Source organism: Strix aluco, chromosome 20, assembly GCF_031877795.1.
Source record: "Strix aluco isolate bStrAlu1 chromosome 20, bStrAlu1.hap1, whole genome shotgun sequence".
NCBI lineage: Eukaryota > Metazoa > Chordata > Aves > Strigiformes > Strigidae > Strix > Strix aluco.
In genome coordinates this window covers 12,175,272-12,317,004 of record NC_133950.1, presented here as the reverse complement: position 1 = coordinate 12,317,004, position 141,733 = coordinate 12,175,272, and the positions used below count along the sequence as shown (strand labels likewise).

The following is a 141,733-nucleotide window of genomic DNA, read 5'->3' as shown; positions in this document are numbered from 1 at the left end:
AACGGAAAGCGCTGGAACACAACCGCAACGCTAGACACAATAACAGACACGGCACAAGAAGGATATGACACAGGGAGACAAACAGGAGCAAAATTTATGTCACTGGAGATTACAAGGGCATCATATATCAGTGATGGAGACGGGCTCTGAACACCAGCGCGAGGGCTGGCCTAACCTTTCAGCGAAAAATCTCAGAGCAACAATAACGGCCAAGAAAAAAAAAAAAAACCAGAGCTGTGTCCCTCTGGCAGCTGCTTGTGCTTGGGGAGAGCCGGGGAGTTTGGTAGCAAAAAGAGGGAGATGCCAAAAATGATGCGGTGGCCACGTGCCTGGTGCCTCCTGCAATAACAAAAGGCGTTGCTGGCTGGCTGTTAATGATATAAGGGTAGAAAATATTTACGTGAAGAGGTAGCAGACACCTGTGCTGTGACATGAAGGCTGTTGGGCTTTGCACCTCCTGGCCTAAACGGCATTGCTTCGGGCATCAATGGCTAATCGTGCCATTGGAGCTGATCGAGCTGGTCTTTGCCCTTCTTCAGTCCCTGCCCACCACACGTTGCCACCCCACCGCCCCCCAAAGCAACTCTTACAGTCCAAGGCTCCGGCTGAAGGTTTTGGGAAGGGGAAACCAAAGGCCAAGCCCAGCCCCGAAACCAAACTGCCCGGGCGTGGAGGGGAATCCTGTCCTACCTGATGTGAAAGATCACGAGCGACCGAGAACGGGTCCATCATGTGGAAGCCACGTTGTGAATGGCTTTAACAACATCATGTGCCCCAGCTGAACTAGTCTGCAGAGGAAGGTTTTACCGACAGCTTATGGGATTTGGCCGTTTCTATATCAACTTTCTCATGTTTATCCAAAAACCTGTAAATAGTCATGAAAACTCAGGAACAGTAGAAGGGTGTTGCCCTTCTGTTGGATTTTGTGTAATGTGAGTACTTTGGACTTTGTTTAACACTAAGATGAATTATGGGCTCCTTGTCTTCCAGCACAGAACCTTGTTTTCTTGTTTTAAATGACTATTTGCAAACATGCAATATCTTCCCACTCAGCACCTTGCAACTGCTCTTGCAAGAATCGAAAATCATTAAAGGAGGCTGGATAAGGCTGTTGCCATTTCTGGCAAAGGCAGAAATCATAAGCAATTTTTGCCCATGGTCACAGAATAAACCTATGGTCATGCTGGGACCTGAATTCGGGGATATCTATCTAGTTTCCAAACAGTTCTGGTGTCGGAAGCGCCGCTGCCAGCCTGCACCAGGTGAAGCAGAGATGAAGCGCTGCCTCTTGCCACGCTGTGCCTGTCAGGCAGGATGAGTCCTAGCACCAGACCTAGATGGAAAAGGATTTAAGCATCAACCTAAAGAAGGGTGGCTGCTACAGAAACAGAGGGGTCCTGCAGGACTTGGCGGCTCAGCTGTAAGTCACTTGCAACTCCCAGCTCTCATTATTTCACTCCAAGTCAGTACACCAGCAGTCATACTTCAGAGTAAAAACTGTCCTACTTTCAAATAACTAAAAGCAATACGTGCTTTAGATTCCTATTGTCATGTACACATGTCTCCAGTCGAATGGGCCTCCCTGGTTTGGATGGTTCCCCTCCATTCTTGGGTTACATGTGCCGAAATCGGTGTTGATCTGTCTAACCCCAGAGCAGCAGATTGCCCTGCTGCCTCAGCTGGCAGTAACGCAGGGGCAAGATTACTTCATTGCTGGATGAACTCATCACAGGAGCATTTCAGCCGTTTGTTAAGCGCTCCCCTTCATGGAGTGTATCTGTCACAGGCTCCGCGGGGATCGGACACCCTCAACCTCCGCATCACAAATAAAAAATGCCTTTTCTTCTCCAGCCACACAAAGCGGCGGCACTGCCTTCTAGCCCAGAGGCTGGCGGCAGCGGCAAAACCCCCTTCCCTTCCTTCCCCCTCGTACGCAGAGATATTGCATTCATTCATCTCGGGGGCCGCAGTGTGCTTGCAGGCTGACAATACATTATGGTGATGTAGGTCTTCATTTCGTGCTGTCAGGGACTATAACAACTGTATCTATTACCCAGGAGGCCAAACGGGGCAGCTTTCCCCCGGTTCGCCTACCTGCAACCAGGCCAACCCGACCGGGGGGGTCCCCTGTCCCATCTCCTGCCCCTGCCCGCAGGGTGCTGAGAGGAGAGGGCAGAGGCCGGTGCTCAGGGTGCTGGGACGGAGGGACAGGGGAGCCAGGAGATCGATGGCCCCAAGCGCTGCAAACACAATGAGGTAATTCCACCCAGCAGAGGCTCATCAATCCCCCGGCTCCAGCGCGGCGTCCCCACGGCTCGGCCACGGCTACAGTTTGCCTGGGCGATAGCCCAGGTGTGTGGCTGTCACGGAGATAAAAGAGGCTTAATTAAGACCCAATAAGCTACGTGATTTGTTATCTTGGTGCAATATATTACTCCAGCCTATCGATCCCCGAAATGCACGTGTGTCCGAGGGCCACCAACAAGGCTCGATCCCTCCCTGGCGAATATCCGCTGCTGCATTCCCCCCGGCATGCCAGCCCCAAGTGCCTGCTGCTGGGTGTAGGCTGGGGACAGGGACCAGCCCCTCATATTTCCCCACTGCTGGGTATATGCACAAAAATATCGGGATTTTCTTCTCCCAAGGGAAGAACTCACTGGAATCTGGTGATGCTCAGCTCTGTGCAAAGCCCGGAGCCAGCCCGTCCTGGTCTGTGGTGGTGGGCTGGGACACCCTTGGCAGTGCATGGTGGCCTCGCTACAGCCAGGGCTGCCCGGACCCATCCCATGGCCATGCAGGGCTGCAGGCTCTTCCAGAGCACGCCGGGCTACCAATTGCAGGAGCATGGCATCTGCAAGCTGCAGTTCCAAAATGGGACCGTCCCCCTGTTCAGTGTTACACCGGCTCAGGAAGGTCCCCAACTGGGACAGGTAGGACAGAGGCTGGTGCAGGAGCAGGTCTGGAAGGTGACAGCAAGGGAAAAGCCAGTTTTCATAAACCAGCACGAGGTCAGCTGGCAAACGAGAGGCCCCAAGGCTGTGGCATGTCTCTGTCCCGAGCAGGGCTGATGTCCACCGAGCAGGCGGCCGGATCCTGCACACCCGAGCACACACGTGCCCATGACCTTCATGCTCCCAACAGGCCAGCACCACGCTTCCCCAGAGGTGCCAAAACACTCCCTTCTGAGCTAAAATCAAACCTTTTATTTTACAAAACTTGAAGGCAGGGGTGAAAGGGAGAGGGAGGGGAACCCGATTCATTTAACATTCGAAATGTTAAACCGCTCAAGAAGTTCTTTGATCTTTTGAGGTTTTGCTGCAAAGGGAACACCCTTTCCCCATTGGTTTACTGAGTCACGCTTATTACTTCAATGCAGAAATATCCTTTATGTCAAGTGTATAAATATCCAGCTCTAAGCTTCAGAAGCCTTTTCCTTTTTTCTTTTTTTTCTGCCTGTCTTTTTTTTTTTTCTTTTTTTTTGGAGGAGTGCTTTTCACACTCCCGGAGCTGCCTGCACTCTCCCTCACAGTGGCACTGGTTTCCCAGCAGGAAAACTGGGTGCTGTGCATGGGTGCCTCCAGAGGAGTTGCACTCCAGGGAGCACCCTGCCCAGGGCCATCCCCCTCTGCATCCTCCCCAAATTTCTTGCAGTCAGTCAGCCTGGGAAACCAGACATAAAGCAGGAGGGAGGAAGACGGTAGAAGAGCTGGTCTGGCATGTGCTTCAGTTGGAGCACCCCACGACTCCCCTATCGCAAGGATGTGCATCTCTGCTGGGATGTGCAACCTGCCCCAACAGCAAGGACTGAGTGGTGGTCGTATAAACAGGCGTATGCCTGCTAAGCCCCAGCGCTCCCATATTTTCTGCCCGCACCGCTGGCATCTTTTGGCCGTGGCTTGGGTTCAAAGTGGCCACAGGTGCGGAGGAAAGCCCTGGGGCAGAGCCACGGCTGGCACGCGATGCCGTTGGCACCCACGCGCCCGCCGCCCAGACCTCCCGCAGAAGGGTCTGGAGCCAGGCTGCGGCTGCTCCTTCCCGGCTGCCCCACAACTTGGCCTAGAGCTACGTCTGCAAATGTGCTTGTTTAAACAGTATTGATGGCAGGCAAGTCGGAGCTTGAGGAGTGGCGCTGGGGCTGCAAGGCAGCAGCCTGCACCCCAGGAGCCCGGGCGCTTGTTTTCATGGGGAAAGAGTCGGCGTTCCCCGTACACCCTGGCTCAGCCATGGGGAGTGGGGTCCAGAACACACCTGCCTTGTTTCAGCTTCCAAGCAAGATGTCAGACCCCAATGGGGAGTGGGTCAGGCTATACCAGTGCCATGGGTTGTGCCAGCTAATGCAAAGCATGTTTAAAACCGTGTCACAGCTTAACAGCCCTGACTTCCCTTCATCTTCAAGGAAAGTCCCCAATATTCAACAAACCATGAACCTCGCTCAGACCTGAACACCTTTAGCCAGGTGAAGTAGAGGCACTCCCGACAACCTCCCCGAAACAGGACAGCTTTCCCTCTCTGGGCAGCCTTGGCTGAGAAGGGCCAAAGTTTTGAGGACACCTGTCCCCCTCCCAACCCTTGCTGTGAGCCGAGGCTGGACACTCCCTCTCATCAGCCCAGGAGCTTGGAGCTACCTCAGCCATCACCTCTGAGGACCACCAAGCAGACCCCTGAGCAGCTCTCGGTCCTGCCTCCCCAAATCAGAAATTACATCAGGAATAACGACCTGGTGAGCCGGAGCAACAAGAGACCTCATCTGGCAGAGGGATAAGGGCTTGTGCTGTGTCACAGCTTGCTCAGGGACAAGCGTCCACCCTGTGTCCCCCCTTTCCTCTGCAGCACGTGCCAGCACAGCAGGCATGTCCTAGCATCCGTCCCTCCTGCTACTTGGGATCTCGGCTGCTTCTGCTGGCAGTGGCATTTCCAGTGACCCTGCTCCGGTACCCACTGCTCTGGGTGGACCCTACCCCATCCTTGGGCACGCTGCGAGCCCCCAACCCTCCCCAAAGGGCTGAGTGGGGAGAGCTCAGCACCCAGCCAGTGCTGCCAGAGCTGCTGGGGCTCCTAGCTAACACCTATCCCTGTGTTCCCGCTTACTTGCATCCCGGTGTGGAAGCAGGCAGGAGCTTTCCTTTTTCTTCCCTTTTTACCCCCTTGAAGGAGGTCACACCCTCCGATTACATAACCAGCAGCCAGCTCTCGGCAAAGCAAACAAACTTGACATTCACATAACCTGCCGTGCTCTCTCCGGCAGGGATTATTAAGTCATTAGAGTCTGTTAGCAAATTTTCCCAAATACCTTTTGCTTCTTCCCAGGGGCACCTTGATGTTTAATGATCCCAAACTACCGGCTGGGCTTAAATTCACCCACTCCAGTCCAGCAACCCGCTCCAGTGATCCTCAGGGTGTGAGAGAGCTGCAGAGTGGGCGGTCAGGGGTAACCCCTAAGAAAATCCCCCCATAAGGATGCTCCTCTCGAATGGCAGAGATTCACCAGCGCGAGGAGGGGAGGGTCAGCAGATGCAGCCCAGGGAGGGGAAGGGGAGAGGTGCCCAACCCAGGGAAGGAGGTGATGCCCCATCCTCCCTCGGTAACACACACCCGTTTTTCTCCTTCGCTGAGCTGGCAGCCCAGGGCGATATTTCTAACAGGCAAGTGTATTGCCTAACTGGAGACAGAATAAAAAATAATCATAAAAAAACCAGTCAGGCAGGCCAGTTAAGTAGAGAGGAGATAGGTTTCACCCACCTGCAGCTGACTTGCCCTCTCGTTCTCAGGCTGAACAGCATGTACATCAACAGCCTGATGATCTGCGGGTTGGTAACAGAGGACAGCAGGCTGGCCGTGCCCTTCCCTGGCCCCAGAGCCCCTGCGCATGAGCAGCATCTACTCAACATCCACCAGAGGCTTTTTATCGGGGTCCCCCTCACAGGTTTACTTGTAGAAGCAAGGTCTGAAGGAAGGGCTACACCTACAACCCGAGGCACAGGCAATGGGGAAACCCCACACAGACTTCTTATATTCTAGCCCCGTGACTTTTAAAAATAATCTTGTACGTTTGAAAGGATTTGGGGTCCATTCGGTAATTAGAAAACCTTCATTATTTTTATGAATATTAGTAAAACCAGCAATAATAATAATAATAAACTGATGGCTACCAAAGAGTACCTCCAGGTAGCTCTGAACATTTTCCATTCAGATGAGCAGCACAACGCTTTGGTCCCCATGTCCCCACAGCCTCAAAAGCCTTTTAATAGACATGGGGAGGCTGTGACTTCTACCCCAAACCATCTTTCTTTTTGCTGCCCCAGAGAACCACATGGAAAGGGTATTATTTGGGAGGAAGTCGCCTAGTATGTCCGACACGAGGTACAGACTGTACAGTAATTAAATCTGCACATTCCTGGAGCCACAGATGAAATCCCCAGGCTGGCTTCTCACCCCACTGCTGGCCGGGCAGGGGCTAGACCACTGGGCAGGAGCTCACCATGTGCTGCCGGACAAGCCCCATCTGCCACTGCAGAGTCTGGGGCACCACACACACCTCTGGTCCTCCACTGCTGGCTGTGTTTTTAGAACAATCTTTGTCATAACCCCAAAGTTACATTACATGCAAGAGAGATGCTTGTAGTCATTGTCAGCATTAAGGCAGGAGGATGAGGACAAGGGGCAGCGTTGGGATGGGGCTGTAGAAAGGCAGCAGCAGCCCTAATCTTAGCCGTGGAAAACTCCCTGATTTCCCAGGCAAGTGAAAGCACCTCGATGATGTCGGCAGCTGCTGGACCTGCCTTTCCTTAAACACATCTCCCTTGATGTGATGCCCTGCAGGTCTGGAGCCCAGGTGGGGGCCTGTGGCCGCAGGGGTGGACGGGAACGCCTTCGCTCTGGGAGCCGCACTGGCTCCCCCAGGATGGGCTGCAAGATAGGGAAAGTGAGCCTGATACAGGCTCTGATTTTCCCACCCCAGCCTGCAGCTACTCAGATCCATGGCTGGGGTGTCATGGCAGGGAGCTGGGTTTGCAGGTGGGACCCAAACCTGTCTGGGCTGGGTCTATCCCACAGGTCCCAAGACACGCGATGGAGCCCCTGGCAGGGACCAGCGGTCCCCCGGGGTGACCGTCCCCTCTGCCTGCCTGTGGCGGCTGGGCAGACATGGAGGAACCAGTGAGTCACAAATGCCGTGCACCTCCTCGCCAAAGTTGCTCGTGGAAGGAGATCTGTCACATGAGCCTGTTTACTTCCGAAATAAATCTCCCTTTAAGGCAGGTAAATCTCAGACAGAATCTGTAAGATACCCTAATGTGGCATTAAGCTGAAGTTAAGGTTATATTCCTCCAGGGATGCCAGATGGGATTTGCTTTCCTTGAAGACAGGACACGTATTTCAACTTTAATGGGTTGATGGAGCCCCTTTTATCTTGTAAATATGAATGAGGAAGGGGGAGCTGTTAAATAAATGGAGGGGTTTTACCTGAACCTTTTTCCCTGTCATTGGCTTGGACTGTGTTAAAGACCTTTGTTTTCTCAGAGGAAAACTCACTCAATCATTCAGAAAGGGAACTAAATGCCTTTTGAGAACATAACCTTTATTTTCCAGATAAATGGTTCACTCAGAGCAATTTGCATGTGGGAAGCTAGTATATAGCACAGTAAAAAAAAATATATTTAAAGCCCAATAGCAATGTAGGTCATGATACAAACATCTACTGCTGAGATGACTTCTCTGGGGTTGGAAAGTTAGGGAGCTCAAGGCAATTTAAAAGGATGGGGAGGTTTTGTGCAGCAGCTCTGTGTAGGGCTGAGTGGGTAGATGGATGAGCGAACTAATCCATACCGGCCCAGATAAAAGGGGTTGGGTGCTGTGAAGATACATTCAACCAGATGATAAACTCTACAGATGGTTCCCACCATCCAGAGCCCGCTCTGCAGCCTTCCTCCCAAAGGCTGGACTTGCAAACCCATCCCAGCCCCTTTCTCTTTCTCTCCCAATCTCTCTCCAGGTTTGATACCACCAGAAGTGTCCCGGTCACTGGCAGCCATCCTGCAGACCTCAGTGGCACTCGGCCACCTCTGCCCGAGGAAGGGACCCTGCACAAGTGCAATTCCAGCAGCAAAACAACCAAGAGATCTGCTGCAGGCACTCAAACCATGGAGTCCCAATGACTCATTTTCCTCCAGCAGCGGGTTTCCCTAAACCTCTTCAAATCGGTGCACCCCAAAACTTCTCAGAGCGGCTCCTCATCCCCATGTATAAGCGTTTGCCTGCTGAGAACAGACCCACTCATCCAAGTCACCTCATACAGATCAGAAATAGCCCCCAGACTTCCAGGGGTGTGCAAACCATGGGTTGAAAACCACAACCATCCCCCTTGAAGTGAGAAAGGACCCTCCAAGGCATCAACCCCCTCCACTCCAGCTTCTCCCCCCGCTATTGCATGGAGGAGGCAGAGCCGCAGCCCTGGGAAAGGCGCTGGAAGCCGCCAGGAGCAGCTGCAGCAGAAACTGGTGCCAACTCCAGCTGCTTGTTAATTACGGTAACATGTTGCCTCATGTACGCACCTCCGCGAAGACGCTGTATTAGCTTGATAAGTATTTAACACTTGGCACAAGGGGGAAATTTTCACTTAGCATCCAGCAGTGCTGAGCAGCAGGGGGGAAAGGTGGCACAGGCAGGGCATTCAGAGAGGGCACAGGCAGGGCAGGAGGTGGCACAGTCCCAGGGACGGCTGGGGGTTGAGCCGTGAACGGCCTCGGTTAGCGCTGCTGGGAACAGCATCGTGCAGGAGCGGAGGATTTCGTAGCCTCTGCCATCACACTGGGAGCTTACAGCCCAGGGCTGCCCCCGGTACAAAGCCCAGGCACTGCTCTGGGTTTAATCTACCTCGCTAACAGGGATTGTAGTCACTTGTGCCTTTCTTCAGCTGGCTTTTCTTGCTTGCTCTGCGTGACCGGCCCGCTGTGCAGCACCTATTGTGCTGGAGCGGAGGAGCCATGCAAACACGCTTTCAGGTCCAATGTGCTGCTCACGAGACATCTTCATCTCCAGAGCTGCCTTCCTGCATGGGAACCATGGCAGAAGGGGCCAGACACGACCCCAAGGACAGTGGGGTGTCTCCAGAGCTGAGGGAAACAGAAAGAGCTGGGACCCAACTAGTCTGGGCAGCTCTGCAGAAAAATGGCTATTGTTGCAAAAGTCACGTTTTGCAAGCAAATTTCCCTCCAGTATAGCCAGTTCTGTGCTGGAATGATGGTGACCAGACCCTCCCTGGCCTCGGGGGCTCATCCCAGTCGCACAGACAACATGCAGATTGGGATGAGGAAGCTGATTCCAGTCCATCATACCCTCCCCAGGCCTTACACAGGGCTGTGGGCAACTTAGCAGCACTGCCTCCTCTTTTCAATACCAGGTTATATTAACGTTTTCTGTTTGAATGCAGATAAATCTTTTGTCTGAATCAAAATCAGTAATTATGAGTCAGTGTTAGCACAGAGTGGGTGAGTCAGGCGCAAAAGCATTTTTGCCTCGTACCCTCAAGGTTTAAGATACATCGTTCACCTGAGCCTCCTGTGTGTGGTCTTAGTTCAGGGTTTTCACAAACATCATTAGCAATCCACCAGCGAGTTCGGCAGCAACCCACAGCCAAAGCTGCCACCTCCTCTCCAGCTCCCCAGGGTGGGAAAGCACCCTCCCTGCCTGAGAAACGCATAGGTGGCCTCTGCTCACTGCGTGCTGGGGCTGCAGCGGTTGGGGATGTTCAGGAGGGGGTTCTTCCTCACCCACAGCACTGGGATCATTCTCAGCAGGTTGGCTGAGCACAAAGCTGTCCCCTCGGATGGCTGAGTAGCAGCTCTGTGTCAAGTCCATCACCTTCCCGGAGGCTTACTGAGAAGCCGAGGTTGCTGCAGCAGGAGTGGCTGCTCTGCAGGGCCAAGGGCTGGGCATCTTCTCTCTTCAGCTGGACCTGGAAGCCCTCAGCACAAGGACCTGGCTTCAGGCCCCGCTGCTGGCATCTCCCTAGGCAGGGCTGGAGCTGGCCGGGCTCCCCTCACCACCACGAGCCCCGGTGCCTCAGAGCTCTGGGAGGGCTCTGCGTGGTCTGAGGCTGCTGAGCAGAGTCCAGATTGCCCAGGGGCTGGCCAGGCATCACAGACCAGCAGCTCAGGCCCCCCCAAATCTCTGGGCAGCCAGACCTTCTCTTCAGGCTGTCCGCCCCAGAGCTTCCCCACAGAGGAGCCCTGGGCTTGTATTCACTTGCCTTTCAGCTCTGGTGGGATGCAGGTTATTAGAGGGGATGTTTTATTGACGGGTGGGGCTGGTTTTAGTTGCAGGTTTGTCTACCCACTCCCTTTGATCCCCCGACTTGTCTCCTTACCCCATCTCCTCTCCTTACACCCCTGTGGAATTTGACTCCATCCTTCCCTCCAACATGGCATTTCATCCTCCTGTACACGGGGCTTATGCTAGGGAAAATGTTTAAAAGCTTAGAGGTGATGTGGGCTGTAGGTTAATTTATCTACCCAGCTGCAAGGAAGGAGCTACAACCCAGCAGCAACCCTGATGAGCCAATCCCAATATGGACCCCACTGCTGAGTCAAGTTTTAAAGATATATGGGCAGACCAGTACATGGGCAGCAGAGGCACGAGGGCTCCTTGTGCATCTCCTGCATCTCTGCAAGGGCCACACTGCCACCATCACCCCAGCAAGACACTCACCACAGCTCTTCTGCTCCTGGCTGCCTACGGCCATGGAAAAGGTCAGAGTATAACTTCTTTATTCTAATGAGGCTGGAACCGGCCCGTGGCTCTGAAAGTTATTAGCAGGGAGAACACGGTCTTAGACATCCACACACTCAGCATGATCATCTCAACTTCATTTAATTTGGAGGTGCCACAAAAGAGTAATGACACCCTGACAAGTGCCACTAGCCAGGACTGCACGTGCACGGGAGAACTTCTCCACGCTCATTGTTTGAGCCATATCAGAGGTAAATATCCCATTGGCATGACCTAGGAAGGAGCTGTCAGCCTCCAGCTCCACACTGAGAAGATTAGCCCAGTGAGCGTGTTTGCTTTCTTTGCCTTAAAGCACGCAAAAGCCCAACAAAACAGACTTTGTTTACTGCTCGTCCTGTAAACCGCTTAGGCAGTCAGAGATGAGCTGAAAGCTTAGACAAGCTGCGGAGTTACAGCCAGATGTGGTTTCGAATGGCCGAGTTAGGCACCTCTGAAACCTGAGGTTTATTAATGAAGGTGCCTGCTGAACCATAACAGGCTGTTGTAATTACCTCCACCGCAGCATCCCCTGCTCCTGGCATAGAGCGGCCGGGCGATGCTGCTGCGGTCCTGCTGCAAGCGCCCGGCTGAGTGGACACGACATCGTGTGGAGGTGGGTAAATAGGTTAAGGTCATTCCCTACGATGACAGGTCTACGGCTCCATTGAATGGCTGGGGAGAGATAACAAACCAACAAGGGTCACCACCGATAAGAGATGAAAAGGCTCCAGGGGCAAGGAATAATTACGTGTGAAGGGCGATCTTTTCCTCCCAATGACAAGCTCTTTGTCAGAGCCCTCCAGCACAGAGGATGCTCTGCTGAGGGGACCGGCCGCAGCCAGGTGGCAGTAAGCTGTGTCTCTACAGGGTGATCACTGGGTGGGAAGCTCCTTCCCCACAGCCCAGATCATCCTTTCCCAGTTCAGACCAGTGCGAGGAGCAGAAAGAAGGGGTGCACTCCTCCCAGAGCATTCCCATGGCATTGCCATGGGTTGGTCCCAATGCCCACCCCACCGGTTACCCCCAGACAAGCTCTGGGCCACTTGGGAAGCGATGCTGGGCTGTGCTCGGGTGTGAGCAGCTGAAGCTACACACAACCAAGAGCCCACAGCAAAGACTGTGGAAAAGCCACCATGGCTGAGGACAAGGGAGGAGTCTACACCAGGCCACTGGGCTGATGGTGACAAGGAAGACCAAGGAAGATGAAGCATCCAGGAGTGGGTCACAAAGCAGGGGGACCGCAGTGCTTCTGGTCTGGGTGACCCTCTCCAGCAGGAGCAGGGACAAGCCCTCCTCCCTTCTTCCCTGAAGCACAGCCCTGACAGATGGGAGTCAGCACCTCGCCAAGGAAACACTCAGTGGGAGCTTTTCACACCTGGTTTTGTCTCTTGGAGTTTCACACCAATGAATAACTGTGACCTCAGGAGGGGAGTGTATCAGCTATATTTCCCAAATATCAGCAAATTGTGTGAGGGAAAGAGATATGCTAAGGGGGCAGACTGCTCAAACCATTACCATCCTTCTTAGTACCACTTAGCTGAACTGTTAAAAAGATCCAGGGCTCCCAAAGACAATTAAGCTCAAGGGAAGCCATAAATCTCAATAAACATCAGGCCAAGTTTTCTTCACTGCTTGAAACAACAGATATAATTTCATTGGTTACTGAGCTCATGCTCCCAAAGGGATTTCAGATAAAAAGCCACTTATTCAAAACACCAAACCCAGGCTTCGCCTGTCTCTCAGGCTACCGAGGGGTCAGATTTCCCAGCATGGGAACATGTGCCCCGCGGTCTGCAGAGGCGGAGCTTGACTGGAGAAAACCTTTGCAGATTTATGATGTCTGCGGCACAGCGCTGTGACCTGCCGCTGAGGTCGGGCGGCCGGCACCTGCGTGCGAAGGTGGCCCTTCCCGACGGGAGGCAGGCATTCTACAGGAGGGGACCTGGCTGCTGGAGACAGCCCTCCACCCTCGGCTGCGGTGGTGGGCAAGCGGGGAGGCTCAGGAGGACACGGACCTGGTGAAGGTGAACCTCTGCTCTAGGTCTGTGTACACGTTCCCAGGGGCCAAGGTCCTGCACGGCCAAGGCTGGAGGGAGAACGTCCTGTATCTCAAAGCTGGGTGCCATCCTTGCCTCGTTATCTCCGACGTACTTGAGGAGCCTAAATAGGCAACAGAGAGTACATCAGCTCTCCTTGCTGTCCCAGGAGCAACCTGGCAGCTTGCCCTTGTGCCATTAACCCAGCCCATGACCAACCTACCCTGTCCACATTTTCTTTCTGCTGCAGAGATCAGAGCGCTTCCCAGTGCGGACCCCATGCCAAGGAAGCACACACCAGTCTGAAGTCTGCACGCCAGCCTTGCAGGGCTTTTTTCTGGCAGGTTTTGCATTCGTAGGGCTGGGGCCCCAGTTTTGACAGCTCTCTGCAAGGTCGCTCCATTCGCCAAGTGCTGCTTCCTTGTGCTTTGATTTAAGTTCTTGCATGCTTCTTGTATTGATTTCTCTCAGATGTATTTTATGGGGAATAAGCACTCAAACCAGAAGGCCAAGACTTCCTACCTTGTGCACAGCATAATAATGGATGAGCTCCTTCTCACGCTCACTCCCTCGCTCTCCCTCCCCTTCTCCCCACTTCTCTCACCTTTTATTTAATCCACTTTCAAATGCACTGGGGTGAAGGATGGCAAATGCACAAACACGTGAGGTTTCTCTGCTCTGGATATTTCACTCAGTGAGCCAAGCTGGGGATGGCTTCAGGAGGGCTGCATTTAGATGCAAGTAGAAAGACTTCTCCCAGCTATTGGCAGGAGCTTCAGCTGCAAAAGTATTTCCCAGCTTGCAGAGATAATGGCAAACACCCGCTGGCTCTGGCACCCTGAGCCCCAGGAGCCCTGCTCAGCCCTGGGAGGAAGGCAGCAGCCCGGAGCCGCACATGCCAGGGTCCCCTCCCCGCTCAGCCTCTCCTGTCTCTGAAGCCCTGAGGATTCATCCATCATCCATCTCTGGGGTCTCCTTGACCACTGGGCAGTGCTTTGAGAGCCTCAGAAAGCGTTAAGAAGTGCATTCAGTTTTTTACTCATGATAAACACAGCTTGTCATTATTTAGAGCCTAAAAGCTGAAGATCATAGAACCAACTCAATCCTAAATTTTTCTCCTCAAGCTGTACCCATCTTTGTGATTTAGAAATGCTTCAGTAAGGTGGTAGGGATTTTGTCCTCATGTTTGTTTTGCTGTCTGCGCCGTCTATCTGGGGCCAAACACATCCAAATATCCCAGGGAAGGTTCTTCTGCCAGCTGCAAGTGTGACCTCAGAAGAAATGGAGGCGCGCGGGACCTCAGGGGACTGCCTGATCTGTCGAGGTTTCCAGCCCGACGGTTTATCAGCATCCGAGATGTGTGCTCTGGGCTTGCTGCATCCAGCACAGATAGAGGTGACCTTGGCCCTGCATTGCTGACGTCCTAGCTAAAGCCCAGACTTAGACCTAAGGTAAGTCTCCGTCAGAAACAGGGAACAAAACCTCAACAGACTCAAGGGACATTTTTTCCTATATTAGTAAACAAACTATCTGTGATCCCTATTGCTAGCATCAGGTTTCCCAAAATCCTGAAACCAGACTGCTGAAATACTGACACTGTCATAAAAATGAGGAATCCAAACACCCCATACAATACGTTTTCATCTGATGATGTGAGCCTAGCTAAGGAGTCAGAATTTGGAAGGCAGCCCTCCCTCTGTACACAGGAGGAATAAAAACATTATTATTGTTTTTCTCAGTGAACTGCAAAGCCTGTTTTTAAGTGAAACCTGAGCTTCCCATCTCATCACGTGCTTCCAGGAGCTAGAGCTTTCGGAAGACCAAATACTTTGAAACTCTGGGTAAGACCATTAGAGTTGCTTAATTTCCTTTATGTCCATCTGTTTCAGTTCAGCTCAGTTGCTTCTGTCCCAGACAAGACATTTGGCTCTTCTAAATAAATCTTATAGCCCATTTGGATTAAAGACTTTCTGATGCAGCCTCTGAATATAATCCCTCTGATTTGCATCTCAAAGAAATTGAGTTAAAACCAAGTAAGAACCATACCCAGAGTGCTTGGAATTGCTGGGGTATGTGAACCATTCACGAGGTCCCATATGGATAATGGTGCTTTTGTTTCTAATTTATCATGAACTCCTGCGTTCCTATGGCTGTGGTTGCACCAGGCACACTCCAGAGCTTTCAAAACAGACAGGGTGAAAACATAATTGACTGGTTTTGCTGTTGTCCAAGGCCTGAGCCTTGCACCTGAGAAACTGGGAATGCTGCAGAGGAAGTGTGAGACACGCTTCAAAAGTCTGGGGCAACAGATGCCACCGCGGTGATAGCGGAGGATGAATGACAAATAACATCCGAGCTCAATCAGGTTCAGTGTTATTCTGCTCATTAGCTCTTAATAGGTATTTTTCACATCAAGGGAGATCTGAGAGTCTTTGCTCAGACAACAGTGCAGCGCGCTTGCGAGCGACGACGAGAGCACATTGATCATCCGAAGAAGCAGCGCTTGCAGGGGGCTTCGCGGTGCTTTCCCAAGGCTGCTCAGCGCCTGCCGCTGGAAACGTTATCTCATTTTTTGCAGGAGAGCCTGGGTCATGGGATGCCAGGGTGCTATTCCTGGCAGTGATGCAGCCGCCTTCCTTCCCAGGCAAATGCTTTTACCCTTTCCATGTCCCAGGGTACCTGTCTATGAAATATGCCTTGCGAAATGGTTGAAATGTGCTCTGAGATTCCCCAGATAAGAGGCTCCATTCCAGGGTTACTGCTGTCATAATTTTGGCAGCAGCCCAGGTGCTCCCTAACTGCAATACATGATGCGACTGTCCCACCAATTCTTACAAGCGTTTTTACAAAGGTGGAGGCGCTCGTGCTGGCCAGATGTGGGAACAGCCGCTTCCCATTTTCTCACCTTCTGAGCAGTAAAATCCTGAAAAAAAGAAAACTTAGATAATCATAAAAAAAAAAAAAAAAAAAGAGACAAAAGCCTTGTTCCACCACCGGTACTGCCCATTGCGGAGCTGTGCTCCAGCTGGCATGGGATTCGAGAGGGTGTTTCCAGCAGAACCCATCACAGGCTCCTTTGGTAACAGAATCCCAAGAGGAATGGACACAGACACATTGGCAAACCTCCAAACATCCTCCCAAAGGTCCCAATATTATTACTGCCTCTGCACGAATGGAAACTGAGTCACAGAGCAGGTAGGAGGTTTGGATATCAGCCCTACAGCTTACAGGGTTATATCAGAGAATTAGATCTACAGCACACAGTGGGGTGCAGGCAGGAATCCCGGGTGCTAGGGCAAAGCAGACACCCACACTCCTAACAATGATAATAATTAATTACAGGGGAAGAAGGGACAGAGCAGAACTGCCCCAGCCTGAACCCTTACCCAGAAAAACCTCATTTTCTCCGGGTGAGAAGAACTTCAGTTGTTTACCATTGAAGCACAAGGGCTAGAGACAAGCTAGACCCAGCACAGACCATCACTCCCTTCCCTTCTAACATTGCCTCGGCTCCAGATGAAACAGCCCTAGAGACATTACAGAGCCATTAAAAGCCAAATTCATTTCCACAGCTGAAACCAACTACCCATAATACTGTATCTTTTGCAGCTGTGGTTCAGTGTGGCACCTGAGAGCTGTGAGGTTAATGACACAGGGCTGTCAGCAGCCTTAATTATATTCCCATTTTTCCATCCCCTGATTAGCTTTAAAGCTCATCTGGTGTCAGAAATTTGGTGCCTAAGCTTTGACAAAAGTGTTTCATTATTACTTAATAAATGGGCAAAAAGGGAGGGCACGTCTTAAAGCTCTGGCTTGTAAAAGCTTCCTTTTTTTAAGCTATTTTTTATTTAACCTCGCAAAAGCTCCTCTACCTCAACTACTTCAGGCTGACCCTGTTCCTAGTGCCCAAGCAGGGGCCCCCCATTGCTGGGAGCCCCCATGCAGGGGTGCTGGCCAGGCTCACCCTCCTGGCACCTCCAAACCCGACTCTGAATCCCCCATAAACGTGCTCTGTTCAGCTGGGAGCCTGCTGCTGCCTGTCAGCTGATGGCCAATTAATAAGAATCATTTATTACTGTTATATCACCTCTAAAGTGGTCCAGGTGTTAGCAGGAAAAAAAAAAAAAAAAAGGGGGGGATTTAAAAAAAATAATAATAAAAGCACAAGCTTCGAATCAAAAGCTCCAAATGGCTTAAGATCTAAAGTAGACCTTAGGCTCTTCTTGAGATTCAATTTCCTCCAGCCCTCAGTGAAGTTAATTAGCTGGAATATTAATAAAAATGGTGAGAAGGAGCCTGGTATCTTTTAGTTCCTTCTCTAAAAGCAAGCGAACCTCGCACGCCATCCCAAACCTCGCCATGACCGATGAACCGATGGCAGCTCCCTGTCCTTGCTCAAACCCTCAAAGGCAGGTCGGTACCCAATTCCCAGTGTGTCCCCCCAAAACCTTTGCAGCTCTCAACCTTTGTCTTTTTTCCTTTTGTAGGAAATTCCTGGAGTGAAATTTGGGCAGAAAATCACAAAATATTATACTTGTGCTTGGGTCTTCAATATCTGGCACTGCCTAGATGGCTGGATGAGGATTTTAAAGCCAATGGGTGGCTCTTCAGCATCTTGAGTTGGATGTTCCCTTCCACCTGACCTGACAATCAATCCCCAAAATCCCTCCTGTATTTATGAGCATCACTAGCAACATTTTCCCTGTTTCTGTGAAGTCGGGATGGGGCCTGCCCAGAAGAGCAGTCACGTGTGGTCGGGTTTATGGCGCAGGTTTCTTGCGAGTCGCTCGCTGGGCTCGGGCATTTTCATGGTGGTTGCTTGAGAGGAAGGACACTCTCAATGACTTTATCCTTGACCTGTGATCAGTCGGAAACCACGGAAGTTTCCAACAACTTCATCCACTTAATGTTTAACTTCTGTGGTAGCTTCTGGAGACTGATATGATATAATTTTGGCTTTCAAAGACAACTTGGCTCTAAGGAGCTGACTGCAAATCATTAGCAGGACTGTTCTCACCCTGGTTCTTTGCTTTTTAATTGCCAAGAAGAGCGGCATGAAACATTCATAGCAAAAAGCTGCAACCACATGAAATTTGCCTCATTTGAGGTTTCGTTCCAGCAGAGCAGCGGGTGATGGAAACCAGGTTGATATTAACAGAGCCACTTCCAGTGTCTCCAGTGGTGACAGGGCTGGAGTTTGGCTCAGAAGTCTTCCGGAGTCTGGAGAGGGGCAAGGAACAACAGTCGCTTTTAATGAACAAAAGTTCAGCAGAAAGCATCCGAGCAGGCGGGATGGGATATTTTCGGCACAGTCCCCACTGCCATATCTAGTGTGCTGCCTGCATCTGTCATGTTTGGCCCCTGCCCCATAGGCTGAGTGCACTAAAACAGGCTCCATCAAAAAGGGACCACGGGGAGGGTTGGTGACTTCTGGGTGTCCAGCTTTTCATTATTCCTGTGTCCAAGAATACCTGAAACTGTTGAAAATAATCCATCTCCTTCCCATTCCCTCCCACCTGAAGAAAATATTGTCTGCTTTGGGGGGAAAACCAGCTGGAGCAGAAATGATCTTCCTCAGCCTCACGAGGAAAGCTGACGTGGTGTCTCGTGATGTCCCGCTCCGAGGTGGCCGAACCCACGGTGGGTCCCTCTGAATGGGGAAGGACTTCGGTCCAGCCGCCCCCCACCAAGGCGCCGGTAACGCCGGCCCTGCCGCACCGAAGGCAGCCCGGCCCCATCTCGTTTCCAGGGCCAGGTAGCGAAGGGCAAATACCAAGGTTGGCAGCAGTGCCGCCACGCTGCTCATTGCATCGAACCCACCCAGGCTAATAACAGTATTAATTACAGCACATGGCCCCTTCTTCCCACTGTAAATCTCTATTAGCAATAAACTGGAAGGGCCATAAAAGGGAGTTTACAATGAACCCACAAGGCGATACGTGTCTGAATCCTTGGCTTTGTTGCAGCTGGCAATAAAGCCGTCTTTTATTATAGCATATACCCTGCCCTCGAGATAACGTACAAGGCCCAGGACTCCTCGAAGAAATGATGCAAAGCCATTTGTTGCACTTTGATTTGCTGCAAAGCCATGTGGAGGTGGGAAAGCGGAGGGATCCGGCTAACAGGCTCTAGTTCCCTTGATCCCAGCCTGACACTGAATCACCGTGGTGTGCGGCACTGCGGAGTAATAGCCTCTGTAATTTTACATCGTAAATGTTACTCTGCCCTGCAGGGGGGAAAACTCGAGTAAACATTAAAAAAAAAAAAAAAAAAGTTTGAGGTTGATTAAGAAACACAAGGAAATCTCTCATATGAGAAGGCAGTTCTCGAGTAGCAAAATGTGGTGTTGTGATGGATGGGGGTTAATATTTAAGCTTCTGGTTTTGTTTCTAATAGTCAGGACAAGATAATACTGAATATCCTAGAAATAGGCACAGATCCATCCAGGGGCACGAGGTCCAGGCCTGGAAGAGATTTGTCAGCTTCAAAGTCTCAGGCAGGCTGGTTCAAAAAGAGAAAAAAAGAAGGGAAAAAAAAAAAAAAAAGACAAGCAAGCAAAGATTGATATTTGCAACTTGTGGGACACAAGAGAACCAGCCAGCCCAGCACACTGGTCCCAGTAAAGCTGTCCCACTTTCTGCTTGCCTCCCCAGCACGTAGCAAAGTTTGCTTTGCTGAAGGACAAACAGCACCGCTGTTTAGCATCACTGGACAGCACAATGCTGACCCTCCAGCCCGCTCCCGGCCCAGGATGGGGTGCATTCAAACCCTAAAAAAGCAACCTGAAGCCCTCAGGCTTGCAAGACCCTTTGGGAGGCAACAACACGCTCATTAATTCAAGCTCAGTCGAAGGCTGCTGTAGACACCGGTATGAAATCATCGGTTTTATTTAGTTCAGTGGTTAGGTATCATTGTTTTGAACTGCGATTCAACCCTGTTCTCTTATATATCTCGCAGTGTTAAAAGTAACAAGTCTATCACCTCTGGAGCCATTTCTCTGTCGTTCGTACCCTTGCTGGAGCTGCAGTGTTTAGCTGGAGGGCTTCATCTCTTTTAGACAGCCACCTGTCAATTATCTGTCTACTCCATAAATAAAATAAACGGCGGGTGACTTTTTTTATATCTATAAAAAGTAGCTCTGCCTCTCTGTTTGCAGTAAAGCTGGTGGCACCATGTTAGGAGAAGGCGAAGAGATTTTTCCAGGGAGCTTCGTACCTGGCTCCAACACTGTGGTTTGGACTTTTTTTCAAGCTGAAATTCAACCACGCAGTGTGCCTTCACACTGCTGCCTTTATGCTGGCTGGAGCTGCTGTGAGGCATATTTCCATTCTTGATGTAAATCCTCACAGTTTCGGGGCTGTTGCTGGAGCAGTGTCTGCTCCCCTGTACGATGGTGAAAACCCATCAGGGTTATTAGACGAACGGGACGAGTGGTCCCCTCCGAGTGGCTTGCTGGCCCCAGTGTGGCATTGTTTTAAATGCTGGAGTCAGCACAATCTGGATACCGGTCCTTGTCCTTAATCCCAGCTCAACCCCAAACCTTGGACCCAACACCTCCAAGCTCCCACGAGGAGCTCCAAAACCAGACCCAACCCAGGCTCCTTCCTGGCTGAGACCTGGCTCAGCTGGGCACTCACACCCACGGGCAGCATCACTGTCCCTTCCCAAACACTGCTGGCCACGAGCGCTGTTGGTACAGTGGCCATGGCTGGTGGGAGCAGAGGGATGTCCAGTGCCTCCTGGACTCTGGTAAGTGCCACCTGATTTCCCTGAGTGACATAACTAGATACCTGGAATGTCAGCTGATGGTTAAAAAAGGATGTCATCCACCACCCAGGATGCGGCCAGTGGTTCTCCCTTCGCTGTCTGTGTTTTCTCCACTCAAAAGGATGCATGTTTGCTGTGGAAAATAACCCCTACATCCATTGAGGGGATAAATCACCAGCGCAGGGTAGAGGATAGGGGAGAGGGGAGGGTCAGACACAAGGCAGAAGAGATGCTTAACCTCCCTTTATAAGGAGGCAAAGGAGGTAACTAGAAAACTGCAGTTGCTCATTCAGTATGGAAGGGTCTGTATCCACAGTAAACAGCAGCGCTGCTGCAGCCAGCCCCAGCACCTTCAGGGAACACACTTATCCCAGCCCAGGACACCCTCTCCTGCACTCTTCTCTACCCCAGTTAGAGCTTTTCCCCACTGGTTTTACAGGCCAGCCACACTCTCAAAGTCAAGGGGAGAAAAATAATGTGCTGGATGCGCTGAAGCACTGGGCCTGGCTTTTAAAAGATGAATATTCCGCAGAGAAATTACTCATTGTTTTTTGTGGCTTTTTTACAGAGGCAGAGAAAGAAAAGAAACTGATGTAATAGGAGATATTAGCCAAGCCATCTGACTAATGCACCTCACTCCTGATCGGTGACATCCAGCCTGCTCCCTCCAGTTTCTGCAGCTAGCCCCAGCCTGGGCTCTGCTCTCGCTGCCTGACCCAGGCAGCAAAGGGGTCTGTGAGAATCACACTGAGATCAGCCTCTGCAACCGCCTCTGAACCCACCCCCGCTCCCTCCGAGGGAAAGCAGGGCTCTGAGGAAGACGGGGACCCCCACCAGCCTGCAGACAGGCTTGGAAGGGACCGTGGGTCTCTCCTGGGCCCTTTGCCCACCAGACGGTCCTTCCCACTTTCTCTCTACAGCTTCTGCTACCGAGAGTGCCCGGTAGCCAGCAAGGCCATAACAAACATTACTCATCCACATCCAGCACTTACCAGCTCCAGCTTCTATCAGTCTTGCATGACGCATATGTTTACCACCAGTGGGAGGGGTTTTTTTATATATATGTATTTTTTACTGCAGTGAGTGTCCCTGTGTCTGGGGACAGAGGAATTATTACCCACTGCTTTCATGGTATAATAAAGAGCATGTGTTGTACCCTGCATAAATTTAGCTTCTGATCTGATGAGCAAAGAAATTTTTCCCCTTCTCTGTCCCTAATTGTATAGATGAGTGCTTACATTCATCCATAACGGGAGTGGGAAAGGGACTGCTTGGTGAAAAGTGAGAATAAGGCACACAATGCGCATGCACACGGACACATGCACCCATGCATATTGAGCTAGAAAAACACTGAAGCTTTCTAAATCTACCCAGCAATCCTGCGCTAATCTGCTCAGTCGCAGTCACAAATATAGCTCAGGGACAATAAATAAACTAACAGGAGTTAAATAAGTTCAGCTTCTTAACCTTTGGACAGATCAATCCCCATGTTATCTCATTTCTCCCTTGTCTCTCTCCATCCCCCACATCTTGTTCCCTTCTTCTCCCTCCTGCCGCTGTTTGTTAGCGTTGGGCAGACCAACAGCAGGGCAAACACAGCCATGTGAAGCAGGTAGCTGGAAGCACAGACAGAAGACTCGGATCTGTAAAAAAAAAAAAAAAAAAATCACTAACCACTTCCTTTCTAAAACCTGGGTTTGTGTGTGCATGTGTAGTGACGGGATGGGATTCGTTGCCTGCTGTGCATCCCAGACCTCACAAGGTCCCATCTCTTCAGGAGGACAGACACAGCCCCCAGGGTGCATGTGTTTAAAAGTCCCTGGTTAAAAAGCACTGGCCGTGGCTTCTGCCTGTCTCTGCCTGTATTTCCCACTCTGCCAGTTGGGAGTGAAATAGCCCAGGAGGGGTTGGGAGTTGAAATCTGGTCCTGTGTGTGCTAGGAGTTCATTGTGTCTTCCTGCCCCTCACCGTGACTCATTTGCTGCTATGAGACACACTCATCAGGAAAGTATGATGTGGCCAGGAGCATCTTAGCAAGCTGCTACCCAGCAGATGCTGCGCTGGAAGGGGACGGTCCCACAAATCTGCACTTAGTGCATCCTCCTGGCGTATGCACCTATCCCAAGTGGGAATAAGCCTTCCCTCCCAGCTGGATTCTCAGTTCCCTCAAGAATGTTTCATCTTGCTTTGCTGCATCTTGCCTTGCTGCTGCTGCCATCTCAAGGCGCAGGCCACAGCCTTTTTAGGTCTTTTTCAGGGTGGCCAATATATACAGTCCCCATCTTCCTTTCCTGAAGTCTAGGGAGGGCAGTTTTCTCTGAGCTGGGAAAAAGAAACTGCTTTGCAGACCCCCGCCCTCAGAAGATGAGTTGGAGGAAATTAGCAGTGATGCACAACTGAAAAAATTGAATTGTTCGAGCAAGTTCAAAGCTGAGCCAGTCTGGAGACATCTGCACACCACATGCCAGGCTCAGTGAAACATTAATAAATCTTTCCAGGCTGGCACCGATGTAAGGAAGCTCAAGCACTGCTCAACCCAACTGGGAAAGTTCCCAGTGCTTCTGTTTCTGAGGTGGCTGAAGAGACTTGGTGGAAAGGAGAGAGAATTAAACACAAGTGAGGAAAGAAAAACAACTTCAGAGAAAGTGTTGAGCCATCCAAGTTATCTTCATTTTGGACATGGTTATTCCTCTAGTTACCCGAACGTGGTGTCCATTGAAAAGTGTGTTTTCTGACTGAAACACAGATTTTCAAAACTGTTAGGACAAATATGACGAAAACCTTTATAAAATTGGAAGGCAACTATGAATTAAAATGGCAGAGAAAAATGGAGGCAAGAGTCCAATTTTATTTCCGGAGAAAAGCCATTTTTTCAATAAAAATAAAAAAACCTTCCCAGGTGAAAAATGTCAATCCCTTTTAACAGAGATCAATAATGCGATACAATCCGTCTGCTCGTGCCGGCTGCCGCTGATCTATTGCTGTTTGCAAAAGGCTTTCATTCTGCCTGTCTTTACAATTTAGCTAATAGTAAAAAACTTCATAGTGTTAAAAAGAAAAGTGAGTAAACAACCCAGAATCAACAGTCCAGGAGCTCTGCACCCAAATATCCTCAAGATCCTGCACGCTGGAGGAAGAGATGCCAACCCGAGTGGTAAAATCCCGTCTTACCTGAGCTCAACGGGAGATTTGCCATCAACTCCAAGAGAGGCAGAGTTTTACCCACCGTGTTTTTCTGAATTTCTATGTCATCCTCAACTCCGTCCCGCTAAATTTTGCAGTTGAGAGAATGCCATGCCTGGAGCAAGGTAGTTCTAGGCAACTTTTAAGGCCCACGTTAAATAAGCACAAATATCCCTTGGGGAAAATACAGCCACATGTCGATGAGACAGCTGGAGTTGCCCACCTTCAAGACCTTCTGATGGGTATGGTGTTGATGCTGGGAGATCCCATACAGGCAGGGTGCTGCACTTCATCCCCGGTGCTCAGCCAACCACGCTGAAGCCCCATCTCCCCACCTTGGCTCTGATAGTGCCACGGCCACTGTGCCTCTGCCAGCACACCCTCGCAGCAGACGTTACTCTCTGCTAGGTAAAACTGAGGTCAAGCACAGTCTGAATGCCTCCCAGATGGCTGCTCTGCTGGTCTTCACACACGAAAAGGGCTCCTGGCCTTCAGGTACAGTGGGAAGATGCCAAGAGCCCCCGTATGAGGAACAGTGTGGGACTAAATAGTCACGGCTTCCTCAAAAGTAACAACCCTCTAGGGACAGCAAACAGGCTTTTGGCAGTGGAGCTGCTCACCATAATCCCATTTGTGATCCTTTCCACTCTGCTGGGTGGTTCCTCGTGTCCCATCTCACCAGCCCTGGTCTCTGGCTAGCTCCTGGAGGAGAATCTCCCCAGAAAGCACAAATAATAGCAAAGAAATTAAAATAAATCAGAATCTATTCTCCACATTGGAAGTATCTGCCACTTTCCAGAGATGGGGGAGAGACTCAAGAAGCAGGGTTAGGGCTGGCCCACGAGCAGAGGAGCAGAGACGTGAGAATTGAGCCCCGTGCCTCCAGGTGTGCTGCCTCTCCTCTCAGAGAGGAGTTTCACACAGACCTGAAACCAGATTGTCAGAGCAGGTAGTTTGCAGAAGTGCTTCAGCGCTGGGGGAGTCCCATGGGGATGCTGGAGACCAGACTTTCCTAAAGTGCTCAGCACACATCTAATATGCTCTGCTTTTTGGAAACTCTGACACACAGCGCAGATAGCTCTAGACACTGCTGTCTCATATATGTATGGCTGACTCAGACATATATATATGACTGGCTTAACATACTTCCCTTTCTTCCTTCCCTCCCCCCTCCCTGAGTTTTGCATGTCTGAAGCTGTTTCAGATAAAAGATACCAAAAATGAAAATGCATTTGGGATGTCTGGGAACTAAAAAGTCAGACTGCAAGAAAACCAGACAGGGTTAGAGACCAAAAATCCCTGTCTTCTGCCAGAAACCTAAACCCACCGCTGACTTCAGGTTGTGAGGCTCTATGTGCTCAGCGGCAGCAGCAGCCGTCGCCGGGGCTGTTTCGAAAGTGTATTCCATCAGCGGTAATGGGTCTTTCCTCATAAGCTGTGTTTTCATAGTAAATCTTCAGTCTTACATTGCATTACAGAGTTCAGCTGCTGCTAATCCTTAAAAACAATTCATTTCCAACTGCAAAGTGCAATAAAGAAAGGATAATCACTATTAATATTAGTTATTGTTATTGATTTCAGCTTTAAAGAATTGATTTTCAGTCCTGGCTGCATTTATGAGTCTCTTTGCTGAAGATGCATATACAGGGCCCACCACTATTTTTAGATCTGTGTCCCAGCTCCTGCTGCAGACCCAGGAGGAAGAGGATGGGGGAGGCAGAAGAGGGACCTGGTGGGGAAGATCCTGCTGGATGAGGGAGGGCACGTCCCCATGGCTTCGCCTCTCCCCTCCCCGGGGAAGCAGTGGCCTTAGCTCCAGCCTGCAAACCTGCCCGGCTTGGGTGCCTTCACCCCAGCGCAGCCCTGGGGATTCAGCCTCAAACTGCCCCATCCCTCCACCTCACTGCAACAGCACCCTGAGGCGTCCAGAGCAACGGTTGTTACTGGTGTCTCGATGACCATCACTCGCACCCACACCAGGGCTGTCTGGCATCCAGCGGGGTTGTGTGCCGGTCTGGGGAGCAAAGATGAAGCACCTCACAGGCCCATGCACCTCCATCCTCATCCTCAAACCCCACGGCTCCTTTGCAGGCACTTTGGTTGAGCCCGTCCTAACTCTGCACTGGGCAAAGCAACAGCTAAGCGGGAGTGACCTTCCTGCAAGAGAAGCACAAGTTGTCCTTCTCCCCAAAGCCACCACAGCTTCCCACACATGTGCACATGCACACACAGAGGAAAACGTGCAGATTAAAAGGAAAAGTATTATTGCTTTCTGCCAGTGAGTCCCTGTGATACCAGTGAGTCTTCCCAATCCTTCGTGAGCTATAAATTCAGCTGTAACCTCTGCTAATGAGGTTTGCTTTGCTTGGAGTTTTCCTGCCTGACATCTCCTCCCTACTCCACCCATAGTTTACTTGCTAAATATAACACTAAAATATAAATAAAATGGTCTTAGTGCAGGTGACCCACTCATCTCAGGGAGGTTCATCCCTCTGAGGATGCAGGGCATCCCTCCACCGAGCAAATCTGTGCGAACGCCCCAAAAAAGCCTCCTGGTGTGGGAGGGGATGGGGTACCACCGGGCAGTGTGTCCCCGAGGGCTTTTGGGGAGGGGGGGTTCGGGGAAGGGATGCGCACGGGCAGATGGGAAACATTTTGCCACTTGTGGTCGCAGCAGACACCCGGGGGAGGGATGCTGAGAGGAAAAGAGAGAAAGGTTTCACTTCCCTGTTTTTAAGGCAACAAAAGGGTTGGGTTTTTTGAATCAACGTCTTGCTTCAAAAGTGACTAAAGTTTTGTTTCAAGGGCATAAAAGTTAAGAACCTCAAAAGCAGAAGGAAGGGGTTTGGCTTTTTAAGCCAGCAAAATGTTTCAGTGGGCTTGAAATGAAAAGGTTTTCAACATGTTGCTGGGGAAGAGGTTTTGGAAATTTTTTCAATTCCAGTCAACCTGCAGCAAACACTTCTTCCCAGTTGTTTGGAAATGGCAGCATATTAAAAAAATACCATATATAGCTCTATTTTCTCTGAGCTTTAAAAAGTCTCCCTCTAGATATTTCGAGTATAATCTGGTGAGGATGTGGGAATGAAACTGGGATAAAAAACCTTGGCCAAGACTGCAAAATAATTAAATGAGCGTTTAACCAAGATCATTATTTTTCACAATTTTTATTTATATGCTAGATTGGATACAATGGTCTTGAATATTGTTCCACACTATTACTGTGCTATAAATTATTTGAGCAAAGCACAGCAAGGCATCATAATGTAATATATTTTTATAGTGCCATAAAGTAATTACGCACCAGACAACAAAACCCTACAGAAGTGACATATTTTATGCTTAAATTATAATTACATTAAAAGTGTCTCTTCCATTCGATGTTTATAGAGCGCACACAACTGCTGTCAGTCAGCCTGTGAACAAAGAGGATCTCTCACTGAGAGCAAGGTTGGGTCAGGGACATGCAGCTACAAAATATTCCTTGAGTTTTGGTGTTTCCAGAATGTTCCTGACAATCTTTGCTACCTATCAGTAGCCAAGCTCAGAGTAACGTAACAATTTCTGGGGTTGGTTTCTCCTGCTGTACGGTTGAGCCTGTAGATACAGTCCCACCTAACAAGAGCAATGCAATGTAATGGTGTCCCAAGAGCTGGGGTGGGGTTTTTTTTCCTTTATTTCACCTCTCCTGGACATGAGGAATGGGTGAATTACCCAAATTAACATTTGCAACCCTGTAGCCTCAGCTACAAGGAAATACAACAACCTCCCTCAACAGCTACGTCAAGCCAACTTCTGCCAATACCATTTCTCTACTAATCTATTATTGATCTATTAATGATGTTCTGGGGAATAATTCAGTCCAGAAGAGAGATTAAAGTTCTAAAATTTGCACTTGGAGCTAAGGGTGTCTGTTCTTTGGTGGAAAGAGCCTGAAGCTATGGATTTTTTGCCTCAAAGCTGGAGGGGTTGCAGCTCACAGGAAAGGTCTACACCTCTCTAAATGGGGAGTAGTGATTTTTCTTAGTGGATGGTGTCTGGTTTAGGTCAAAACTGACCAAGAAGCTTATGGCAGCAGTGCAGAGAGGGGTCGTTCATCCAGGGAAGCTGCAGAAGGAGTGAGATGAGCAATGAGGCAGAGATAGTCCCATGGTTGTCCTCATGCCAGGACACGCTTCTGGGAGGAGCCCAGAGGGTGGGCAAGCAGCAGCTCTGCGGTGAGGACATGTGGGAGCAAATCTCAACCTCAGGAGGGCTCAGCATGTGCAAAGCAGTCGTTTCTGGCAGGGGGATAGTGGCTCGAGTCTGCAAGGAAATGGCTTCTGTGGTTTCAGCCCAGCTTTTCCTGGAAAGTGCCCAGCTCCCACCTCGCAACTCTCAGCTCTTCCTGCGTGACTCATGCACACAGACTCCTGAGAGTGGGTGTTCATCATCCTTGAAAGGAGGTGACATCTTCTTAGAGGTGTGACAGGGATCATAACAGGCAACACAGCGAGGGGCAACAGTTAGAAGAGAGGATGGAGGATGCCATGCCTGGTTTTGCTTCCCACATGTCATGGGACCTTTAGAAGTTACTTTGCTGCTACGTGCCTCAGTTTCCCCATCTGGGTGGGAGCTATGCATGAGGGGAAGGAGTACAGGATCAGGCCTGAGACATTAACACTGTGCAAATACTGCCACACTCAGGAACGGTGTGAAGATACATGAAGTCCCCTTCCAAAGGCATCAAAACCTACAAAACCTATGTTATAAATGAGGGCAGTTAAAACAAGGTTTTGTAAAGGCTGCATTTGTCTGCCTCTATTTCTGTCTCTACCCCCCACATTATCTATCTATCTATCTATCTATCTACCCATCTTTGAACCTCCTGCTTGTGAAACGGCTGTACTCTTCCAGAGCTGACAACCCTTTAGAACAAATCCATACTATGATAGTTGGTGTTTTGCTAGAGAAAGGTCACTTAAGCTATTTGTATGACAGAGCCGAAGCCAACTCAATATCCTTCCTGTCCTGACATCCTTTTTTATGCTGAAGCCCTTTCTGGAAGCACACAGAGGAAAAGCGCAGAACAATCACTAGAAATATCTGTCTTTACTTCCCCCTCCTGTGCCATATCCTTCAATGTCCCACTGACCAGGGGTTATACTTGCTGGACTCCATGCTGAAAGAAGAAGAAATGGCTCTTAAATCATGTCTACACACCTCCAGTCTCTAGGTTTTTTCAACAAACAGCAATGTCTCCCAGTGTACAGGCACACTCCTTAAGAAGTCGGCTGACCCAGGTAGCTCAGAGCAGAACAGCAATGGTTTGAAAGTCTTGCCTGGCTGCTGCGGTTTCTATTCTCTTGGGTCTTTGTTGCGACATGCCTGGATGAGGTGACACACACCTCCACAAACTGGGAGTCCCTCTACTCCATCAGCCTCCTTGTGCTTCCTTCAGCATCAGCATCGAGCTCATCTCGGGAACATACGCCAAGAGAAGAGCAGCGATGCTGCCAGCTCTGCTGGAAGAGGTGGGAGGGAGGAGAGGGCAGGGGTTAAATTCAGGCCTTGGAGAGCTGAAATATTCCAAACATAAGGCGGATGTGGCACTTCCCAGACTGCATGCAAATCAGAGACACATGCTCCCTCCGGTATGGCAGCACATGTGCACTGTTTATTTGGAGGACCCACATTGTCTTCTTTTTTCTGCTTCAACCCACCAGGACTGAAAAGAGTTTTCTCCAGCTCTACACTGCATTATAACATGGGGTCTCTCTCCCCCAGTGACTGACAACATGAAAGCTACCTTCAATTTTTTGACCAAAGGGACTCAATGTTGCCCTTTTGAAATGAGCTCCAGATCCTCCACCAGCCCTGGAGCTTTCTCTCCCTCTGAACCCTGCCAGGAGCAACTCAACATCAGGAAGCTATTCGGGGGACTGTTCCACATTAGCCACAATCCAATTATTAGCCGCAGCCTGATGATGTCTTCCCGCGTCTTTTCCTGGGCCGTGACGATGCCGCCTGTGGCACTGGGCAGATTGGAGGGGACCTGCCGTTCCGCTGCCCTGGGGTTAGTGGGCAGCACGCGAAGGGGCACGTGCTGAGGTCCGTGCCTCTGGCTGTTTGCACAAGCCCAAGTTTGCATCGTCTGGCTGGCAGCAGCGTCCTCGGGGTGAAGTCCGGTGCTACGCTGTCAGTGGGCAAAGGGCACGGGCAGTGTGGAGCACTTTAAGCAGCCAGAGGATCAAAGGGGGACAGACATCCAGGGGGGACAGACTTACACAGCCAGGGTGTGGAAGGGCTTTCATACACTGGACATGGGCAGCTCCCTGGAAAACACAGTGCAGGGTTGGGTACAAGGCTGGTCTGACTTCTCCTCTGGGTATTTTGCAAGCAGATATTCTTTGTTGGCTTAAGCCAGCCCTGGCTTCATGCTGGAACCTGTGGCTGTGGTCAGGGCAGTGCTGAGCCACTGCTAACAAACCCAGCCTGCCCAGCATCTGCCCCCGCACAGCCCCCAGCCGCTCAGCGTGACTTGCAAGGCGCCTCACCCACCACACAGCTCTTACTCTCATCCTCCACATCACCCTGGGTCCTTTCCTGCCCGACTGCAATTCAGCTCTTGCTGAAATTTCCCCCCTCTGCTCAGCACCCAGCGACGGGGCAATCTCTCCAGCAGGGACCACGACACAGACAATAGCAATCTCTAAGTGGGATGTGGGGTCCTGGGGAAGGTCCTCCCTGCCGTTCTGCCTTGCATCTTTACTCTGAGTTTTTCTTTGGTAAGGCAGGGAAACAAGACTGCAGGCAGTGCATTTCTGCTGGGTTATTAATCTGCTCAGCTGGTTATAGTCACTTAGCCTCCAAATCTCCAGCATTACAGCAGCACTCGAGGCATGCAATAATCTGTCAGGAGCGCAACATCTGCCATATCACCCTGGAAGCATAGATTTTTGACTAGCATCTACCATACGACCAGAGCAGAGAGTGAGGATTGGGCCAGCTCTGCAATGAAGTGGCCTTGTGTCACCCAGGAGAGGCTGGGCCATGTTGCTGTCCCCACTTGCAGAGCCATCAGCCAGATGTGACTTGCCCAGTGATGCGTAAGTGCTTATCATCAAGCTTTCTTGGTTTTCCTTCCTTCCTGGTGCCCCCAGCCTAGCCGAGCCGATGGTGGGGATGAAGGAGGTTGCAGAGATGCTGGGGATGAAAGCTGCTGTCTCCTGTGTCCCCCGTGACTGGTTCACCCTGACCCACCTCCACCCCAGGGCAGTCCTGTGACACTAGAGGCTGCCGGGTTGCTGGACCGCCTGGCGAGGTTTAGTACTCAGCCACACACCAGCATCCTCCTCTGATGGAAGGAGAAGGACACAAAGATAGAAAATGGACCTGGATCTGGCAGCTGATTCCCACCAGGCCCAGAGGCACAGAGGGACTGGGGTAACTGGCCAACTTAACAGGTGATAGATGCTAGGAGGCTCACACTGGACGAGTACAGGCAGCAAAAGCCACCCTAGAGGGGATGCAAAAAGGTTATTTGCAGCCATACGCCAGCTTGCTTTTCCCTGCTGTATTCAGACTGAGGTTTTGCTCCCTGTTGAACCCAGGATTGGTAGAAAAGGACCCACACAGAGCAACCCCCACTGCATTTTTTGGCTCTGCGATGCCCATGCCCATCCCAGAGCCGAAGCCCACAGACAAACCCAGGGAGTTTGGAGCCGCTGGGGCTTGCCCAGCTGGAGGGGGTGTTTCTGAACCCACTCACAGCATCGTGCTGTGGGAAAAACAGCCGAGGAGGGCCGAGATGCAGAGGGCTGGGGGAGGCAAGAAAACCAAAACAGAAACAGAGCTGGGAGGGAGGGAGGGGGTCCTTGTTTATTCATCCCCAGGTGAGGCAAAGCAGGGAGGAGGAATGCTTTCCTCTCAATCCACCGGGCCTCGAGCCATGAATGCACCCACAGCCTGAGCCCCTGGGGGGGCTGCCTTCGCCCCCAGGAGCACAGACTCATATGGTCCCGGTCCCCACTGCGGCACATCGCATTGATCCCTGCTCGGCAGGCAGCTCGAAATGCAGCAGCTTCGGAGGGAGAGAGCAGGGAGGTGGGGAGGAGGGAGCAGGGGGTCCCCACGCTGCAGCCTCCACCATCCTGGGGAGCTCTGCAAACCTGCCTGCCCAGCCCAGCAACAACAGAGAAAGCAGGCGACCGCGTACCACGAAACCTGGCAGCAGCACACCCCATGCTTTCCTCCCACTCAAGACAAATCAGCCTTTATCTCCCAGCTAAGTGGGCAAGAGGTGCCTCTTCCGACAATGACTGTGCTCACTGCAGAGAGCCGGGAGCGTGAGGCAGGACCTACAATGGCTCTTTGTGATGGGTTTTGAGGAAGCTGCAAGCCCAGGGAAGCAGAACAGGTTTGGCTTACAGGCTGAGCAAAGACCAAAATCCTCCCAGGAGCAATTATCAGGGGATCGGAGTGTAAGAAAATCCCCAGCTCCCTCTGGCCCCCGTAATTTGGATGTGAGGACAGGCTCACCTGTGAGGACACAGGTAAAAGAGCGAGAACCGTCCAGGGAGTGCTCCTGGGGACGCTGCCGGTGGCAGATCTGTTGATCGAAAGTCCTGCCAGCACGGCCATTCAGCTTCCTTCTTCCAACAGAAAAGCGTGTTGTGGGAAGGCCTGACTTCTGCTTAATTTGGAACTTGAAAAGATCACACTCCTTTAGATGGGTTGGAAGCATATTGATTTGACTGTCATGGTCCTAGGCCGTCGTGCTGTGTCAAAGTAAGATGTTTTGATAAGACTGAAGCAAAGGAAATGTTGAATTTTCCCTTCAGGAAAAGAATTCCCAGGACTGTGATTTTCATCCTGGCTTGGGAGTGAAGGAGACTGCCCTGCCTCAGCCTTTCCCATGGGATAGGGATGTTTTCTTCTCTTTTCCAAGCCCTTCCCCTCAAGACCTTACTTCTGAAATTCTGGATTTAGTCTTCCCAGAGGGGTCAGGTTTATTCATAACCAGGGGTGCCAGAAGGCCTTTTTACTAGTATTGTAATTATAATTGAAATGTCCATAGAATCAGGACTTCAGAGAGAGTAGAGACTGAAGATGAGCACCAAATGCCTCAGGACCCTTGAGGAAATGAGGAGATCTGGCACACATATTTGGAGAGCCATGGATAAGCCATGAAAGCCCTTGTTAGAGCTATTCTGCATCACGCTTATGACCGTAACACCAAAGCAGAGCTCCCACAGGCAGGCTGTACAGGAGCGTCAAAACAAATGGTGGTGAACGGAGAAACATCTCCCACCTGCTGCTGGGAAGGATTTTTCTCCTGTAAGTGCAGCAATTGGGACTCAGAGCTGAGTCCAGTCACTGCAGCTCGGCAGCTTTAGCTAACAGACACATCTTGAGGCGCAGGATGGCTTTCTATTTCTATTTTCTCTTTCTTTGTAGGCCAGTTTGTATTGGTACAAGATTTTGTCACGCACATTCTTCAACAGATGTCTGTGTTGAGGCACTTCATGGCCGTGCCGCCTACATCTCCTGCTGTGCAGGAGGTTTCCATGTCCACCTGCGTGCATGAGTGACGAAGCAGGAGGACATGCACAGCCACGTCCAAGACTTGCTTATGTTGGTGCCAGGCTGCAAGAACAGGCTCCAAAGCGTGGCATCTCTTGATGGAAATCCAAAGCAGACTATTTCCAGAACACGCCCGCCTGTTTCAGCATCAATCCCCAAATTTTGATCATTCAACCACCCACATCAATATGTGTGAAACAAGTTCCCTAGTCCCCTTCCCACCTGCCTGTAATGTATCTGGTACCGGGATGACCTCAGGTATAAACCGCTGAGCTGGGGTATCTGTTTGCTGTTCGTAACCCACTCGCAGCCCAGAAATGTGATTGAGCTTTGCTCATGGCATCGGATCCACTACTGGGTCCCAAGAGGTTTTGGGGCCTTTTCAATCCCATGCTCAGACCTACAACCCAATGTGCAATGGTTGACCAAAATGATCATGAAGGGCTTAGAAGTATTTGGACACAAGCAACGCCCCGACAATGCCAAGAACTAGCTTCACTCTGAAATCTGCAAAGCCTACTCCTGCCAAGAGAATAATAATCCCATCTGTAAAGCCAGGGCCAAGCCAGCCCAAGCCAGGGAAGCTATGGCCCTGTTTCATTGCAGAGCAGCAAGATGGTTTTGTATTAAAGAAGCAGATTTTATTTTAAACCTTACCTCCTGGCTCTTCTGCTCCTCATTCAATAGAATCACACTCCTGATTTACATCATTTCAAAGATAACCTTGCTCTTGGAAATGGATCTGGAGAAGCTTTTCCAGATATCCAGGTGGATCGGGTCCTCTGGCAGGGACAAAGCCCTCTCTTTCCAAAGGCAAAGTGCAAACATGGGACTAGGGCTGTGAAGTGGGTCTGGGATTTGGTTGTGAAATATATGCATGACTTGTACATGGGCCTTATTCCCTGCTCCCTGCCTGGCTCCTGCCTGGAAATGAGCTGGATCCGTGCACACAGAAACTGCTCAGTCCTCCTCTGGCAGCTTTCCCAATGCAAAGAAAAGGATAAAAAAGGAGAAAAAATATTATTTTTAAAACAGTCTGAAAGGAAAGAGCTGTGCTGAGATCAGGTTAAATACATATTTCAGTCTCAGTCCTCCTCCCTCCCCCAGAATCAGCAGAAGGGCTCCATTTTGGTACTCAGTACAGAGGGAGAATTACCCTGCTATGCAAACGCATTCATTTCAGAGACCTCCTTTTGCTGGTCCTTCCTTCCACAGCTCCAAGGCTGCCTGCATGGAAACTGCCATTATCCTGGTGTTGCCTGGATCAGTACAAGTCTGCTTCCAGTCCCACCACGTACACCTCAACCCCTCCAGAAGTGAGGTGAAGTGCCCTCAGGAGGCAGAGCCCTGGGCTAGGACATAGGGATGGTTGTTCCCACCACCTTGCTGGATCATTTCAGGTGACCATTTGCAACTCATTTTTCCCACCCGCAAGAAGTCAGCATCGATGCTTAGGGCTTTGCAAAGTGCTTTGAGTTCTAGAAATTCACAAGTGCTGGTGCAAAGGCAGACACTATTGAAAGCAGGGCTACTTTCGGCCCGAGAACTGCAGCTGAATGTTTGGATTTTGATTCAGCCGCTCATGCAACCGTCAGTTAAACTTTAAGCGATATCCAGAGGTCCTGTTGGCTTCCATGAGACCAAAGGACACATCTGAAGTGAAGTGTGGGGTTAAACCAGGCTTTCCAAAAGAGCCTAATTGAGTTAAACATTCAACTCCTGATGAAACAGGATGTGGGCACCTGCCCGAATCCCTAAACCTTTTTCCGAAAACAGGATGTGAAGATAACATTGCTTCACCTGGATAAATGACTTAAAGAGTTTTATGCCCAGTTTGGCTCGGTGTCTTTCCCAAAACGTCATGTTTTCCATTAAAGGGAGCCATTCAGGAAATGAATGACGCTGAGCCTCCACAAATGTTGGAGCCGTGTAAATAAGGACAGGTGCCCGATGGTGCCAGTAGTTTTGAGTTAGTGGCTCATCCCTGACAATGATGGAGTGGCTCCTGATTCCATGGTGACATCAGAAGTGCCTCGTGATTTTGCAGAGCATTTGAGAACTTGAGCTCTATTCTGCTTAAGCAATCCTTGTCTTGAAAATGAGGTTATGGAGAATCCACCGAAAATCCCTTTGCATTTCCTTAGCACTGAGGAAATGAGTGAGATCAACTGCAAACTCTTGCAGCGAGCATGTCCTGCCAGAAATATTTGTGCTTGGACCAGCAAAGCCAACCTTCCCAGGCTGGCTTGGGAGACCAGACACTTTGCTATTTGACTCCAAGGGAAAATGTTGCCAGCTGCCAGCCTTTAAACCAGCAATGGTGCTTCTGAGCACGAAATCAGCCAGGCAAGACATTGTGATGGGGAGACAGAAGGGGAGAAAGAAGGGCATGGACTCAGTACAGAAACCACCACGCTGAGGAACCCAGCTGTGGCACAGAGCTAGAACATGCCCAGGGCTGAAGCCAGATGATATCAAGCAATTGGGACTGTTTGCTTCATATTACTGCCATCCGTCACCCATTACTCGTCCTAGGAAAGGGGGCAGGAGCTTCTGAAAACATACTAATGCTATTGCTTGTGATTGCCTGACCCTGCTCCTCGTCTGACAGCCTGGAGCAGACTGATCCATGGCGTGAGCGCACGCCCCACGCTCCGCTCTGGGTATCTGGATATCGCACCGGGAAGATGACTCAATCTCACCTAGGCACTGAGGATGAACTCAGGTTGAATTACTTTGAAAGATGATTATTTTTTTTCATGGGGTCCATCAGCGTGATTGCTCCCACATGACACGCTCGTCCTCTCTCTGCCTTTTCCCCACTCCCCTCGGCACTTCCAGAAGCAGCAAGATGAAAGCAGATGTTGGCAGCTTGCAAGACTTTTCTTTCTGAGCCAGGCAAAAGTGACTTTGATTTTCCATGCTGTTCTAGCAGACTTTTCTGACTGAGTGCATGAGTGGATATGGCTAATGGTGAATTTACCAAATGAGTTGGGAGCTATAGAGTCTCATATATATATATGAATATCAAATGCCTGATTCAAACGAATATCCCATGACTGTTCTTTATAAAAACTAGAATTTATACATCAAAAAATGTTAACATCAGTACGTTTCCTACAAAGAGAAAGTTTCATAGAGGTTGGGGTTTCGTGGGTGTACATTGCCTACATTTCAAAATCTGCCCACAAATGTTTTCTGTCTTAAACACATCAAAAACTTCCCAGCAAAAAGTGACAGAGCGTATCTCTCTGCAGTCAGAAATGTGATTGCATCATATGTAGACATATCCAGGCTAGCTTTCAGCTAATTAGCTCCAATCCAAATAGCAGCATTGCTTAAACAAAGCTGTAAGAGACCCAGGACATGTATCCTGGTAGCTTCATGATGGGGAGGTCCATGCCACAGAGGCTGGGGTTCCCTGGAAGGCCGTGCTGATGCCACCTTGAACATTTCCACGTACTTCAGGGAAAATTTTTCTAGTTCCCCAAATATTAAAATATCAGTTGGGAAAATATTGCAAATTTCTTTTCAAAAGTGAAAAAAAAAAAAATTAAATGGAATGTCTTCCTAAATAAAAAATAAGAGCTTTAAATTTTCTTTTATTTTAGGACATGTCTCAGTTTAATATTTTTTTACATTACTTGATGACATGAAAGACACTGTAGTGCATAATAGAAGCATGATTGCTAACGAGCATGTCATAACATAATGTGGCATGTCAATCTGTGATAGAATAGGTGGAGGTTTCATGCTCAGGGCACTGCTGCCTGGCGCTGGCTGAAGCCTTCTACCCCAGCTTCCTTGCAAAGTGTAGGTTAATGACAAGGCACGAGCCTGGCACTGCGGCACTGCAAGCTGCAGCTGGAGCCTCGTGGTGCCCATGGCTGCTGAAGATGTTCTGAAGATGCTGTTACATGCAGGGAGCTGTGCTGGACCTGGGTATGAAATCCAGTGCAGCAGCAGCCTCCAAGTGCTTTTGTTACCCAGCTAACATGAATGAAAAACTCACACTGTCTCCAGCCAATTGGAATTAAATTGTAAAAGATTTGCTCCAGGTGGTAATTTGGCATCTGTTTGTATTTCACCCCTACACTGAGGGATTGCAGGCAATGCTAATGAGTGGCTAATTTTGCACACAATGGGCCAGATCCTCAGCTCATACAAACCAGAGGAAGCACCATTAAATGTGAAGCAATTCTGTCAGCTTACAGCAGCCGAGGAACTGAGCCCTGGGTGTTGGTCCTTCCGACCAAGTGCTCTTGGTTGCAACAGCGGCTTAAAGCTGCGAGTTTTGGGCTGCAGCCTGGGACAGGTCTCAGGGTTGCTGTTTGCATCCACAGCCCCTTTAAACGTCCGCTTTTTGTTATCGCTTTGGCATTCCAGAGCGCTGAGCCCTGGCCTCAAGCAGCCGGAGGAATTTGCTCCCTGAGCACTAATTCCTTCTTTTTCCCCAGAAGAAGCCCATGGGATGGGTCCTGTTGTGCAACGAGGATGGGCTGATCTCCTGCCAGTCTCTAGATCGGGGCTCTGGGCTTGGTCCCCCCAGTGCATCCACAGCGTGAGCTGGGTGATGGGACCTTTGTGTCCCAGCTGTGGTGGGACTGGGACAAGCCCAGGGTGAAGAAGGGCTGCAGGACTGGGCGCTGCTGGAGGGCAGCAGCCTCCTCCACCCCTTCCCCCCATGGGTGCCCAGGTTTTCATCAGCTCATCCACAGGCAGATCTGGGACCTGGTCTTGGGGAGATGTGCCACATCTTGGGTTCTCATTCCTATTATTCCCACTGATTTTGAGGGCAAAAGGGAAGGTTTCTCCTCATGGAGGGTAGCTCAGTTGCAGGACTCCTTGCTGCAGGGCAAAGCTGCAGCAGAGTTTCAGCAAGGACTGAATTCACAAGGGATAATAAGAAATTGTACACATACAAGAGCAATAGTTTAAAAAATAAAGATGTGGGGAAGAGATAGAAAAGATTCAGGATGAAAACCAGTCTAATTGCTTGGGTTAGGAGGAGACTCAACCACATCTGCTTACTGCAGGGGTTTTTTGCTGCTTCTTCTGCTGCAGTCACTGTTGGTGGAGAAAGGCTTTGGGACTTGCTGGGCTGTGGGACTGGTGAATCATCCTGGGTGAGCTCCGAAGGAGCCAGCGAGCTTTTCCAGAGTCTTTTTGTTGACAAGAACATTGTGCTGACAAAACAGCCCATTTTCCCCAGTCTAACCTTCTCCTTATCAGCCATTCGTTACCAGAGTGTTGGCTGACATGGGATCGTGGCAGACGCAGATTATTAAGTTGTTGACAGAAAGCTCATCCACTTTGAACAGTTATCATCGCAGGGAGCATCCACCACGCAGGCTGCTCCTGACAGACTCTCTCATCAGCCAGATGCCATGTGTCGGGGAGCCTCCTTGAGACGCACGCCCCCATTTTCCCTCTTAATGTATTTAAATAAGTTTCCCAGCAGTGTCACCATTGCTTAGACCTGCAGGGCAATTTATGAGGGGACACAGTGGCAGCCTTACCTGTCACTCAGATGAGTACATCTCTGCAAAGGATTAGGTATGGAGGTAGGAGGGGGATTAATTTGGGTGAATGCTGTTGTGACTGTTGTCCTAATGAACAGGGAGAGGAAGGAGGAATGCTGGACCATGCCTTCATGGATGGGGAAAACCCACCAGGCCAGACCTACACCTTGCCAAGACCTCCATTGTTTTACTGGTTTTGGTATTAGGCTACTGACGGCATCAAGGGCTGAAAGCCACGCCAAAGGCTGGGATTAGAAAGCCAAAGCACTGTTTGGTGCTTTTTTCCTGAGCTCACTAAATTTGTCCCCTCCTGGAAACAGTGCTCAATGATAACAGGTTTAGTGGATAGGCTTGGTCTTCTGAGCAACCTCTCAGAGCAGGGTAGGAAGGAAGGAGGTAGGAAGGGTAGAAAAGAGCAGGGCAGGAGGAGGAAGACTTTGGTGAAATGTCCTCATTCCGGCTCCTCTACCTGCTGGGGCACAGCGCTCCCTCTCTGCTGCTTTGCTATCCGGACAGCTCATCTGCTAATCACAAGGAAGCAGCAAGAACACCCCAAGCCCATGATGCAGTGCTGGAAAACTCAAGATTTCACTTTGATGTCTGCCTGAAAGATGAAAAGTCTTATCAAAGCCAAGAGCATGTGAAATGGCAGATTCTAAAATAATTGGGCACTCTAGCCTTCTTAGATAAGTGCAAATGGGAGGATTATTGTGGCATGGGTAGTCAAACATGTATAAGCTTTTATCTGACTGGAATAGGACACAGGCAGTGAGAGCACGGCGATGCAGGATTGAGCACACACCATGCCAGACTTGCCAGAAAGTACTACGGTCTCTGTGCCTGCTCTCTGCTCTTCCCCCTGCGCTGGCTGTGTTAAAGCTGCCTGGGGCAGGGCTGCCGGGTTTGGCCGGCACTTTGCTTGTAGGCCCCAGAGTAGCTGGTTTTGCAGAGGGGATTTGTCTACCCAGGGAGTCCAAGTCCTTTGCTCCATTTCCCTATGTAAAAGGGTTTCAAAACACCTCTGCCTGCAAGGCTGAAGGAGACTTTTAAAAGGTTTTAAACTGCCCATTGCTGGTGGAATGGGGACAGGATTTGACAGGTTTCATAAGAGAATCGTCTTCCCAGTGCCCTTAGGACAATGTGCCAGGGAACAAGGGACAACCACGATGTCCAGATGGGCCAGCCCAGTGCAAAAGGCTGCAGAAATCAGGAGGGATGGAGAGGAGAAGGCTTGCTGCAGGCCGAGGTCTCGCTGGGCTCCAGCAACACTCTTGCTCCTTGCACTCAGTGCTTGAAGGTAAAACATCAGAGCTGGCCTGGCAGAGGGTGGCCGGGGCCACCGACTCAGATGTTGATGTGAGGATGCTGGAGCATAACCCAAATGTACCCATTTCTCATTGCAGTGTTTGTGTCACGTTGGCTCCCCACTTCACAACCACACTCCATGGGCACCAACACGCACATGTGAGTGAGCGCTTCTGGCGCGGGGAGGTTTCTGCCATTGAAAAGGTGAGTTTTTCCCTGATTGGAAAAGCTAATGAGTAATTAGAGAGGAAGGAACATCACATCAGGTAGATTTTCAGGTTCTTTTCTAGCCCATCAGGTTTACAGAGAGCAAGGGGCAGTTTCTCCTGCAAGCCAGCGGCGGGGAGCGGGAGGATGGACGAAGGAGAGGATTGTCTTTAAGAATGAAGACGACATGAAACAAAATGTTCTTGCTCAATGTTGTAAACAACCCTAAAGTGTTTTGAGACTCTGTCAATATAAATTACTGACAAACAAGGTACTGGAATTGCAAAAGAGGAACCCAGCTGGAGAAAGGCTGCTCGCAGAGTGCCTCGCCGCCATCCACCTCAGACACTCAACAGCGCTGGCACCGCTCTCCTCTGCCCTCACACATTCTTCTCTATTCTTCCCCATCTCGCATGGAGGAGACGCATCAAGTGCTCTGTGTGAGATGAGTGCATTAAAGCATCCTCCAGTCCCAGCTCCTGCGGCCTCACGAACAGAGGGGATTTACCAGCAGAGCTCTTTGCACAGCATTTTCCTGCTGCAAATGTTTCGGGATAATTCCCTGTGCAAGCTGTCCCCATGGGGTAGGTTTGTAAGGTTTGCTCAGCAGTGTCTGAGTCCTGCTCCCGTCCCGCAGGCAGCTCATCCCCATCCCCACAGGGCAGCAGATCACGGAGCTCTTTTCCTTCACCATGGAGTAAAACATGCACTTAGGCTATGGCCACGGAGCAGCTGCTGTGCTGTAAAATCACGCTCTAGGTTACCTCATGTTAACTTTCTCATGTGGCTGTACCTTCTCCTGGGACGGCAGCCAGAACTCTGACAGAAACAGCCATAGCAGTGCCTGCCTGACTCAGCTCAGGTAGCAGACAGTCCAGGTGGTAATGCTGGCAAAAAAAAAAGCCCAAACTAGAGTAATGCTCTTCTCTTAACCACAGCTGGGAATGATATCATCTTGCAGGAAAGGTGGTGCACACTCCCCGAGCCCATCAGGAATCAGGGATGAAGTGTGCTCACACCCACACAAGTCATGCTTTGGTACAGGTTGGGGCCAATAGTTCCCTTTTTGGGGTGTGTTAACCCTCTCTCAAAGGGATCAACTGAAAAAAACCCTTGCAGGGGCTGTTGGTGTGGTGAGCTCCCAGTGCAGCACCAGCACCAGTCCTCTTCCCATCAGGGCTCTGGTGGTAAATCTCAGGAGGATGTTAATTATACCAGTGGGAGTTATATCTTCAAAACCTCACTGGATCTGAGCTTAAATTACCAAAACAAAGGCTCCAAAGCTCACTGCAACCTCTCAAATTGTCTGTTTGCACCTCTGACATTTTAATCTGGTACCTAGTGCGTAAGACAGATGAAACAGATTGAAAAACAGGAACTTCTGCACCCAAAGACTTTCTACCAATTCCTGATACCACCCCGTGAGCGGCATGAATTAAGGCTCTGCGCTTTTTCTTTGCTGTTTAAAGCACAGCTGTCTATGCAGAGCTCCAGGAAGAGAGCTCTGCCTGGTGCAGGGCCATGGCATGCACATGGTGATGGGTTAAAGCCGTACGGGATTTTCACCGGGCCCTACTGTACTTGGGCCCTGAGTTCAGAGCAAGGGGAGCCCTGCCGCGTCCCTCATCTGGAGGGGCAGCTTTACCAGCTACATAAATAAACTGGAGCAGCTTCATCCACCCCTGAAATACAAACATGGCCGGGATGGCAGTAAGCCAAGCAGAGAGATAATATTTTTCTTAGATATTAGCCTAGTATGAAATCAGAGCAGAAGTATACTCAAAGAAAGTCTTGACAGGGAATAATGAGAGTTTCAGGTGGGCTTTTAAAATTTAACTAGAAAGCCGAGAAAATAATGAATTCTAACAATCCTCCCTATGATTAAAGGGTCTTAGCACTACCCCCTGGAGAGGCACCGGTAGGAAGTGCTTTTCAGAGGGATTTAGTGGTTATCTCTGCTTCTGCTTACATTACAGGAGGCTCCAGGAGAGCCGTCCCGGAGCTCACCCGTCCTTTAGCAGTGGTGAGCCCGGCTCTGCCGATGGCATCGGTGCCCACCGAGCCCTGTCCTGGCACAGAGGTCACCGTGGGGCTGGGGGAGCTGGCAGGGCTGCCCTTGGACCAGGGCTCCTACAGCTTGCCGGAGCCACAGGACTTTGGGGCATAGCCTGAGCATCCACAGGGAGGAGAAATCAAAGCCAGCCCAGGATGCAAGCAAGGACCGGAGAGAAGGTCTTCTCCACGTGCAGATCGCTGTTGCTCAGTCGGCTCTGCCTGCCCTTGGGGCTAAAAGTACCTCATTGAGACACCCACGGGGATCCCAGAGCAGAGCTGGGGTGACAGCCTGACCTGGGGACAGGGTGCTGGGGGAGGCAAAGGGAAAACAGAGAGAAACCACCCATTTTTGCTCACACTGAGACGCCAGCAATGGTCCCGTGCAGGGGCATCACTCCGCAGCCAGCCTGTGAGGAGCATTTTGGCTGCCGTCTCTCCCTGTCAGCCTGCAGAAACATGAGACGATGGACGGTTCGCAGGAGCAGAACTAACAAGCCAACAAATCAGGCCGCTGCCATCTCCTCCGCCCCTCTCTGTCTGGTTCAATAACAGCCGATGGGGGAGGCTCCCAGAACTGCTGAATGGCTCGATAACCAGGAGCCAAAAACATTCAAAAACCACACGTCTAAATTAATTCATCCCAAAGCATCCGCAGACAGCAAAGGGGAGGGGGGTTGGCGAGGGAGGAGGTGGAGGAAAAGAAACAGAAGAAGGAGAAACGACTTGGCCTCTTTTCAAGCCCTTTCTAAAAATGCTGAAAGAGTTTGGCAATACTAATAAAAACCCTGTACAGCAGTTGCCCTAATTTCTCTGAGCAACATCACTGAGAAGCAGGCGACAGGATGGCTGTGGCATGTAAAATAAGGGTTGAAAAGGATGAGGAAAGGGTTTGGAGGTGCTGGATGTCAAAATGATGGTGGCAGGATGGAGAGAGAGACCTGGGGCGTCCAAGCTGCTGGAGCCCCACTCAGATGACTCCTGGCTCCGTTTCTGGTCCTCCACAGCTCACCCCAAACCCCGTCCCAGGTTTTCGAGCCATAAACCCCTCTCCATGCACATGGCTCAGCCCAGCACGCTCAGCTGACCACCTCGAGAATGGCAGAGACAGATTTTAACATCACATAAAGGAAGTGTACGATGTAAGACTGCTGGAATGAAATTCAACAGAGCTTCAATGAGAGGCGAGCGAGCACAAAAGCAAAGCGTTAGAATTCAGAGCGAGGGAGTCCAGCAGCCAGGCAGACTGCTTGCCTGTAATGCAGTGCAGAGAACATTTTTTCTTCAAACAGCATGAAATCCATACAGGAGAAAAGTTTGAGACCACGCCAACTCAGCCTTCGAAGCCCTCCTAGGGAGGCGAGGGCTGAGGAAGCACCGTGAGATTCCTGCAGGCACGGGCAGTGTGGCCAAGGTATTCTGAAGTGCCACCAGAGCTGTATTTTGGGCTTAATTTCTATGAAAAAAATGTTTGTTACTCCATAGCAGCACCAGGGGCATGCCATGGGGTCATACCCAGCTCATGACAGCCAAAGAGGAATGTTTTGGGGTGCCTTTGAAGTTGACTTCATCAATTAAAAGCTCTGAAAACAAGGTCCCTCGGGAATTTCAAGCTCAATACCTTATATTTTAGGTTTCCATCATTAAACATCATGTTAGTAATGGAGTTTATTAGATGACTCCATTCCTGGAGGTGTCATCTCAGACTGCTGGCTGGTTTTCCCAGCTATGGCATTTCTAGGGCAGTGGTAGACCCAAGTACATGTTAGGGGCTGCTGATCTGAAAGGCTAGCACTGATGTTAACAACACAATATTTAAGGTCTGCAGCCCATCAAACCACTAGAACAACCAACGTCAAAAACATTTTTGAGTCATCCCATCGAGTCTTACAGGGATATATATAAATAATTGTACAGGCTAAAGCTAACGACTGAATGCAAATATTCCCACTGCTGCAGAACTTGGTGACATTCAGCCAAAAGGTCAGTTTTTTCATGATGGTATTTGCATTCTCCATCTACATACATTAAAAGGAAAGCAAAGGAACTGAAAGAGGCAGATGGATGGCCTGGAAACACAGACATGTCTCCGGTTTGAATAGGGCCTTACATTTATTTTCATCCCTTTAACTATTAAAGCTGAGCAACAAAGCACCTCCTGGGGTGTTGGGTCTTTTACTCCCTCGGACCGAGAACCCCTCAGGGTGAGGAGAACACACAGCAGAGCAAGCTGGGACACTGAGGCTGCTATATAAGACCATGCCCTGCTCCAGCTGGAGTTTGCTTTCTGGGAAGATGTTGGGGGCTCTTGTAGGGACCAGTAGAGAATGGGACTGCTCTGTCAGGGCTACTTTAACTCGAGAGAGGGGGGTTTGGAAGAAGAAAACTATGAACTCAAGCACTATTAGGGTATTTAGCATTTTTAGGGTGCCCTTCATCTCAGTAATAGTTGAGGGCGATTAAAGATTGTGGGGGGAAGCTCACAGCCTTCAGGCAGGGGACCACTGAATCCCCATCTGACCCCAGGCCAGCCGTCTGCAGTCAAGATGAGCGAGAAAGAGGGCTTTTCTGTCTTTCAGAGCTGATGTTTGTTATCTGGGGAGTGCGGAGAGAGAAGAGGTGTTAGGAAATCTCTCTGACTCAGTCTTAAAACTTGCTCAATCAAAATGTCCACTGCAATGTAGTGTGTTGCATCTGAGGGATTTCTTCCTCTGAGCCCTACCCCAGTTGCAGAAGAAGATATGGCTCCAAAAGTTTAAACTTCCAGCTAATTGTAGATGGACTGTCCTATTAGTCTCCAAGCTTGCATCAGTTAAACTTTGATTCTCTGTGGGGCATAGGGGACATCTGTACCAGTGAAGATAGGCTTAGTCAGAGCATTTCTGAAGCCCGGGGCTTGCTGTACTAAATGGCTGCTCTTAATGCAGTTTCTGCTGATGTCTGAGACATCTCAGACAGCAGAATGCATCTTTTTAATCAAAAAGAAAAAGGCTGCAGTGTACACGAACCTGGTGAACCATGTCCTCAAAGTCTGATGAAGGCTCAAATGAGATAACACTCCTCCTAGCTACCCAGAACAGGCTGGCAAGCTGACTGGTACCAACTGTATACTAATTTGAAGTCCCAGTTAGGATTTTAACCACAGCAGATGGTTAAAAAAGAAAGAAAAGACCCTCCAGAGCAGCCAATCCTGGAACATGGGCTGTGCTCTAACAGAGGAGACTGATGGTTGGGGCTGGCTTGTTGGGATGGGAGGTATGGGTATGGGAGCATCTCCTAATGCATCCTCATGAGAGTGTGTGCACGGGGAAGACCTCCCGCCCTGGCTTTAGGACTTGTCTGCCCTAAGCCCTCTGCTAGGGGAAACCATCAATAAAGACTCAAAATAGGAAATGCCTTCAAAAAAATTTAGGGGGAAAGCTAGTCTTTGCTGATCTTATCAGAGGGGAAGCGGGAATCAGGCTTTTGGGAGGAGACATTTCCCACCCCTGCAGGCTGCCAAGCCACCCTGTGCTGCAGCAGAGCCCTGGCAGGGGCAGTGTGCAGGATGCAGGAGAAGGCCTCTGTGACATTTCTTTCAAAAATAGAGCAGGGGTTACCCTTTCTTTCAAAACTCCTCCCGGGAAGGAGCCGCCCTCTCCCCAGCGCCTCCCCGTCCAGTTGCTCTGTGCGCATTAACCCCAGGCTCAGCCCCACCAGAGGGTCCAGCCTGGCTCTGCCCTGTGCATCGGGGCTGTGTTCACCAGGTGCTCCTGGGGGAGCAGGTCCCACTTCTCCTGCTGGTGACTTCCCACGTGGTCCCCAAAAGTTCAAGGTAATACCAGGGAAAAGCGGGGATGCGACAATCTATCTTAAAAAGGGGGTGCTCCCCTGCAGTCCAGCCCTCAGCAGGGCTCTAAGCTGGCCAAGCAGGAGACTGTCCAGAGCTTATGGTGGAAGAGGAGCTGTAGCAGAAATTTTAGGAGAAATACCAGATCCCTGCAAGTCATCTGTGTGAGACAACCCCATGCTGCTCAGCTGTCTCAAGACAGATGTTTCCAGGTGTGGCCAAGCCCAGACCATCAGGCAGCGGGCTACCTAACAGTCAAAAAACAATGACATGTGCAGAAGTTTGGTGCCCAGAGGGTTACATACCAGTTCAGCAGGGAGATGAAGGGTGGTGGTTTGGCAGATCGCAAGTGACAAAGTCACACGAGTCCCCTTTAACAGGCTGAAGATCGTTTTGTGGATCCAGGCCATCTCTGCTCCTGGGTTTGCGCCTGTATAAAAATCAATAAAATAATACTGGGTTTCTGGAGGGTGTTGTGACACTCTGTGGATGTGGCTGGAGTGTTTTTAAGTTCCTCCTCTGGAAAGAGCTCTGCAACTGCAAATCGAAATTGTTGTTAACCTTTTCCTGGGTTGTGTACAGGCCAGTTTCGCTCTATCATCCAGGGGATTCAAGCCAAGATCAAGGGTCTCTTCTGCAAGGTAATAAAACGTAGTCAAAGGCCATGTTCAGATGGATTTGTCACCCAAATGAAAAGGAAATGGGGAAAGAAGAAATCACAAGCATCCCTACTGGGAAAGGGGAGGCAGGAACCCAAACTGCAGTCAGACAAGGAGCTGAGATTTTACCTCTGCTCTCCTGAGCATCCGTCCTGGTGCTGCTGATGCTCCCTGCGCTGTGGGAGGGATTGCATCTCCTGCAGCTGCATTACCTGCAGGGCACGCGGGCTAATTACCAGCCACACACTCCAGCAAATGGCTCTACCATAGAAAAGTATTATTGACTGAATAAGAGTGGAGGAAAATGGCCCGATCTCTGCTAAGGTAACCTCCTTTTTCTAAATGGTTAATCTCCAACATTAGAGCTAGTGTGTTAAAGGAGGTTTAGGACAATTTAATAGCTCATAAAACTTTATGGTCCCAGTTGAAATTGGAGTGATAACTCTGGAGTGTAAAGCTATACTTTGCTAAATGTCTCCCTTAGATTTTTTATTTTATTTTATTATTGGAAACTTAACATCTGCTACAGCAAAATAAAACGGAACAATTTTCACTGTTGAGAGACGTGAGCATTCTGCTTCTCTTCATTCTGTTTATATGTTTATTGCTTAAAACTTTGGCGTCGATATTATCCTTGATTATTAAGATTTCAATCACTCAAAGGAAGGGAGAGATAAAACAAGCCCAAATGGACTCATGATCAATTTAACCTGTGAGCAGAATAGAAACCGAGAGGATGCTAAACCGTAGACATCAATATTGTCTGGAGTCTTTTTAAATTTCAACTAATTATATGGCTCCTTGGCCAAATTTTGTCTGTAACAGTGCTACATAAAGCAACATGCAAATCATCATAAAAAGAGAAATGGGGAGAATCTGGAAGGTGTTTGACCTCTAACAGTTCCCATTCTTGGTACAAGGCGCAGCAGTGCCTCGGTTTCCCCAGATGTCAAATGCTGGTGAGTCCTCTCCTCCCGCGTAGAGACCTACAGCTGAAAGGCTCATCCCAAAGGTTAAGTGGCAGTAAAGCTGGCCTTGGTAAATGCCTCCATCTCTGGCAGAAGATGTTCTGTGTGAGTCCCAGCGTTGGAGGATTCTCTATAATGCCCAAAGTATTCTTTTTTTTCCTCCAACAAGTACCTATTTGCTACTCTTTCCCAATTCTTTTCAGCATAAATCTCAGTTCACACTTTCAGGCCACATATTTAAGGGGGAACATATGTTCCTAAAAGAGCCGTATGAGAGTTGAGCTGGTAACTTATGAAGTCAGAATGAGCAGTGATTCACAAAGAATATGAAATGAAAATGTTAGTGAACTCCAGCAAAGGGTGCTCCAGCGGGGAGAGGGTCAGCGCAGCCCAGCACCAGCTCCTGCATTGCTGATCTTTGGTCCCTGGGGCACGTTAAGGGAAGTTTGGGGTTTATCCAAAGGTCCTTGCGTAGAAGCCAGCTTAACTCAGTCCAAGTACCAAAGCAGGGTTGCTGAGAGCCCAGTGGTCTGGTTTAATCCTGGCTCTTATTTGGTGTCCCTTCCTCAGCGCATCGCCCAGTGCTTCATTACCTGGCACCACTGGTAATGACTGGGTGCTCCTGGAGCGCAGAGCAGCCAGCTCTCCCCATTGCCAGCGGTCCCCCAAAGAGCCTTCGCTGTAATTTTGTGTATTTAATTGCCAGTTGGAACATAACAAAATCGTTTTGGCACGGACCTGACAAGAGCAGGACATCGTGTACAGGCTTGAAAGGGCTCGTTCCTGACAAGCCCCAGCTCTGGTGTGTCCCTGTCTGGGCTGCGTGGCTGGGCTCAGCGTGGGAGGACACGAGTGGGCAACCCACTTGTCTTGAAGAGTCAGTTCCTTCACTTTCCCCTGACGCGCTTTCCCAGGCAGATGGTGGCATGCACAGATGTCCCCATTCCTTTTAATTCCTCCCCAATTCCTCCTCGCACAGAAGCACGCAGCTTCCCCGCCTGGCAGCCGCTTGTGGTGCGCAGGGCAGCTTTGCAGGGGTGCTTCCCCAGATAGCCCATGATTCAGCAAATACCAGGGCAGCAGCTGAAGAGTTAAAGAGCCTCTTGTTAAGTTGCCCCCAGGGATCCCTTCCCAAGCTTCAGTCTTGGCCTTTGCTGAAAGATTTCCTCCTTCCATGAGATGTCATTTAGGCCATTAGGGGATCTTTTGCAGGGAATAATGCCTATCCCTTACATGTGGTCCCCTTAATTAGTAATTAGGATAATGCAATATTGAAAAAGCAAGGCACAAATTTAATTAGTTGTGTTTTATTAGAGTAACTAAGGAGAAGGCCCCCGGACTCCACTGTAAGAAAGAGATCAATACTGAACATCTATTTTCACTAGAAAACAATTGCAGCTGACGGCTGTCTGCGGGGCCGGCGTGGTGTGATGGAGCGGCTGCCCCCCGCCCGCCAGCCCTGCCCACCGCAGGGGAAGGGGAAGCACAGGGCCTGGTAAATAAATGATCGATATCTCCAGAGAGCATCTGTGTATTCTCAGTTAACGTTACAGAGCAGCTAATAGGAGCTGACACATAGCTATAGGGAGATGGCTTCCATTGCTCAATTAAGTAATTATCTTTTAAGCCGTTCTGACTCAAATGGGAAATAATGGCAGAGGAGCTTGGCTTTTGCATCTATTCTCCTTTTCGGTGAGCTGGTTGGTCTGTTTGGCAAGCAAACCCCTTCCCACTGCTCCTTCCTGTCCCCTGGCTTGCCCGGTGTGCAGGGGGCCCCGCGGCTGCACCACAGCACGGCCACACACACATGGTGTCATGGCCACGCACGCACGGTGTCACGGTGACACATGCACGGTGTCACGGCCACACACGGTGTCAGGGCCATGCACGCACAGTGGCACGGCCACAGACACACACGGTGGCACGGCCACACACACACACGGTGTCACAGCCACGCACACACAGTGTCATGGCCACACACACATGGTGTCACGGCCACAGACACACACGGTGTCACGGCCACACACACACACGGTGTCACAGCCACACACACATAGTGTCACAGCCACACACACACATGGTGTCACGGCCACAGACACACACGGTGTCACGCCCACACATGCACGGTGTCACAGCCACGCACACACAGTGTCATGGCCACACACGCACAGTGTCACGGCCACACATGCACAGTGTCACGGCCACACATGCACGGTGTCACGGCCACACATGCACAGTGTCACAGCCACGCACACACAGTGTCATGGCCACACACACATGGTGTCACGGCCACACACGCACGGTGTCATGGGCACACACGCACAGTGTCACAGCCATGCACACACGGTGTCAGGGCCATGCACGCACAGTGTCATGGCCACACACACACACGGTGTCACAGCCACACACACATGGTGTCACGGCCACACACACACATGGTGTCATGCCCACACATGCACGGTGTCACAGCCATGTGCACACAGTGTCACGGCCACACACGCACGGTGTCACGGCCACACATGCACAGTGTCACAGCCACGCACACACAGTGTCACGGCCACACACGCACGGTGTCACGGCCATGCACACACGGTGTCACAGCCGTACACACGCCGTGTCACGGTGTCACCCCACACCCCCGCTGGGAGCAGCCGCCGTGCCGGTCCTCCCCCCTGCCCCGCAGAGGCTCTTCACACACCTCAGCCAGGGCTGCAGGGGGGCTTGGCGTGCCTCCGTGCTGCGGAGATGAAATAACACGTCTGTTTGCTCTGCAAACCCTTCTCATGGAGATATTGTGCGAGATGTTTCCTCTTTGGCAGGGCTGGTGTGCACACACACTTGCTTTTATTTACATGCTTTCTTCTTAGTACGAAAACCTCCCATCTGGGCACACGTATGCCAAGTTATATCAGTGCCAATGAGTCAATAAGTAAGTGCCATATCTTTGCATGATTTAATAAAGCTGCCAGACAGTTTCCAGTCTACCTTTTCCTACCTCTGCCTCTGTTCCATAATTGTTAGCAACCCTTCCTGCACTTCATCAAGCACCGAGAGCAGGGCCCTGCTGTGCTAGGAACCGTACAAGTACGTGGTAAGATAAAGGGACTGCATGCAGGCACTTGTAGCTCAGGTAGGAAGATAAAGGCTGGAAGAAAAGAATTATTCTTGCCTAGTTTAGTTGAGGGAGAAATAAAAGGGTTGCTGAGTGTTGCAGAGAGCAGTGACGGCCACCACTCCAAGGGACCCAGCCCAGCACAGTGGCCACGAGGGCAGCCGAAAGCTGGCAGCATGATGCCGAGCTGTGCAAAAAATTAGACTCAAAACTATGTGGGCTGGAATGGAGGTCGGGCTTCAAAAAAACCCAAAAAACAATGGCAAAGTTAAAACATGAACTTACACCCATTTCTCAACCTGGATGCTTGAGCCACACCAGCCGATGCCGCCCCGGTCCCTGCCGGAGAGGGGATGCAGTGACACAAAGGGACACAGGCTGTGAACACAACCTCCCCGCGGGCCGGTGGAAGCGGAGCCTTTCACGATATTTAATGCTCTCCGGTGCGATTTCGTATATAGAGATCAGTCAGGCTTTGATAAGATCATAGCAGGAGGACAGGAGGAAATTGCAGTCTTGCCCAATGCTTGATCTTATGCTGCTGAACTTGCTGTATCTGGGACATTATAGTCCAGCCTTAATAGCATCATATTAAGCTGAGACAATGCAGCCCTGTGACCTTGCGATGCTTGATAGCCATATGTGCTATTTTAATGAAAAATTGGGACTTAAGTAAATGGCTGCCCATCGGCAGAGGGCTGTTAACGGGATCTCGCTCCGAGCAAAGCCTGGGCCAGGGGGAGGGCAGGGGAAGGGAATTGGGATGTAATAGCCATAATCATCCCTCAGTGAATGACCTTCCGCCTCCTCTGATCATGGTCCATGATGCTCGTGGAGAGACAACCCCAACAGGACCACCCCACCCCCCAGGGCTGGACCCGGGGCTGCTGGGCTTTGCTGTTGCCTCTGCCTTCAACGTGCACCCAGATTTGGTGATGGGCCTCAGTTTCTCCCCACTGGAGCCAAACAAGCTGCTGCTGCCACATCACTTGGCTGCGTTAAGGACAAAGCACGACTGGATTCCCAGCCATTCCCCCTCGCTCCACTTCAGCCTCCCCCCATGCCAACACCCACTGCCGGCAAGCAGGGACTCGGGGCCGACACCCCTTCCAGGCACACGCACTGGTTTCCTCCCCCAACAAATTGAAGCTGTAAATATTGATAGCCTTCTCTTCCAGGGCTTTTTAATGCCCTCTGATACTTAGAAACTATTAAGCGCACCCATCATTACTAACCTGCGAAGTAAATGCGTCCTAATGGGCAGGGGAGCTACGCTGGCCCCAACAAATCATTTCTAATGAATAGCACCTGGCACATCCATCACCCTTAAATGCCAAAGCAAATCCATCTGCGTTAGCCGCTGAAAAGAGCCAGGCAGATCTCGCCCTCCCTTTCTTCCCAAGGTAGGGGAGGGTTTGGCTTGTAACACGTAAGTGTGACTGTTTCCAATCTTTTCCCATTCCTGCAGTCAGGATCTTCGAGGCGCATTTCTCAATAGCCGGGCTGCTCCCGCACACAATGGCGAGAGGTCTCTGGCAGCGGCATGAAAGGTTTTAAATAGAAACCAGCATTTCTCCCTCGCGCGCACACAATGCTTCCCTGACCCTTTTCCGACCTCACCCTCAAATCTGGGGTTCACAGCCCCAGCCTTGAACCCGGCTCTGTTTTTTCATGTTTGGCCTCTCTATTTCCTGAGGTCAGGCAGCCCACCGCTCCATTAGCATGAAGCAACTCAGGGCTCATTTGCCAAAACTGACATCCTGGGAAAGTCCTGATGAATTTATGAATTAGAGGCTACAGATGCCAGTAAAAGAATTAAGAACTTATTTATTTATATATGTATATATACATATATTTTATTATTTGCAGGAAATCAGCTGGGATGCTGCTGTTTTCTTTTTCTGCAAAGCGCCATCAGCCTTGAACGCTGCAAAGGCTGCGTCAGCAGCAGTTTTCTTTTAAAGAGGAAAAAACACATTTTTAGAGGTCTGTTGTTTTTCTGGTTGGGTTTTTTTGTTGTTGTTTTTTAAAGGAAGGGCCAGAGGAAGAAAGTTTGGCAAGCAGGAGGGTGAGGGAACCAGCACGGCATCCCGGCGGGGTGAGGTGCTCTCACCTTGCAGAACGCAGCGATTGCAACACCGAAGCAAAGAGGTAAAATTTATATCCCATAAATCACATGTCAAGTGCCTGCAAGGAGAGGTCATTAAACAGATGTATGAGGCAAGAGGCAAAGTCCATCCATTTCAGAAGACACTCCCAGTGTCAGCAGCTCTCCAGAAGCCTCGAGAGGCAGGGATCCAACCAGCGCAGCAGAAGCTTTCCTGATAGTTTTACTTATTTCCGCCTCTATTTATTTGATTGCATTTTCTTTATTGGAATAACTTCCTGGGCTTTCCCCTGTCAGAGCTGCCCAATGCGGGGGATGCGAGATGGGAGAGCGGAGGGTAACACATCAAACAGCTCAGGAGGCACGGAGGGATGGAGTGATGGATGGAGGCCGCCCTGTGATTAATAATCAAACCAAGAGCTTTTACTGGGAGTCATGTGGAAAATGTGGCTTTGGAAACATTTGTCTTCATCCCACAAACAACAAGTGGTGTTTCTCTCTCTTTCTTTGTTTCTCACCCCCCTTTCCTCCCTCCCTCTCCTCTTTTGGCTTTTCTTGCCCAGATTCACTGATTAAAATCTTTTCCATCCTTTACCTGCTCCAAGTGGCTCCTGTTCTGGTTTGATTTATGCTTTGCTTATCTCAGGCTTCAGTGGAAAAATAATGACCAGATAATAAAGAGCACTAAGCAGCTTTTCAAACGACGTGGCATCCGCTGCGCAGGACTGGGTTTTGCAGGAGCAGGGAGGGAAATGCTGCGACAGCCTTGGGCCAAAGTGCAGGGAGGATAACGGAGAGAAACTCCTCTCCCATCGTGCCCATGGTCCAGTGGCTCTGGGTGAAAGCCGGGGTCACCTTCCAGCAGGTGCCTCAGCCAGTCCCTCCATCATGTGCTGAGCATCAGGCAGTTTCACTTGGTACATTGATTTTGTGATTTTCCCAGGGCTCTTGGCCAGTATTACAATGGCTGTTGGTCCTCCCAGATTCTCACAGTCCGGGACACGAGTTTCCCTCAGCAGACTCACCAGGATGCTCTTTCCCTCCTCCTTGTTCATCTCCTGGACAAACCCTGCCAGTGAGAGAGGAGACCCCCAGCTCCATCCTTCAGCTGACCCGGCGTGCCCAAACCCTGCTGGTTCCTGCATCCTCTGGGTCTTGCTGCTCCCAAAGGACCTGCAAAGGCTCCAGGGCTTCACCCACAGCGGTAGGGATCAGACTTTACTACAGGGTGGGGACCTATAGGTTTCCCTGCCTTATTCCTTGCTGTCTGCAGGGACACACAGCTCCACTGTTCCAGCTTTCCCCAGCCCCTGCACCAGTGTCATCTGGTTAAAGAATTGTCATTAATTTTAGGGTAGGAAGGACCCATTGTTTACTGTGTGATCAGGGAAAAGGGAATGTTTTTGTTGCCAATAAACTATTTTTAATCATAATGTAGATCCAGTATGGCCAGCAAGGTAGCTGCTGTGTGGGAAGAGCAGAACAAGTTGGATGACAGACTGCAGGGAGAAGCTTTGCAGGGACAAACGCTGTTCGTCGTCCCGCAGCAAAACCTCGAGCCGTCCGCCCTGCGCAAGCGAGCACCCAGTGACAGGCAGCGCCGCTCGCTCAGACCGGGAGGCAGCGGTAGCCAGCCCTGTCCTTTCCAGCACACATTTCCAACAAATCATCCCCCAAAATACACCGCTCGGTTCAGTTTAAAGGGGAGAAGAGACACAAGCCAGCGCAGGACTTGCGGCGTGAAATTATTGTAGAGGAGGGATAGCAGAGGTCCCTTCTGGCTTTAAATAATCCTAAAAAATAGATGTGTCTGGATTGCCTCCTGGCTCTTCCAAGGAGTAAGGGGTGCGTGTGTGAGTTTGTCTGGAAAGGGGAGGGATGCCTGTTTATTTACCCCTCTCCTCTGGCAGGGGGCCAGCAGCTTACACCTATGGCAGCACCGGAGCCCTCTCCGCCGAGCATACACTCCCCGCACTGTGTGCTCTATAAATACGTGTGCATGACAGATTTGGCACCGCGTATTCCTGTAAGTGATGTAATCTTTGGGAAGTTACTTAGCAACCATGGAAAATGTTTTGGAGGCTCTAATTTTTCAGTATGGTAAAATCGTATATTTATGCAGTGCAGCTAATCAGCTTGCTGGCAAGTCAGCGACGATGATCTCATTTTCTTCATCATTATTTTATGTGAATTGGGCTTTTAGCACTAAAGAGACCACAAAGATTTAATTCAAAAATGTGATTGCTTTATGTTTCCAGGGTATCATTAACATGGCATCTACGCAAATAACCATGGTAACAAACTGGTAATTAGTACATATATGGCACTTATTATTAATACAGAAACAGGACAAGTTCCAAATCAGCACAGATTACAGTACATTATTACCATAGTAATTACCTGCAGTAACACACACAAATTGAACTAAATGGCCAATTGAACTAGAGTGAATGGCTTTTTATTCCAGTCCCTAAATAATGTGCATTCTTGGCTGAGTAGTTCAAGGTAAATAAAACTGGTTTAAATTTATTGCCAACTTTTTTTTTCCTTTGGTGGGGAAGGGCTGGGAATGGCAGAAGTCAAGAACTTTTTTTTGCCATGCATACAGTATAATTATTGTACAGACTAAGCTGTTCCTGACTCCCATAGAAAGACAAAGAGGGTAAAAGTTATTAGTTTCTATTTTATTAGCAGGTTTATTCCTGTAATTTCAGCCATGGAGTAATGTTCAATGTAACTAAAAGAGTCAATGCCAAACAACCTAGGGTCCAAATTCAGTCTTTTGGTTTTGGGGAGGGGGGGTTGAGAGAGAGAAAGAATATCTACGTTTGGAGGAGGCTAGAAAACAAAACTTTTTTAAAATTATCACATTTATTAAAATAATGAAAAAACAGGGGTTTGGCCTAACGTTTCTGCAATGATTTGAAACCTCACTATAAAAGTTCTGAGCCCCTGAACCCCGAGTCAAACCCAAGAAGTCAAATGCACTGAGCCGGCGGTGCTGAGAGGAAGCCAATCGTCAAGAAAAGTGAAAAGCTCCAAATTGCTTCTTATTCTCCCCATTTTTCTATGTTATATTGGCACCTTGACACCTATTGCAGCCCAGGGAGAGCCAGAAAGCATCTTCTTCTGGGGTGCTAAAAGATGCTGAAGCCCCAGGGCTCGGAGGAGCGGAGGCAGAACGGGGTGAGCCGGGAGCGCTCCTGCTGGCGGGGTGCTGCTGGGGAGGACCCCTTTAAAGGTAAAAGCCATCTATCCATCCTAATTTTTTTCTTTCTCAATGGAAATAACGTTTAGAGAGAAGCTTTCAAAAGAAATCTCTGCCTGGCCTCTAAGTCTGCCGCAGGAGTGCACACGTGTGTGCAAGGCCTGCTCCGCGCGCTCGCCGGCAGCCAGTCCTGCAGGTGCACGGTTCAAGACCTCTTTTTTTCCTCTTTTTTTCCAGCTTTGCCTCTCGAAACGATTCTCCCGGGTTCTTTGTATGATGATGATATTACCATTCACTTCTTATTTGCAAGGGCTTTCTTCCAGCTGATGTTTTTTTCTGTCCAGAGCCCCACTGAACAAGTTCCCGGAGCGCAAAAGTGGCCCCAGGCCTCCCAGATGAGGTGCCTCCCGTCTCCCCAGCACCGTCAAGCAAGAGCAGAATTAAAATCACAGTTATTCACAGATTTTTCCCCCTCCTTCCTCCTCTTTCCTCTAGACAAACATTAGTATTTCCACTCGCTGACGGTAATTCAAACAATACCATTCCTTGAGCTGACTGTGTTGAGCAGCGCTGGACTGTGCGTTCATGTTTTGTGATGGAGACAGGCAGTACATCAGGGCTTCGGCAGCCAGCACAGCCATGGAGACCATCCCACACACGGACCTGTAGGAGGGAAAAATTGGAGAACCTTCCCCACCAAAAAACCTCTTTTATTGTATTCTTTACCTGTGCACTTCTGCCAGGCACACTGGAGAATCATTGTTCCTTTATCAGGTCCATCTCTCATTGTACTTCACCTTCCTCAATTCATAAGAAAATTATTATTTTAGCAGGCAAGCATTTAATTAAGTTTCACTGTATTTGCTTTGGCTCTCACAGCATGGAAAATCTCCTCCTTTTAACAACGATCCATTGAACATGGGTTCCGATAAAGCCAAGTTGTCTGTAACTCAGCTTTATGCAATCCCCTCTCTACTCTCCGTGCAGCTCCCTTTCTCCTTCCAAACCCCAAGCCCACCTAACGTCGTTGTGGTGCTCTCGGCCTGGCCTGCCGTGCCAGAAGCGTACGAAACCCCTTTCAGCACACAGCAGAAGCAGCAACACTTCTCATCCCTGCATCGTGCCGCCTGCCCACTCCTCCCCCCGCACCCCACCGCCTGACTCACAAACTTGCCACTTCAAATTAACACCCATTAGGGCTTATTTCCATCACGCTCTTCCTACGCACCCACAGCAGAGCATTACCTGGGTTCAAAACAGGGTTTAAGCCTTGTTTTGATGCTGAGTTTATCCCAGTTTTGTTTCTTGGGGGGGGCGGGGGGGTGTGCCCTCCTTGGAGCCGAAAGAACCATTTTGGAGGATGGGAGCATGGCAGGGCTGACTCTGAGGAGCAGCTCAGTTTCTGGGCTCCGTTATTTAATCCAGCAAGTCCATGGCACAACAGTCCTCAGCGGTAAAAAGCTCTTTTTTCCTCTGCGGTGCCAACAGCCATGAGCAGCTCATCTTTGTAAAGTGATTGTGAGCTGCTGTTGAGGACTGTTCCTCCTGTGCTGGCCATTTTTTGCTTTAATTTTCTCAATAGCAATTGTAGGGGGGGGAACCCCACGATGGGCTTGGTATCCTCAGCTCCCAGCCCTACAATCACCAGGAGCTGAGACCTTTCTCAGCCCAAGCACAGGCTCAGGGACCCCCAGAGAACCACAGCAGTCAGACCTGCCCTAAGGACAGCTTGGGAAACGCCATTGCCACCGGCCCTCACCACAGCCACTGCCTTGCCGTAGCCCCTTCCCAGCTGAGAGGGCCAAAGCAGGCACCCCAGGATCCTCCAGGACCCCAGCAGCCGAGCAGAGCTGTGCACAGGTCGATGCAGGACCATGCAGCCAGCCCCTCGCATCAGCACCCAGCCCATGTCCTAACTCCCACCGACCTGGGATGCAACATCCCACTTTACCTTAAAAACCCCTGAAGAACAGAACAGGGCTTTATTTTCTCTCTCTCCTCCTCTCTTCTTGTTACTGTTTTGTTTTGCAGCAGTCGCTGCTGTTGCCATGCTATCTCCTTTTGTTGCTATGGATTAATAGTGTTTTTTACTTATTTTTATGTATGTCCTGGGAACATGATTGCTTAATTTGCCCTGCAGGTTTGTAGGCCTGACAGGCATTTCCACATCGTCCCAGCACTCACCTTATCTTAATCCAGTTCTGGGCTGCTTGCAGGGTAAATACCTGCAGAAATGTTCACTCGGAGGCTCGGGACCGGTATTTGCCCCAGCAAGCGGCCAGGGTGTGAGCGGAGGGGACATACTGTTCCTATAACCTGTGCTGTGCCCTCTCTGATGTCATGGGGCTGTTTTTCATCTAACCCAGAATAACAACTCAGAAGCCACCAGCGTAATGGTCTACCAAGCCTGGGCAGAAGAATGGGCTCCAGCTGTCCTCCACGGACCCCCAGAGCCCGAAGGTGACACATCTGAGGGCTTGCATAAAATATGTTCCTTTATGTTATTATAACAGGCAGCAGGATTTTGCCTGCAGCTTTTTCTGACTCTGGAAAATCCTGGTCACTAGAGAAGAGCCAGGAGTCCCCGGAGAGCATCTGAGCTGTGCCATGGGAGAGCTTTTTGTCTCCAGCATGTAACTTGGTGATGGGAGTGAGAATGTCGGAAAGAGAGTAGGAACAAAATGTTTTCCGGTGATTTTAGGAGGTTGGTTTGTATGCTGTGGGGTCAGAAGACTCAGCATGGGGAAGGCTGAGCTCTTGAGGCCGCTTGCTCAGGCCCCAGCTCGTTCCTGCCCCACAAACCCCATGGGCTGGTCCATCACTGCCAGCTGCGTCAGCGCCCGACGTTGCTGTTCTAAGTACCCTTGGCCACCTCTGAGATGTTACTTGCCACCAGCCGGTCCAAAGGGAGGACTTGCATAAGGAAACCACTGCAAATTTATGGTTTCATCGTGTTATACAAATGTGAAAGCACAGAATGGGGATCAGGAGAGATCTGCTCTGGGTCTGACTCCACTGCACGCCCCTTGTGGGATAGTCGGCTTTATTATGTTAAGGCAAGCCTTTAATTGCTCTGTGTCTCCATCCTCCCCACATGAAATGGGGAAAACAATCCATCCTTTTGTCCCATTATTGAAATCTTCAGGGAAGTGACTTCGTCCTATTATTATTTTTGTATTTGGTTCACCACAGTGGCCACCAAGCCCTAATGCGCTAATGAATATGGATGCAGGGATCGGTCTCTTCCCTCTGCAATTAATCTTGCCTCCATCCTACTGGGTCATCTAATGAGCAATACTCAGACAAATATTCCCCTGGAGTCATGAGTCTTGGCGATTCCTCGGTTGCACACATCAAAGAGGGGCTGGTGACATCATGGAGATCACAGAAAACATCAAGTCTGTCTGTCTGGGGGGGAAAAAATAGCTTCTCGCAGATCCACAGCTGGTGGGGCTTTTAATTACACAAGGGCCGAGGAACATTCCAACCATAACATCCTGTAGCCTCCCTGCCACCAGACAACGCGTCTTTTATTAGTGTAGGAATGTATCTTTAATAAACTGGAGCTTTTTAACTTGTCAGAGGGTGCCGGTGACTGGATCCGCCGTGGTCTTTTTTGGCCTGGCTGTTGCATCAGCAGCAGTACAGGTCGTCCCTGGTCCCCTGCCCGTGACAGCGCGATGCTCGCTGCTCTCCGTGCACCCGCCGGCCCCAGGCACCCCACGCTCCTACAAGGGGGTGACTCCTTCCATGGGCATCTCACAGCATCTTCCTTGAGGTGCCACTGAAATCCATCCACAGCCCTGCGAGGAGAGGGGCTGGCAGCACATAGGAGCTGTAAGAGAGGCTGAAGTCATCATGGCAGGGGAGTGAGTCCATTCTGCAGCCTTAATTATCTCTGCCATCATCAGTGCTGGGCCTGGGGGGGTGTTCCATGTAAATAAATTTGGTTTTCTCCAATTCCAAAACCATTACTGCCATCTTCCTCATCCCTGCGTGTATATAAATGTGTAAATGTATAATCCCATGGAATTCAGCAGAGTTTGGGGCTTTATTTGAGATTTTCCTTCACCCTGCTTAAAGCACCACCAGAGAGAAGGTGACGCTGAACGGTTGCTCCACCAAATAACAAATCTCCCATATGGTTCCCTCTCCTTTATTTATCCTGAGCGGGCAGTAGCAAGGCAGCCTGAAAAAGTGTGCTGTGTTCCGAGGCGTGCAGTCCTGCAAATGGCTGTTTGCTTTAATCAATCCTGGAGGAGCCCGTGGGGGCCGGGAGAGGTGCGACGCCAGAGATTTGTTCTATTGATTAACCCAGCGCAGGGATGGGAGGAATCAAACACTGGGAGTGGATAAAAGCCTGGGAGGTGAATAGGGCTATTGTCAGGTTTGGTTTGCAGGTTATTGGGTTTGGGGGATTTTATTTTTCTTTTCCTACCTGCGGGGCTGAGAGAAAGCAGAATAACTTTTCTAATATTCCTCCCTGCTCCCCTGTTTCAACTTCCCTGGGTAACACCGCACACCAGAGAGACCCCCTCTCCACCTGCCAGCCAAAAGTAAGATTTCACATTATTGCATCTGACAGCTTTTATTCCTCAGGCGCTTTCTTTTTCCTTCCTCAAAGGAGGGAAAAAAATATCAAAGGTTTCCAAACCTGAGCACTTTCTGAGACTGCAAAATGCAGCCCTGTGTCAGGAGGGATGCTGTGAGCAGGCGAGCGGGAGGGAGGGTCGATGTGATCCTACGCAGCTTGGGAAGAGTTACATTTGTTTGACATCGCATTTGCCTTGGGCCCTTGGAAGATGTTTGTAGTCTTCAATTAATCTCATTAGTTTGGAAGTAGACAGAGGGGTGGGAAGGCAGGGAGGAGAGGCGGGAAATAAAAATAATTTCATGGGGAATTCTCTTTAATGACTTTTTAAAAACATGTAATTGAAATCGGTGCTGGTGGAAAATGTTTTCATAGTGCTGAAGTCAGCAGAGGGGAAGCAGCAAGGGATGCTCAGAAAAACCCTGTACAAAGGATCTGCAGGGACAGGGCTGAGCCGGGGGGGCTGGCATGGGATGGCAGCAGGATCAGGACCCACGGCCGGGTCCCCCTGGCCTGGGCTCTGCAGGTGAGCCACCCCGGCTGCTGTGAAGCCCTGGAAGAGCCCTACTTGCTATCATCAAGTGAGCTTTTAATTTCCTTTTGCTGCTCTCCTGAGGTTGAATTTGCAAGGCTGGAAATAGTGATTCCTGCAGCTTGCCTTTGCCTCGCTCGCCAAGGAGGTGCCAGACCCCAGGGGTGCCGGTGGCCTCTATTTACCCGCTGTGGTGACACTGGGATGACTTGGGGGGTGGCTTGGGGTGAGGACAGGGCACGGTCCCTACAGGGTCCAGCCCCTCCATCCCTGGAGGGATGGCCAGAGGAGGGATGGAGCCTGCCCATGCACTCAGGGCACCAAAACCTCTCTGTCTCATGGCAACCACCCCCAGCATCGCACTTGCCCACGGGAGGAGAGCCCAGCAGGCTGCGGGGGACGTGGGACACACCGAGCATCCATCCCACGGTCCAGACTCACTGCATCCCAATTACCCACACATTCACTGGCGAGGGAGAACTGTTCAGTGAAAGAGGCATTGCCTGCTTGGGTTTTGAGGAGGATCCTGTGGCAGAGACCCCCGCCAGCCCCCACCAGCCCCCCACACACCCAGAGCTGCCCCAAGCCCCGCACTGACCCCGCACAACCATCCCTTCCCGGCCGTCTCACCAGCAAAGAGGTGTGCCCTCCTCTCCAGCCTCCAGGCTGAGCACTTAATTGATCGGATTATCCCTTATTTACTAATTAGCAGCCTTGTGCTCAGACGGCAGGAGCGGGGCCCAGCAGCGCTTTCCCTTTATACCGAAGCAGTTGGTGTTTGACGGCGGCAGAGGCTCCGTCAGCAATTTGCTCTGATTCATTTCTGCCGTGTAAAACTGAAACTTGGCACGGTGCTTTCCCAGGAGCAAAGTGACGCCGCCGGGAAGAGGCAATGCCAGACTCTGCCCACCTTTTAACTTTTCTTATTTTTCCTTTTTCCATACCAGGGTTTGGGTTTCTGCGTTTAATGAGCTCTGTAATTACTGTCAGAGGTAAAGTCTGCTGCTTCATGTAGGTAGCACTAATAGAAAAGAGATAACCCAAGGGAACAGACGTGACACCAACACCCAGAAAAACTGGCTTTTGTCCCAGAAGAGTTATCCACTGTGAGGACACATCCTCCTGTCCATCACCCACCTCTCCATCCTCCCCACGCTGCTGCCCATGCCACGGTCTCTCACTCTGGGTGTTCATCCCTCCTTCCCCATATCAACACTCACTGGCTAATGCCACCAGCAGTCAGGTGAGTATTCACATGTGTCCACATGCCTGGGGAGAGGCAGACTATAGGATTAGGCCCACTGTGTCACCAGATGGTATTTTTATTCCCCCTAGCTCTTAATTAGTGAGAACTTGGGTACTTGTTAAAAAAAAAACCACCTGACACCACAGCGTATTCCCTTTCCTCCCCTTGTTGGCTGTTATATTCCTACCACCCTACCAACCACCTCTGCTGAAGGACAGAAAAGAGCAAATTATGACAAAAATATCCATCCATCCTTTGCAGCAGAACCTGTGAGGTCGGCGAGAGTGGCCCAAGGGTGTAAGATGCTAAAACAACAGTCAAAGGAAAAGGCTTAAGGGTGTGTTGCCAGGCTGGATAAACCAGACAACTGAGGAGGAAAGACACTCGAATCCATTATCAGCCTCTGTAAGGGGATGTGAATCTAGCTCCTGAGCCAAAGAGCACACCTTTTGACTTAATAGCAACCAACACCTTGTGTGAGTTACTTAGAGGTGTCCCAGGGGCACACACAAACCAACACCTTTCCCTACCAGAAGCCAGTTACACGGAAGAAAAGTCTGTCATAGAAGAACATCTCAAAAGACACGTCCACGGGTCCAGGTTGCTCTGTGGCGGGGCTGTCAAGCGTGGAGGGTACAGGGCAGGGATGAATGTGGTGCCCAGGATGGAGAACAAGCTGCTGCCGTGTGGCTTCATCCCTGAGACACAGCCACGGTGCCACCAGCTCCCGGCTGAGGGGCAACGCCGGGGGAGTACAGCGGGGCACATCCTTCCCCCACCACTGCGTTTGCTCTCTTGCCAATGGATCAATTGTGTTCAGAGAGCTCTGGGCTGTATGTAGGTCAGGCACATCGCTGGCCCCGGCATGGCCATGAGGTTATTAAAATGAACAAGGATCCCCCCTTCTCCCTCCATTCAACCCCCCCGATGCCCAGCCCTTGGCAGAGGGCAGCCTTGGCTCTAGTCCTAGAGAAGAAGAGCATTTCTTTGAGGCTTTGGGCTCATTTGAGCAAAGCCAGAGTGTGTGCAGCTCCTGGACCAGTACGGACGCTGTGCCCTGTACATCCCCCTGAGCAATGAGCTCCCTGTTTATGCATGAGGAGAGCTCTGTGCTGGGAGGGCAATAGGCAACATGACCCAACTCATGGTTTTCTGTCAATAAGGCTGGCACTGCTCCCTCTCAGCTTTGTGAACTGGATGAGGCTGAAGCAGCTCCCAGAAAAGGGGGATTTCTCTGCCAGGACCCACTGCAGTATCCCCCAGGGCAGGCAGGAGCCCCAGGGAGGAGGGAGCTGGATGTCCCACACGTGATTGTTCCCCTGCTTGTCTCTCCACAGGATGGAAGATGATAAGAGACATCCTAACCTTCAACCTTGGAAGCCTCTGGTTTTGGCCACCCAGCTTTGATTGCCCCTAGAAGCCTTTATCACTCAAGGAGGAAACCCAAATCCTCTGGGAACTTGGGCTCCTCCCCGGCTCACTAGCTGGAGGGAGGGGGAGACATGGTAAGAGCAAGCAGTGAAGAAACTTTCTCAAATGAAAAATATTCAGTAGTTTAGAGCAAACCTTGCACTAGCTGAAGATTTGACCTTGTGTTCTCTCCTAAGAACAAACAAGAGAAGAACGAGGATCATTATTATTTTGCCTGAAATTTGGAGTGGCTCAAACCCCTGCTGTTCTGAGCTCCTGCAATGAATGGCTATAAACAACATGCATTTCCGGAGAATGAATTAAACAGCAAGCCTGAGTACTGACTGTATTTTAAGAGATGTTTATTTGTCCTCATTGCCTCTCCATAAAGGGTTGCACAAGGACTTACTAAATTTTAACCCCGCATTGTTCTTGGGTAAACACTGCCCTTCATCCAACGAGAGGAGTGCTCGCAGCCGAGATAAGCAGACGTTAGCTCCTGCTCCCCTCAGCCACGCTCCCGAGGCAGCCCTGGCCATCAGCGCTGCACGCAGACCCCAGGGCAGCCAGATCGCTCCCGATTGCCTGCAGACCTCTGACAGTTTTCTGCACTTTTCTTCCAAAAGGTTTTTTGCAAGAAGGTGAGGGTCAATCTTGGCCTGCAGAAATGTAGCTGAGCTGGTAACTTACATCTCAGCTCCTCTCTATTTTACATTATGGAAAGGGGAAGGGTGAGAAACCATGAACGCTGGCCAAATCGCTGAGCTCTGTCTCCCCACCAAGTCAAGTCCCAGGGACAGCCTTGTCCCAAGGTTCTCCCACCTTCACCACACGGAGCGAGCGCTGTGGTGGGTGCATGTGCCCCGCTCCATCCCTCGCGCGCCCTTCCTGCAGGCCACGATGGAGAGAGTGAAGCCTTGAGAGCTGCCTTCTCCCAAATTTGCACTCTGTCACACCCAGGATCGCTGGTGAACACACACAAAAAGGCTAAGGGGGATTAATACCACAGCATACTTTGTCTTCTTTGATTTCCAGGGTCTAAACAGCTGCACTTTTGGACCATCTTCTGGCACCCAGTGGGGTGGGGAGGTAGGTCTGCCCAGCCATCAGCACTCAAGCAAGAAGAGCTGCCTGGAGTGCCATATTTCTGGGGAAAAATAATGGTTTTGCTGCTCACGAGGGAAAGGCTGAGTAAAAGCATGAAAAGTAAACCTCAGCGCCTCGGCGTGAAAGCCAGACCAGCTCTCCCTGCCTTACCAGGAGCCCCTGAGAAGTCCCCACTTTCCTGCTTTTGGGGATGTTTTGGGGTGTTTCCCCCACTTTGGGGCGACATAGCCACAGGACATGAGATGCTGAACGTGACTCTCCGAAAAGAAGAAGGATCTGTGCCTTGTAGAAACGTTTCTGAACTCATGTTTGTTCCCTCTCCTGGGTCTGGGCAGAATGTCAAAGCCTGCTCTGAGCTGGAAATATTTTAAGACTAGCACTCACTGGAGACTGAAACAATGGCAATTCTTCAGCTACCGAGGCTTTCATAAAAGGGCTTTTGACATAGAGGCTGCTTAGGGTTGGGGGTTTTTTTGTAGTTGTTTTTTCTCCCAGAAAACACTGTGCTAGTGTCCGTGTGCATGTTTGTGCGCGCATTTTCACGTGTGCAAAATAATCTCTTGGCTTTCAGCTGGGCCGTTCATGTGAATGCCCATGAGGATGCCCACAGCCCTGCTAAAATGCAGCCAGCTCCGGCAAGGAGGGAGGCAGCGCCGCTCACACGGGATGCCATGCAGCGATGCAGGAAGAAGACATTTCAGAGTAAATGTCAGCTTTTGCGTTTCTGGGTTTGGGGCTTTTTTTAAACATGTGGGTGGGACTTTTAATGCCCACATGAAGCTGAGACGGTTTCAGTCTCCAGGGCTTATCCAGAAGATTCACACAAACACTATGGAAAGTGTCTCTTTGCTTAGGAGAACAAAATTTGACACTGCGGAGATTTTAACCCAGTATTCCAGCAAGGAGCCTCAGTGGTTAGTGTGTCATATCTGATAAAGGCTAATCAGCCCTCCTTCAGGCACCATTCAATTCTTATTTTCATCTGCCTCCCGTGCATACTGCGTTATCTATGATACGTACTCACACGCAGGCAAACCAGTGAAAATTCTGCTCAGCTCTGGTCTTCCCTTGACACGAGACCAACAGGCAATGAGAAGTGTGAAGAAGCACACGATGGACCCCATGGCCAGAGCCCTTGCAAACAGCAAACCAGAAGCATCCAGCACCAGTTTGCACTGGTGTGGGGCTGGGATCCCAATGGGGAGCAGGTTTCCTAGGCAGCCCCGCTGTTGGCTGCCTGCCCTGAGCCCGGCATCCCTTGGCCCCAGTGCCTGCCCCGCCTGTGCCGTCCCACAGAGCCTCCTCTCCCTGCTAGGTGTCTGAAGCCTCCTCAACAATTATCCCAGTTGCTGTTTGTTCAGGCGATGTGGATTTAGCTCTCCAGCCTCATGTGTAGTGTGTGTATAGGGAAAGATAGATTGCTGCTACTTTCCAGTATAAATCACATTCCTTACAACACTCCAAAGTAGCATTTTCAACCTCAGGGTGCTAATAGGATCCAGCAGGAGAAAGAAATGTCAGCTAAGTAGCAAGCGCTGTTTGGAGAGTGCAATGGAGCTGATCCACAGCCCCAGGGCAAAAGGAGCAATCCCAGGGCAAAGGTTAAAGAGTTCAGGAGCACTTCAGCCTACTTAATTGCAACAGGCCTCTTACACAGGCAAGATGGATGACTCCAGCCGGGCAAGGGGGGCAGAGCCGGGCCAGCAGCATCACCAGCCGGAGGCGCGCAGGCGGCCAGGGGACCGCAGCGGAGGGGACCGTGATGGAGAGGACCACAGCAGCTCCTCACCCCTCGCTTCTCCCTGGGCTGCTGCTGGATGGCAAGGTGGCCCATGTCACACCAGAACCCCCGGCCACCAGCCCTGTCCCCTTCGCTGGGAGCCCCGTCCCCAGCCTCGGCCGATAAATGGGTATTTATATCGGAGCGGGCTGTTGCTGTGGAGGTTTTGTTGCAAAAGCTCAGCCCAACACTTATCCAGGCAGATAAATAACTGGTAGCAAGAATAACTCCAGCTGCCAAGGAAATGTTGCTCGCTCCCCTGAAAATCATAAGCAACATTTTAAGGGGAAAGAGGGGGAATTGGTTAGTGTTGCTGTTCTTGTCATTTGTACAGCACTTGTTTTCTGATTTCCTTTTATTTTGAATCTTCAGAATCTGAACATGCTTTGTATCAGCCCCAAGGTGCTTCTGCTGGAAAGGTGCCTCAGATAATATTTTTAGTAGAGTTTTGACTTGTTTTCTGACACACATCTGATAAATGTCATCAAAAGCTGATGTTTTGCATGGAAAAGGTCTTTTGCATTATTTTTCTTATCTAAGGAAAAAAAAAATTAGAATAAAAATATTTCATTCATTTCTCACCAGTGAGGTTTATGCTGTTTCCCTGGTGATAAAAGCACAAGGCTGACTCTTGAGACATACACATTTAATTCCCAGCTCCACCACACACCCCCGCGATGACCTTGAACAAGCCACTTAGGCTCTGATCCACATGGGATGAGGTTTTTTCTGTTAAAGCTCCCGTTTGGCTTCTTCAGTTGGGATAACGTCTTGAAAAAAACATTCCTTTCACGCGGGCACCCTGTTCCCCACCCCATCGCCCACCCATCCCATGGGACCCCGCTGGAGATGTTGCCCTGTGTGGGTTCTCCATCCCTGCACCCCAAAGCCCACCTGGGTGGGTCGAGGATGCCCTCTCGTGGGAAGAGCCGGGCTCGGCCGCCCTCCCAACGCCCCGCAGGGACGTGGGCAGCCCCACGGGTGGCCGTGGGTACCCCTGGCCCTGCGCTCCCCCTGCTCCAGGCTGGCTCGGGTGCCTCCAGCCCCCCCAAGCCTGGAGAAATGTCCCCCATCCTCGCCAGGATGCAGCACTGCTGCCGGGGCATCACCAAAACCTTTCCAGGGCAAAGCATCCAGCACCTTTTATTGAGCAGAGGGGAGAGGAGGGCGTCCTGCCCACCTGTAAGAGCAGGGATGGGGGTATCCCTGCTCCCAGCCCCCTCCACAAGGGTCCCACAGCCCCCGTCCCCAGCCCTGGGGGGGTTCAGGAGAGGAGCAGGGCAGCAAGGACGCAGGGCAGCAAGAGGCAGCCGCCAGCAAGGCCGAGGGGCGGCCGGGGGGCTCTGGGGGAGCCATTGCAGAGGTCTGTGTCGCAGCAGTGGATGCGGACCCCCGGCAGCTCCTGCTGCTGGCAGTGACGGGAGGTGGCACAGCCGCTCGTCAGCAGGATGCCCAGGACCACTGCAAGGCAAGCAGAGCGTGGGATGTCAGGGACAGGGGGACAGCGGGGACAGCCAGGGTGGAGGGTGATGCTCTGCCAGCCTGACACCAGGGCCAGGCCCCGTTTGAAGGCTGCGAAGTTTGCTTTGGGGTGCGAGCATCACCGGCTCGATCAGGCGACCCCGGCCCCCCGCCCCGGGGAGACTCACCGCTCTCGGTCTTAATGCAGAACCGGTGTTTGAAGCCCTGGTGGGAGTGGGAGCAGGTGATCACCTCTGGGTTAGAGCACCCCGTGTCCACATTTTTGGTGCCAACGATGATGTTACAGCCATAACATTGGAGTCCGGACACTAAACAAGAACCATATGAAACAAAATTGGATTTTTCCAGGGGAAAAATACTTCAACTCCTTCCTAGCTGCTCTCTAACGACGGCTTTGCAGCGCTCTCTGCCTCGCCAAGTCGCATTAAGCACTGAGCCAGAGCCCGAAGCTGTTTGCCGCTTGTTTACCCAGTGGGCCTAAAAAATATAAAAGTGTTTCCCACTAGAGGTCAGTGCAAAATCAGAGATTAGCCGGAGATTTGCGCTGGGCTCGAATAGTGGGAACAAGAGAGCTTTGAAACAGGGTTTGTGAAGAGTAGGTGAAACCTCCCAACCACAGACAGCACCGAGCCAGGGCTGGGTCGCTCTCCGAAACAGCTTTTGCCTGTTTCACCAAATTCCCCCAGTTTCAGCTGCGCCTGTGTTGGAGGGATGGTTTCATCGGCATGGTTTGGTTTTCTCCCTGAAAGCTGTCCTGCTTTTATCGCAGGGTTTATCAGGGAGGGAAAAGAACTCAGAAACAGAATGGCAATCCTCGTTCAGAGCAACTGCGAGGCAACGTGCTTGTGACCCCGGGACAGCGGCGCTGCTGAGTGTCCCCAGAGCTTCACACACTTGTACTGGTGGCAGCTCAGTCCTTCCCTGCAGGCTGAGCGGCTCTGTCTGAGAATTGTTTGCCTGAGACTGGAATGGGAATTAAGTCATTTCTCAAGGTTCTTCAAAAAAAAAAAAAAAAGCCTTCAAAGGATATTCCTTTACATCATCCATAGAGGTTAAGGCAAACACAGTACCTGATCTCTGTGTTGGTTAATCACAGCAACAAAAATCAGGTTGCACTTAGTGGTGCCGTTACCTTTCCCTGTCCCTGAATGCTGACCCCAAGCCCTTCCCAAGCCTGGCCTCGTCTTACTAGATGATCTTCAAGGTCTTTTTCCAACCTAGATGATTGTGTGATTCTGCTCCCACGGGGTTTTCAGGAGGTGGGTGAGCACCCTTGCATAGCCAGGCACAGCCAGGGGAGTCCCTGCCCCAGCGACACCGGGGAAGGGGAACCCAGGGCATCCTGGCTCCTGGCCCACACACATGCCTTTGTTTTGTACAAAACGTGATGACATTAGCTCTTCCTAAAAACCATCAACACACGGCAACACACAGCTACATCACTTGGGGAATGCCCCCAAATTCATCCCGAGGATAAATCACACCTTAACAACCCAGGTTTGGGAAGGATGTGAACGACCATAACTCCAAAGCACGGGCACACTCCACACCCCGGGCACTCCGCAGACTTACCCCCTGGGAGGACGAACACCACGGTTATCAGAGAGAGGATCCCATGGGCAGCTCCAGGCATGTGTCCTGAGAGCATGGGGTCGGCTCCCGGAGCTCACCCGGAGCTCGGAGGACGAACACCGGTGTCTGGGGCAGTGGGCAGCCACCGCCTCTCCTCCTGGCTCTTCCCCCCAGCCGTGCACGCCGCTTGCTTTTCACCTGTAAAACCCTCCACCAGAATAAAGGGTGCAACAGAGGTCTGGCCACTCCCCGCTTCTCCAGCCAGCCTGGTGGCACCCAGTCTTGTTATGTCGATGCTTAATTTCTTCCTTTTCCTCTCGAGAAATTCTCCGATTCTTTCAGTTCATGCACAGACGTGAGTGCGTGTGCGCTACCCTCGGTTATTTCTGTCCTATTTCCTCTGTCCACAATCACTTCCCATTAATACTACCATGCAGCAGCTCTTGGAGAGAAATTCTCCCTAATCAAGATTTAGTTTTAAATCCACTTCAAAATCCTCTAATTCAGTTGGATTACACAGAAGGGGTTTGGGGAGATGCGTTTTTACTTTTTTTTTTTCCCTTCTCTTTTTCCTCTCTGAGCTACCTCATCTTCACAAATGGACCCACCGGCTTTCTGTGACATATTGTGCTATTTAAAGAGGGCAGGGATAATTTTATTAAAGAGAAGCAGTCAACTAATTTTAAACCCAAGGCTCCAGATTCTCTGACAAAGTACGGCCCTGGGGATGGCCACGGGGTTAAAGGGAAAACCTGACAGAGACAGAAGTGGGTTTGAATGTAACATATGCATTTACATACAAGAAAATAGTTGCCTTAATAAAGCAGCAAGAGGCCAAACGGGGTCAGCCCCGGGGTTTGCATCAGCTCTGGAGGGAGCTCAGCTGGGGGGGTTTGGGAAGGGGGCCAGGGGCGCAGCAGAGGAAAGCACTGAGCCATGATGGCTCTGATCCTGCGGGGCCAGGACCAGCCCCACAGGGCATCACGGACATCACCAGCTGCAGGATCAGGCCCTCAGGCCCTTGTTGGCTCCGTCACTGCTGTCCCCACAAGCCAACCCCCAGCTCTCAGTAGAGTTAATGGGACTTAGAGAGCTAATGCTTACTAATAAGAGAGCACGACGGAATGCATGGGATTGAAAACTTAAAATTACAAAATAAGCTGCTTATGTAGCCCATCCAGCAACGGCCTGCTAGCAGCACCTGAAATCCCCTGCCCTGGGCACCCCAGCCCACCGGACAGACTGCGGGCACCTCCTCTGCCAGACACAGCTCCCAGCCAGGCAGGGGCTTGGACCTGGTCTCCACACAGCACCTTCACGAGCAAGCACGCTTGTTAATATTTCACTGAGAGACAGCACAAACTTGTCCAAGTACGGGCATCTACAGCTCAGGAGGGGCAATTAGCACCTGGGAGAAGTGCCTAAGTAACACAGCTTATTTATTCAAATCATTTAAACCACCCTCGGTGTCTCGCTTGCCTCAAAACAATGTGATTATAACAAATGTCTAGCTCAGCAAAGCCTGAAAGCCTTGGGGAGAAGGGATGAAACAGAGGAAATGGGGTTGCTATAAACACATGCATAAATCAGAGCATTCACTAAGGAGGGGAAACTAACTTTTAATCCTTTAATAAACTCATTGGTGTCTGGAAGGGGCAGCCAGGGCTCTGCCGTGGTGATGAGCAGCTCCGCGCAGCTGGTGGGTCCAGGGGCCACGCGCACCTCTGGGCGCAACATCTGGCTCCGCGGCCTCATCCGGCCAAGTGGCTCCTCCGCCAGGCACCGGCTGGTCCTTCCCGCGTGGAATCGGGCGGGAAACCCCGGGAAGAGCCGGTGGGGCCGAGGGACAGCACGGTGCTCTACACCTGGCGTCAGTGGGACCAGCAGTAGGATGTCGGGGTGGGTAACGTCGGGGGGAACGTCACCCCGGCCCCGAACCAGCTCCCGCAGGCAGCCTGAGGTGCTGCTGGTGCTGATTTAACCAGACATTTGCTTTGGTTTTAATAAAACCAAATAAAACCCTTGGGATGCAGAAGGCAAAGGCCTTTAGAAGAGGAGGGAAAAAACCCCCACCTCTGCGACCGCTTCCACATCTGGAGACAGTGTACGTTTCTTTTAACTTGTCATAAGCCCTGATGCAATTCAGAGAGATTTTTCAGCCCAGGGGCACCGGGAACACGTTAGGAAGCGGCCGTCCTCCCCTGACTGCGAAAAATTGGATTAGCAAATCCCCCGGTACACTCGTGTTCCCATTTAAACCTTCGGGATACCCAGCAAGACGGCTAAACCCTGCGCAGATTAGACGGGTTCGCCCACAAATCCTGCTTTAGAGCTCAGCCCTACGGGAGGCAGAGCTCGGGGAACCCCCCTACCCCTCCCACACACCCCCCTGACACCCCCGGGCTCCGCTCCGCATCCGCCCGAGCCGGGACTCGAACCCAGCACCTCAGTTCCGCCATTAACGAGGCGAAAGCAGAAGTGCCCCGCCCGCCCCCCCCCCGGTAATCGCGCGCGCTGATTGGGTGCGCGCCCGTCCGTCAGGGCGGTGAGCAGTCGCAGAGGATCACGGTCTGCGCTCTGATTGGCTGAAGGCGATGAATATATTAAGTGCCCTGCAAAAAGCACCCGTCTCTGCTACTTTAACGGGGTTTTCGGGGTTCTTATGTACTCGTACGTGGAACTAGGGTAACCTGACCTGTGGGTATCAGAAAGAGGTGTCAAATGGAGAAGGAAGAAAAGACGAATGTCTCTCACTCGGTCCTAAAAGAAGCGGTTTGATGGAGGCTTAAGTAGCAGCGAGTGCGCCACGCAGCAGCGTGTTGTATGAAAGGAGAGAAGGTTAGCACTCCCCTTGATAAGGATGGAAGAGGCCCCAGTGGCCTGTACAACACGCATACGGTTAAGGCACTGCCACCTACTTCGTGGCATCTAACCATGTTTTTTCGGGTAAAGAACCATCTTCCTCCGTTTTCTTTCTTTACCCAAATTCTCCTTTTCCCTCAGCCCAAGAGCGCCCAGTCCCCGGGGACAGCTCACTGCCCCTCAGCAGGTTACAACAGGCTCCAGCCCCCACCAGCCTGCACCCAGCACCAGCAAAGCTGCATCTCTGGCCCTCGCACAAGCCGTGTTTTCAGTACTGCGCTCTAGGAGATCAGCTAATCCTGGCCGTCAAACCACCTCTGACACGCCAGGCTGGATATAATTACAGCTAAGTAGAGCTCATGCTGATTCCCAGGTTGGATACGAGGGACTTACAGTGTTTACAAAGGACAGCCCTTCACATCAGGGCTCTTCAGTCTGGGAGAAAATATCCCTGTTCAAGAGATTTCCTCTGGATAGCTGGGAACCATCTCCCTTCTCCACAGCTCTCGGGCTCAGAGGGCAGGAAAAGCCATAGCACAGCCGGGCAAGCAAAGCCACTCACACACACACGGTTACATGGGAAGTACTATGCCACAAAACATTTTGAATCTATGTAAAAATGCTTTTCTGGGGTAATATACCAGCTTCTCCACACTGGTGAAGCAGCACGGCCACATCTTGCAATTGAAATGTTTCATTGGCCTGTGAGAAAGACTGAGAAAAAAAAAAAAATCATGAAGCTAAGAAATTGATTATTTCAGCAGTGACGCTCACTAAGTCCAGAGACACAGTGTCCTTTCCTGGGGGTAATGAAAAAATCTCAAAAGACAGTGATATTATTAATAGCCATTTTAGCACCAGCTCAACATGAACTCTATATTTTAAAAAGAAAAGTTATACCTCATGTCTTGCAGCTGTCGGCTTCACTAAGGGTAAAGCAAGGCAGTCTCCAAGCAGCCACTAGAGGAGAGGTTTGTACTGTAACTGATTTTCAGTTATTATGAAGCACAGAAGGTTGATACCAAAAAAAAAAAAAAGGATTTTTGCTTCATCAGGAACAAAACTTTACAGCAGAACCCTTTGGGTGCAATAAATTTGTGCCTCCACACAACTCTTAACCAGTACAAGCAAACTCCTGGGCCTGTCCCTTAGCTGAAGGTCTCGGGCAGGGTTTGTACCGATGCTGTCCCTGCTGAGGACAAGTTCAGTGCTCTCACTTTCTTTAAACAAATTTTGGCTTGAGTTATGCCCCTCTTTTCTTTCTCCACAACAGATATAAAGCACCACACTGCTCCTCCTCCCCTCCTCACTCAAGGGAGCTGCTACAGAAATACTGGTTTCTAAAGGTGTTTTTAAGGGAGGCGTCTTTGGACACAGATACTTCACATTAGTACACTCTTAACCACAAGCATACACATAAAATCCCACCTTTTTATTATGGCATATGGTATTTTTTTTTGATGTGTAAATACCACATGGGTATGACAAAAAGGGAAAGAAATACCAATGCTGAAATAGATACAGAGTCATGCCATTATCAATACAGCTTCATACGATGGATTTTCAAGATACAAAAGTCTGGGGTTTTTTTCTCTTTACATTGAAATAACTTTACAGTGTTCTGTGAGCTTGCTTTATAACCAGAAGAGAAAAAAATTAAAATATGCCGAGAACAACTACAAGCAGGATTCATTTTAATGGTTAACAGAAGAACTGTAACTTTGCTCTAGAACAGCATCTATTAAACACACGTAACAAGAGGTAAGCAACTATACAGAAGGTAAGAGGAGATTTCACCACAGGAGTCAAGTCAGGGGCAGGAAAAGGGAAATCTGGAACTGCATGGTTTTATTTGGTCACAAAGTTTGAGCTGAGTGTTTAAAATGAAGCACCCTTAAAGATGCAGTACTCCTATTTAAAACAATACAGAAACTTCCCAAGAGACTAGAAGCTACATTCTGGAAAAAAAAAAATAAAAAATTCGACATTTAAAAAAAATTCCACACATCTCTAGGCTTGTGACTTCACTTACTGTTACAAAGTAGACTGGCAGCTCTTCCTTAAGCAGCAACAGTGCCCAAAAGTAATGCCACCATAAAGTACAGTATCTTTGGGGTGTCCAATACAAGGCTGACACTTCTAACACGATGTCAGAATGATCCATTTGTCTGCCAAAAGATTAGGCAAGAAAAGGAGACACTGCATCTTTTTTTTTTTTTTCCACCACGTTGCCCGGTTCTAGCAAAGAGCTAAGACGTTTTCTTTGGGCCAAGACTAACAGAAACCACTTTATCAAATATTCTTCAGGTTTCCTGCCAAACTGGATTTATTATTCTCATGTGGTTTTTTAATATTTTTTTAAAAACATTTTTTCCTGACAGTCTCTAAAGTGATACTGGAACGTTTAACAGTCACTCTTCCACAGTTTAATTGTTTTGTCATTTTCTAGTGCCGCTGATGCAATGATGTTTTCTGTTGGGTGACAAGCTGTTGAGATTACAACATCTAAGCAAAAAGAAAAGATATACAAATATCATTATTTACAGCAATGAAATCTGGTTCATAGCAGGCATTTCTGAAAATGAATGTGTATTGCTACTGCATTTTAGAACAGCATAGCCAAGGTACTATTTCTTTGTAGCAGAATTACAAACGCATTATTCATAAATATTTTCCAACTACTGCTTCTCTGTGAGAGGAAATACTAGCAAAAAAAAATTGAGAGTAGTAGATGGAAAGTGCTTGACAGGTTTCAAAACGTGAGAACTCTCTAGATTCCAGTTCTTGCTTACTTCACAGGCAAAACCTGTGGCATATTATGTCAGACAGATAATTAAAACCCAGTTCAGTTTTTTCTTTCCATGTAAGGTATTTCCAACATCCTATTCAATGCTTAGATAGCACTTCATCTTCAGAACCTTGCCCTAGCCTGAAGATGAAAACCTGCTGCCACTTACAGTCCAAGTCAATGGTCCTGCAAAGGAATAAGTGTGCCTAGATTCACAGCACAGTTCCTTCTAGTCCTGCTCTTACAAGACTCAGGCTGAAGTATCCATCAGGTGACATCTCAACACGTGCTCAACTCTGCCTTCAAGAACAGGCATCCGTACAGCCTTTTACAAACAGCAGGACTACATCAGTCCCTATCCCTTCAAGAGCTGCAGCTTTGGAAGGTGTTAATAGGCAACTCAAAGTCACTAATGTTATGAGTCACTTAAGTATCTCGACCAGTTCTGAACTCAAGGAAATCTCTTTTGTAAGCTGATGTCAAAGTTCTCACCGTGAAAGAATAAACACTTGCAATGCCCATAAAAAACCCTTCATAAAAAGGAGCGAACTCCTAGGGTTCAATTAAGCTTCAGCCAGTCAAGAATTTATAGGTCTGACAGTCAAAACTAAACATCAGAGAGAAAATACTCAAGCGAAGCCCTCATTACAAGATGATGTGAGGGATATTGCATCAATAAAAACAAAGTCCTCTTCCACACCTGTGTGTCCTTGTAATTTCTGTACAATCTCTTTTGTCTGAAGGTTCCAAATATAAACCAGGTTGTCTTCTGAACCAGACACGATCCACTGGAGGGGCAGAGAAAAAAAAAGAAAAAAGAGTCAATCTTTCTCCACATCTATATCTAACTGCTACTATTCAGCAAACATTTCATTGTCATCGTATGAAAGGGAACTTCCAACACTACAGGGCTGCTTGATGCGGCTCACTCTCTCTCAGCCTCTATTCAGTGCATACAGGCAGTGCAAAGCTTTGTTCCATCCAGCGTATGCCAGAGGAGGAAAACTAACAGATAAAAAGTGCTCAGGTGGTTCTGTGTTAAGACTTAATCTCTGTTGATGCGTTCTGTCACACCGACCTACCATCTGATGGCCAATTGCCGGTGGCTACAGCGAACTGATAGGCAAGCAGCCACTCTCCTGCTGTAGGTAAGTCCTTCCCTACTGACACAGAGGCAGGAGCTTGCGATGGGACAGCAGGCCCAGAGCAGTGCTCAGAGGGACATTCCTAGGACACTCTCTTATCCCACTGCACTACAGCACCTGTGAACCAGCACCCGCCAAAGAGGTTTCCATCCTCAAACCACTGTTTCTTCTACAGAGAAAAGCAGTAAAACCCACACATGTGTAAAAAACATCTTAAATAAACACTAACCTTTCCACCAGTAACGGAGAAATTTGCAAATATGCAGTACTTCTCATTTTTGTGTCCTGTGTATGTCTTCAGGCACTGAAAGTGAGGAGCCACAAGACATTAGTACAGCTGGGAGGTAGTTTTCTCAGTCAAGGACAAACTCTTGGCAGAAGAGACTAAATAAAATATCTGCCTGTGTTTCCCACCCTGCCAGCTTATCTAGAGGATGCAGAGGGCATCTCTAGAACACTAAACAATTTTGGACGAGGGAGGGGAAAAAAACCCCTAAATTTGTCACATTGCCACAGGGAAAGAGAGCAACAGTCATTTACTGTTCATAAAGAGAAAAATGCAGAAATATAGCTTTACTTAATGTCTCAGGGCTATGCAGGAGCCAAATCTTTTTTTTTTTTTAATCCCCAAAGGCATCTTTAGTCATGTAGAACAGTTTGGGTTGGGAGCTGTACAGTACATCTAGTCCACCCCCCCACAATAAGCAGGGACGTCTTCAATGACATCAGGTTGCTCAGAGCCCCCTCCAACCTGACCTTGAATGTTTCCAGGGATGAAGCATCTACCACCTCTCTGGGCAGCTTGTTCCAGTGTTTCAGCACCCCCACTGTAAAAAATGTCATCCTAATACCTACTATATCTACCCTCCTTTAGTTTAAAACCATTACCCCTTGTCCTATTGCAACAGGCCCTGCTAAAAGTTAGTAGCCCTTTATCAGAGAGGACAAACACTTTTTTCTAAAGTATTTATAAAATGTTAAGCACGTTTAAAAAGCACATATGAAATCCAGATTTTCCTATAAGCTTACTTAAGTCTACACAGCGAGAGAGGATTGTTTTTACCTTTCCTTTGCTGTAGTCCCAAAGTTTAAGAGTGCTAGAAAACAAGAGAAAAGCAAAGATTTTAGTTGTTGGGCGTTTTTCATCCGACAATTTCCTAAGAGCAGAAAAAGTTTCTCCATACCGAAGTTCTTTAAGTCTACGTGGATCACTGTAGCCTGGCTTCGGAACACAGCATTAGTTAACCCCCAAGTATCAATTTTACTGCCATGCCATTCATATTCTCCACCATAAAAAAGGGTGTATTTAAGTATTTCCCCATACCTGCAAGTTTCTTTATAAATAATGACCAGACAACTAAGGAAACGATAGGCAGGATAACAGACAGGTTACAGTGACAGAGGATAAGGTGGTTTGGCAGACATGCCCCAACTCCCAATGCATCCAAAAGACTCATACAGATTTCATTAGACATCAGGGTGAGAAACCCACTAGAATCAGGGATGGCCCTACAAACTACCCCCTTTCCCCCAGCTGGTTTAAAATCAAATCCTGCTGAAAGTAGATACAGACCAAAGCACGCCCATGCCGCCCTAATTCTTCCACTTGCAGTCCTGCACCAGGGTGTTTCAGGGGAGCAAACACTGGGCTGAGGCATCCTCAACCTGTTCAAGCCTAAGCCAGTGCTGAGCAAGTGACTAAGCACGCTACTGAATACAGTCTGGACGTGAAGCAAGTCACTTGTTTCAGGCAAGCACTAGACTCTTGCAACTAGGCCTGACAGACCAAGCCAGCCCCGTGTACATCCAGACACAGACTATCTGTACTGATAGCCAGGCTACTGTCACAGCTTGTGAGATAGTCCCCTTTGTCCTCCCCGGGGAGCCTAACCTGGGTTTTCTCTGCTTTTTATTACTAGTTGAAAAAGGCAGGCAACAGTCTGTGGTATCTTTTGTACAAAGATGCTCAGACAGGGAGGGCACCAACCTCACGGCCTAGGGAAGGAAGGTCTCAGGAAAGCAACAGCATCATTACCGTCTGAATGGAGACGACAGACCAGCTAATCCCTTCCTAATAGCTGCATGGAAATTCTCCAGGTGAATCATTCTCAACACAATCAGCCCACATGCACTGCTTTTATGCCTTACACGCAAAGTTATTTATATATTGCAGTCTTTTATAGGCCAGATTTTCTGACTCTGGATGTTACAAAAGAATCATATGATTCATGCAAGGAAGTGCTGAGGTTTTGAAAGGTACAAGAAGGAATGAATGGGTGCTGCAGTCACTAAGCAGTGCCAAGTCCCGCCTGTGCCATTAGCAAGCACACCACCTTGCAGGCTTTTCAAGCTTGACAGTATATCTGAACTTGTGTAGTATCACAACTAAATCCAGCTAAAGAGCAGCAAAATAAAGTTCTATCTGATACTCAAATGCTTCAAAGCCTGTGGGATTTGGGTTTGGTTTTGGGTTTTTTTTTTTTTCTGTTTTTTTTTTCTTTTTTTAAATACTTACTTGTCCAAAGTTGCAGCTAGTATGTATTTGCCATTTGGTGAGAATTTCACAAAAGACACAGGAGGGTTATCGTCATCTACAGCGAAAATAAAAGCAGTATTAAACAGTGCAGTTGTATTGTCTCATTGACAGAAGATTTCTTTTGACAATAATTTGTTAATTTGTCAATAATTTTGACAATAATTGCTTCACTGAAAGAAGCTTTCAGTTTTGTTCTCCCTTGGTACTTCAGGAAAGGGAAAGTTGTAGGAAAGGTGATTGTTTTCACTAATTTAAGAAAAGGATTTTACTCACAAACATTTTAAATAACCCTTTGTAACTAAACTTTCCTTCCTTGCATCAGCACTTACCAGAGCAAGACCGTATCTCTACGTTTTAAAAACCATTATATTAGAATTCATGCCACTGATGTGCAGTGCCATAACTTGTCTATATAATGCTTTATAAGAATATGAAGGACTAGTGAATATATACAGGTAGTTAGCTTTTATTAGCTATGTTCATAAGAAGCCTTCATGCATTTTGTGATAAAAAGGCAGCTTGTGTAGTCACAGATGACCTGTTTCCATAACATCCAAGAGCAGACCAACTTTGTGGTTGCAGTTTTGAACTGCTGCACAGCAAGCACTACACAGCTGAGTGGTACTGTACAACATTCAAAGCTTAAAACAAGTTTCCATTCACGTGAGAGGACAGTTCCTCTTATTGCAGTAGACAGGAGGACAGTGTACTAACAGAATGGTAGGAAGACAGTAAAATAGAGCTTAAGGAAGCCACTGTTCACTGCAGTGATGCAGAATATCTGCGTCACAACTTAACAGCGAAAAATGGAGCACAAGCAAGAAATATTCCTACTTACCAATCAGTGTTTTCAAGCACTGGCCTGATGCTGTATCCCAGATTCGACTATTAAAAATACACGAGAATCATTGCTATTGTTTTGTTTCAATTTTAACGTTACAAATACAAGCCTTTTTATAAATGCAAAAGGTTTGAACAGTGCTGCAGACAAGAAATAGCCACTTACCAGAGTCCATCATAGCTACTTGACACTATCAGGGACCCATCACGATTAAAATGCACCTGCAGTATTACAGAAGGGGAAAAATAACGTTACTGATGTTCTTAAAGATCAAATTTTTAAGCTCTACTGAAAGTACTTATCTTCCATCATTGACACTGAAATTCACGTGGATAGAAGCAGAAAGTCCACACAACACACAAACAACAGGCGTAAGTTTAGATAGGTAACACCAGCAAAATCAAGATTCTTTCCCCCCTGGTTTGTCTGGCGTAATTATAACGAGGGATGGATGTTAACTATAGCTGTTTATTCAAGCATCAGGGACTCGAATACATGTTTCTTCAGAAGCTAAGAAGAGATGAACACACAGATACTCTGTTCAGACAGCATTAGCTGCTCAAATAATAGTAGTATTGAACCTGGGGATAGTACCTTATTTTAAAGGCATGGAATTTAACCTTGTATGTAGCCACATATATGTTTTAAGGTCAATCTATTGCCTTGAACTACAACTTAAAATACTGTTATTTTAAAGAATAATTACTGCTAACGTACATTTGCAAGTGTGAAACATCTTCTACACAAGGCAGAACAATCATGTTACAACCAGCCATGGTGTGGCACATCTGAGGCTCAAATTTTTTCAGTTTTCTTCATTTCAAAAACATTTGAAAAAAAAAAAAAAAAAAAAAAAAAGAGTTGAACGCCTTCTGTTTTCCCTTCATTTGAATGGATATTGCTTTATTCCAAGATCCTTTCACCTATTAAATGAGATTTGAAACAGAGCATACTATGGAACTACCCTGCCCTGGACTTTAGTAATAGCTTGGAACAACACAAAAGCAACAGACGTACAGGTTGTTCTCTGAGCCTCAAGTGAACACAAATCTATGCCCCAGCATCAGACTGCTAGACTCAGGCACGACTGGCACACCACTATCCACTGCTCCCCACACTAACGCCCAGGACTAAAATCTACACTGATCTTAAAGAAAACACTGTTCATTTCATTCTCATTGGCAAATCCACCACAGCCCATCCACTACAGTGTGTAAGGGCTTGATAATAAGAGTTAGAGCACAAACCCACTTCTCTACAAAGAGGCAGGAGAGGAGCTCTGCTAAAGAAAATAAGCATGTTAGTGTGTTCATTTATTGGAAGGGACTTACAGCTGAAACTGGGTCAGAATGAGCAGGCAATGTCTTGAGGCACTTCCCTGTTTTCACATCCCATATCCTCACGCTTTCGTCAAACTGAAGATTGAAGAAATGCACAAGGTGGTTTAATGATGCACCTACTCGAGGCATGCCTACTCGAGGTGTTATAGCTTGACTAGATGCACGTGCCTTCCTCCAGCTGCACTGCAGCTGCATCAGAAAGCCTAGGACACAAGCACCACACAGGGCAAAAATAACAGACTGGGAACGTAGCTCCCTGAACTCTTCTTCTCCACGCAGGAAACCTGCATGTTGAGGATGGGTTAAGGGCTTGACTGTGTCCCCGAGCAATGAGAGCAGTGGCACTGCGCAGTTCATCTGACTACAAGTTGTTTGTGGAGGAAGACAGAGAATGGAAATGGTAAGGTGTTGTGACTGGTAACCCCTGCTCCCGACCCTCAGTAACATGGCTAGCGTAACTAATGCCATTTTATAAGGCAAGCAGCCAACTCTGTGACTGAGCGGGTCACATATTCATTCCCTTTCCCTCTTTATGAGGCCCTGAAGGCCCTGTGAAACAAGCAAACTGAACAGATTTCTTCTCCTCCCAACTGGCCTCAAGATTCCTGGGCACCAGGCCGATTACTCCCTTCCTCGACAGCCTTGAAGGTCCCAGGCACCCAGCCAACCCCAGTAGTGGTGATCGTCCCATCCCAGAACAGGGAAGTGTAACAGCACATGGAGCCCTGTCTACAAAATCAAACAGTTACAAGCCCTATGTGGGGAACCCGGACCAGAACTGCTGATGGACAGTGAGACTGTGACCCCCTCAGTAGCCAGGGACACCCCCATTATTGTCTGCTTCCTCCAAGGATTGAGTGACTCATTCTTTTATTTTATATGATTTTTGAGTCTAGATTACAATTATTATACTGATACAGCAAACCATGTATTAAGATCTGCAGAGTCCGGGTTGAAGTCATACTTTGAGTTAAGTTAGAATCTAGATGATTAGAAATTACAAGTTGTATCATAAATTCTGTATTACGCTACCTATAAGTTGTACTACCTTGATTCTGCTCGTAGAAATCCTGTGCCATTCTAATCAAATTCTGTGCTATACTAATCATAATATCCTGTTAAGAAAAAAAAGCTTTAATTGTAACTATGATTTAGTGACATCGTCATTCTACCAAGGATCCCTAAAAGAACCTGTCTGTCCCCTTAGTGTTGGGTGATAGGGGTGTGCAGTACTTGCTTTGCACAAAGGAAGAAAAAAAAAAAAAATCACTTACTGATCCAGAAACGATGAGGTTTGACTGAGGGTTGAAGTTGCAGCAGAAAACGTAGTTACTGTGCCCTTTCAATGTCTTTAAGCACTTACCCTGAAATAAGATTCAGCAGAGTTAAATATACAGCATCCTTCAGCACAATAAATGCATTCAGATAAGCTGCGTTAAGGTTAATCACTGTGCAGCACACAAAGAAACCGTCTCTAAGCCCAGATTTAGATGGGCAGAGGACCAGCTACAGCAAAACAACAGGAAAGAAAAAACCCCACATTTTTAATGACTGCAGCCAAGTTGCAAACCCTTTGGGCAACCCAGGAGAACCAAGCAATTTAACATACCTAATCAAAATTCAACTGAATTATCCAGTTCTCATTGTAATTGCAGAAAAGGAAGGGTGAGAGAAGCAAAACCAAGTGAAGCTATGATAAGAAGTTACAAAAAGGTTTCATCTGAGAGGCTGCTTTCAGAAATGAAGCCTGTGGTTGCATTGCCACCATAAGGCTTAAGCACTCTCAGAAGATAACCAGACTCCTCACGGTACCCATAAGCATCCTCCTCTTTCCAAAAACAGACAGTGTAATTCACTCATCCTCACAGCCCATTCAACCAGCAGCTCATTATAAGCAGGAAAGAGTATTACCCAAAGAGGAGCCAGTACTTAAAACTCTACCTTCTCCCATCACAGCACATCAAGGCTGCCTCTCAGAAGAACATGAGTTAAGATGCCAATGCGGGGGAGAAGGAAGGTAAATAATAGTTTCTGCCCTTACCGAGCTTACATCCCATATTTTGAGAGTTTTGTCATCAGAGGCAGAGACAAGAAGGTTGGAATCTGATGACCAAGCAACATCAGAGATACCCTAAAACAAAGGAAAACAATTCTCTTCTCAGCTCTGTTTGTTCACTGACACAGGAAAATGGAAAACACAGGCTGCATATTATATTCACAGCTGAAGCTTGAAAGAAAATTCAGCATTGAGAGTTGGAAATTCATTAATCTGACTGGGTTAAGAGCTCCTTTGACACTTATTCATTTTAGGCTAAGCCATATACTCTCCAAAAACATCAATGGCTTGTTCACACAGCTCTTACGCTGTGGCTACCAACACCCTTTCTTGGAATTCATAAACAGTATGCTATATAAACTAATCTGAATAAGTGGCTTCTCTTGAGGACAAATGGCTTGCTCTTTACAGCCTAAGTCCCTAAGGGCTGGAGAAGAACAAGATTCTACTGGTTTTTCTTTTGGTGAATCTTCATTTTTGCTTACAGAACTTCAGCATGTAAGAAACTTTAGAAAACAAAACCGAAGGGTTTGGGAGTTTGTGTTTTCTTTAGAACTTTTCAGAATGAGTAAGTGTTGTGTTTATGTAGGCAAACCCACAAGAAAAATTCAATCTCCTTAAAAGGCAAGCCATTCTGCTTCATATACAAAGGAAAGATGGAACTGGACACAGTTTACAGGGATTTTCACCCAAGAAGGCACTGCCCCATGGTGCTCCTGAAATGGATGGACTCAGGAAAATGGCTAGGCAGTGTGCATGCAGGTACTTCATTATCAGCCTGCACTTCACCCATATTTCCACCCTGACCTGGTGTTACTTCAACAATTCCAGTCCCAGGCTGTTGCACAGGACTGTATAAACAAAGAGGTACAAAACAAGACCGAAGAACAAACCTTCTACACAAGTCAAACTAAAGAAGAATGGAAATTTCTGGATAAGGAAAAGAAATCAAAATTCTTTAAAAGTAAATTCGTGATCTCCTCATACTTACCAGTTTATGGCCAGATATTGTTTTTTCAAACTTGCCATCATATGCTCCCCAAATTTTAATCAGTTTGTCAGCAGCTGGAAAAGAATGTGCCAGTTAAGGTATTAACAGCACTAACAGATACAGCTGAACCTTCCAGGTGGAAAGAAATGTGTTAACTACATCTCTGCAACCACTGGGTAGTTCTCCCTCCCCAAGCAGACCTAAGTGTATAAGGTAATATGTAACTGGTAAAGAACAGCTTCATACACGCCAAGCTGCAGCAGCTTAGATTACATAAACTGCCTGGAATGCACAGAGTCTCCAGCCGCTTTAGTTTCTCTGATGACAACTTGGGTTTCTACTTTTGTTTTAGATTGCCAGTGGTAAAAGTAGTACCATTCCATGAGGAGTGCTGAAACGCTTTTGCCCAAAAAGAACAAAAATTACACCACCAGCTGGACTGAATTAATGCCTGCAAAAACCCAAACATATTATCCATGTTAACTTGCAAAACACACCAGAGGAGAAGGTTGATATCTGGCAGAGGAGAGGGGGGAAGACTTTCATGAGAACACTCGAACATGAAAATTATTTTTTATTTGGTACACTCCACTGGCCTTGTTAAGGCTAACTGCAGTTAAGCCAAAGACCTAAGTCATTCCCATGTCTGGAAGATGTTTGAGTGGCCCTCACCGTCATATTCAGTAGTGTTCTTTTCAATTCCCCTCTCCTTTTATATATATATAAATATATATATCTATATATACAGATCCTCACTGGATCACTGAGGGTCATATACACGCATTTTCAAAGGAAATTTGTCAAGGAATGTTGACTACCAAAAAAATTTTAGGAAATACCGAAGCTGACAAGAAGAGGACTTGATCTACCACTTAAGTAGTAGTAAAGAGCAAGTAGTAAAATACTATTTATAATAACCTTCTGCACGTTTCACTGGGGTAATCAAAGGCTCTCACACTGACAGAAACATATGGCCAGTCCTCCACAGCACACGCTACAGTCCAGTCTCGTAGCACAAAGCTACCTTCCTTATTTCCCAGAGCTAAGCTTTTGCCTGCAGATACTGTAGACAAAGATTATTTTAAAAGCTTAAGCTATGTCTTCAGCGATACAGAAAAGCACAAGGGTTTCCTTTGCACAGGAAAAGAACCCCGGGTTTGCTTTTGCCCGTTTGCTCAGTAAAGAAAGCTGAACAGGTGAGGGCTCTCCAACTTGGCAACGCACAGAAGATCCAGTGTTCAAAGTAACGGAACTTAAAAAGCTTAAAGCGTATTATCTCAAAGGCTGACAGCTTTGGTATTGTTCCTTTCAAGAAAAGCCATGACACTACATCCCTCCTCTTTCTGATGAAGGTAACACTAAAGACAGGCAGCTCTCCAAGGCCCACATTTGCATGTTTTAGATGAGATAAAAATAAAGCAATACTTACAGGAGCTGGCTAGCCACTCTCCGTTAGGACTAAACTTTACTGATGAGACTGCCTTTGTATGTCCCGCTAACGTGAACTTTAGAGCATAGTTTGGTTTTACTGGTGCAGGCTGCAAGAAAAATATATACAAGTGAGTTGAATAAATTCCAAATTTAGTAGCTTGGTGACAAGCTCTCTATCAGACTGGGTCAGTACACAGTAACGGGCTGCACGGATGTTCACCATAGTAAAGAATCAGCGTTTACATTTTTTCCCACCCTCTCCAAATTCAAAAAATAACAAACCAAACCAAACCGCCTTGCTGTCTGGGGCCAGCAGTGCTTTACTGTTGCATGCATAACACCAGCTCATCCTTGGTATGAATTTCATGCAAGCCAGTAACAAACAGGTGAGAGTAATTCAACAGTCCAACCATAAAGTGCTGGGTAGATCAAAATAAGATTCTTGGTATTGATCTGTGTAGTGCTTTTAAGTGTTTGCAGTTTTCATCCTTATCATTAATTTAATCACAGGCCAATTCCTCCGTACCCCTTAAATACCTTTTTTTTTTTTTCCCTTTTCACCCTTTGTGAAGGCTTCACGGTTAGACAATAGTACCTCCTTTGAACATCTGCAGGCTTCAAAGAATCTGAATGACTGCTTCCCCACTTTGCAATTACGATCATAGATTCACCAATTCTCCAGTCACCTCTAGGCATTCCAAGGATACAACCAACCTGCCTTTCTAACGCTCCAAGTGACAAGAAGTATTTTGTTAGCAAGAGCTTCCACAAAACCAAAAAACCCTAGCGCTACAGAAGAGGCTGCACTCCATCCACTTTTCCCATAAAGTCCTCAGCACATTTACAGCTCAAGACAACAGCAGAAGCAAGAGATCTGGAGAAGATCTTAATCTATATGAGAATTCAATTCTCTAATTCTGGTTTGCCTGTTGAATATGCAGGTAGTTGCCATGTGTATTTACACGGATATTGTTGGGAGCCCCACACACACCTTGCTCTGATTGGTTGAGGAGGAAGGAGTAGATTGTGTTTTGGTGGATTCTGCATCTGGCTTCTTTTCTTCTGTTGCCATGGTTCTGAAGCTGGCAAATGAGACTTATGGTGCTTGAAGGGGAGAATGAATGTGCTGCTTCAAAAGGCAGCCCTCGCCACAGAGAGGAGAACCGCACTGAAATGAAAACCTGGAAGAAAAACAAAATATTCTCATTAGCTGTCAGAAAGATTCTCAGCAGCTAGAAGAATGAGATTAGCCTAACCACAGGTCGCCAGAATCCAGTAACAAAACCCATATTCTGTATGTTTAGCAACACAGCAGTATTTTAGGCCTTCACACCTACTAATGTGCAAGACCAAGAACCCAAGCCATGGCCTTTTATCAGTTCTTGGAAAGTTTTGCTCCACTCTGCTCCATTCCAAATGGCAATGAAGCAGAATAGCTTTTAGGTGTGGCAGGGTTTTCATATCATTCCCCAAAACACTTCTAAGAAGTACTCAGTACACAGTAAATACAACAGTTTGTACAAAAGGGGGAAGGAACAGTCCAAGGCCTTTTTTTTTCAGATTTATTAAGGTACAGAATACAAGATCATAACAAACACAAAAAATAACAGGCGTTTCCAAGCTTAAGAGCCTACCAGATTCCTTTCATCTCGGAATGCAAATATTTCAGTCTCACATTTCCCTCCTAAATGGTTTGAGCACCAAATCATACCCTCCTCCGCCCGAGACTTTCACCCACCTGAAAGCCACCCTTGTGTTAGTCCCACCAGACTCGCTTTCTGTAACAAAACCTGACAAAGTGCTGTGCCAGTATTTGGTAATCAGGGCTGATGCTGCAGAGGGAACAAATCTCCACTGCAGCTCAGCTACATTTCAGCTTAGTAACTGAATAACCTCCAGCTCATGCCGTTAAGGATTTGTCTTCAAAGTACGCTCGCAATGCCCCATCACCGCTACCATTCTTTCTGCGGGTGGCAGCAGATTTGGGAGCAAGAGCATTTGCTCTTCCAGCGCCTACTGGCATTCGAAGCATCTCTTCCTTGGGAGGGGAAGGGAGGGTGCAGAGCAAAGTGCTACCAGTTGCCTGTCTGCTTTAATAAGCCCTCTCCACAGCGTGGATAAATCACTGGTGGCAACAATAAGAAATTAAAGTTTTCTAACGCAAATCAGATCCTTTTCATCTGGAACTAATCTGGGAACTTCGGCGAGCAGGCGTCCTGCTGCCAGCGCTCGGCTCCGCCCGCCCCGCAGCATCCCCCCGCACAGACGCGGGCGCCAGCCCCCAGCTCCCACGCCCCGAGGGGGGTTGGCGGCGGGTCCCTGCAAACCGCCACGGCCTCCGCCGCCGGGCAGGCGGCCCCGACACACCCACAGCGCGGCCACCGGCGCCACGGCCCCGCTCGCCCTCGCCACGCTTTGGGCGAGGGGGAGGGGTGTGTGTGTGTGTGTGGAGTTCCCTGTGGGGACCCCGAAGTTTCGAGGGGGGGGGGTGGGGGGGGGTAGCCCCGCATGCACGCGCGCCGGCCCGGGGGGTCCCCGCGCGGGAAGGCGGAGGAGGGCGGGGGGGAGCCGCGAGGCCAGGCCGGGCTCGGCGCGCGCGTCCCCCGCGAGGAAAAGCGGGTAAGGGCGGGGGGGGACTCCGCGCGCTGCCTGAGGGGAGGCGGCGGCGCCGCGCGCGGGCAACGACAGTGCGGGAGCCCGGCGGTGAGGAGACAGGAGGGAACCGGCCCGCCCCAGCGCCTCTCGGTGACTTACCGGGGGAAGGGGGAGGGAAAGGGGGAACCGGCGGCGGCGGTGCCGCCACCTCCTCCTCCTCCTCCTCCGCGGCGAAGGAGGTGCGCGGCCGCGGGAGGGGAAAAGGGGGAGGGGGGGGGGGGGGAACGCGGCGGCGGCAGCAGCAGCTCCGGGGCCGCCAGGCGGGGGGAATGTGGGACGGCGCCTGCGCGGTGCGGGCCAAAGGCTGCACAATGCCGCTCTCTCCCGGGAGCGCTACGGCAAGGCCCGGCAGCCAAAAAGCAGCGCTCGGGCGCGCGCGGGTGGTGCCTTAAAGGGGCAGGCGCCGCCTTCGCTTGGGCCTTTCTCCCGCCCTCTTTCATTTTGCCGGGCTGAGTGGCAGCGGTCGGCGCGGGGGGGAGGCTCGGAGCTCCCTGTCGTGCTGTTCCTCCGCCACGGGTAAGGCCCCTGAGCTGCAGCCCTTGCTCTGGGTGGCTCTGTGGGGAGCGGGCATCGAAGGCAGCAGCAGCCTGGTGTGAGGTGTGGAGCGGGTCTGGTCAGGGCCCCATCCGGCCCTGAGGGACATTCCCGTGTAGCACAGATCACACTCGGCCCTGGTGGGCAGGTACAGGGCCAGTTAACACACCGGGATGGCTCTGCTCCCATGTGTTGCAGTTGTTCAAAAAGCGTTGAACCTGGCTGTGGCGGCCTCGTTGATGTCATTGGGTTGTAATGTGCAGGCCAGCCCCGTTGGAAGCACACACCAGTATCACAGATAAAAGCCGTTATGAAAAGACTCAAGCTAATTCGTAAGGCAGTAATGTATGTAATGCATGAGGCTGATGTATGAGCCATTTAACAACATCATATTTGCTTGAGTGAGACTGTATCTGGGGCGGTTTTCAGTGTACCAGTGTACAAGGGCCCTGACTCAGAAAAGTGTTTAATTTTGATTCATTAAGGCCAAACAGTCAACTTCAGCATGTGTTTAAGCACTTTTCTGGAGAGCAGTGTTTTTTCTGAACCACAACCCAACGCCGCACAGAACACGTTACAGTCTGCTTTCAGTTAAGAGGGAAGAAAAGGAGACACGTGTCGTTTACTGGCACTTTAACACAGGAAGATCTTTGGGCTCCAAAAATTCTAGTAGCAGTTGAGAAAGGGAAAAAAAAGCCGAAAAAAACCTGTGGTACAGTGAAGCCAAGGCACTTCTGCAGCCTGGAAACCCGCAGCAGAAGTCTGGAGAATTAACCCTGCCCTCTAAACTCAGGGAAGTAAAACACGGTTACAAGAGCCGCACAGTCCCCAGAACAGTATTAGGAAACTAATCCAGTTGTGTTCCTGTTGCCAATTCTTCCAAATGGTTTTGGCTTAAAGTTTTTACTTTTTTAAAAAATAAATATGAAATAAAATGAGAGAGCACAAATCAAATCAGCAGTATAATGCTATGTATTTGTATCCCTTTCCTGTGATGTGGATAGGGTGGTTTTGTTTCTTTCATGTTAGAGACAAAAGTTTGTATTTTGCCTCTCAGTGTTGGCTTTGGAAGTTTTTGCCTGATATTTTTCTCTATATATGTATAAAATACATATGTATGTATGTATAAAAATTCGTATCTATACTGACTAATCCCTCTCTGGAACCTGAAAACTGTAGCCTCAACTACAGATTAATCATAATCCTAAACAAACCCTTAGCCTCTAAGTGTCCTGGATTTTTTTTAAACAAGTTTAAAGTATGATAAACTCCATTTGGTAAAGTACTCAGTCACATACTAGACTGGGTTTTTGACAGCATGGCGCTTGCAGAAAAAGGCAGCTCAACAAGCAAGGACATTTCTTTGGGACTGCATAATGTGAGTACCTGGGGATTTGCATGGACAGCCCATTGTCTCTGGAGAAAATTTAACTTGTTGTTTATGAGACATCTGTGAGGGTCTTTCTTGCTCCCTCAGCCGTGCTGCCACAGCTGGGATCAGCAGGATGTGATATCTGTCCAAATTCCCTCTCTGGAAAAGTGTGGGGTTTGGCAGGCATCTCCCTCACAGAATCTTTCATTCCATTTAGTTCAAAACAGCCTGAACTTGGTGACCTGCCAAGTACACTGAAAAATACACCTGTCTGAGCTTTTTGGGGGGATAGCAGCTTCCCATAATGATGAAAGGGAAAGAAAAGTCCGTAAGTGGCTCAGATGATATGGAAGCGAGTGCTTTCAGTGCTACTGGGATGGCGTTAAGGGTGCCAGGAACAGAGCTGAGGCCATGGGTCCTGCTATGACTAACGTATACAATTTTGTCACAGGTTCTACCAAGACCAGAATTAATCCAGTCCTGCAGATTTGATCCAAAGGGCATTAATGTTTGCGGAAAAGCTCCCACTAACTTCAGTACATGCTGGATCTGCTCTTTAGACCTGACTGCTGCAAACAAGCTCGTGCTTACGTTTGCAATGGTGAGTAATAAGGCACTAAGCTTACAAGCTGTGTAAGCCCATGTTTATGTTTTGGCACAATTAGCAATCTCAGGACTTTTATTTGCTTGGGCCTCTCAGCAGGCAGAGGAAGCGCGGAACAGACTTGCTGTGTGTTACACGCTGCTCAAGAAACAGAGGGAGGAAGAACTCATGAGAGACCTGCTGCATCTCTTAGGCTTTTAAAGAGCAGCTGATCTCTAACATATAGCTGTTTCTGTGTGGTTGCTAATATGCTGCTCTGTTTTTTTTCTAAATCCCAGATACATCATGTTCATATGTTTCTTCTGGGATTTAAAGACAAACACTGAACCTTTTCCAGGCTGATATTTCTACCTCCCCCACTACAGTATGAACCTTGCTTGCATCAGTGCCAACATTTTTTCTTTTAAAACTAGGAAATCTTACCCCAGTGGAGAGCAGGTAGGATTTGATTCATTCTGCCCTGAGAGGGATGTGTACACTCACTTAGCCTGGGCACGAGGGGCCTATGGAAGTTGAAGAACTTCTTTCAAAGTAAGATCATTGAAGACTGCATGTGTAGACCTCCACGTTAGTAAGGACCTATTAAGAAACAGTCCATGTTTCTGAAGATAAGGCAGGACTTCACACAGGATTGAAGTCCAGCAACGTGCTATAGTGTATCATTCAAAGCAGATTCCCCCCAATGCGAGTCACAGCCAAGTTAATGCATAAAGGCTGCTGATTTGAGAGCCCCAGACTGAATCACACACCGTCTGACTGCCAGACACGATGACAGCCTGCCTCTCCCAGCCACTTCAACTGGAGCAGCAGGTTCTCAGCACCTCTGTGAATCAGGAGCTTCATTCTTGGCTGGTGCAAATGGTTGCAACTCCAATGAAGGGACAGTTCAATACGATTAGCTCATATCCCTGAGACAGTTTTAGTGAAAACTGAATATATTTATTACTCATTGTAATTTAGAAATCAAGATGTTTGAAAGTATCACTGTTTAGTTAGAGCATCTCGTTACCATTCTCTCCTGTCTTTGTAAGAGGGCAGGAGAAAAAGTAAGAAAACACACAGGAATCCACTAGGGCTTTAGCCAGCAGAAATCTAGCATGTTCTAGTAACTGTTAGTTTAAACTGCCAACTCAGTAGCACACACTATTCACAAGCTTGCTTACCTGTGCAAACCACTGTGTTAACAGCAGGTGCTAGGTCTCTACAGCAGACTGAATGTGTAACAAAACCATTTAGATGCAGCTAATTTACAAATAAACATATTTACTGTGGCCAAAGATACGTAGCCGTACTGGCTGGGCAGTTTCTCTTCACTTCTCAAATTCTATGGTCATGTCCCTTTCTTCTCTCCCGCAATAGTTTAGGCCTTTGATCTGCTTCTTTCCATACATATAAATCCACTGTATCCCAGCCTCCAGCTCCTCCAAGTAATGCTTCTTGCTACATCCTGATAAAAGACACCAAGGTCAGATGGAATATTCTGTGAGCTCTTCATTCCCTTCCTCTCCGTTGCAGGGGAAGTCACTCATCTCCTTTTCTCTGTTTTGAGAACTGCCAATCCAAAAGGACATTATTTAAACCCACTCCAGACCCTCCATTGGATACTGTCCGTCTCCAGACCAGCATTTAGATCATAATCAAAACTTACATTTGCAGATGATCCTTTGGGTCTTGGATAGCTCAATTCTTTCCTGACTTCCCATCAATTACCATAGTGCTGTGCCTTTTGGGGCTTGTAGACATCCTGGCTCCTGGGTTCCCTGTTTGGGGGCTCTGCTCACACATTTCCAGAAGAAGACTGAACACTGAAGAGACAAAGGTCCTATCGGCACTGAGGAGCCAGGGTGACCTCACCAACCGGTATGTCCAGGCTCTCAGAACTACAAAGTATGAGTCAGAATTGCTGAGTCCCAGTTCTGGCTCTGCCCATGATTCTCTGCATCATCATATTCCCTCTCAGCTTCCTCAGCTGAAAAACAGGGCTCGTAATATTTCCTTACCTACAAAAGCTGTTAGGAGGATTATTGCATTGTTGTGAATTCCACAGATGAAAGGGTCTACAGAAGAACAAACTGCAATTATTGTTTCAAACCTCTGCCCTAGTCCTGTCATCCTTAACTTACTGAATAACGCTTACTCAATCGAGGAAACACAGCCATTACAGTGAAGAAAATCATTGGTAAAGATGACTCTCTGTTGCAGTAAGAGCATTTATCCCCTTGTGTTCAACATCCTTCTCTCTGCCACTGGGATGATCGGACTCATATAATCCCAGGCATTTACTACATGCTCTTAAGCAATCTTCTATTTGGGCACTATTATTTCTTTATCCCAACATGACTGTTATTTAATAACTTCTCTTTTCGTAATGTATAAGGACATCCACTCTGGAGATAGCAGCTGCTGGTTATAGGCTCTGCTGTGAGTCCACTGATATGTAAGGTCTCTTGGAGCTCATGGTGGCTGATGGCTGACAAAATGGTCAGAATGGCCAAATTTACCTGCCTTGAGGCATGTGGAGCTTGCATCAGCCCTTCGTGTGCATGTAAATGTACAGAGTGCCTACAGATGTGCCCAGAGATGGAGGCCAGAATGCATCGCCGATGCGGTATTCACACCCCTTCGAAGGGCACCCTTCTCCACTCGTCATCCCTTGGTAATTCCCAAGTACAAATACTAACCAAGAGCTCCCTTGCAGCGGGGAACTATGGCGTTGATGGTGAAGCAGGCACTGAATGGTAAGGTAAAGAATCAGAAGCTTACAGTTAGCACCTATAGCAAAGGTCAGAAAAATCAGTGCTCTGCATTAGTGTTCCCAGCAGTCCCTGATTACTATTAAGGACTGTTGGGTGCAGTCCTGCCACTGAATGTGGCCAGTTCTCACAAAACTCATTGGTCCCACAGAAACAAGCATCTCCCTTTTCTGCTTCCATCCACCCTTGTTTTCAAAAGACTCAGGTGCTACCCTGGACACCAAGAGCAGAGGAGCAAAAAGTGTCAAGTATTTAGCACCCCTGAAAACCACTCTGGTTTTGCACAAGTTTTTTCTTGTTAAAGCCTATGCACAAAGCTTCCTAGAAGGATGTATTGTACCACTGGGCATTAGGAGTTAAAAGTAGTGCAATGACAAGGAATAAATAGACTGCAGGTGTTAGTTAACAAGGTACTAATTGGGTAACTGGAGGTGCAATATAAAAGACCACAGAGGCTAATCAAACGGCTTTGGGTGAATCTAGGATGCTCCTCTGGGCTTAGGGAGGAGGAAGTAAAAAGCTACTGCTGTAGTCTTGTATTTTATGGAGAAGCTGCCATTAAGGTATCCTAGAATAGGCAGACTGTTACCCTTTGTGTGTAAAACTAATGTGACAAAAGTAGTTCAGAAGTGAATTTAAAGATTGCAGCTATCTTCCTCAGTCTAACTGCTTTTATTTTGGGCTAGGTAACTTGTGCTTGAATCACTCTGATTTGATTTCACTGTACCTCCTATGGGACTCACTCAAACTGAGTCAGCCTGTACCTGTTTGGCTAAACTATTTATGCCTTGCATAAACACAGCTTTAAGGATCCCTAGAACGTGTTTGCTTTCTTATTCCCTTGGAGGATGCAGCTGGGTTCAAGTGCAAGTTTGCAGACTTACAGGTAGGTGTGTGAGTGGTATGTTCCAGGTTGAAAGCTGATAATTATGAAATCTCTGGGGACAGTTTCCCATGTGAATTACTTTGCCTGCTCAGCCTGATGTATAATGAACATAACAATTTGGGATGAAACTGTCTATGCCCACCCTGGGTGAGATACGGAACTATAAGGTGTAGTCAGAGACTGGTTTGGGGCTGCAGTTTTGACACACCCTCCATCACCAAGCTGCTCTTGAAAGTGGATTTGCAGTGAGGATCAAACTCCAGTTTTTACCTTGTGTGTATTCCTGTGAGGTGACTCTGCCCTGCCAGCTTGAAGGGCTTTATACTCTTGCAGGGACCATCCCAGCTGCTCTTGTCTCTGCCCTTTTGCCTGCGTTCACCCATTTTGCTCAGCTCTCCTGTTGCACTCTCTGCGTGTTGCTGAGGTTGCTGAACGTTTTGCATTATGAGACCCCCTGTTCAGCTGCTCGTAGCTCTGCCAAGTCTTACATTTCAGCCAACACACTTTTTTGTTGCAGGAGTTTGTCTCAAACTACAATATAAATACATTTAAAACTCAAACTTTCAGATTGTGGTTCAGCTGAAAATGAGTCTTTAGAGTGAAAGGTGTATGTTTTCCCAAGCATTCATAATGAATACTCAGCTAATTACTCCCTGCCCCCTCTCTTGGAAGGCTTCAGCCTGTCAGCTTTTCCAAACCCCCATGCCTAGAGCGACAGCAGTTTTCATTTAGGGGCTCCATGGTCATGTTCATGCTTTGGTGTCTGTGTATGTTATGGCATTCAGAAATTTATACTCTGCTTATCTGTGTGGATCAGGCACGTACTGGAGCAGGACAGTACGTTCAAAAGAACTGACCTGGTCGTCTTCAGCTCTCGAATGCTTTGATACACATGTACTCTTTTGGAATTGCCTTGGAAATAGGAATACAGCAGAATGATGGTACAAAGTTCCCTGTGCTGAAAATCCAGTCCATCCCTATACCCCTGATATCTGGTACCCAGGACACTTGTTGGCAGGACAGAGTTCAGGTGGTGTTTCAAAGGGATTTCCCCCTGCAGTCTGGCAGCATGGAATGTGTGACAACCAGACATGGGGCAGGTTTAGCAAACACGAGCTTGTGAAGTGTGGCTGTTCCCCTTAAGAAGACCCAGAATGTACCATTTACTGCTTGCATGCTCTGTGTTCCTGCAGAGGCCCTGTGCTCTGGGTGTGGGGGGCACTGAAGTGACTCGTGTACCTGATGGTTAAGTCAAAAAGGTCAACTTGTAGGAGGGAAGCCCAAGGCACACACTGACCAAGTGTGGGGTTGGGGTGTTCATGCAGATGCAACTTCAACGCTGTCTTACAGAGTACGTCCAAGGGCAGTACAGTTGTGAGTTCCTGAATTCGCACAAGCCTTGAAGTTGAGTGCAGAAAAGCACTTTTTCTTGGGTTTGGTTGAGGCATATGCGCAACTTTGGTTTCATCCTGAGGCAGCCGCAAGCCTGGCTAAGTGGAATTTTCCTAAGCATCTATCCTTTTGCCTGTGCAAAAACCAGTCTTTCTGATTATATCAGACCTTCCTGAGAAATATCAGTCCCATTGGTCATGTTTTTCAAAAGCTAATCTTCTGGAAATAAGGTCTTCTAGTAAAACTGCCTTTGCCTTATGGTTACAATAAACTGACTTATTAATTGGCATCACAGCGTGGCTGTCAGTAACAGGCAGCGTGGCAGCCTCTGCTGGCATATGTGTCCACAGAGAAATTCTTATTTTATGTTGGCGCTCAAATGTTTCCCCTGGACTCATTTATTTTCCAACAGTTCTATTTTTTTTTTCTTTTTGTGCTGTGGCAATTGAATCATATTTGGGGTTATAGCAGTATTTCTTTTAAAAATTTGTTTGCAGTTGTAGATTTGCTTCAGGATATAGGCTGTGTTGGTCTGTTATTTGGAAGTGTTTGTGTTTGTAACAGTACTCATGGTTGTTGGTGCTCTCGTGGGTGTGTTTGTAAAATTAATATTCTAGTGTTATTGTATACATTAATTTTTGTTGTTTTCAGCAGTTGACAATATTATGAAATGCAGTAACCAGTGCAAACTACATCAGGTTGTGGGTTTTCTTGGTGGATTTTTTTTTTTGCCACTTACTACTACGGCTTGCATTGGCGGCGTTCTATTTTTATCGCAGCTCGTATTAGTTGTTGCGTAATAAATGTGAGAGCGCGTTACCCAATGCAAACCGCGATTTAAAAAAAAAAAAGGGGGGGGGGGGGGTGTGCAAGGCAGCTCCCGCAGTTGTGATTTAGAATTCGGACTCCCGCAGCACGCGTGACCCTGCGTGGGGGCAGCCGCGGGGCTGAGGGGGACCCCCCGCCTTTCCACTCGCACTTTTAAGGGCTCTTGTTGTACCTTTCGAGCCCGAGAGGCGCGACTGCAGGCGGAGGGAGGTGGGGGGGGAAGCCGGGATTTTCCCCGGCTCGGGGGAGGGGGGGACCCGCCAGCCGCCACCTCCCTGCGGGTTTTTACCGCGGTGTCCCCCAACCCAACCCAACCGAGGCGTTCTCTCCGCCGGGGGGAGCGGGTCCACCCGCCCCGCCGCCCCCTGACCGGGGCATCACCCCTGCTGTTTCTCTCCCCAGCCCGCCGGTCCGGGGAGGGAGCGGGGGGCCAGGGGGGACCTGCCGGCTTCTGGGACTTGTAGTCCGGGGGCTGGCGGCCGCCTCCCCCCCGGCCCGGCCCGGGACTACCGGCCCCACATGGCCTTGCGCCCCGGCGCATGAGCTCTTGGGCGCTGTAGCGCATCTATTATACTGCCTTGCCGAGGATAAAAAGAAGAGCAACTGGAGGGACTATAAGGCAAACGTTGCTGGAGCTGCCGGGGCAAAGTAATCTATTTAATCTTTCCCTTTATTTGTTAGATGCTTGGGTGTGCATTGCTAGCACTGGGCCATGGTTTCTGGAGGGAGGGGGACCGGGGAAGAAGGGGGAGGAAAGCAAAACCCACTTGGGAAAGGCCAATGCTGATTTTTCTTTTTTTTTTTTTTTTTTTCCCCTCCTCTCTTCTTCTGCTCCTTCTTCTTGCGAGAGCCCCGCGTCGCTCCCCGCGGCCCCGCAGCCTTTGTGCGCCGCGACAATGCAACAAAGCGCGGCGGGGCTGGCTGCAGCCTGGCCATTGATTTCCTCCCGGCCCCGCCGCTCCTGCCCACCCTTTTCTTCTTCTTCTTCTTCTGCCGCTTCTTCTCCATCTTCTGCTCCCCCCTCCCCTTCTCGCCGAGCGCCCGAAGACGCCCCGGACGGGCGCAGCCCCGGCCCCGCGGAGCCCCGCGTCCCCACGCAGGAGGGGTTTTTCTTTCTTTCCTTTTTTTTTTTTGTTTTTCTTCTTCTTCCCCCTCTCTCGCTCGCTTTCCCTCGCTCGCTCTCTCTGCCCGCCATCTTTTGAAGGGGAAAATTAGGGGCGAGGAAAAGGAGGGCTGCACGCGCCCTGAAAAACAAGAAAAAAAGCAAGAAAAAAGAGGGGGGGGGGGGGAGCGCAAAAGAGAAGGGGGGGGAAGAAAAAAGCGGGGGGGGACAACACACACACACACACCGACTAGGCAGCAGCAAGCCCCCGCTCCCGGCGGTGCGCGGCTCCGGCGGCGGGGCGCGGGGCGCGGAGCGGGGCGCGGCGGCCCTGGGCCAGCGCCGGCTGCTCCCGGCCATTTCCCTCTGCCCCCGCCGCCGCCTGGCTTATGAGCTGGAAAAAGGTCTGAGCGGGCTGCATAAGATGCGCCGAAAAGTGCCGCGTTTCGTGGGTCGTCCGTGTCCGCCTGCATGTGTTTGTGTGGCTGTGGATCTATACAGCTGCTTTGCTCGTGGAAATAGCTGGTGTTTACCGAACTTTTGCAAATAAATGGAAACCAAGGGTTCGTTGCCTAAACTTGATATGCTTTATGGGTGTAAAAAGAAACGCAGATCACAGATTTATATATAGAAGTGTCACGCTATAAATAATGCTACCGATAATAAAATGTAAAACTTCAAAACTCAGCCGTACTTTTCCTCCGTTTATACTACTTGTTTGTTTTTTGCACCTCCCTGGGCGCTGGGGATAGAGCATTATTTGTAGCCTGCTTGGTTTCACTTTCAAACAAAGCTGTAGTGTTCAGGTCTCAGATCCGTGTGCGTCTTTAAGCTACACGATTCAGTCTTGCAGGGTGTTAATAGGGAAGGTGTTTCCTACAGAAATGACTTTTGACAACGTGGAGCATTCTGTAAGGTTTGCGCTAAATGTTCTGTGACAGTTCTGTAGGGTGGATATACCTTTCTGTTTTGATGTGTTCAGGAATTGAAAGTTACTAAAATAAACTTTTTTGGATAAGCAAATACGATGGCTTCACTAACACTTTGAATGTTTACTTTTTTTTTTTTACATCTTAAGTTCCCTAACACTAGTAAATAGTAGTTTAGGGGATAACATAATTAGCAAAGCACACCTGCTGTTCCTTGCTGGGAATGGAGAAGAGGGGTTTTTTTTAACGTGCTTGTTAGTATTTTTAACGTGCTCAGTATATGTGAATGTGCTGAGGGGGTGTCTAAATTGAACTGGAAATTTAGGTGTAAAGCTGAAACTCCTGTCTCGAGTTCACACAGTGCTAAGTCAAGGTATTAGGGAGGACTTGGTGACTACCATATGTGCTCCAGTATATGGGTGAGAAGTGCAGAATAAATATGTGTCAATCAAAACAAACAAGAAATCACCAAAGCAGTCTGGTTGCTTTACAAGCAAAAACCCCCGATCTGTATTGCTTACAACTACCCAACCACCTGAGCGTAGTGTAAATGCGAAGTGCTGCCTCCTAATCTGCAGATCACAGCACTAGCAGACTGCTGTGTGTCTTATTTTGTTAGCCCAGAAGTTTGGGGAGTTTTTAATAATACACTGGGAGGCTCCTGCTGAAACAAGAGTAACTCCTGACCTCAAAGCCTTCCTGTTTGGAAAGAGTAGCTGCTAAGATTGTATATTTGTTTCTCTTTGGTACGCACTGGTTAAAAATACTCACTCATGCATGCATTTAGTGCTTTGAGACAATGCTTAATAAAAGGGTTGGGCAGAGGGTAACAGTCTTATTCAATGTTCAGCATAAGCTTGATTGCAATATTGTCTTCTATACTCACTGCCTATATAGTGCTCAGTGCTGAGACAGTAGCTATTCCAATGAAAGGTTTTTTGGTTTTAGTGACCTATGCACGCAGAGTTTAAATTAAGAAAGAATGCAAGTGCAATGTAAAGTATCTCAGATTTGTTCTCAAAACTGACTTTGGAGTGTTAGTTCGGTTATCTTCAAATAAAAACTAGGCTCCCTTGCTTCTGGCAATAAAACTTCTGTCATTTAAGCACCGAGGTGCTTTCAAAAACTAGTTCTTGTAATTTAAAAAATATTTAGAAGAAAAGCATATTGAAGAAGTCTGGTGTTCCAGCTCAGTAAGCGTGCTAGGCAGCAGTGCTCTTTCACTGTCTCTAAAGAAGGCTGGTTTGTTTAGTGTCTGCAAATACAAGTATTTCAGTAGGCTTCGTAGCTAGTTGTTTCTCTGCACTGTTGTAACTGCGCTGGGTACAATGACTTAAATCCCAGTTCTTAATAATCGTGCAAAAGGCTTCTTTCCTGAGTTAAGAACTGTGTGTTTAAAACTTTATCCTTGAGTCGTCTCCTAAAATGGTGGGGAGCCTGACAGAGGTTCTTGGTATCCACAAACCATGTCTGCAGGCTGGGGATCCAGCCTGCCTGACCTGAGGGTCTCTTCCCCCCCGAGCCTGGGTGAGCTGAAGGCACTGCACACAGATAAAGCAATTTGCCTTGGTGAAGGCTGGGGCTTCCCGTAGTTTTTTAGGCACGTCTTTTAATTGGTACAAGTTCTGAAAGACTCTGTTTAATATTTAACCTCTTAACTTGGGGGGGCGGGGGGGGGGGCACTTGTGCAGTGGGTTGTGGGTTTCCAGCCAAGCCTTGCTGTTGTGCTTCTCCCTGGAGAAATCTGGGAGCCTGATCGCTCTCGTTGACAGCACAAACAACTCGGGAGTCAAATCCCTCTCCTCGGCAGCAGCTGAGTGATGTAGTGAGGTCTCATGTTTCAAAGGCTTAATTACTTTTACAAAATATATTGCGCTCTGTCTACTTTGGTAAGCTCTCAGGTGCTTTCAGCGCAGATGGAACTACACTTTGCTAAATAAATGAACAAAGAGTGTTCTGCATCTCAGTGTTGTTGATTGTTCCTCTTTAATCCTGGTTGCTCCTTCTTTGTTAATTTGCAAAATTCATTAATCCGCAGTGGGTTTTCCAATCATTACCATGAACCGTATGTTTTGTTTTGTTGTGTGTGGTGGTTTTGTTTTGTTGTTGTCTTTTTTAAATTGCCACATTATTCTCCAGTAATAGCCCAGAACACCGTTGTGAGCAATAGAGTTCTGGGAATTAGGAAGGAGCCATTGTTTGCTGTGCTGCTCAGTGAGCTGTCAGGACATTTTGGAAGGATGTGTGCATCTCGAGCTTTTCATTCCACAGTATCTTACTGCGACATTACTTTGTTTTTGTCAATCATTAGTGCTTGTTGGGAGTGAACAACTTTCTTTGAGGCACACTAACTCTTTAACACACTTGTCGCTAAAGCCAGCATTGGGAGGATTTAAATTCTTCTGGAGAGCAGTGTGGAAATTCACTGTAATGTGCTGCTTTTTCTACTAGTCCTTACTCTTTCTCTCCATTCTTCCTCATAAGATACCAACTGAAGAAGCACCTCTATTTTGGATTCCTTTTGTGCCTTTCGAGGCCTCAGTCTCTCCAGCTTGAGTCTGATAAGAAGACACCATCGTGTCTGGAAGTATTTCAGCAACATGAATAACCTGGGCTGTAGCAAAGGCAATCTGAGGTGAAATTTCTGTGCGTGGGGGACCAATCCGGAACAAAATGCCCCAGCTGAACTGATTCCATTTAGCTTGAAACTTTGAGATTTAGACTCAGTTCTGATTGACACCGGTCTGCTTTGGGAATGATCCTGTTTGCTCCTCTCTTTCCTTTAAAAAGAGAGAGGCAGACACAGAAAAGGATTGCAGTTTTCCCTGCTGGTCCTGAGAGCTGTTCCACTTGTGAAGTTTCACTTGGAGTGCTTTACAGCTGCACTGAAATCCTTGCAGAGGACTTCATGCACTGACAGATGTACGAGCAGAGATGCACTTTGTGTGACTGACTTGCCTGTCGTAACCAAACACAACCTGTACTGAAGGAAAGGCACGTTTCTCCTTGTGTGACTCTGTCTTTTCAACTGCTCAACTTACCCTTGTGTGACATTACGGAGGGTGCCTGGTTGGAGACCTCACTTTCTCGCAACCCACCAATATGGCCATGCCAATCTGTTTTCTGAAACTGCACTGGTCAATAGGTTTGGCTATAAGCAAGTGCGGAGTTTGCAGTATTGTGTTATTTTGCTGGGATGGGATGTAGAACGTAGCAGCCTTTTTGCTTACCAAGGCTGGTTTAGGAACTGTGCTGTGCTGTGGGCTATAGTGAAACCGGTACACTGAGCACGTGTGTGTTCTGTACTGTATGTGCAAGAATTGTGTGTGGGTATAATGGAGAATGCTGTTCCTTATTGGAAAGCATTGCCTTTTTGCAACTTTTCTGTTGATGCTACAGTTCTGTTTAGGGTCTGTGAAATAGCATTAAAGTGCAGCTCTTCAAGATGTCACGTGAAAGAGGGCCTGCTCCCTCAAGTTTTTGCTGGAGTAAGTACTTGTCTGAGTGTGAGTACTGTGCATCAGCTGGTGTGCTGAAAGTGTGTTCCTTTCCTGGACAGGAGTAAGCCACACAGGAATAAATCGGGATACTTGTGTCCACACTGCCGTGGTCATACTTCCTTTGACTTGAACTTCATCCATATGCAGGAGCTTTAAGAGAGGCTTAGGCCTTGTCTGTTCTCACTGCGCAGGAAGCTAAGCCGTGGGTGCTCTCAGCAGGAGCTAGGCGTGGGGAAGCTTAGCTCCTGTCTGTCCGCCTTGAGCAGTTTGAGGAGAGAGCAGTGTTCTCCTGGGTGTGCGGAGGGAGAGCACCTTCCCCCTTGGGAGTGTTAGGCAGCAGGGAGCACTTTTCCCCCTCCCCCTGAATTAGCTGCTTCTGCTCTGCACAGGGAGGGGTAATAGACTTTAAGTGTCAAATTTTTCCCTTTCTTGCAGACTGGTTGGGATTTTAAATCAGATGCATAAACTCAGGCAGTGGAAACTGCGCTGATGCCCTCTCAGGGAGCGACAGCAGTTTAGCTATCACAGTTTATTCACACCTTGCCTGACCTGCAACTTCCTTGCATAGCTGAGCAAATTTATGGATCTACCCAACCTTAGCAAAATCAGCGAGGCACTTTTCATCTCAAATAGTAGACCACATACAGCCTTTTGCATGTTTGGCAATGTTTGCTTTAAGTTAACACATGGAGTTATTCTGGGGCAGTGTGCTTGTTCAATGGCACTTAAATCGGTTTGGAAACATAAAGCTAAGTCAGTGCAACCCTTTTAGGAGAACGTGCGTAGGGGATGAGTGGTGGTCATCAAAGGGAGGGCTCCGGCAGCGTAAGTTACTGCTCCTCTGCAGCTAAGCTGTAATAATGAACTTGGTGGCTGGGTGTACTTACTCTGCCCCATTACCAAGTATAACATTACTGTGGCTCAGCTAACAAGTAGTATATTTATGTCATGGTAATTCAATCACTTCCATTTCATTGCTCATCCCCTTAAACTGACTTGATTGTCATATATTGATTTAGGTAGACTTTGCATGGGAAACTTGCAGCGCTGTAGCTGTAAACCCAGAGCATGATTTAAACCAGTGGCAGCTCATCCATTCTTACTACGCTTGCAATGCTTTTTGTCCTAAAACAAATTTGTTCTTTTTCAAAATAGTAGCTTTAATCATTTTAATATATAAAAATAAATTTAAAAATTGAGTAGGAGAAAGCATTGGAGCATGAGAAGTGTGCAAGGGAAGTCTGTTGAGGAAGGAAGGTATTTAATGAATCACTTCGATGGTTCTGCTGTGTACTATGAAATGCTTCTAACAAGTTAACATACGGATTGTGTCTGTTTATTAGAAGTCTGTCTTCTCTGTCGATGTTTGCATGGAGCTGCCTGTAAGGATAACATCTGTAGCACTTGTAAATGATATTAATGATGCTGATCTATGGCCATGCGGTACTGGTGCTGTAAGGGAGAATTGCAGTGTAGGTTATTAGGTACCCAGAGCAGAAAACAACCCTTTAAATAGGTAATACATAGGAGTTGAATGCTATTTGCAAGGTCTCTGTATTTTATACTTTGCTCAGAATACGTTTTGTACTTTAGTTTCGTTAAGAGGGGGCAGTCTTCCTGTTACATGTAGCCTCTTAAATTCAGTTGGAAGTGGAATTTGGCTGTATCTTAACCCCCCCCTCCCTGACAGGTGTCATGAAGGACCTCTTGGCTGTTGTAGTTTATCTTTCAGAAACGTGTTTAAAGAGTGCTGCAGTATGGGGAAAGGGATAAAGCAGATGGCAGTTTTAGCTTTGCAGTTTCTTCAGATGACAATTAGCGTTGTACTTAGTAAAGAACAGTTAAGTGTTTCCAGAAACCAAAGGTATGGTATTTGAACACCTTGTAAATATAGGTCCCTTTGCGTGTTTGCTTTTTTCCCTTTAAAATTTGGTATAACCGTAACACTGAGAAGGAATTAATGTATAAATGCATGGGAAAGGACTAATGACTTTAATTGTAGATGGTAGTGGAAATATTCATATCCCTATTTTACAAGTGGGGAACTGACAAGCCTACAGCATGGGCTGTCAAGAGCTGAGCTGAGGTGTCAGCATGCTGTTTTGTAGCTGTCTTTTCTGTAATTCTTTGTAGGTATAGCAGAAGCTTGGAGATGCTCTGCCCAGCAGGGAAGTATTTGAGCTCATGTTTTTTTGTTTCTGTTTTTTGCCTTTTCTTCAAAATGTTTTGTGTCCAGTAATCTCTTGTTTTGGAAATCAAAGTGCAGAAGAAGAAACAATCATGACAAAACCTGTCGTGGAAAGACTGTGTAATTTATTCACTATATGCTGAATCAAATTGAGTGAGTTTGAGGGGTTTTTTTCTTGTACTGTAAAAGTACACAGAGCACCATATGCCGATTAAAAAGGGGAAGGGCAGACTCTCTTTTTCAGAGCACAAATGTTTAACTGTGCAGATCACATTCTTTAAAAAGCAGAAGGAGAACCCTGCGAGGGTGTAGACGTACAATAATCCCATTAGGAGTTTTGAAGCTTGTGCGGGTGTTGCCACATTATGCTTTAATGGGTGTACCTAAATGCTTCTGTTATGCACGTATGATCTGAAACTTGGGTCAGTGCCAGACTATGTGTTTTCTGTTGTTTTGGATTTTTTATAATTTAACTGAAGGATGGTTTGATAACTAGAAATTGGCAAAACCAATTTCTGGAGTCACAGGATAAATCGACAGTAGTATCATATGTTGCATAAGTCATGCTTTGGAGAAGACAGGCTGTAAGGTGAACAGAGGGGAATTAGGAGGCAGAGCCTTGAAGGAGGTGGGTTGTGGTGCTGACCTGCACTGTGATTTTTTTTTTTTACTATTATTATTATTTTTTCTTTTTAAGACTGTTACATCTTACCAATTTGTGCCTCTTCCCTGGCCTGTCTGGACTGCTCACTCCTTAGGGCAGGAACTCTGCATGCTGCACTGTGCTTGGTCCTAGTCAGGGCAGTGAGCCTCTTGGTCACAGTGCAGTTGGTGTCTAGGCACATCCATGGTGAAACATGGTTGAGGTGTTTAACCTGTCAATTCATTGCCCTAGCAATCAGGCTCCAGATTTTATTCCATCTCCCCATCCCACTTGCAATGTCTGGTCATGAGCAGAGGTTGCAGTCTCCTACAACATGTACTGTCCTCATACAGCGTGTGGTGGTCCTTTCTGTGTGTTGCTGCATTTAATACTCGTGACCAAGCCTGAATGAACCATGCCAGGGCTTCTCTCCCCTTCCTCTAGTCTGTAGTTCTGAAAAGTAGAGTGAGTATGTATGCACATTTAACAGCAGGCTTGTGGTCAATCACACTTTCAAACTGCATAAAATGGGAAGCTTTACCTTCCTATCTCCTCACTCTTTTCATTCCTCCTTTCTTTCCCTGACTTTCTCTATGCTTTGCTTTCTCCCACAGGGTGTAGGTTAGCTGCCTGTTTTCTCTTCCAGTTTATCTGCTCAGTAGTATTTGTATCTGTTTCTTTCCACCACTTTTGCTTCCTGAAGAAAAATAAGCAAAAGGAACCCTCGGCTGACTTCTGCCGAAGGCACTAAGTATCAGGTTAAGACTGTTCATCATCCAGTACTGAAATGATTAACAGCTTCAGCCTGCTTGCTTGTCGCTTTGGTGGTGCGTCCAGGATGTACTTGTTGCTCCTGGACTTTCAGATGTATGTTTTCTTCTTAGCAGCTCTCAGCAAGTGAGACTTTTCCTGCTGTGCTCCTTGTGCACTGTGGCAGTATTGCCTGATGGCTGGGCAAGCAGGAACCCAGAGACTCCCCTGCCACTGAGCGTGTTACCACATCAGGCCATCACAGTTTCAGTCTCCCACTTACAGAGCAGTTGGGAATGCTGACATTGAAGGATGCTAATAAAGGGTGACTGTGGTTCAAACCCAAGTGAGCAAATGGATTTGTAGTTCTGATTGAAGTGTGGATTTGAATGCATAAGCAGGGGTGAGTAGAGGTGGAGAAGTAGATTCTGTCCATCTGTGAAATTTAAAGTGATAATTATACTAGAAACATTGAGAGGTGGAATAACAAAGAAAGCATTGAGCAGACAGCATTTATGCCAGTTTTGAGTTTGCAAAATTGGCCAGTCTGAAGTTGTGACCAAGTCTGTAGAGTCTTTTGCTATGCCTGTCAGCAAGGTTTGAATTTGGGTTCATCAAACTTTTTCCCCCTCCTTGTCCAACTTTCTTGTAGACATGGAGATTCCTCTTCTTCACTAGGCTGCAATTTATTTTTGTGGCATTTTAGGCAATGTGATGAAAGAGAACAAGATCTGCATGGTCTTGCAGCCCTTATGCTTGTACAATGGGACTTCTCTAGCTGGGATCCTGTTCTGCAGCAACCCTGCAGTGAGAGGGTGTATCTTCAGGGCTGGGTAGTACTGACTAGATCAGCTATCATAGCTATTGTAACTGCAACAATAGGAGCACCCACGAGTCTGATCAGTCTGAATAGACTCTCCAGCCCCAGATATCTAGCACTTAACCTCCTTTGTCATTTTATCTCTCCCTACTAGGCAGCTGAAGAAGGGGTTGACCCATGTAGAGGAACCAGAAAGTGTGGAGAGCTTGAGTTTGTCTTTGCCTAAACCTTCCTTAGAAAGAGCTTTATCTTGATTGACCAATTAGTTGTATATTGTAAGTGATAAGTCTGCAAAACCCTCTGTGGAGAGCCGCAGAAACTCTGCAACTTATAGAGAGGGGAAAGTTTCTTAGCACTTCGCAGGATGGGGCTTGAAGTGGTTACTGAATCACAGGTGAGGACTGAGTTGCTGTCTGTTGTGGTTTGTACCATCCAATGTGCCTTCAGCCATGCTCCTGCCTCCCTTAGGTCCCCAGCCCCCTCCATCCTGCTCCTGACGTGTTGGGAGCTTGTATGGTATGTGGCCATGTGCCAGCACCTTCCCAGCGCTTCCTTTTTGCCTAATGTCCAAGGCTGCAGGGCTTCTGCTGCACATGGGCTTTTGGGGGACTTCAGTAACCCCTACAAGTGCCAGAAATTGCCAAATAAGCATTCAATGTGTTGCAGTGCACTAGATAAGAGGGAGTATATTCTCTGAAGCAGGTTCACCTTCTCTCCTTTTGCTGTAAACCTTGATTGGGTGCTGTCTGGCTTCCCTCCGACTCTTCCCCTGATTATGAAGTGTTGTGGGTTCAACCCTGTGGGTCATGCAAGGTGATTTCATTGCATCTCCACCTTTCCCCTCTAGGAAGAACTGGCACGATCAGAACTCTGCCCAGGCATGTGATTATCCCAAACACTTCCCTTTCTGTGCCAGATCTCTTACGAAAATGAAGGCTGAAACAGCCCAATACTTTTTTTTTTTCCCCACTGCCATAAAGGTGTAATTGATGTATCTTGTGTGAGAGGCACAACCACTGGCATTTTCCCGTGAAGTACCTACCCGTTCCCATCCTGTTGATTTGACTCTGCCTTCTGAGAGTGGTGATGTGCAAGCCACCAGCTGCTCTACATGCTCTGAAACCTGTTCATAGATGCTTATTTCCACTGCTACAGCTAAGCATTTGTTAACATTTTCGTTATAGGTCACCCAGTTAATTTGCTGAAGTACTTCCTATGAGATTTTTTACAAGTGCAATTCACTTTATTTCAGACATCTCAGTCCGTTCCTTACTGCAGAGTCAGGTCTCAAAGGTGGCTGAGCTCTTGCTGTCAGGAATCCAATACAGAGTAAGCTCTTTAACCACTCACACTTTTCCTTCCTTGTTAACAAAACTACGTAATTCAAGAGCTTGCACAAAACCAACATATGTCCAAGTTAAAATTTGCCTCCATGTTTTCAGAGGACCACAAAAAGTAGGGCTGGAAGAAATGTCCAGAGGTCATTTCTTTCTCCCCGATCCAAAACAAGATCAACCATACCTAATCCATTGCTGAGGCCAGTTACTTAAGCTGTTCTCAAAAGCAAACTCAAAGCTATGAAAATGAACTTGTTATAGTGTGAAACATCACTCCCTGCGCTTGAAACTGCAGCCTTTAGAAAGCAGTTGAGCCCCATATGATTTGTGTGTTGCAGGAGGTATGTGACATGCATCTAAATTCTTGCTCAGACTTGATCAGAAGGTGCTTCCTGTGGCGTTAGCAACTTGGTGGAGAGAAATACTCTGGCCTGTGATTATCAGAAAGACCATCATATTATTTGAAGCGCCTAGAATGGTGCTTATAGGACTCCCCAGTACTTTTATAGTCGAGATAAAGTGACTTTTGGGTACCCCTGAGTTTGAAGGCACAATGTGAGACATCCTAAAGCGTAAAGTGATTTACAGGGAGCACTGAGTATTTATCAGAACTGAAGGCCCTTGAAATTGCCAGTTACTTCTGGCTGATTCTTATCTACTGGTTAGGAGCCCACAGGCTCCTTACTGAGGAAACACCTGCTCTTATAATAGCCGAGGAGAGACCAAGGGTGGGAAGTCCGTCTGCATAATCTGATGAGCATTAAACTAACCAAGTCAAAAGCCAAGGAACTGACTTAATCTTCTGTGATCTTTTTCTTTCCCTCATGCAGAGGTAAGTTAAGGACACAATTACATCTCCCAGTCTCAGGATGTTGTTGGGGCTGTGCTGAAAATAATATGCGTGAAAAGCAAATCTCTGATGTGTGGAATTAATGATTTGGGAGACGAGGACAGCTGAATGGACAGTCAGAGTGCAAAGCTGCATTGTACCATAGGGGCACTCAAGCCAAATTCCCATTTCCTGCAGTGAAGCCAAGTGCAAATGCCTCATCCCCAAGTCTTGAGGGAGTGGCATATTGTGTATAGCATGTGTGTGTCTGCCAAGACGGTGTTGGCTGATAAAGCAACTCATCTGTCCTCAAGTCGTGGTCTCAAATCGCAGATCCCTTGAGTCTGAAGAGAACATCCCTGCTGACATAGAGTTAGGAGGTAGTGAAAGCTGCCTGCAGCTCAGTTCCTATATGGGACTGTGAAGGGAGAGGAAGGCAGAGTAGGAGGAAAAGGAGGACATCCACCAGCTTTGTTTCCTTCTGAGGAGCCTGGAGGAGTGGTGATGTAGCCCTTACTTTCTACAGCCATAGAATGAAACGGGCACAACCCTCAATTAATAATCTTACCTGACTTGAAGGTCGTGTTGAGGTGTAGTAGTGTGCTAAACCTCTCCTGCAGTTGCAAGAAAGTCTGGGCAAAATGATCATAAGCCTGCTGCTTCTCTGAGATGGGGAGTAGCATATGGCAGCAAATCTGACCAAGCTTCCAGCTCTTGCTGCTGTTGGGGGGAAAAAAGGGACCAAGCGTCTGCTTTGGTGGCTGCAAGGAGCCTATGTGGGGGAGTAGTGCTTGGAGTAGCAGTGTGAGGATGCCTGCTCCAGCTGCCCTGCTGTCTCAGTGTGGTTCTAGCTGCTGGCTCCATCCTACTGTCAGAAAGGCTCAGTCACTGCCTTTCATGCCTGTGCGAGGAGCGTTGCTTCAGAGGTGCTGTTTCTCTGACGGGCTGGCTGATGAAACCAGGGCCAGGCACTGGCCGGGGTTCAGGGCTCTGCTCTCGGCTCTGCCGCGGGCTCGCTGGGTGGCCCTGGGCAGGTCACTTCACCAGGGTGTGAAGCGTGTGTTGTGAGCGCCAGCCCTTCGAGGTAGGAACAGGGTCTTACTGTGTGTCTGCAGAGTGCTGAGCGCTGAGGGACCTTGGTCTCTGCACAGCCTCCATGTGCTACTGTAATGCAAATAATAACATGGAGGTAAAGATGAGGTCAAGGAACATCTCTTAAACTTGATAATTTTCCCTGATGGGAAGATTTATGTTGCTGTTTCTGGCTGGGCTGGAATTGCACCAGTTTTTGATCAGTGTCCAAGTAACCATGCAGAAACACTATAGCAAGGAAAAAAAAAAGTTGTTGAGCTCACATGCTAACATAAAGCTTGCTACCTTCTAATTTTGCAATCAAAACAAATACCATCCTGTACTGCACGAACAGCAGCAAGGGAGTGAGCCATCCGTTAAATGTTCGGCACTGCCAAAGGAAGTGGCAGAACCGTTAGCTGAAGCAGCAGGCTTACTGGCACAGTGCACATTTCATGGGGCTTTATAGCTTCTTTTAAAATAGTCTCCACCACTGCAGACAGTCTGTGGGCTGCATCAGCTGAGTAAAATGTTATTCTGCTAGTACAGGGAATTATTAACATGTTTTCTCCATGCCAGCTGTCTCTCCACTGATTGACCCATGCAAGCAGCTCAATGAAAGAAAAGTTTAAAAAAAAAAAAAATCCTTCCAACTTAGCTGGGTTTTTTTGATGACTGGTTTGGCTGAGGGGTGTGCCAAACCCCATAGCTTTGCTGGATGCCACACTGAGGTTGCAACTTAGCTCAAAAGGACAGACTGAAACTCCAGAGAAGCAAGATTTATTTGAGAGTTTGGGTTTGGGTTTTGCTTTTAATTATCATCTCAGACTGGGATGAGTAAGAAGGAAGAGAAATGCTCAATGTGGGAAGCAGTGTACGCTCGTCATGTATGACAGCAAAAGGGTGTACTTTAAATTTGTCATATCAAAACTGTGCATGTGCAGCCAGAGGAATCAAGAACAGCTTCTGTTACTTGAACATTACAGGTCTGAGGGGCAGGATAATTAGTAATTTAAAAATTTAAATTTAAGAAGTTATTACTCCAGGGCTAAAAAGTCCAACCTTTAGGCCCTCGCTGGAAGGTGCCAAGCCTGGTTTTGGCAGTCTTTGTTCTAGGCTTGTACAGTGATGTCCTGGTGCACAGCTGGGCTCCTTATAGTTTAAATAATTATTGATAGTAATGCATTTTCAGTAGATGCTGAAGTGCTTAGACTACAGCTGCGTATTTTGATTCTACTTGTAGTTATGGGACAATTTGTGTAAGCTTGCTTGTTTTTCTTTGTGAGACTGCTTAAGTGTTGTGTTGGACAATTTGTGTGGTAAGTTGGGATGTCAGATGGTCATGCCCCTTGCTTTCCTCATTTAATAAATGAGGTCTGATAACTAGTACATTTCTAAAGCAGGGCCATGGCCTCTCTGAATTCAATGCCCTACACTTCTGGACATTTCCAAAGCATTTGCACCCTCAGCTTCCAGATTCTTCAATCCTGCTTTTTACATTCTTAAAAAGAATATTATTTTGAAACTTTAGAAGTAAAAGAATGGATGTAGAAAGAAATTTTTTGCTTTAAAAATTAACGAATAATCTGTTGTCAAAGCAGCTTCCCCAGCAAATTATGAGGAAGCTGATGGACCAACGGTTAAAAAAGTGCAGTGAGGCATATGCACATTAAAGCTGTATTTATGCCAGGAACAGATACTTCCAGTGCTGTTGAGATAGCCCAGGTAGCTATTCCTGTCTTTCAGCTGCAGGATCCAGCATTTAAATGACAGTGCTGCTAAGAGGTTTGGGGTTTGTAGCCACTTCTGGTTGTAGTAACCAGTGAGTTGGAGCATGCAAGTTACAGGCGATCAGCTGTCAGAGGACTAGCTGAGTTGGCAACCGTGATTCTGCCCCTCCAACCTTTGGTAATGTTCTTAATTAAAATCCTTTCTGAGTTGTGTCACTGATGACTGTTACATGCCTCTCTTATGTGAACTGTAGAAGCCTTGTTTAAGCTTGATGATCAGCATGTGCATGTGAAGAGGCAGTGCACGTCCCAGAGAGTTTGCAGACTAGCTGGGTGGAGCAGATGCAGACAGAAGGGAACTACTACTATCTCCGTGGCGCAGATGAGGAGCTGTGGTGTGAAGATACTGAATGCCTTGGCTAAGGTCAGAGGAGCAGTCTGGGAGAGGCAGGAGCTAGATCTGTATTTTTTTGAATTACAGTTCTAGGATTTAATAAAAATTAATTTTAAAAAATGCTTATCAAATCGAGTTTGAGAGGTAGGAGGACATCAGGAAATTAAAATTAAAAGAGAATTGTTGTATTTAACCTGAGGTTATTTAAAGGGAAGACTTAAGATTACACTGTGTAGTTTCAAACTTGTGACTGAAATGCTCTGTAGCAGCAGGAGTTGCTCTCTGTGGGCATTTTATTTCCCATCAGTCCTTGCATTGGATTCAGTTTGTTAATCAAGATGACAGCAAACAAAATGCTTCAGTGGTGGTCACCAGGGGCCTGCAGTCAGCGTTCCATATACTTGGATGATGGATGTTGCTCGGAGGCCTTGGGGTCTGACATCCATGCAGAGAGCTGTCCAGAAGGAGACTGAGTGAAACTTCCAAATTATCTTTTTAGTTCTGTGTCTGTTCCCCCACCCCTTGATCTGAAGATTGCATTTTGCAATATTTCAGCTGCTGCTGTGAGTTGATGGAAAATCACAAGAAAATGATTCCCCAGTTTCTTCCAAATCTGAAATCCCAAATAACATCCTCGTTTTGAAATTCCTTGCCCAGAGGATGCCAGCATCCCTTTTGGCTGCTTGGTGATCACCCTGCCTGCCAACAGGAGCACGACCAGCACGATCAGATGAGAGTGGGCTGGGGAGCAGACACTAGTCCTTTTTGAACTACTAAGCTGGGCTCTTGAGTTATCAAAGAATAGGGACCAGAGGCCTGGTTCTGGATCTAGACTTGTGCCATATACATGGCACAAGGAAGTCCTACTGCTGTCTGGTGCTTTTCCTGCATCCTTGGAATATAATGGGTCTCGTGAGTGGATGGTGGCAGAGTCATAACTGGTCTTGTCTGCAAACATAAGCAAGTGTACTCACATATGGGTTTGTTTTTAGATTTTCAATAATTTTCCATAGAAGCACTATAAAAAAAAATCAACTATAACTAAAAAAAACCCCAAACAAACCCAAATCTGGTTTCTAGAGCCAAGAACACCTGTGAGCCAAACCAAACTGGTCCATGGCAAGGTGCACCCAGTGGCCAGAGCACTGGGCTGTCCCTCACAACTGTGGCACCCAGGGCACCGGCTGCTTTATGGTGTGGTTCCCTGTGCCATGACGACACCAGGGTGCTGGATGTTGTCCTAGTTCTGGAGCTGCTGGGACAGCAGCTGGCCTCCAAAATGCAAATGCCTCCGTTACCTGGGCAGGCCTGAGAAGACTGATTAATTTAAATATCCCTCTGTGCTGCAGATCTGTTTGTTTGTACACATCTATTTTTGTAAAATTCCTCCAAATTAGGTATGTGTTTACTTTTTGCTGTCATCTAATCAGCAACTCAGAGGGTAAGTTGATGTTCTATATTTAGTCCAGATACTCAGTAGAGATGGTTAGGGATCTATCAAAGAGGAGGTTTTTGGTTTTTTTCCTAGGATGTCTCTCCTTCCTGTATTACTGCAGCTTTTGTCTCTGCTCATGTTACTCTGTGAAACCAAGAAGCATATGTCAGTGAGAGTATTTGTGTGCCTTTCTGAACATACTTGAAATAATTTGCCTCTGGAAAGTGATTGTGGTCTGTTTGCCATGAGAAGAGTAGCTGCAGTCCTGATGTGAATTGAAATATCAAATGTTTATGGAAGATGATATAGCAAAGCTGTTTACCATATGGTATACAAGACACAGTGATACTTGACCATTTTTTTCCCTGCAGTTTGCTGGGGAAAAAATAGAATACAATAATGCAATTTGTGTATTCTTCTGTATTTCATGTGTGCCTTTAAGAGAGAGCGTGACGGTGCTCTCTTAGCCAGATCATGGGATATAATACCAGTTATTATTTATATCAAACCTCTATCTTGAGACTTCCGTACGAAACTGAGAGCCCAGTCAGGTCCATGTAGTAAGGGACACAGTAAGACAATTATGAGATTCAAAGTGCAGATCACTTTAAGTTAGGATGTTTCTAGTGCCACCTTTCATTCTCAACTGTTCACCACACCTCCCTCTGCCCCTTTCTTCATCTCTCTGGATCGAGGGCCTCTGACAGCTGTCGTCTGCTCTTGATCATGGGCTTTTAGACTAACCGTTGCACCAGTGTAGAGACTTGTAAGCTGACTCAGTGCCAGCCGGCATGGGTCTAGAGACAATGCAGTTAAGTTTAGATGGAGCTGCAAGCTATGGATTTACTAGCTTGGATCAGCACATTCATGGGAGTCTCTGCATTACTTCCTAACTGTATTCTTATGCTACCCCATGTGTTTTCTTTGCACGAAGATGCTCTCTGAGCCAGATAAAGCAAGAACTAGTCCTGTGAAGCTTACTGGCTCTCTGCAGACTTTGAATTTGGGAATTGCTGTTCCACTGTCTCTTGGGTCTTGAACTGTGCCTGTCATCAAGATGAAGTGTGTTACAGGGAACGAAGCAGATGGGGTAAAGAGCCTAAGCTCAGACACTCAACAGAAGTGTCTTAACATGCCTACTTCAAGTAAGGATCTGTATTTATACATTGTCCTCTTCCTCTCATTTGATGTAGGTTGTATGATTGGACCCTGGAAATGGGATGTCAGTCCCGTTCAGGGAGCATAAAGGAAGAAAGAAAATATCCCAGTTGCTGCTGCTGTGACAGCGAGTGAGAACAAGAGCAGGAAAATGTCGACAGTCACATCAGCAATCCAGGCTCCTCAGGGCCCTGTGAATCCGCCGCCTCCGGAGGTCACTAATCCTAATAAGCCTGGCCGGAAGACCAACCAATTGCAATATATGCAAAATGTTGTGGTAAAGACCTTGTGGAAGCATCAGTTTGCTTGGCCTTTCTACCAACCTGTTGATGCAATTAAATTGAATTTGCCGGTATGTATCTATTATCTTCTGCTCGCTATTCGGTTCTTAGAAGGCTTTTGTGTTGGTGAGAACAGTCTTCTGATCACTGGATCAAAATGCTTTTGCGGATTTCCTTGAATGCTCTTAGACTTACCAAATTTAGAAGATGGTGAATTTCAGAGCTGGAGAGGTACGGGTGTCTGATAGAGAAAACTGCTTCTCACTTAGGGAGGGAAGAGAAGAGCATGCAGGCAAAAACTGTCTTAGAGCAACTGAAACATGGTGCTTTGTAGCTTACCTCTGTTTATTTTTGTGTTTTCACCCCTTGTGCCACCTCTGCCCAATTTGAGAGAGTCTTGAAGCCCACTCTCCTCTCAATTTGGCATTGGGTTAATGTAACTTGTGTTTTCAATAGACTTTCCTGGGTTGGCCACTGACTTCAGTGTTGAGGAAGACAGGAGAAGCCTGATTACCAAGGATACTGTGGATCTAGATATTTTCAAATGCTGTACTAGAAGCAGAAAGAACAGAACAGTTGCATTTACCCATCTGCCTCCTGTGCCTGATGATATATACCCCGTCTCAGACCAGATAGTATAAGATATAGCCCGGTTATTCATAAATGACCAAAGTTTATTAAGCTGCTTTCTTCCAGGGAACAGAGCCACACACTCTTGTGGTTTAACCCCAGCCAGCGACTAAGCACCGCGCACTTGCTCAGTCCCCCCCTCACCCCTACAGTGAGATGGGGAGGAGAATCGAAACAAAACTTGTGGATTGAGATAAGAACAGTTTAATAATTGAAATAAAAATAAAATAGAATAATAGTAGGAATAATAATAATTGTAATAAAAAGGAAGATAACAAAAAGAGAGTGAAATAATACCCAAGGTAGACAAATAATGCACAACACAATTGCTCACCACCTGCTGACCAGTGCTCAGCCAGTCCCCGAGCAGCCAATTCCTGGCCAATTCCCCCCAGTTTATATACTGGGCATGATGTCATATGGTATGGAATATTCCTTTGACCAGTTTGGGTCAGCTGTCCTGCCTGTATCTCCTCCCAACTTCTTGTGCTCCTCCAGCCTTCTTCCTGGCAGGGCATGAGACACTGAAAAATCCTTAAGTTATTATAAACACTACTTAGCAACCACTAAAAACATCTGTGTGTTATCAACATTATTCTCAAACTAAATCCAAAACACAACACTATACCAGCTACTAGGAAGAAAATTAACTCTATCCCAGCTGAAACCAGGACACTCTTCACCTCTTCAGAGGGGTCCTGTAAGTGTAAAAACTCAGCAGTGGAGGTGTACCCCTACCCACCTGCTTCACTTAAATACAGACACGTCCACCCTGTTGTATGCTCAGCCAGGCAGCCCATTGCAAACTAACTCTGCTGCTTTGAGCAAGAGGGTTGTATGTAGGATTCAAGAGAGCATGGTTCTGGGATGTAAGGTCAGGAGTGCTCCAGTTACGGCAGCTTATAACCCAATTTTATGGACTGGATCAGGAGTCTTTTGAACTCTGTAATGTTGTTGATGGGTACTATTTAAAGGACTAGCTAAGAGAGTAAAATACTTAACGCCTGTATAATATTTCTCTAGGTCTGTGCTCCTTTGTGTCTTCTTTTTGTGGATTTAGTTTCTCAGTGAGGCATTTTGAGGTGGTTTTAGGGCAGGTTATCAGAAAATTTAAAGGAGGAGTTTTTGGAAGAACAGTTGTTTTTCACATGTGGCCTAAATCTCTACAAGCCCGGTAGCCAGCAGGATTGCCTTTTTGCCCTAGTGTGGCTTGCCTGGAAATATTGGTATCTCGGATCACACTTGAGGGCTGGGCTCAGAGAGTGGCCAGTGGCTGTACGTGGCTTCGTGTGCACGTGCAGCGAGAGGGCTTGCTGCTCTTCTCCAGAATGAGAAAATTATGGTGTATAACCTTGCATATACCTAGAGTGTCTCCAGGCTAATCACAGCCTCTACAGATGCTTGAGTCCAGCCCAGAAAGAAACTGGGTTAACATGTGAAAGCCTTTTAAGGGCTGAAATGCCCATAAAAGAGAGACCAAAGCTTTTAGCACAGTCAGCCAGTGCTGGCACTGATAAACTTCTGTAAGTGCCAGAGGCAGCCTTTTAAAAAGGGAGGCAAAAATGCTGTTTCCCAAATTGCAGCCAGTTCACCATTAAACTGAACACCCTGCCAAAGCTGGTGTTGACCCTGCTGCCCCAACTCCTGGTCCCACGTGAGCACGAAGCACATCGCTCCGGTGTTAGTCCAGCTGTCAAGTGTGGTACCCTTCCACTCTGTGGCACAATCCAAAGTGGCACCTACAGCCTTGTAAGGGGTATGAAGGCTGCAAACAGCTTCCAGGGACAGCTGCTCAGAAAGCATCTTTTCCTCTACGTGTTACTTAGTGCCTTCCCAGTTCAGCTGTCCTTACAAAAAGCAGGTAATGTCCAAGTAGCTCTGTGTGTGTGTGTTTAAGCATGTGTTTGGGGGAGCTGGGGAAGATTGGTGGTGGTGGAAGGAGTTCTCGTGCTTTGTAGTCAAGTTCATAGTAATGATAAAGGCTACAAAATAGAAAAATAAATGAAAGCAAAGGTGATACTTACAATTTCCACAAAAATCTGGGGATGTGTTTCTTGGGAGGGGGAATGAGGAGAAAGCTGGGACTAGAGGGAGGTGTGAACAACACTGCCTATCAGGAGATGTAATGTCTTTCCTGTTTCTCCAACAGGATTATCACAAAATAATAAAAAACCCCATGGACATGGGAACGATCAAGAAGCGCCTGGAACATAACTATTACTGGAGTGCCAGTGAATGTATGCAGGATTTCAACACCATGTTTACAAATTGTTACATTTATAACAAGGTAAAGAGCCCAGACAAGCCTTTAGCTGGGGCGCTGCCTAGAAAAGACCCCACCTACAACTGTTACAGTGCAGGTTTTGAACAGGGCCAGCTCCACTGCGCTCCGGGCCCTCCTTGCAAGGATTTGAAATGCCACTAATTGCAACCACATTACTTGAAATGCACAAAGCTGTCTTTGTGCTGTGTCTTTCTTCCCCCAGACTAGTTAAAATGGCAAATGTGCCTTTTAATTATAGGTAGATTTCTGTTCTGGGGTTATGTAGCAAGTTTTTACTCCTTTTATTTTCAGTTAGGAATTCTTTGAGATGAGCTACAGTTTACGCAGTGCTTTGCAGGTGTTCTGTGGGGTATTAATGCTGTGTGTTACATGGGCTGTCTAGCAGTAAATACTACCTCTTAGCAGCAGAGAGCGGTTCAGGAAGTATAACTCTTTTCTCTGCCCATGTCTCGTCCATACTTGCACACCTTTAGACTGCTTATTACTTTGGGTTTGGCTTGTTTGATGTTTTGTTAGGTTGTTAAAAGCCTCTATTCTTTGTATAATGTTTTCTGCAGTGGTTTGTCATCATTGACCCATACTGGCAAACAAGCTGAAATAAACAAATTAATTAGTTTGAGCCACAGAGTATGTGTTTACACTCTTCTCTTGGACCTGCTGGCAAGCAGGGCAGGACAGCTCATCTGTTCCAGTTTGCTGCTTCCACGCTGTTGCACGGGATGCTAGTTCTCAGGCTCCTACTGGAAGTCCTGCTAACTCTCTGGGTGCAGCGTACTTAGAGGCTGTAATGATTGCATGCTAGACCAGAATAGAAGAGCAGGAGGGTAGCACGCAAGCAGGGAGAAGAGCTACTCTGGTTATTGTTGGAGCTTGGATACGTGAAGGGCAGTGTCGATGGGGATTTCAAAGCCTGATCTTGAACCTGTCTGCTTCTAATATGTGGATGATGCAGCATGGGCTTGTATTCTTCTTTCTGCAGCCCACAGATGACATCGTCCTCATGGCCCAAGCCCTGGAGAAGATATTTCTGCAGAAGGTTGCCCAGATGCCTCAGGAGGAAGTCGAATTATTACCCCCAGTTCCTAAAGGCAAAGGTCGCAAGCCGTCAGCAGGCACGCAGAGCGCAGGTATTAACCCCATCCAGTGACATTAAATGTTGTGAGCCTGTTGCTGAGGCCTGACCCACCTTACAAGCTGCCTGATGTTGCAAATGGTGAAGAGACTGGGAAGGAAGCATGTAGTCTAATGGTTAAAGCAGTAGAGAGGAAAGCATGGGATGTCTAGATAATGTTCACCCAGTGTTTCAGGGCTTGTCTGTCTTAAGGCCACTCTGCATTTGTCGTACAAACATCTTGCCATCTGTGACTTACCCATCCATGCAGCGCTTTAGTCAGGGAGGACAATGCTGTTGCTTCCTGTATGCAAAGAATAAATCAAGGCAAGAATAGGCAAGGTAGTTAGACATGCCAGTCTGCTGCAAGTGACAGACCATGGCATAAAATGCCTTTGTAGACCTGGGTTTATACAGCTCACCCAAGGTCCTGGCAGAAATCTGACCCAGCAGAGACTTGGACTCAAATCTTGCCAATCCCCTAAACCCCATATAACGTTTTTTCTTTTGCACGCATGGTTGCAACATCATAAAGTTTGATCAACAGAAAGGATTTAAGCCATTGAAAAAGGCTGTGTAGACCACTGCATATCAATAGAAGCTAAGTTTAGTTCAACTTACCTAGAGTTGATTTTAAGTGGATTTAGGACTAAAATGTCTCTAAGTGCAGTAAAACAGTTCATAAAGAAGCTTGTGGGGGCTGAATTAAACTGTTGCGAATTTTTTTCTGTAAACAAGGTTTAGTTGTTGCTCTGGGAAAGTAAACTGTTCCTCTTTGTTTTCCCACATCTCAGGTGCCAAATGGAGTTACAGCTTCAAGCTCAGACAGATTTGTGATGTGTCTTTTCAGCATACTTTGATAAAAGCTGGTATAGAAACTTAGAGGAGTATTGCTACTTTGGTTATTAATTACTAGATTTGTCCCCCTTAACTTTACAGTACGAAGCAGTTCTTTAACAGTGCAGGTCTAGTGTAAGAGACATTGGTCTGGCTATCAGGAGACTTGGGCCCTACTCCCAGCTCTGTTTCTTTGGTTGTATAACTTCTGTGGCAAATCTGAAGTGCTTTGGACTCTTGGGTGTTTAGCTGGAAGTAGGGAAGTGGTTGTTACCATTTGTCATACATAGTAAAAACGCTCCCAGGTTGAGGTGCAGGACGGCAGCTGTCCAGAAGAGCCATCTCCCTCCGTTCCCTCTCCTTGAGCTCCTGCTCTTTTGCTGAGCACAGGGTAGCTCTGAGAGCATGAGAGGGGTGAAGACTGTCCCAGAGCGACACACACCCATGTGCAAAGCTTGAAGTATTTTGCTTGCATGTGGCTGGCCTAAAGCTCATGGTACAAGGACTTAGGTCAGTGATTTCTCATTTTTTGTTGACCCCTGGGGTAACAGCACCAAGCAAATCACACCGTGTCCTTTGTGCTCTTCCTGTGGCCCTGGACTGGGAGCCTTTTGCCAAGCCTGTGACGGCACAGTCCAGCAGCACCAGTGTCACTTTGTTCCCAATGTCTTGTCGGCACTTGTAACCATCAGTACATTGCAGTGCGTTTTCACTTTGTCGTTTGAAAGGAGCGCAGCAAGCAGTGGCCGTGTCTTCCGTCTCCCTGCCGGCCCCGTTCCAGAACGTCCCTCCAGCCGTGTCTCAGACGCCCGTCATTGCTGCCACCCCTGTGCCAACCATCACTGCTAATGTCCCGCCTGTCACTGCCCCTCCCGCCGCTGCTCCCCCTCCGCCTGCTGCTCCGATAATGCCCGTGGTGCCTCCTACGCCACCGGTAGTCAAGGTAAATGGAGAACCCGACCCCTTTCTCTTCAGAAGGCAATATTGCTAAGCAGTGCTTTATTTTCATCCCCTCACTGCTGGTTACGTGCATTCCTTCTCTTCACATTTGACTCCTTGCCTCTCTGGCCATCGTTGTCCCTTTGGGGTGTGCTCAGACAAGTGTTTGCTGTCGAGTTTGAGAGGGTTGAGAAAAGTTTTGCCAGTTGTACTGCACCCCAGCTGAGGTGATGTCCACTGTAATTGCTCCAGCTCAGTTACAAGCTCTCTGACCATAGCCTTAGCCAGTGCTGATGCTCATGAACCAGAAGGCTGTTGAAGGTTTCCCCCATTTTGCACCATATAGCCCAAAACATCTCTTCCCTCTAACTGAGCCCCTGATTTTACTGGGACTATTCCTTTAAGGTTTGCAGACTCCAGCACTAGGAATGTTCCTCTCTGCCATAAACCAGTTCAAGACAAGCCTGTCACTCCAGTTGGAGGAGACTATTGCCTGCAGGTTTTGGGTGCATTAGTTCTGTCTTCCTTACTGAGCAATCTTCTGGGAGTTGTCATTGATGTTTTGCTATTTACTGTGTTAATTTATGGGTAAATGAAAACATTTGGATAATTGGAATTTTCCTAGCAAGCTGTGTATTGCTTTAAAAATTATGAAAGCATAGCTCAGAGAAGGCTGGGGTTTTTTCTAAACTGGGGAATTAACCACAACAGTATTGGTGTTCTCTAATGTGAGGTTGCATGGACCAGCAGAACCGCAGAATTGTTTTGCTTATTTAACCCTATAGTTTGGGAATTACTAGTGAAATTGTAAATTAAATCTTCTTGCAGCTAAGCTGTCCTCCTCAGAAGCCTGTCTCATACTTCAGTTTCTGTCCAAATAACTTGCTTCTGAGAATCAAAGTAATTTTAAAAGGATGAAGCCAGTAGTGAGTTTGCCAAATACACGCTGCAAAATTAATTCTGTTGGGATTTACTTCAGATTTCCCTTAGATTTCCACAAGGAACTTTTTTCCCCCCTTCTCTCTCTCTCTCTCTCTCCAGAGAAATAAATCTTTCATGGGAGCATGAGAGAGAGATGACTGGACAGTCACAGCTTGAATTTGTGAGAGAGGTTTTATTTGCTTAAGGCAAAATCATTAAGTTCTTGCTCTTGTCCATAATAAGCAATCTATCTTAGCACACCCACTAAATACAAGGGAGCGAGGGCTCATGGGTCTTTGGTGATTAATATGCTTTGGTTCAGAACTTATAGCCTGATCCTGCCACTGGGGACTCAGACATGTGGTTAAGTTACTGACACTTACTAAGTCATGATGCATCAGCTGAGCTGCAGTAATCGACTGGGCGCACTCCTTTCCCTTGGCAAACATGAGGTAAGAGTCCTTAGTTTAAATCTCAGTGAAATACATAGAGCTAACACATTTTGCATCACGTTTGGGGTTGGGTTGGAGACGTGCAAATGACTGGTTACTGTGGCTCAGGTGACATGTAGTAATACATCGTGTTGTAGTCACTGAATTGTGTGTTGAAGCCTCTAGTCACAAGTCCCATTTATCCCAGTGAAGTAATTGTGTTTTCTGTCAGAGGACAGGCACATCTCAAAAATAAGGATGAACTGTGCTAGGTTTCTGCTAGCATAGCACGAGAGCTGGGCAGGTATTTACAACATCTGTCCATCTGCTGTTTCAGAAAAAGGGAGTGAAGCGGAAAGCAGACACGACAACCCCCACCACCTCGGCGATCACTGCCAGCCGAAGCGAGTCACCCACGCCCCTCTCGGACCCCAAGCAGGCCAAAATCATCGCGCGACGGGAGAGCGGCGGCCGGCCCATCAAACCACCAAAGAAAGACCTTGAAGATGGAGAGGTCCCCCAGCATGCAGGGAAGAAGGGCAAACTCTCTGAGCACCTCAAGTACTGTGACAGCATTCTCAAGGAGATGCTCTCGAAGAAGCATGCAGCCTATGCATGGCCCTTTTACAAGCCTGTTGATGCAGAGGCCTTGGAATTACATGACTATCATGATATTATCAAACACCCCATGGATCTCAGTACTGTTAAAGTACGTCCACATTTACCACCTCTTTTGCAGGGTGTCACAGCCCTCTGGTTGCAGAGGACTGGCTTCTTCTGGGGGAGGGGGAAGGGACATGGGTAGAAACCTGAACCTGTTTGGATATCATCTGGATATTTTTATATTTTGTTTCCTTGCCCTCTCTTTTTTTTCCCCCTGTAAGCTGGGACATCTGGTTTTTTTTTTCTGCCCTGCAAAGCAGACTGTACAATGGCATCCTCTCCTCTTTGTGGATAGTCCAGCTATTTAAACTTATGTCCTTGGGATTGTGTTGCGCTCTGAGAAGAAGAGGTGCTGTATTTCATAGGATTCGATTGATAGTATCCCATTTCCAGAAACTGCTGCCTGCCTGCTTGTTGGCATGATGTGTGGTCCAGATAGGCTTACGCTGAGCAATTCCAACTGGAACGTGATGATCGCCTGGTGCTCGGGGAGGGGAGGAAATAATGTGATGCTTGTGTGGTTCATGCTTGGCTCTTCAAGAGCTTAGCTTAGTATGGTCCGATGTTCAAGGTGTTTTTTCCCAGTAGACTGGAGGTTTTCTGAATCCCTCCTAAATATCCATGGAGCTAAGCCATGTTTTTCTAGTCCCCATCTTCTGCTTGTGAGCCAGCCATTGGAATCGGTGTTGGTGGAGGTGAGACTTTCTTCCATATGCAGGAAGTTAAGGTATTTCTGCTGGCTTTCACTAGCATGCCAAGAAGTGTTTTGCTGCCAGCTGAGACAATGCCTGGGATTGTCTAAATGCCCAGGTGACAAAAGGGCAGCTGCATTCATGATTCCTTTCATGTTCCTTGGCAAATCCTACGTACTACCTGGAAGTAGTGTCATGCTCTGATGTGCCATGCCATTCAGCCATGCTGCTGCAGGAGTTCTTACTACAGCTGCAATATTTTTATGAGTATTTTAGTTGCATTATTTAGTGGTGAGAAAATAGTTGTCTTGGTCTGTGCACTGAGGATTAGACCAGGCGTTACCAGTGTCTGAGTTTTAACTGCTGTTCTGATGTTATGGTTCTGGGCAAGTTTCCCCATAGCTCTGTGCTGTGGTTTTCCCAGTCATAAAATGGAGATAATAATACTTAACCTACCTCACAGGGCTGTTGTGAGGACAGATATCTGGAAGGCACTATCTAAGTACTAATTATTATTATTGATTGCGTTTGTACAGAAAAGACCGTCTCTGGGCTGGCAAAAGCACTGTAAGCAAGCTCTGGTGTAGCTAGGCCTGGAGACCATTCTGCTCCTGAGCTTGCAGTGCCCTTGCTTCGTTCACAAAAGCCAGTGCAATGTGCAATATTTTTGACTTGCAATTAAGCCAAGCTGTGTTAAAGGCCTGCAGCAATTTCCTAGCAGGAGAAGAGGGCAAGATGAAGGGTGAGTTGAGCTGCAGGCAAGAAGAGGGACCCTGAAACACAGTGGTAAAAGCAGGAGAAAGGGCTAGGTTGAACATGGTAGTCTGCGAAGCTGGAGCACTGGTGCCTGGCTCTAATGTTCTGCTGATAGAGGAAGGTCCCAGTGGTTTTTTGGGTAAGTTTCCATTTTCTCTTGGTCTTGAGCATGGATGAGGAAGGAAGAAACTCCCCTCAGTTTTGGTACTGCAGTGCATCACCATCCCGCTGATGTTGGGTGCCCAGTACTGAAGGCCTACTTAATTCTTGTACATTGTTTTAATTAGATTACTTTCTGTCAAGGTCTGCTGACTTCACTTTGCGTTGGAGTTGTTCTTCTCCACCAGCTTGGAGGTCTGTCCCCATGGCTTGGATCATAGGCTAATGGATAATTTACGTTGGTGAGGAGGCCTGCCTCCTGCTGAAAGCAGGGTCGCTTGCACTCTGGTCTGCTCCCTTCCAGGGGTCACCACCTTCTCTGCTGAGTGGGTCCAGCCTTGCTCCTCTGATGCCAGTGAGTGGGCTGGGAGCAGGAACAGGTTGCACATGGACTTTCTGGTGTTTTTCTGTAAGTCAGATCAGAGGTGCAGTACTTAGGTGGCATCAGGAACCTTCCTATGTGACGCTCTGTTTACTGTGCATACAGTTACGTTTGCCCATGCTTACCACAGGCTGCATGTTAAAATCTGTTCAAAGAGTCTATAAACTGGCCAGTAGCTTTAAAGGAGTTTCAGAGTACGTCTGGTTCGCAGAAATGTCTGAGATGGGAAGAAGCATCTCTTGCTCAGTGCAGCGGTTCTTTCTGTTACCACATGAGTGAGGAAGTGCGATGGATAACCTTTTCTCTACTAGTCTGGTGAATACAAGTCGTTAGATGATCACGTCCTAGATGAACTCATTCAGTTACTGTGCTGACTTTAGTGGGACTGCTGGTAAACTTAGTCCTTTCAGACCTATTCTCAGCTCAGTCACGCTCCCTTGACTTCCTAGGGATGCTGTGGGTCTCCAGGGATACTGGCAGCCTGGCAGATCAAGCCCTTGGTGAATGCAGTAAGATTAGAGATGGTGAGGGTAAAATCTTGACTCTCTCAAAGCTGGTGTTTTCCACATGTGGTTAGGTGGCTTCTTACTGCAAGAGATTTTGTGCTGTATTCTGCAAAACCTAGGTGGAAAGCTGTGATTTCTTGGGTTGGTGACTTCTTCGCACTTAAATCCCTTTATAGTCCTAACTTTGTTCTTTTAAAAAGTGTACACCTCTGCCCTTTTTCTACAAGTGCAGGTGATACTCCCTTTGTACCTTACTAGTGTAGGGCAGAAAACTGGAGATAAGTTAATGGCAGACCCAGTGGAGTCTTTTGTATGTGAAGACTCTGGATTTGTCTTTCCATGTGGTAGTATTTTTGTTAATAAACTTGTTTGAAGTGCTGTCTGGTATTGTTTTTTTATGGAGTGTTTTATTATCATTGCTCTTGGCCTGTAGATCATAGTGTGACTGAGATGCAGTCTATAATACGTTAACTGCGTGGAACAGAAACCTGCCGCTTGCAGGCAGTGTAATTCTCCAGTGTCAGGGGCTTTCTCTGTGGCTCTGAAAGGTGCAGAATGAAATCTAAAACAAGTGACAATGGCTGGGGTAAAGCAGCACAACTGGTGGCCTTCAAACTAATCTTGAAGGAATTATGTGACAAAGTAAAACATGAGCATTGCTGCCGCTGTAATAGATTCCCCAATACCTGGGGGCTTGTCGCTTTGGTTCTCTGGTTACATGAGGTTTGATTTTCTTCAGAGAATATCCTTCATGTCCAGGAGCATTTTTTTTCAGGCTGTGCACCCAGCAGAGGTGTGCTTCAGAAGGATTTGGAGATTTTCTCTGTGGTGGAGGAGGCAGGTTGGCTGTTGTGACTGTGCCAGTGGCAGGTGAGAGGTGGAGGGGCTGTAGCTGAGCTTGTTGCAGAGCCAGGAGCAGAGGGGTGTGCTGGAGTGCTGTGCCAGAGCTAGGACTGAGAGTGGGAAGAGACGAAGGGACGGATCAGTGAGCTCATCTCCACGTCAATTCTTTGATAGTCATCACAGAGGGGGAAAAAGCAGAACTACTTGGGGTAGAGAGGGAAGGATGAGGAGAGAGGGAGGCAGAGGCACAGGTTACGCTTTAAAAACTAAGAGGCAGCAGCCCTAATTCCCTGTGGTAGGTGAAACACTCTGCTATGAAGCTGTAGCAGCCCTGCGCTTCAGCTGCCCTGTCCACAGGCAGACAGGGCCTGCTTGCAGTGCATTCATGTCCCCCTCTGATGCTGGGGAGCTTTGGCGTGGGGAGGCAGGGTGCTGGGCCCATCATGGAGCTGGGGGAACCTGGAGCACCTCTCGCTCCGTCCTCTGGCTGCCGGGTCACAGCAGCAGCAATGGGGATGTCTCTGCCTTTGGTTTACTCAGTGGCAAACAAGCAACAGTCCTTGCTATGCGAGAGGATTTATACAAGGTGTTTACTTTTGGAATAAAGCGCTACCTCCGGGGATCTAACTACGCTCACTGGTTAATTTTCTTGCAGTGAATTGCTGGGGTTTCAGAGCAGCTGAGTTAAGGATCTTGAAAGCAAGGAGACATTCTTTGGGGGAGTTTTTAAAGATTTCCTTAGTTGCATCTATTTTAGAGTACAACCGCAGTTTCACAAAGCAGCTGCTCTTGTTGAGGCAGATTCTGTAAGGTGCAAGTAGACCTCCAGAAATCAAGCTGAGTCCTCAGTAGCTGCCAGAGATGGCATTTCCTCTGCTGACATTGCTGGACCTGTGTGGCCCTTGTCAGCACCTGCCCTGATGCCATGCCCAAGGCATGTGCTTTGAGGACAGACTGATGTCCAGTTTAGTCTTGGAGAAGATGCAATGGAAAGGGGACATGTTAGATCTTCAAACACGTAAAAGATCGCTGCAAGAAGGGAGGGAACAAAGTTTTCTTTGCATCCTCTGTGGGCAGGACAAGGCTTACATTAGAGCAAGAGACACGTTAGACATTAGGAAACAAATTTCTGAATATTAAAGAATATTAAAGAGTTGAATTGATTGCTGAGGGAAAAATAAGATTGCTGTGGTAGATACTGTGTGGGGCAGAGAATGGACTAGCTGGCCTCCCAGCATCTCTGCCAGTCCTGCTTGTCTTTGACTCCTGATTTGCAGTTGTAAATGTCATAACTTTTTTTTTAAGCAGCTGGATATCTCAAAGTGAATTTGTAACCAAAGATATTCCAGTCCACCAATTGAAAGTCCTTTTTTTTCTTTTGTTAAGTTAATTATTCTTTACAAGAAAACAACACAAAACAAAAATCCACAGATTAAAACTGTTGGGCTAGGAAACTATTGGGTTTGGATGAAAGTGAAGCCTCAGACACTGGAATGTATTTCCTAGGCAGTAATCAGCCATTGAGTGTGCCAAACAAATATAAGTGCATCAAAAAGGCCTTTCATGCAGTAAGATGTATTTTAAAATAAATGGGCCCTTTCGTTTGAACATATGTTTTGCTTTGGAATTGGCCTTGAGACCAAGGCCAATTTTTCAAACAAGGCCAGCTCTCCTTCAGACAGCAGAAGCACAAACCTATTTCCCTTTCTGCCTTTGTGCTGTGGCTCAGGCTGTTTCTTAATTTATTCACCAAGGGAATGAGGTTTTGTGACAAAAGTTTCACAGATGTCTGGCTGCAGCAGTGCAAGGACTAACGCTACAGGAATGTCACCACCCTGCGTTGCAGGTCCCTCTGAAACTGCATCCCTGGAGGTGAAATTCTGCCCTATTCACAACAAAAAAAGTTTTAGGACTCAGTGTAGTGTTTCAACATAGTTACAAGGTCTACCGTGTAGCTGTGAAATACCTGTAGCTTCCATTGAACAAATGGGAATTTTGCTTGTGTTAGGGCTTCCAGCGTGGGTTACGGACCCGGAGCAGCCCTGCTTTCTGCTTGGATGGGGGATGTGTCTTCCCTGATCACATTTGCAGCCTGTCTGCCAGTCAGTCCCTTCCCTTCACTGGGGGATACAGGTGCACAAGACATACAAAAGGGAGGCCTGCAAACACTTGGCAAATAGAGAATTTCTTTAAACCCAGGTCTTTTAAATGCAAATGAAATCTAGTGTTAGCTTCTTTTTCCCTTTGGTAGGAGTAATTGGAGCTAAGGTTTTATACGTAGTAGTAATATATGCATAAAATCAATTAAGTTCTAGGAATGCTAAAAACTGTTCTCTAAACTCAAGTCATTCAGTCCCAAACAGCAAGAGAAATGGACAAAAGTGAGAGCTGAAAAATAAAAGGAAGGAACAAGTTGCAAATATTTAGCTCCTGATAACTTATCTTCACTACAGTAGGAAGTGACATTATGAATAGTTTCATAAAAGGTGAATTCTGTATCCATTTGCTATCAGTTGGACTTTTAAATCAAGCATAGGTGTTGTAAATGCACTGTAAATGCCTATCTTGCTGTAGGAATTGCCAAGCAAAATTCGTGCCCTGTGTTAGCAAGAAGTCAGAGTTGGATGGTCATGATCTTTTTTGCCCTTTCAGATTTACAGGGCAAAAATACTCAAGCAGCATGTAGATATATACGATTAAGGTACGCCTGTAATTGTAGCTTGGTTGGTTGTTGACTCCTGCCCATGATCCTTGTTAGTTTCTGATCTAGCAAACCTTTTTCTAAATTACTCTATTTTCTAGTAGAATGTGGACCCTGACAAATTTATATGGTACTACTTAGAAAAAGAAAACAACCCAAATTTAGAATCTTAAAGTGTTTAAACTGTTATGGAGCAATATCAACTTCTTTGGTTGTCTGGTGTTTGAGTGTTTGTTTTAAAAAGCAGAAACTCTGAATGTTATTTAAGAACCAATAAGCCAGATCAAACTACTCTTAGATAAATGTGATTTTTTTGAGGCTGTTCTGAGCTGTCTCCAAGATGCACGTGTCCTCCATGCAGTTGCTATAAATGCCTTCTGCTTATGGCTTTTTCTCCCCTTTCCCTTTGGCTTGTTTGTTTGCAGAAAAAAATGGACAGTCGGGAATACCAGGATGCACAAGGTTTTGCAGCAGATATTCGGTTAATGTTCTCTAATTGTTACAAGTACAATCCTCCAGACCACGAAGTGGTAGCGATGGCCAGGAAGCTTCAGGTAAAGGTGTTGGCAAATGCGTCTTCCAGAGTATGTTTAGTTGAGGTGTCTGTTCATAGATCCAACTGTGGATCCGCTCTTGGCACCAACAAGGGAGATTCGGTGATTCTTCCAGCCCTTGGAAAGAGCCATGTTCTCTGCTGCAGAACTGATATGCTCTTCACATGGCATGGCCCAATGCCACGTTTGCTCCTAAAACTTTATATTCATTGCTATATATAGCAATGGGAGAATTTTCATGGGCTTACAAAATATACCCATCGTTATTATTTACTTGTACAGCAAGACCCTGACCCATGCTGGGTGTCTGTGTGTTTAAAAGCCCAGAGTGAGGTCTTTGCGGCCGAGGCTCCTTTTGTCACCAGTTTCCCCCCCCCTTTTTGTAGGATGTCTTTGAGATGAGGTTCGCCAAGATGCCTGATGAGCCTGCAGAGGCCCCGCCTCCACCTCCACCAACAGCACCCGTGGTGAGCAAAAGCACAGAGAGCAGTCACAGCAGTGAGGAGAGCTCTTCCGACTCGGATAGCTCGGACTCAGAAGAAGAGCGAGCGACTCGGCTGGCAGAGCTCCAGGAGCAGGTATTGCAACGGCCACACTGTGTGTCTCTGTGCAATAGAAAGGGCATAGGAGGAAGGGTTTCATTTTGTTCTTAAAAATCCCATCGAGGCTGCGATGCAGCAAAGAAGTCTCCACTTCTGCTGGCTAAAGGGGAAAAACGCTCAGTGGTGAAGCAAGTGCGTGTTTGATGTAATGTTCATTTTCTTCAAGACAGCCGTTCTTGGTGCTGATGCTCTGGCTTCCCTCTGGGATCCCAGAGTATGAATGGGGATGCGGACAATACTAGGGGTCTGGGAAGAACAGACACCCATTTTGTATGAGAGCTCAGGCATAACAAAATCTGTCTCAAGCTTCCTGTGGGATACTGTCCCCCTGTACCCCATCTGTAGAAGTGAGCTGTTTTGACTGTTGTGGTTGCAAACACTTAAGCCGTGGCCTTTCTTACTGTGCAGATACACAATGCCAGATGCTACAGTGCTTACATGTGCTGCCGTAATACAATGAAGCATTAATGAAATAGCTTATCTGGTGTCTCAAAGCAAGCTAGTAGGAGAGCCAAGAAGTGAACCCAGATTCCAGAGGCCAAGTTGTCAGCACTCTAGATGGAGCTATTAAGCTTAATTTATATTTGCCCCTATAAAACAAGAATGACGTTTTCATTTGAGTCAGCTTCTGTGTAGTTGCACTGCATTTTTTTAAAGAATTTAAAATCAAGCAAAGTCTCCTGAGTTCAGTCACTAGACTGCTTGATCAGTGACTTTGGATATACTTACACGTTGGGATGTAGAGGAAGGGTATGTGGAGGCATCAGTTATCTTACCTTGAAGTCTGATTCGTTTTTACACTGTTCTCCCTCAGCTAAAGGCCGTCCATGAGCAGCTAGCTGCATTGTCACAAGCACCAGTGAACAAACCAAAGAAAAAAAAAGAGAAGAAGGAAAAAGAGAAGAAAAAGAAAGATAAAGAAAAGGAAAAAGAAAAGCACAAAGTCAAAACTGAGGAGGAGAAAAAACCCAAGGTGGCTCAGCCACCAAAACAAACCCAACAGAAGAAAGCCCCAGCTAAGAAAGCAAACAGCACAACCACAGCTAACAGGTGAGAGCCTGCCTTCTGCAAGTTGTCTTACGGGGAATGCCAAGAGCTTCCAGCCCAGTTCTCCTGTCTCCATTGAATTCCTGGTGAAGCTCAGTTGTCAGAGCAGTTAAATAGCTGAATAGTGTCTCCATTCCCAGACAACTCCAGGGAGTCTTTAAGTTAGAGCTGGCAGTGGAACCAGCATATTTCCACTGTCCAGCTCTCTCAGAATCCCTGCCTGATCACTCTCAGATAAGGTTTTGCTTTTTGTCTTTTGCACAGCCAGCAAGAATGTGCCATTTCATTGCTGCCCCCCTGCTGCTACATGGGCTTGTTGTCATGCCTCACAGGGCTAAAATATAATGGGAGTAGAACAGCTGATCTCAGACTTCTGAACTTTTTCAGAAGTTGTGGTGCTCTTCAAGCTGTCTGGCCAGAGATTCAAGGCCAAGAGCATTGGGATGGTTGTTATAAGGGGGGTAGAAAAAAGAAAGAGTTCATTGCTTCTATATATCCATGAATGTTTCCATGCTTGCCAACCCCCCCCAGGCAGCCCAAGAAAGGAGGCAAACAGGCATCTGCAACCTACGATTCAGATGAGGAGGAGGAAGGTCTGCCCATGACTTACGATGAGAAACGACAACTCAGCTTGGACATCAACCGCCTGCCCGGGGAGAAGCTGGGCAGGGTGGTGCACATCATCCAGTCACGGGAACCTTCCCTCAGAGACTCTAATCCCGACGAGATAGAAATAGATTTTGAAACATTGAAGCCCACAACTTTACGAGAACTGGAGAGATACGTGAAATCTTGTTTACAGAAAAAACAAAGGAAACCATTTTGTAAGTTACCTCCTGGGGCACACGTTCCCCCACCAGCTCTTGGGCTCAGCTTTGGAGTCAGGGCATGTGTGTTGGGATTCTCTTACCCAGCTGTTGAGTATATGATGGCAGGGATTTTTAGAGATTCTTCTCTCCCATGAAAACGTACAGAAACTTTCTATTTTTTCTGTTCTTTCTCCCCATGATGTCATGCCGTGGAGACCTGGAGGACTATTGTGTTCCTCTACAAGACCTGTGTGATACCTTTATTACTTATCTAGAATCTAGAAGGCACTATAAAGGTTTCAGTCTCGTTGTGTTAGGTGTTAGGTGCACACATCTGGAAGGATCAGTTTCTTATCCTGACTAGTTTAGCATCTAATTAGGTGCTAACAAAACAAAACAAAAAGCATGGTTGGGACCCAAGACATCAAGGGAATAAATAACTTGCAGAAAGTTACCTGGGCAACCTGTGGATTCTGCGTGTAAGTGTCCGAGTTGTATATTCACCCCAAAATTGCTCTTTCTAGATGGCCTGATCACCATATTGCCCTGAGTCTATATCAGATCAGAGGATTAATGTTAATGCGCTGCCGAGCGTACGGTTCAGTATGGGACGGACTTTTCTCTGTGCCTCATCCACAGAGAGTGATTCTTGTGGCCCCTTGAGAGTTTAGCTCCAGCTGAATAGCAATAGGATCACTTACCTGAAGTGGTCCTGGCTCTGTCCATCTGCTTGTTGGTAAAGAGGAAGTTGTCCCGTTAAGAGTATAACACAATAGCTACTTGCAACTCTTGCAGAGCACCTCCATTTCTTCACTACAGGATTTTCAGGTAGGCCTAAGCAAAGCTCAGACTTTGACCCTTCTTTTTGCTTTTTAATACACTGCTTTGATTCCCCCACCCTGAGTCCTTCACTGTTGGAATAGCTCAGGAAAAGATTTTCCAGAGTGGCTAGGAGCAAGAAGCATCCTTTTGTTTTGGAACCAAAGCGTAGAGTAACGCAGATAACTTCAGATCCTCTGAGACTGGTATGCCCTGGGCTGGCAGGCTGGCGTGCCTGACCCCAGCTGGACTCTTGTGCTGTCTGCTGTCTGTTGCAGTGCTTAGTGTTCAGCGGCACATCCTCTTAGGGCTGTGCTTTCCAGATTCCTTTTTTTTTTTTTTTTTAAATCATTGCTTTAAAACAGTGCACAGAAATGTAGGTATTTCCTTGCTGGATCAGGCAAAATATCTGGCCTGTGTCTGAGCTTCTAATACTGGCCAACACCTGTGTTCAATTACTCCTTCTTTGGAGGGATATTTCTTCTGCTCAGAAGTATGAGTGTTACTGGTACTTCTCACCACTTCCATCTTAACTGATGCAGCTACATTCCTGTGGTCTGCCAGCCTTTGCCTCAGCTGGATTTTAATTTGTCCTTCTTTTTGTTTTATATTTCAAGCCACATAAAGCACACTAGATTCTTGCATGAGGTATCTTAAGTTTTAATGGCAGATGCTTACTTCTGACAGCCTTTAATGGGACACTTTATTTTACAGGGCAGAAAACCCATGTAACAATTCTGTAATTACAAATGTGTAACTATTGACCATATAACTGGCTGGTAAGTAACCTGTAACTACAAGGTTATTACATGGATATTTCTATCTTCTAAAATACTTTCCAGAAGATCTCTCTTAAAAAGTGCATGTTACAGGATGATGGTGATTGGATGATTTAGACAACTTCATAAGTTGTCCTCTATCTGGGATGTGTAGTTGCTGTGTGGTCACTTGATCTTAGCAGTGTCACTGCAGAAGTGGTTGCACAGATTTACATGCCCTGTAAAATAGTGATGTCCACTCTTTTTTCTCCTGCAACCATGCAGTTTCAGAAATTGTGCATTCCTCCTCCACAGCTGCGAGTGGAAAAAAGCAAGCAGCAAAGTCAAAAGAAGAGTTAGCTCAGGAAAAGAAGAAAGAACTAGAAAAACGGTTACAGGACGTCAGTGGGCAGCTAAACAACAACAAGAAACCTGCAAAGAAAGGTAATGGATTTGCTTTTACTGTGCTAACAATGCCCAAAGAGTTGTGTATGTAGAGAGACGTTCTCACTGAGGCAAAACTCCTGCCTTCTTGCAGCCTTGGGATCATCTCTGACAGTTACCCCAGTTGGTCAGTAGTGTCGGGGCACAGCGAGTTGCTGCTGGGCACTGAGCTACTGTGGGGGGGCTGCTTTAGTCCCTGTTTGGGTGGGAGCTCCCCTGGGTGGTAAATGTGAGATGTTTTGGAAGCAATTCATCCTTCAGAGGGAGGAGGATCTTCCCCTTGGTGTTAGCTTGTGCAGGACTGTGCGTACAGACCAGCACCACGGAGCATCTAACAGATGATTTTTCTCCATTGTGGGATTTAAAAAAGCTTAAGACCCCACATAGTGCAGTAGTGTGAAAGATGCTACAAAAGATTCTTCCAGTGCTGTCTTGTCCCATGCGGTGGGTTACAAGGTGGGTGAATCTTTTGAATTCCCTGAAAGCCTGCGTGCTGGTGGAAGAGTCACAACAGTGACTCAGAGGAACAGTTGTGCTGGTGACTTTATTAACTGACCAATTTAGTAAGTGAATGGAAAGAATTTGGCAACAATCAACTGATAACCATTCTGGGAAGGAATAAAGGCACTTTGGCAATGAGACTGTTTTCCTAATAACCCGTCAACAATCAACTGATTGCAATTCAATTCATACAAAACTAATATATATGAATATAGATGAGAGAGAGTAAAAACAGGAAAGAGAAAAGAGGGCAAGGAGACAGGAGAAGGGGAATCGCCACCCTTGGATCCCGTGTTGCCATAGAGTAGCCAGCTTGGTCTGTAGGTGGGGTGTTGATAAAGACACACGTGGGGTGTTGCCGTTCTAGAGTCTTTCTTACGCATGTGCAGTAGATTGTTCCAGAAGGTTCTCATTTTCTCTGGCTTGTACCTGCACAGTGAGGCAAGTTCAGTCTCTGGGCAACAGCAGGAGGAAGGTGCAGAGAAAGGGCCCAACTCTGCCCCACAGGGCATCCCACTCGAGTTGTTGGAGGCATCCTCTTTACGAACACTTTCTGGTTTACAAACAGCTTTTGGCAAGTGCAAACTAGGCTTCTTCCAGCTTTGCACAAGTCAGGGTTTTCTTGCGTTCAGAGGTTGCACTGGAGTCTGCAGGGCTGTGGACAGAGCTTCCCAGGTGCTCTGCACCATCTCACCTGAGCACCGTAGGGCTGCAGAGGATGTTGCCCTCCCGTAGGGCTCCTGTGCACATCCCAAACTTCCACGGTCACCTGCAGCCTGACAAACCTTGCTGCCCACTGGCAGGACAGGCCTTGTTGCAGCAAGCCAAAGCTGCGGGCAAATAGCTGCCCAGGCAAAATGAAGTTGTGAATGAAGCTGTGGAGGATGAAGGCTGTGGGCAAGCTTTCTCTATTTCAGTTCCTTGCAAGTAACCAGATCGCTGCCTTCTTCCCTGCAGAGAAATCCGGCTCGGCTCCCTCCGGAGGCCCTTCCCGGCTCAGCAGCAGCAGCTCCTCGGAGTCTGGGAGCAGCAGCTCCAGCGGCTCCAGCTCAGACAGCAGCGATTCGGAATGAGTTACGGACACTTACACACAAAATGGACATCACCCTCACCAATGCTCTGCAGTGTTCCTTTCTCTCCTTAATATACTGCTCTTGTTCCACGGTGGTCAGGTTTTTTTTTCCTCTCTTTCTCTGACTTTTTTTATTTTATTTTTTAATTCAGTGTTATAAAAGGTATCTTCCATTTTTTGGGGGGCGCTCTTTTAATAGGTCAAAGATCTTTGCGTGTGCGTGTGTGTGTGTGACTAGACTTTATGACAAATAGTTCCCTTTGCATAAAGTCTCTAAAATACATTTTAACTGAAGAAGATTGGTTGAAAATGGAAGAACTTTGAACTCTTAGCAGGAGATAAATAGAAAGTTCTGCAGGGTTTGTAGTACATTTCCCTCCCGCCCCTTCCCTCTCCCCAGAATGTTCTCTTTTAATAAGCCTGCCTGGCTCACACAAGGTAAAAAAAATCTTTTTTAAAAGAAATCTCTGTAAAATGGTACTGTATCTGAAAGATGTTAGCTTTTGAACTAGTTGGTGTATTTGTTATTAGCACTAGTATTCTTAATCTCGAAGTCTACAGTGTGATAAAAATGTCAGATGCTATGATCTTTTTACATAAAAACAAAAAAACAAAAAAATTCTCATGTACTGTGGATTGCTAACATGCTTTTTTTTAATCTTGGTAGAGGCATAGGCACCTGTTCAGGAAGGTATTTAAGCATGAATTTAACTTTAAGCACATGAGCAATATAAGTGGTTGCATTTCTTGTTTTTTCCACTCAAAATTTTAGTTTTTCTTGGGGATATGTTGGGAAGAAGGGAGAAAGGGACACTCAAGTTTCTTGGGAATGTTATTTTTAACATCAAATAGATAATTTCCAGGAAATGGACACTCTCTCTGAAAGTTTTTAATTTAATTGAAAACAGGTTTTGGCTGAAAGTTCTCAGCTGGACTGCAGAGTGACCAAGGCGGGTCATGTGTGCATCATTAGACACATGCTTAAGTATTTTCTCCATGACAAACACCTCAGTCTGGGCTTAAAATAAAGGAGCACTTGAGCTCCAGCTGAGGCTGAGCTGGGAGAGGAATTGAAGAGGGATGTTGTGTGTGTTTGGGTTGGTTTTTTTTCTCTCCTTGTTGTTTCAGTAGTGAGCTCCTAGAAAGGGAACGCTACTTCTGTGTCATGTAGGGTGCAGGTTTCCAGGCACTGAAATGCTTATCTCAATAAAAAGAAAAAGGAGAGGAAGAAAAAAAAAAGAGCCCATTTTTTTAAGGCTTGCAATTTTTTGAGTCCAGCCTGATGTTTTGACCTGCACTGCTGCAAAACACTCTGTTTTCATTGTCCCTGATTTCATGTATATACAAGTACTTTATTTATTAAACACCATTGGTCATTTAAAACTTAATAAAAAAATAACAAAAGCAAAACTGCATTCTGCAGACCAGCAGAAATGCAGACTTCTAATGTGGTTTGAACCAGATTAAAAAAAAAAAAAAAACAACAACAAAACAATAACAACAAAGCAAATAAAAATCTGAGACTTTATTTAAATATATTGGACTTTATACCTACAGGTGCTACAGTCCAGTCTGTCGTGTGTCTGGTGCTCTGTCATGTTTGGTGTGTTCATTTTTTGATTTGTTTTCTCTCTTCTTTCTCTTTTCACCCCAGCCCCCTTTTTTCCTGTTTTGTACAGATTTTGGAGACGTACAGGTAGATAAAATTTCTTGATGCAGCACATTGTTATTTTCGAGTAATGTTTCGAGAGGTCTTTTTCCACCCTCTCTTTTTTTTTTGTAGAACAGTAGGGGTTTTTTCTTTTATAATCCAATTTTAGGAAAACACCAGTTCTATAATTATATAAAATTTGTAATCTGAAGGGCAGAAATTTTATTGTAAATTCTTAACTTTTTATTGTAAAGAAAAAATATACAGAGTTTAACAGAAAGTTATGCCTTTCCTTCTCCCAGTACCAGCCCCTAAGGCTGCCTCTCTACTGCGGGGTAGCCCTAAAATTCACGTTCCTGTGGTCTCTATTAGCAGCTTGCTGGAGGCCCCGTGGTGCAGATTGCACCAGCTTTTATTTTTCACATAGGTGAGTGGCCCTGGAAGACTCCTCAGCCCCAGCACGCGATTTTCATTGCCTCCAAGAGCCAGGATGGGAGATCGTGGGCTGGGACATGTGGTGTCTGGGTGATGTCCCTTTGCTGGAAAGCTGGGGAAGCGCAGGGCCAGCCTGTTGTTGGCACTCCATGGTTTGCACTTCTAACTGCATCCACACTCAGCTGCCAGTCGCTTACTGCCCATCGACGGAGGTTTTATTAGCTAGACACTTACGCATTTGTCTTTAAAAATCTGTCTTTCAAAGATCAGCATTTCAGAGTGTTCGGATGTGCGTCTCATACAGCTGACGTGTCTCTGTCCATGTCTTACCTCTATAGGGGCAGTAACACACTTCCCACAGTTTGCTGTAGAAAAGAATTCCCCCCCCCGAGAGCGTGATGCTGTGTTGCTGTGAGCCACTGAGTTCCTCCTCTAAGTTGCTGGGTGTCTTTGGCTCATTTTGCAGTCACAAGGGTGCTTGGCCCAGTGGCAGGAGGCTCTCAAGTGTTTGCAGATAGTTTCCCATAGGATTTGAAAGCGGATGAACTAGTCTATCCGATTCTTACTGAAATTAATGATTTTGCTTTTCCATTAACAATGGAGTTATTTTTAGTTCCTGTATTTTTTTTTTAAATTCTGCCCTTAAAAAAATCTTTCCCTAGACAGATCCTTAGTAATATATTTTCAGAATTTACTATGAGGAAATGTAATATACACCTAATTAAGAAGTTTTTTTAATGGGGTTGGGTTTCATCTGTGTTTCTCCTATTGTCTGAGACTTGCATTATCAAAACCAACCTACTATTTTAATTAAAATAATTGCAACCAATTCAATACCATGACAACTTGGATAAACGAGCTCCCAGTTTTCCCTGCTTGAAACCTTTTCCTGCGTGCATTAACCTGAGCGATGCTGTTGATGTAACATGGTGGTCGCTCCCATGTGGAGAACAAACCCCAGCCGGTGTTGGAGGCAATAGCAGCCCGGCCAGCAGCCGCTGTCGCCAGCATCGGGGGGACCCGGCTCTGCAGCGTGTCACCCTCCTCCGACACCGGGGACAACCCCGCTGACCACGGCCAGGGTACAGACGTTCCTCTGGGATGCGTAGGTCTGTCCCACCGAGATCAGTGGAAAGGTTAGAGCCGAAGGGTTGGGGACCAAGCGTGAAGTGACGGAAAGGGGCCTGGCTTGGGACTGTCTGCAGCGCTGGAGGAGGATCCCTGGTTTAGTTGGCAAACCTGTCCTAGCTTGGGGATTTGCAAGGAAAACAACCAACCAAAACCACCAAGGAATATGAAGAACCACCTGCATATCTTTGATATATCCAGCTGCAACTTGGGCTACCATTTAGTGGGAAACTTTTCATGAAAAGTAAGGTGTTCGCTATGAAATGGCAGTTCACAGGAGAAGTCCATTTTGGCATGACCTTTGTTTCAGGAAAGAAATTGGTGACTTCGTTTCAAAATGTTGTTCTTACACTTTTTCATTTTCGTATTGTTTGTAGTGCTCATTATCTCCCGACATGTCAGTAGTGGTGCCTCTTGTATCTCCAGCTCAGAGTGTCTCCAGGAAAGAAGAGATGTTTTCAGTCCATAGTAAGTAGCAGCAGCCCTTAATGAGTTGGAAACTGAAACGATAGAGCGTTTATTTAACTGAGTTTGTATTGCATGACATGTCAGTACAGATGTCATGAAATAACTTTAAAATGATCAAACATATAACATTTGAAATAACATTTTTAAACTTAATAAAAAAAAGAAATTTTTATGGTAGAATTTTTCTTGAATGAACAAAGTTTAACTTTGTTTTCCAGGGGAAACTTCACTGAAATCAGTATGATTTCATATGTATGCATACACACAAATAGTTTTATTGAAACTGTTTTTTCTGACAAAACTGTTTTGACAAAACAATATCTCACCAGACCTATTACCAATCAACCAGCATTACTGCACCTTTAAAAACTTTGTTAAACTTTATCTGATTGTAAGGTCAGCCTGTTTCTTGGCACACCATCAGACGTAGGCTCAGTGGGACCAGAGGGAGATCCGCATCCCATGGGCTCAGGCCCTGATCCATCTACTAAAGGAAGCTGTTGTGTACAACAGTTTTCTGCTAACCAAATGTTGTCTATACAAAATCATTTCAGTTTTGTATTGATGTGATTTTAAACTTTCCTACCGACAGGGTTTGTAACTGTAGAACTGATATTTCAGGACTATGTAACTGTTGTTTGTGAGTGTGTGTAATAGGTGCACGCGCCCACACACACACATACACAAGCACGTGTGTGCGTGTATATATACAAATTAGTTACCAGTGAGGTCTCTTTCCATGTTCTCTATGTGGTAGAAGCAGACTGCAGTTACCTAATCTAGTTCTTTCTCTGTTTTGGGGACTCTTAGACCAGTTTTTAATTTTTTCCTTGTTTTGAAAGGAATGATGTTTTTTAAAGTTGGGGTTGGAGCTAGGGGGAAGGGATCGGGGCATGACAAAGAAAAACCACAACGTTTTTAGTACTGAATTTTAAAAAGACATTCTCAAACATGAGCAGTTACCACTAGGGCTAACTGTGGGCAGGCTCTGCATTGTTGAAGATAAATTTAGGGCAAGGATTCATTATACTAGCAGCATTATCTTGCTTGTAAAACAACGAGATACATTTTTTTTAAAGAAATGGTATTTGCATATCTTTTTAAATGTCATTTTTAAAAATAAATAAACCACCAGCTAGGATTTGACACAGGCCACTTAGAACTTACCCCTGATACTGGCATAACCAATCCAGAAAGATTTGTTGTTGTATTTTTGTTTTGTTTTCTGGGTTTTTTTAATATTTAAAAAAAGTTACTTTTCTGTATGATGTGCATGCAAATTTACCGTAACTCTTTTTCTTAAAACTTTTTAGTGCCATTTCTAGTATATTCCTGTAAATGTCAGTTACTGAAAAGAGTCAATGTAAGTAGTTTAGCTTGTTTATTGCAAATTGCTGGCCTCAAACACAACAGAATTTAAAAAAAGAGTTAGAAAGTAATCTTTGATGTTACTGGTAATCATGGACCCTGGTCCTGGGGCATTTGTTTTGTTTTCATAATAAAAAGAAAAATTGTTTTGTGTGTGCAGTTTGATCCCATATTTTCCCCTCTCCTCTCCCTTTCCCTTTCCTCATCCTCTTTTTCAGGTGTTGCTCTTGCTCCAGTTGAGAACTGGTAGGGCTTTGATTGAGCAGTCAGTTGAGTAGCATTGCCAAGAGACAAACATGAATACAGAGAGACCTAGTGCCATGAGTACTGAAATAATTTGGAAGTCATTTTGCAAGTCCAGCTGTTAGTGCTCACAGAGCGCCACACTAACGGGGGAAACTGCCTTCAGAGCAGGGGGCAAGTCTGGGGCACTGCCAGCTTGGCCTGGGGTCCCCGAATTGCAGTTCAGTACCTGGAGTAAACGTGCTCTAAATACACCTTTCTGTTGGGGAAGGAGACACTCAGGGTGCTGTAATGTACCAGGACAGCCAAGGAAGGACTTTTCCTAGAAGCCCACAGTCTGAAGGGGTCCTAGATTATGTGAGAATTCTGTCTCATTGAGGTATGTTCAGCTGAAAATAAAGAAAATGGACATTTCACCCAGTTTAATGCTGACTACTTTGAAGCCACCAGCACCTGAAGGACCCAGAGGGACTTTCTCACCAACACTGGCAGCAGCATCCGCTCCACCAGCCGGTGCTGGCCCTGCGGCTCAGCGAGCCCAGGGTGACTGGGACGTGGAGGGCACTGCTGGGAAAGGGGGGCCCAGAGGAACTGGTCACTGTCACAGCGGAGTCCTGACATTACTGTATGGTGGCCAAAATCTATTTTGGTCACTGGAGACGATTCAGGTTGGCTTTGCTGTTAGGTTTCTCAGACGCATGCCTGATGGTTTATTTATAAGTTAAGGGTTACAACAGCCAGGTTTCCCCAGGGTTAATCTTTCTCTAACTGTGTTCTGCTCACTGGGTTTAAAAG

At 47.6% G+C, this 141,733-nt stretch overlaps 3 protein-coding genes and 1 non-coding gene across 9 annotated transcripts; 2 read left to right on the top strand and 2 right to left on the bottom strand.

Moving 5' to 3' along the window:
• Positions 1 to 68,063: 68,063 nt before the first annotated feature.
• LOC141932632 (ly6/PLAUR domain-containing protein 1-like) lies at positions 68,064 to 70,797 on the bottom strand. The gene is made up of 3 exons (XM_074846475.1): positions 70,004 to 70,797; positions 68,599 to 68,739; positions 68,064 to 68,410 (listed from the first exon to the last, which is right to left on the bottom strand). Exons 1-3 carry the CDS (start codon positions 70,077 to 70,079, stop codon positions 68,214 to 68,216), a joined length of 414 nt encoding a protein of 137 aa, XP_074702576.1. The 5' UTR covers positions 70,080 to 70,797; the 3' UTR covers positions 68,064 to 68,213.
• A 2,022-nt stretch (positions 70,798 to 72,819) lies between these two features.
• Positions 72,820 to 72,947, top strand: LOC141932743 (U6atac minor spliceosomal RNA). The gene has a single exon (XR_012625906.1). It is a non-coding gene; the product is annotated as a U6atac minor spliceosomal RNA (small nuclear RNA).
• Positions 72,948 to 74,276: 1,329 nt separating this feature from the next.
• Positions 74,277 to 88,892, bottom strand: WDR5 (WD repeat domain 5). The gene is made up of 14 exons (XM_074846254.1): positions 88,748 to 88,892; positions 86,985 to 87,174; positions 85,992 to 86,100; positions 84,563 to 84,636; positions 83,557 to 83,646; positions 82,790 to 82,879; positions 81,507 to 81,590; positions 80,341 to 80,396; positions 80,173 to 80,219; positions 79,314 to 79,389; positions 77,862 to 77,895; positions 77,028 to 77,102; positions 76,354 to 76,441; positions 74,277 to 75,370 (listed from the first exon to the last, which is right to left on the bottom strand). Exons 2-14 carry the CDS (start codon positions 87,063 to 87,065, stop codon positions 75,270 to 75,272), a joined length of 1,005 nt encoding a protein of 334 aa, XP_074702355.1. The 5' UTR covers positions 87,066 to 87,174; positions 88,748 to 88,892; the 3' UTR covers positions 74,277 to 75,269.
• An 8,670-nt stretch (positions 88,893 to 97,562) lies between these two features.
• Positions 97,563 to 140,848, top strand: BRD3 (bromodomain containing 3). Of its 6 annotated transcripts, XR_012625826.1 has the most exons (14): positions 97,563 to 97,665; positions 114,939 to 115,255; positions 117,964 to 118,101; positions 119,078 to 119,225; positions 120,775 to 120,989; positions 122,675 to 123,046; positions 129,465 to 129,593; positions 129,980 to 130,171; positions 131,010 to 131,245; positions 131,774 to 132,066; positions 133,914 to 134,072; positions 135,531 to 135,745; positions 137,300 to 137,341; positions 139,237 to 140,848. XR_012625826.1 is itself a non-coding variant. In XM_074845924.1 (12 exons), exons 2-12 carry the CDS (start codon positions 115,055 to 115,057, stop codon positions 135,644 to 135,646), a joined length of 2,169 nt encoding a protein of 722 aa, XP_074702025.1. In that variant the 5' UTR covers positions 97,563 to 97,665; positions 114,939 to 115,054; the 3' UTR covers positions 135,647 to 140,848. The 6 variants fall into 6 exon arrangements, 4 of the variants coding, with proteins under 4 accessions (XP_074702025.1, XP_074702024.1, XP_074702027.1 ...); XR_012625825.1 differs by having other exon boundaries at positions 135,531 to 137,341; XM_074845924.1 differs by having other exon boundaries at positions 133,944 to 134,072; positions 135,531 to 140,848.
• The last annotated feature ends 885 nt before the right edge of the window (positions 140,849 to 141,733 follow it).

Coding starts and splice junctions, on each gene's coding strand:
- WDR5 (XM_074846254.1), bottom strand. CDS start 87,065: ATGGCAACAGAAGAAAAGAAGCCAGATGCAGAATCCACCAAAACACAA. Junction 77,103..77,861: donor GGGACTACAGCAAAGGAAAG/GTAAAAACAATC, acceptor CCTCACTTTCAG/TGCCTGAAGACATACACAGG. Junction 76,442..77,027: donor TCTCCGTTACTGGTGGAAAG/GTTAGTGTTTAT, acceptor CTGCCCCTCCAG/TGGATCGTGTCTGGTTCAGA.
- LOC141932632 (XM_074846475.1), bottom strand. CDS start 70,079: ATGCTCTCAGGACACATGCCTGGAGCTGCCCATGGGATCCTCTCTCTG. Junction 68,740..70,003: donor GGTGTTCGTCCTCCCAGGGG/GTAAGTCTGCGG, acceptor GTTCTTGTTTAG/TGTCCGGACTCCAATGTTAT. Junction 68,411..68,598: donor CTGCATTAAGACCGAGAGCG/GTGAGTCTCCCC, acceptor CTTGCCTTGCAG/TGGTCCTGGGCATCCTGCTG.
- BRD3 (XM_074845923.1), top strand. CDS start 115,055: ATGTCGACAGTCACATCAGCAATCCAGGCTCCTCAGGGCCCTGTGAAT. Junction 130,172..131,009: donor TGGCAGAGCTCCAGGAGCAG/GTATTGCAACGG, acceptor GTTCTCCCTCAG/CTAAAGGCCGTCCATGAGCA. Junction 132,067..133,913: donor AAAACAAAGGAAACCATTTT/GTAAGTTACCTC, acceptor GCAACCATGCAG/TTTCAGAAATTGTGCATTCC.